A 144,179-nucleotide genomic window follows, 5' to 3' on the forward strand; every position below is an offset into this window, starting at 1 on the left:
CTTTCAGCATTTGTGGAGGAAAAATTGTCTTACTTGTATCCTGTCATATAATTTCGCATGTCATGTAGACACCAGATTTGTTAGCGGAGGTCCTCAGTGCCAAGACTTTAGTATCTTAATGGTGATAAGAAGAAAAGAGTAATTTTGTGTATTTTGTACCTGCTCTTTGTCAACAGGAAACCCTGGTAGCGTAGTGGTTAAGAGTTAGGGCTGCTAACCAAAAGGTGGGCAGTTCAAATCCCCCAGGCATTCCTTGGAAAACTATGGGGCAGGTCTACTCTGTCCTATAGGGTCGCCATGAGTCAGAATCAACTCAAGGCAGTGGATTTGGTGGGGTTTTTTTTTTTTTTTTTTTTGGTGTGTTGATAAATCAAATATATTTTTAGCATTTCACAATCAAAATGCCTAAGTTAATCTGAAGCAGCAAAAAAAGATCAAAAAATCTGCCTCTCCAGCTCAGCAAGATGCCATCTTTTGAGCATCTATGATAGAAGTTTCCAGCAGAAGAAAGGATGTTTGCCATCTTTCTCCTCTCCTTGTAGATGTAATAAATGATGAACTTTACCAACTAGATTCAAGATGAATATTTTTAAAACATTTGGCATCATCACAAGTCACAGGTTATCGGAAAAAAAAAAAAAAGGTTTAGGTGACTCATTGGACAAATACTCCTAGATAAGCAAGTTAATTCCAGAGACTGGCTAAGAACTTAAATGTTTACGCTGAAGTGTAAGTCAGCTTCGCAGTTCTAAAAGGCATCCCGGCTCTTGGAGCAATAGCAAAGTTCTTCCCAGCAGTTTCTGCGTATTTTTGTAATTGTCCTAGCTCTTTGACAGTCGTGGTCATTGTCTTAAATTGTTGACAATAACCTAGTAACACGATATAAATTTTTTCAAGTAAAATACTTATAATTTTCACATTATGCTTATAAGCTAATTTCGCATTTAATTCAACGCATCAAGTAACCTCGCCCCAACCCTCCCGCGAAGCGGGCCTTCTTACGCGTGAGATTTGGTTCCTAACAGCTTCCGTAACGTCCCTCAGCAACTTCCGTTTCTGACGGGCTGCTTTGGCGGGCGCACTTCCGGCAGCGGCGGCTAGAGCTGCAGAGGCAAGATGGTGAGTGACTAAGGGCTTCGGGTGGTGATCGCTGTGTGACGGGGCCGACACGGGCTGGGACGAAGGAAGGAGGCGGCTGTCCAAGGAGCTCGAGGAACTCGGTCCTCCCGCTCCCCCGGCCCGTCTCCTCGGGTGACGGAGGCTCCCACAGATAGTGCTCAGATTCCCGACGGACCAGGGCCGACCTGCGGGCCTCGTCCGAGGGCCTGGGGCCGGGGCTCGGCGCGGAGGGTTCCCCGAGCGGGCTGTGGCGCGGAACAGCTGCTCAGGTCGCCGGGCTTTGCTCCTCCGCCGACCGGGGGGACTCTGCAATCCCGCGCCGAGGGTCCCGACGGACGCCTACTCGTGTAGTAGGGACAAGCGCCCTCTAAGCCGTTCAAGTGAAAGGTTGTGCGAAGAGAGAGATTCATTCCAGCTGGGGAGGGGACTGCGGAGTCGGGGAGACCTCTGGGGTTGGGGGACCTTTGCGGGAGGCCTTAAAGACGGACGAGTTTATGACAGCTGGAAGTCGGAGGGATAATACAGACAGCTAGCGTATATTTGTGAATTCACTGAAGAAGTGTTTATTGAGCCCCTGCTTTGTATGCCAGGCTCTGTTTTAGACCCAGGAGGTGAGCAAGATTGACAAAATCCCTGCCTCCACGGAGCTTCCGTTCTAGAAGAGAAGGCAGAGAGTAAACAAAAGAAATGTGTAATATGATGTGATGGGGCGGGAAGGCCATTGTTACCTGTTATTTTATAGAAGAGGATAGAATGGTAAGAAGTGGCTGTTGTAGATGGGTACCAGCAAAGGTCCCATAGAGGAGGTGAAATTTGTGCAAACCAAAAACCAAACCCAGTGCCGTCTAGTCGATTCTGACTCAATAGTGACCCATAGGGCAGAGTAGAACTGCCCCATAGAGTTTTCAAGGAGCGCCTGGCAGATTCGAACTGCCGAACCTTTGGTTAGCAGCTGTAGCACTTAACCACTATGCCACCAGGGTTTCCATGAGATTTGTGCAGAGACCTAAATAAAATGAGAAAGTACCCCATGGAAATATCAGAGGCAGAAGGAACAGCAAGTGCAAGAGAACTGAGATGAGAACGTGTTGGACTTGTCTCATGAACAGCAAGGAAGCCATTGCATTGAGTGTGGATAAAGGCCAGATCACATAGAGTCTTATAGGTGTTTTAAGGCATTTTTGATAATAGTCTAAGTGTGATAAACATGCCAAGTACTTTTCCAGCATTTTTTCATTTATTCCTCACAACATCCCTTTGAGGCAATTACTATTACTGTCTTCGTCTTAGCAAGGAGGAAACTGAGACTCAGTTTCTTTTCTAGCTAGAGCCCTTGCTATAATGTACTAGATATCCACACAGTAAAGAAACACACTGGCTTTAGTGTCCAGCCAACCTTAATTTGATTTCTGACTCCATCTCTGATGAGCTTTGTGGCAACAGGCAAGTCACTTAAACTCTGTAGGCCGGCCTCAATTTCCCTATCTGTAAATTAGGGGTGTGGAAATGATCGAACAATATAATTAATATCATACATAAGTAAATTTTTTCTGAAGATCATTCAAAAGTGGTTGCAGCAGTAAGTTGACAAGGAACTGCCAGAAATTCAAGCCAGTTTCAGAAGAGGACGTGAAACAAGGGATATCGTTGCTGATGTCAGATGGATCTTGGCTGAAAGTAGAGAATACCAGAAAGACATTTACCTCTGTCTTATTGTCTATGCAAAGGCATTTGACTGTGTGGATCATAACAAATTATAGATAACATTGGAAAGAATGGGAATTCCAGAACACTTCATTGTGCTCATGAGGAACCTGTACATAGACAAAGAAGCAGTCGTTCGAACAGAACAAGGGGATAACTGTGTGGTTTAAAGTTAAGAAAGGTGTGCGTCAGGGTTGTATCCTTTCACCATACTTACTCAGTTTGTTTGCCAAGCAAATAATCTGAGAAACTAGATTATATGAAGAAGAATGTGGCCTCAGGATTGAAGAAAGACTCATTAACAACCTACGGTATGCAGATGACATAACTTTACTTGCTGAAAGTGAAGAGAACTTGAAGCACTTAACTGATGAAGATCAAAGACCACAGCCTTCAGTGTGGATTACACCTAGCATAAAGAAAACAAAAATCCTTACACCTGGACGGATGATAAATGGAGGAAAGATTGAAGTTATCAAGGATTTCATTTTACTTGGATCCATAATCAACATCCATGGAAGCAGCAGTCAAGAAATCAAAAGACGTGTTGCATTGGGCAAATCTGCTGCAGAAGATCTCTTTAAAGTGTTAAAAAGCAAGGGTGTCACGTTGAAGACCATGGTGTACGTGACCCAAGCCATGGTGTTTTCAGTCACCTTATATGCATGTGAAAGCTGGACAATCAATAAAGAAGACTGAAGAAAAATTGATTCCTTTGAATTATGGTGTTGGTGAAGAATATCGAATATACCATGGACTGCCAGATGAACAAACAAATCTGCCTTGGAAGAAGTACAGCCAGAATGCTCCTTAGTAGCGAGGATGGCGAGTCTTTGTCTCATGTACTTCAGATATGTTATCAGGAGGGACCAGTCTCTGGAGAAAGACATCATGCTTGCTAACGTAGAGGGTCAGCGAAAAAGAGGAAGACCCTCAACGAGATGGATTAACACAGTGGCTGCAACAATGGACTCAAATATAGCAATGATTGTGAGAGTGGTGCAGGACCAGGCAGTGTTTCTTTCTGTCATACATAGGGTCACTATGAGTCGGAACTAACTTGATAGCACCTAACAAAAACAGCAAATCAGGGGTATAACAGTACCAACCTAGTAGTATCTATAAGAATTAAATGAAATAATGTCCTGAGAATGTCTAGCATGTTGCGTGACGTATAGTAAAACCTGTTGCTGTTGAGTTGATTCCAACTCATGAGTAGAACTGTTCCATAGGGCTTTCTTGGCTGTAATCTTTACAGAAGCAGATTGCTAGGCCTTTCTTCCGTGGAGCTGCTGGGTAGTTTCGAACCCTCAACCTTTAGATTAACAGCCGATTGCAACCCTCTTGCACCACCCAGTGTACTTATTATTTGAGACTGAGAAGCATCATACAAAATGTCCCAGAGGTTAGGAAATGCAGGACCCAGTCAGGAAAATGTCCTCTGATGGGACCAGACATGCAGGTTCATGAGAAAGGTAGACGAACCTTGAAAGGTTAGTTGTAGCCTGTTTGACAAGGGCCAGGCATGCCAAGGTAAGGGGTTTGATCATTGTACCATAAGTGCTAGAGAACAGTTAAAGGTTTTTGAGGAGGGTAATTAGAGAATCTGCTGTTTGTTTTAGAAGGTAATAGCTGGATTGGTGGAGGAGAAACTGGACCCAGGAGTCTCATTTGTGAGGCCAGAGTCCAAATAGATGATGACCTGGATATAAACAGAGGTGGTAGGAATGCAGACAGGATAGATGAGAGAGTACAGAACTGTTTCCAAGCCCAGATTTTGTAAGCAGACTGACAAAGTTCTGATCCTACCATTGTTTACACCAACAGTATATTGGTAGGTACTTAGTATGACAAAGGAGCCCTGGTGGCACAGTGGTAAAGCACTCAGCTGCAAACCGAAAGGCTGCCAGTTTGAACCCACCAACCACTCTGCAGGAGAAAGATGTGGCAGCCAGCTTCCATAGAGATTACAGCCTTGGAAACCCTAGGGGGCAGTTCTACTTTGTCCTATAGGGTCGCTGTGAGTTGGAATTTACTAAATGGCAAGGGGGCTTAGCATGAGTCATGTAAATGTGGCATGATTTACCTGCATTATCTCATTTCCAGCAACAGATAGGAACTACTGTTGTCCCACTTTCCAGTTAAGGACACCAAGACTCAGTGAGATAACCTGACTTGCCTATGGTCACATAGCCTGTTAGTGATAGAGACAGAATTCAAACCTGGATTCATCTAATTCAGCAGCCGTGTTCTCAGGCTGGCTGCATTTCCTCATCTATACAGTGGGAATAATGAACCCTACCTTGGAAGGTTGTGTGAAATATGCGAGATAACGGAAGAAGTATCTAGTACGGGGTTGGGCACATAGAAGGCACTCCACAAATACTAACTGCCCCAGCCTTCACCACATTTCTTAGATGTTTTAAGTAACCAGTAAAGGCCTGTACTTTGGACGGCTATTTCAGTGTAACTCATTGTTTCCCAAAATCTCTTCAAGCCCTTAATGACCTTCTTCTGAATGAAGCACAGAGTTTTCTGAATCAGTCATGTGGGGAAACGTATTTGACATTAACTCTTTTAGGTAACTATGACATAGTTGTTTTGTCTTAATAAAGTTGCCCACGTAGGGTTGATTTGAGGGGCCGAGAAACCAGAAACCAAACCCACTGCCATCTAGTCGACCCATAATGACCCTATAGGACAGAGTAGAACTGCCCCATAGGGTTCCCAAGGAGCGCCTGGGGGATTTGAACTGCTGACCTTTTGGTTAGTAGCTGTAGCTCTTAACCACTATGCCACCAAGGTTTCCGAGAGGCTGAGAGGGCCCCTCTAATTGAGTAAGTTCACTATTACTCATGTTTAAAGTGCCACCATTTCTGAGACATTGCTTTGTGTTAAGCTTTGTCCTATAAATGAAGGGTCTCTTAAAATCAGAAATCCCAATGAATTTAATAGTACACTAGGTTCTTAACATCCTCAGGTTGTTCAGCTCTTCAGGTTGGGAAGAAAGACCCGCCTGAGAGCCCCAGACATTAGCAGTGGAAGGTATATAAGCTGGTGTTGAAAGAGAGGTTCCAGGATCTGCGTGCGTTCCACGTAAGGATGATTGATAGTGACTGCTGAGCGTGTAAAGTAACTTAGCTTTCATGGGCTAATTTCATGAAATACGCTTTGGCTGGCCTTAGTCTGGTAGTTTTATATTAAAGGATGTCAAGCTTTATATCTTCCCCTCAAGAGGGAATGGTCTTAGAATCTTAGCCTCATTATGATACTTTTGTTATGTATTTCTTAATACAGTTGTCATTGATTCTAAAATGCAGTCAGTCACAAGGTGCACCATTAATCTACTGACAGCTTTTCAGTGAAAAATTTCTGTTACACTAAAGGGACACGTTGACTGCAAGCTACATCTTGGGTCAGAAATGTTAAAATGAGGAGGAAGTGTTGGTGTTTTAGCATCATAGAAAATTAAGGCTGTTCTTTCCAAGTTGGCATATGCTGAATTTATATCTCTGATTTGGGTTTTTTTTTCCCCCCTTCAGGGTCAAAGTCAGAGTGGTGGTCATGGTCCTGGCGGTGGCAAGAAGGATGACAAGGTAAGTAACGCAAATATGTACTGTGATGTGAGTAACTGTGGAAGACATAACTTCTCAGCTGAGAAGTTCTTTTGGGATTTGTGAATTTTTAAATACAATATAAATGATCCCATTATTATTTAACTAGCCTGGCCTACGGAATCAATGTCCTTTTCACGTTTTAGAAAAGGTTATTGAACTAACAGTCAAGTAAGTATTAATGACTTAATGATTTTTAAATGTATAAATGTAATAACATTACAGAAGTGTTAAAATAAGTTGCCCGTAATTTTCCTGAGGTATGAAGATTGTCTCAGGTTACTCAGTACCGAACTTTTGGCATATAGCTCTGAATTCTGACTCTCCTTACCTTATCGGAATAATCTGACTCACTGTCATTTGTATGTATTATAAAAAGATTAAAATTTTTTAAAAAGATCAGTTGTATTTATTAAAATTGCAGGAATGTAAACCTAGTCAAAGAGGAAAAAAAGTTTTTTTAATAGCATCCTAGAGGATAAGGAAAATTGTGACACTTGGAAATAGATGATGGTGGTGCAGAAATAAGTTTTGTTTTAATGTGATTTCTGCATGTTTTTTCCTGTTCTAAACACTTAAGGACAAGAAAAAGAAATATGAACCTCCCGTACCAACTAGAGTGGGGAAAAAGAAGAAGAAGACAAAGGGACCAGATGCTGCTAGCAAACTGCCACTGGGTAATGACATGGTTCCTCCTTGCTGTCTTTCAGATTCCCCAGGGAAGCTGTCTCTACGCATGTAGGTTAGAGGTCTGAAAGGAGACACAGGGAATGGGGAGTTCAAGCTCTAGCACTGTGACTGAAACCCCATTCCAAGTAACTCTCATGTGTAGCATTCCTCTAGGTTGCCATAATAGCTATCCTTTGTTGTAAAATACCTTTTCTTTAAATAGCCAGATTCTCCAGTGTATTAAAAGTACAGTTTTCAATTACAAAACCCAGGTTAAACTTGAGCAATTCAGAAACACACTTATTTCGTCATGTGCAGTGCCGCTGTGTTGAAATTCAGATCATGCAGTGCCTGAACTTAAATCTTTTCAGTGGCTCCCTGCTGAACGTAGAACAAAATTCGAACCGGTTGCCCTGGCTAGCCCACCTCTCTATTCTCTCACCCTCCCAGTCCTCCTTGCTCATTAGTTACAGTGCCCTGCCTTGTTTTCCACAAACACTCTTCTCCACACCAGGCCCTTTGTCCTTACTCTTCCCTCTGCTTAAAATGTTCTTCCCATGATTTCCTGCTTCTCATCCCTTCAGGCTTTGGCTCAAATCCCGCCCCCCCCCCCCCCGCCCCAATCTAAAACAGTCATTCCCCACTTAAAGGAAATAAACTAATTTTTTAAATAATTGCTCAGTTAACAATGAAGGGAGTTGGCATATTTGGCTGTGTATATGTTCCCCCCCAAAAAAAATGTAATGAAAGAAGTTGAATAGGGAAAACCTGCCATAAATCTCCTGTGCTGAATCAGTATGGTATTGGTACAGAAATGAACAGTTGGACTAGAGCAGTAGAAAATTCAAAAACAGTTACGTCACATAGATGTTTAACACATTAAAGGTGACGTTTCAGGTCTGTGAGAAGAGGATGGATTATTTAATATAAGTGGGTACTTTTTTATTGCTATTGAGAGAATGGATTACAGGTATATATGAAGATTCAAAAATATGTTTAAACTTAGGGGAGGAGAAACCCTTTGAAGTAAGTCAGGAAACCCAGAAGCTACAAAAGATTGACAGATTTATCTAGATAAAATTCCTGTGTGGCCAACTGGACTAAACCAAAAGCAAAGAAGTTTCCTGAATAAACTGAATACTTCAAAGGCCAGCATAGCAGGGGCAGGGGTTTGGGGACCATGGTTTCAGGCATCTAAGTCAGTTGGCATAATAAAATCTATTAAGAAAACGTTCTGCATCCCACTTTGAAGAGTGGCGTCAGGTCTTAAATGCTAGCAAGCGGCCATCTAAGATGCATCAATGAGTCTCAACCCACCTGGATCAAAGGAGAATGAAGAACACCAAAGACACAAGGTAATTATGAGCCCAAGAGACAGAAGGGGCCACATGAGCCAGGGACTACATCATCCTGAGACAAGAAGAACTAGATGGTGCCTGGCTACAACTGATGACTGCCCTGACAGGGAACACAACAGAGAATCCCTGAGGGAGCAGGAGAGTGGTGGGGTGCAGACCCCAAATTCTCATAAAAAGACCAGACTTAATGGTTTTACTGAGACTAGAAGGACCTCGGTGGTTATGGCCCCTAGACCTTCTGTTGGCCCAGGACAGCAACCATTCCTGAAGCCAACTCTTCAGACATGGATTGGACTGGACAATGGGTTGGAGAGGGATGCTGGTGAGGAGTGAGCTTCTTTGATCAGGTGGACTCTTGTGTCTATGTTGGCATCTCCTGCCTGGAGGGGAGATGAGAGGATAGAGGGGGTGAGAAGCTGGCAAAATGCACACGAAAAGAGAGTGGAGGGAGGGAGTGGGCTGTCTCATTAGGGGGAGAGCATTTGGGAGTATGTAGCAAGGTGTATATAAGTTTTTGTGTGAGAGACTGAGTTGATACGTAAACTTTCACTTAAAGCACAATAAAAATTATTTTAAAAAACCAAAAAACAAAAAAAATTCCTGTGTGGCATGAGACTTCAAAACAAAGCCAAAATAAGTAATAGTGTGTGGAAAAAATATTTGTCACATACATGACAAAGAGGGTTAATATCCCTAACGTTTTAAAATTCTGTCATAAACCAGTAAGCATGTATATAACTAGCATGCAACAGTGTGTCCTGGCTGAGCAGGATATGTAATAGTTCTTACTAGCCCGTGTGGGGAAAAGAAGCCAAACTATATTTAGGGTTAACTTTTTTTTTCCTCATTAAACATATAGACAGTGCAGTCATTTTGTGCCATCTCTATATGGTCATAAACCTCATCCCCATTTTCACATCTTTGCTTACAACTACCGAAACCCCTTTTTCCCTTTCAGTTCAGACACCTGCTTAATCAAGGTTACGAAACTTTGAATTTTTCAGTCTGTCCAATCAAAATGAGTTTAAGACCTCAGTATTTTTTCTTAAGGCTGACTGAATTAATTGCAAACTTCAAGCTCCAAGTGTAATAGAACTTCGTTTTTTAAATTACAGTGACTCCTCACACTCAGTGCCGGTTAAAATTATTGAAGCTAGAGAGAATTAAAGACTATCTTCTCATGGAGGAAGAGTTCATTAGAAATCAGGAGCAGATGAAACCACTAGAAGAAAAGCAAGAGGTCAGTTAAAAAGTAACTGTTTCCTTTTTCACAAATTGAAAGATTCTGTTTAGAACCTAATAATGTCAACGAATCAATGAGATTCTGGCCTTGTACCTGTCCAGGCTTCTATGAAACAGCATTGGCTTCCCTTTCAAAGCAGTGACTAGTTTGTAAATCTAATCAACTATCAGGATCATCTACTGCTTGGTCTAATCTGCTTTTTCTTCTCGGCACATTCTTCTTTTATAGGAAGAGAGGTCAAAGGTGGATGACCTGAGGGGGACCCCGATGTCGGTAGGAACTTTGGAGGAGATCATTGATGACAATCACGCCATCGTGTCTACATCAGTGGGCTCAGAACACTACGTCAGCATTCTTTCATTTGTAGACAAAGATCTGCTGGAGCCAGGCTGCTCTGTCCTGCTCAACCACAAGGTGAATCGGTGTCTCTAAGACAGCCCATTGGAGCGCTTCCTCCTTCCTGTTAGATCTGTCTACTTGCCTGTGGAAGTAGATCACCAAAACATTCCTAGCAATGGAGAATAAAGCTGTGATTGGCACTGCTTTGTTATGAACAGATTGTGTGAACCTCACATGCTGGTGTTAAAGCTCAGTGTTCCCTGTCAGGTGCATGCAGTGATAGGGGTGCTGATGGATGACACCGATCCCCTGGTCACGGTGATGAAGGTGGAAAAGGCCCCCCAGGAGACCTATGCTGACATTGGGGGATTGGACAACCAAATTCAGGAAATTAAGGTATGACTGGGTGCCAGCTCTGAGTTTTTAGTCCGGTTTTTACTGCTGTCCTAGTCAGAGGGCTTTGGAGTAATATGCATGAGTTTTTTGTTTTGGGGGAGATTTTTTCCCCTTTATTAGACCAGTAACTGACTCACAGTTTGCTAGTTTTGGGGTTGTTTTGTTTTTGTTAATACTGAGTTAGGTAGTAGAAATACAGAAAGTTTTATGACCATTTCTGCAGCAGCTGCAGCGTAGTGCTTTTTGTGTGTGACGTATAATGAATTGTCCGCGTGACTACATAAAATTTCAAGTCGTGTTGACTTCTGCAATGGATATCTGGAAACCTCCATTGTTGTACGGGGATAGGGCCAGCGGCACACACCATGTGTACCCACACACACTCACACAGGGTCGGGTCTAGAGCCTAATCCCAGCTCTTCAGTGGTCCCAGGTGGGGAGTGGTCATTCAGGATGGCTCAGGGCTGGTTCTCTGCAGGTCCTTTCACACACAGGGAAGTCGTCAGAGTTCGCCCAGGTCAGCCACATCTCAGAGGCTGGAAGCATCCATAAAGTCCCTAGGTGGGAACAGCATTCAGAAAGCCTTTCAGGTCCTGTCCGTAGCTTACTTGAGAAGGATAAATTTTAGCTTTCTTAAGATCTTTTGCTAAGCAGGAGACTTTTGTGCTCTGCAGGCTTAAATATCACCCAACTGACTTTTGTCGGAAAGTGAAAGGGAAGTTCGGGTGCTGTTAGGAAGCGGGATGGAGGCTGGGGGCCCAGCCAGGACAGGTGTCCTCTTCAGCCTGTTCTCTCTGCTAGTGGGAGTCAGGCACGTTGTCTCTAGGAGGAGTGATGGAGGCGAGTTCAGCTTCTTTGTGTGGAAAGTGAGACAGACTCATGCTGCCAGTTAATGTATCTGCTGATAATTTCAGTAAGAAAACCTTTGAGTTTTACCGAATGTTTGTTTTCTGTAGGAGTCTGTGGAGCTTCCTCTCACTCATCCTGAATATTATGAAGAGATGGGTATAAAGCCCCCTAAGGGGGTCATTCTCTATGGTCCACCTGGCACAGGTATGCTGTCTTTGATACTTTCTGGGCACTCAGCTCTTCTGAGCAGCACCATTGGCTAGTTAGGCTTGTATTAAGTGAGGGAACCCCAGTTCCTCAGTTTAAAACGGGTGCTCATTTCTGGCTGTACATTGGACTCACCTTGGGAACTTTAAAAGATAATGACACCCAGCCCCACCCGCAAGGATCCTGATACAGTGGCTGGAGGAGTGGCCTGACCATCAGGGGCCATGGTGGAGAACCACTGGTTTACAAGCTGTTCTGTGGTGTTTGGATTATGTTAGTTTGCCTGGCCCATTGGTTCTGAATAAATGTGTGTTGGATGAGTAAATGAAGATTAAAAACAATTTGGTTCATTATGCAGTAAGTTGACCTGAGTAAATTGTATAGTCCAGGACTTAGCAGTTCACTGCTCTGTGAATTCCAAAGGAGGAGCGGTCATTTGATTGTGGGAATTGATAATTGTGCCCCTAGGAGGATCCGTACTAATGAAACTGCCCAGGCTGGAGGGACTGGAAGGGAACTGTACCCAGAAGCATGGATCTAGAACAGTGCACGCTTTCTGCAGCCTCTCGTCTTTCAGACCAGGAAATTAAGCCTCAGAGAGGCTGGTGGCTGGTCCCAGCCCCCGGTAGCTCTGGGATATGAGCTAGTGGCAGGGTAGGAGCTGGCTGGCAGGCCTGTCAGCAGAGGAGGAGACTCGGTCAGTGAAACCTCTGGCCCTTGAAGCACCCCGGCATCTGGACTTGACTGCTTCTGGGCACAAGGTCCTGTTCACTTCAGAGGTTCTCTTTGTTGTCTGTTGGCCATCCTTATTTGATGCTCTCAGGGAGCCTGCTGCCGTCTGAACCTTTGCGCCTACCGCTCTGTCTCTCTGACCAGTGGAAACGTCAGTGCCACATCTTGGTGCAAAGCTTAGCTCCCTGTCCTCCATTCCACTTCCATGAAGTCTGCTGTGTCACTCACCAGCCGGCCCCCAGCTCTGCCCTGACTGCCTCTGTGCCCTGAGGTGGCCACCCAGCCCCTTGGCCCACCTCCACACTCATCACTGTCAAAGAGGCTAAGGTCTTCAGCTCTCACATTCTCAAATAGGGTGCTTTTTGCTGGCTTATTGGTTTTCACCTGGAAGACAACTAGCAGGGCCTACAGCAGTCCTAGAAAAGTTGTTTGAGTTCTTTCCTGAAATGCGTGAAAGAAACACGTTATAAGGGCACACCACAGATTGAGAAAAGGCTCTCTGACTTTGAGCAGCTCTCAGGTGTGGGCTTCGGCAAGAGCTGGTCCCCTCAGCTGTCCGAGCTGTAGGAAGCCTGCCCACCAACAGCTCTGCTGTAGCTCCAGGGCAGGCCAGCCTGCTGCTCAGGGACACTTACATGTGTCTCTAACGTTAAACCTAACATTCCCAGACCTTTTTTTTTTCCTTCATTATCAATAGTTTCATAGTTTAGTTTCTTGGTTCTCTAATCCTGAGTGAGATGAGATATAAGGAAAGACGGGTTAGCTCACTGTTACATGCTGTTTCTAAGGGGGCTGACAAAGGAAAAAATACAATGGATTTCATTGCCGGTTCAGAGCAGTTCTTGCTGGTAATTATAGTTTGCAGTTCTTCATTGAAGGGTTGGGTCAGGGTTTAAAAATAACTGTGTAAAAAATGTTTTCTGACATTACCGTGATGGGTTTAGGAAGACGTTTCAGAATAACCAAAACTTGACACTTAGTAGATTTTTCCAAGCTTCCTTTTGTCTGCCTGAGGGCAGAACGCCAGGACCCCTGAATGGCAATGTGCTGTCCATCATGCGCTTCACCTGTTTTGGTGCCCATTTGTGGGGGAATGATAGCATTTTTAAGTCAAAACTGCATTTGAGGTTTCTTTCTTTTTTTTTTCAATTTAAAATAGGTAAAACATTATTAGCCAAAGCAGTAGCGAACCAAACCTCGGCCACTTTCTTGCGAGTGGTTGGCTCCGAACTTATTCAGAAGTATCTGGGAGATGGGCCCAAACTCGTGCGGGAATTGTTCCGTGTTGCGGAGGAACACGCACCATCCATCGTGTTTATTGATGAGATCGACGCCATTGGAACAAAAAGGTAGACTTTCTCTTGCCACCTTTGCATTTTTGGGGGATAACAGCCATATGGCTCTTCTCTGAGAATGAACGGTTGTCAGGCGCCCCCTGTCTGTCCTGCACGTTGGCTTGCCACGCTCACTACATGTGGCTCTCCACGGGTGCCTCCGCCTCTTCTCCTGGCACCAGGGAACTACTTACCCAGAGTTGTTAGTTCTTGGAAACTGGTCATTGGCCTAATAACCATGCCCGCAGCCCCTGCTCTGAGCCAGGCACCGTTCCGGACTCCGGGGATGCAACAGTGAACCCAGCAGAGACCCTCCTCTCACGGAGTTCACAGTCAGGTTCAGGGAGTCAGAAAACAAACGTGAGACAAAAAGAAATGAAAATACAGGAATGTAAGGTGTAGCTAGGCCAGTGGAGGGGGTGCTGCTTTTTAGCTAGAATATTGAGGGAGTGACATTTGGGCCGAGACAAGAATGTTAGGATGTTCTGCTCCAATGAGGCATTGGCTGCAGTTTCCCTTTAGCCAGAGACCAGTTGGGGCCTCACCCCTTCTCTTCTCTCTTTCAAAGATATGACTCAAATTCTGGTGGCGAGAGAGAAATTCAGCGAACCATGTTGGAACTGTTGAACCAGTTGGATGGATTTGATTCAAGGGGAGATGTGAAGGTTATCATGGCCACAAACCGAATAGAAACCTTAGACCCAGCGCTCATCAGACCAGGTTCCGTTTGCTTTTGTTTCATCGTGGAGAACTAATATGTTTGTGTGTGTATTAGTGTGTTTTAAGTCTGTTTTCGGAGGATTGTAAATACAAAGGCAGCACTGGACTGAAACTTAGAATAATTTACCAAAAGCATGTCTTCTTGAGATGGTAGTTAAGTAAGACAGTGGTAGAGTCTGTGCCATTTGGTCCTTTAAATTTCAGTCTTATATCTTCACTTTTTCTTCACCATAATAAATATTCCCTTTTTTAGTCTCAAGAATTGCTTCTTTTTTCTGAAGAAGTAATTTATATGATAGGTTAGGTTATTCTTTACATTCAGGTAGGACTAGAAGTCATTTGTTTACTATAAACTACAAAAAAGAAGTGCTTTCTTTTTGAAATTTCAGCCTCATTCCGACAGGCTCCTGCCTGACTGAAACCGCCAGTGTGAGGAGACAGGTTAAGGCTGCTTTCCGAGCCAGGGCAGTTCCTGGGTGCGGACGGGGTGTGACCAAAACCTTCCCCCCTGCAGGCCGCATCGACAGGAAGATCGAATTCCCCCTGCCCGATGAGAAGACAAAGAAGCGTATCTTTCAGATTCACACAAGCAGGATGACGTTGGCCGACGATGTAACCTTGGACGACTTGATCATGGCTAAAGATGACCTCTCTGGTGCTGACATCAAGGTGAGGACCTGGGCCTGCCCAGCATATCCCTGAAAACTGGCCTGTTGGTCAGAAAAGGCCTTGTGTGCTCTTCCTGTGGTGGTTAGGCTGGGAGTGGATATCTGGTCTTCAACGCAGTGATGGTTGCTGCTGGTTTGCCGTTATGTCCAAGTGGTAGATCCACTTTTTAAACCACGTAATATATCATTTTATGAAATACATGTCCCCAGGTCACTTGCAGCCACAAGCACAAGGCACTGGCACTAAGCTGGCTCCTTCTCTGCTGGGCCCAAGTGACTTTCTCAGATGTGTCAGACATGGCCGCTCAGCCCCATCTCGGGACAGCGTGTCTGCTGGGTGAGCTTACCTCAGCTGCAGAGTGGGGACTGGCATCCCACTGCATTCTTACCCCAAACTGTATTCAGAAAGTACATTCTGAGTGCCAAACTGCCCAGGAAACACTGTTCCTCTTGGTTTTATCACTTACATGTATGAGTTAGGACATTTCTTCCCAAATGGCCAGAATCAGTAGTAAAGCCTGACCGTGTTTAATACGGATATACTTGTCAACCCACTTTTCATCAGAAGATCTGAGTCTTGGTCAGGCGTAAACACTACGGTTAGGAAGGTGGCTACCTGTGCTCAGCTGTGAGTCGTTGACGCTTTGCAATAGAACCTATAGTGTCTTGGTGAGTAAAAATCTTTTTATAAAATTGAAATTGTTTTTCATTTTTAAATTTTGCACCAACTTTGTATCTTGAAAATTTTCAAGTCCTTAGAAAAGTTGCCACAACAGTACAGTGAACACCCATAGACCCGTTACCCAGGTTTACCACTGAAGCCTTTTACCCGTTGCCTTAGTTCGCTTTCTGTGCACACTTTTCAGCTGAACTACTTGAGGTAAATAGTGTAATGGCCATAACCAGACAAAATTTGATGCCAGGATCGGTCATGTTTTGAACACGTCATGTTGCATGGGTTCTTGTTTTGTTTTACTTTTGGCAACTAATTTTTAAGAGAATAAAAATGTTAGAATAAATACCATACTGAAACTTACATTTAATGAGAGTATCTGTTCTTGTGCCTGTAGGTAAGTGAGATTGATGCGCACTCCATGTTGCCATTAGATTTCAGGGTGTTCGTCTGTCTACTAGGACCGTTACTCGCTTTAATGAAGGAGGGGCTATGAGAACTCAGTGACCTGCCAGGCCATGTGGCAGTGAGAACCTGAGGCAGAGCCTTATTCCTGGGCCAGTCCTCCTCCTTTGTTATAATTACTTTTGGTTTAAGCCACCTCTAATCTTTTCTCAGATGGTTTGAACAATTTGTGTTTGGCCTGGGTGTTTTATACCTTATTTCAAAATAGCTCTCCAAACTGCTTGTCAGAATAAAAAGTCTCTCACTTTCTGAACATACTGTTCTTTTTCACAGGCAATCTGTACAGAAGCTGGGCTTATGGCCTTGAGAGAACGTAGAATGAAAGTCACAAATGAAGACTTCAAAAAATCGAAAGAAAATGTTCTTTATAAAAAACAAGAAGGCACCCCTGAGGGGCTCTATCTCTAAGTGAACCACAAAGCCTTCAAGAAGCAGTTGGGAGTTTTCTCAGCCCTTCAGAGGGATGGGCTTGGGGACGTTGCCCAGAGGATCCCTATTCCAGTTGATTTTTATCAGCCAGTCTAAAAAAAAACAAAAAATTCTTTTTTTTTTTTTTAAACAGTCTATGTACATTTTTGTGTGTGGTGTGTAGGACAGCCACTGGGCTGCAGCTGTCTCATCCCCTGTGCAGCCTGTTCCCAATAAAGCTACTCTTTCAGAGACCCTTCTGCCTGCTTCTGGAGTCTCCACACCCACCCCTCAGCAGCCAGCAAGTGGGGGGATCTGGGTCTTGAGAAGGCTTCTGAGCAAGAAACCCTCAGGCTGGGGTCACAAGAACACAAACTTCAATACTTGTGGCCCCCACAGCAGACCCCAAAGCTGGCAGTAGAGTTGTACAACAGTAATGAATGGGAGAAAATGATTGTGACCACATAACCAACCATCTTGATTGTTTATATAATGAAGCCTGAGCTAACATGGCTGCTGATTCAAAAGAGAAGGAAACACAGCTTTCCTTTGGGGATTTTTTTGGCACTTGTGAGTTCTTGGCATTCTGGGGGCAGGAAAGAAGTATTGATTTTCCCCAAGAGACTCAGGGTTCCTTACAGAAATCTCTTAAAAGGTTAGGGCTAAAGAATCCCCAGCCCTGCTCTTTGGTTCAGAAATCTTATCCTTTTAAGAGTGTTCAAAAATACTTCAGAGCTCCCTGTCCCATCCCCCTTGTTTCCTCCCTCGCTTTTCTTCCTGAGCAATTCAGTCGGTCTTAAAGCCACTAAGTGGGGCACATCAAGGTATGTGTTGGCAGGTGACCTGGTGTGGGATGTTGGAGCCCAAGTAGGGTGAGAACAAGGTATATTCACTTTCTGTTGCCACCACAGCAAATTACCACACACTTAGCAGCTTACACAACACAAATTTATTATCTTGAGGTTCTGGAGGTCAGAAGTCAGACACGGGTCTAAGCAGGGTAAAATCAAGGTGTGGGCAGGGCTGCACTCCTTTCTGGAGGTTTGAGAATTCATTTCCTTTGTCATTAAGGTTGTTGGCAGAACTCAATTTCTTGCAGTTGTAGGACCGAGGTTCCCATTTCCTTGCTGGCTGTCAGCTGAGGGCCCTTCCCAGCTTCTAGAGGCTGCCCTCGTTCTTGGCTCATGGCTCCTTCCTCCGACTTCAAAACTAGCAACAGCAGGTTGAGTCCCTCAGTTTTAAATCCCTCCTTTCATTATCGCACCTCTGCTTTCCTCCTCCACGGTTAAGGGCCCATGTGATTGCCTTGGGCCCACCCAGATAAGCCAGGATCATCCATCCCCATCTTAAAGTCTATAGACAATTCCATTTACAAAATGGAATTTTAAAATGTAGCATTCACAGGTTCCAGGAACATCTTCGTGCAGAAATCTTTCTTTGAGGAGCTGTTACCCTGCCTACCTCAGAGCATCCCACATGGGGGTGGCCCAGCACAGGGTGAAGACATCATACTCATGGGGTAGCCAGCACAGGATGGGCACAGTGTACGTGGGGGAGGAGGGCTCAGCACCAGGTGTTAGGGCTGCCCACACGGGGATAGGGCACAGCATGGGGACTCGCCTGATACGGGTGTTGGAGCCCAAATTGGGTTTACGTGCAGGGGTGGGAGTGACCTTTTGTGGGAGTCACGGGCAGCAGAGAGGACGGTGGTTACATACGAGGACAGTCAAGTAGGCAAAATAACTATTACTAAAGATGGTGGAAGCCGGTTTCTCAATGCCTGAAAGGAGTTACAGGTACAGAAAGGAAGAAAACCGGAATGAACTCTGACCCCTGAGAAGACCTGGGAGCAGCGACACCCCAATAGTAATGGGCACACCTAGCACCCACATCTTTGCTTCCAAATCCACTCTGCACGAAGGAGGCAAGGCTGGGCAGCTCAAGTACAAGATGACCCTGAATACGTAGTGCCAGAGAGCAAGGTAGGGCTCAGAGAACGACGGGGACGCGTCTGAAGGACAGAGGAGCCTGTTTGTAGGGGTCAAATCGGGGACAATTAACAATGGAGTACCCACCAGCTGCTCCACGGAGAAAAGACTAGTGTCTGACAGCAAAGGCAACGGAGTGTAGCTAGGTCAGCACACTCCATCACTGCTGCTGAGGAAGAAAAGGCTTCTCTGATGGCAGCGTTGTGGTGTTCTATAAAGGGCATCATAGTCAAGGCAAAGGAGCCCTGCTGGTGCAACGGTTAAGCACTCAGCTACCAACCAAAAGATTGGCAGTCTGAACCCACCCAGCAGCTCTGTGGGAGAAAAAAGACCTGGTGATCCGCCCCCGTAAAGATCACAGCCTAGGAAACCCTATGGGGCAGTTCTACTCTGTCACGTGGGGTCACTATGAGCCAGAATCGACACGATAGCACACAATAACAAATAACCCTTTGAATAAAAATAGGAAAGCATGAGCCCAAACTGATAATGTAAATTGAAAGTTTGATGAAGAATGCGATAGTTTCGAAGTACCTTCCCACAAAATGCGTTAACTGCAGAGGGAAAGAGCAACCTCACAGTGGAGCAGCCCAGCAGACACCACCTCAGTCAAGTGATCAAAATGAGCGTCCTCAGTAATGAACATATCAAACGTGCGTGCCACCCGGGAGGTGTCACTGCTGTGGTCCTCCTCCCTCAGCAAACTCAAGCTGAGGAGCATCCTGCCAAACGTGGCCCTGTACTCTACACATAAGGAAGGCCTGGTGGGGTAGTGGTTGGGAGCTATGGCTGCTAACCAAAAGATCAGCAGTTCGAATCCACCAGGCACTCCTTGGAAACCCTGTGGGGCCGTTCTACCCTGTCCTATAGGGTCGCTATGAGTCGAAATCGACTCGACGACAAGGGGTTTGGTTTTTTGTTTTTTTTTTAAACCCTTCACACGTGTCCAAGTCAGGAACTGAGGAATGCCGCAGGGTGAAGAGCCTTCAAGGGAAGTGACAAGTGCGACTCAGGATCCTAAGCTGGGCCCTTTTCCTACAAAGGACATTACTGGGACAATTGTCAAGCTTACCTGGGGCCTGAGAATTAGATGGGGCTGTTGTACCCTGTCTGATGCCTGCACTTGGAGGTTGTATTGTGGTTATGTAGGACACTATCAGCAACTTACTCTGAAGTGGTTCAGGACAAAAGTTCTCTATCCTGCAGTTGCTTGCCTGTAAGTTTGAGACTGCTTTGAGATTATGTGTATGTTGGCGATTTGAACCTTTCCAGCAGCTCCTCTGGAGAAGGACCTGATGATCTGCTCCCATAAAGATTACGGCCTCGAAAACCCCATAGGGCAGTTCTGCTCCATCACATGGGGTCGCTGTGAGTCAAAATCAACTCAACGGCACCCAGCAACAACCATAGGGATAGTCCCCCTTGTGTCAACTCTACAAAAGAAACCAAAGCAAATGTGAACGCCAGGGCCTAGAAGAGGGGCAGGGTGGGGCAGTGGGGGTTACGGCGGGGTAACAGGCTAATGCTGCCTCCCACTCAACAGCTGCCTACCCTCAACTGCACCCTGTGCCAGCAGCCGCCTCTCCTGTTGGCTTGGTGACCAATGTAACGCTGCAATAACCATTTCTGTAATGGCCACTAAGTCTCTGCTGGCACAGGGACACAGGGATGAAGAGCTTGGTGGACGACAGGCCTCTCGGGGCGTGACTCTTCTCTGGCTGCTAGGGGCTAGTGTGCAGGAGCAGAACAGCCCTGTCTGCCCCTGGTTCTTGGAAGCTCATGGAAACGTCTGCTGGGAGCCCTTCCTCACGTGTCGTGTCGGATGGACCCGCTCTACCTCCCTCTGCCACAAGCATGTGGTCTTCTCCAGGGGTCACCTTGCCTTTCCTTTTTTAGAGAAAAATAATTCGTAAATACGTGTATCTTACAAGCAACATGCTCCTGACCAAGCAGCTGCCTGCTTCCTCGGGGACACAGCCCGGGGGCACCTTGCAGCCTGGGGTGGACCAGGCAAAGCTGGCTTCCAGACTGCACTTCGCAGGCCCAGCAGTGCCCGAGCTGTGGCTCCTGCTTCTGTCCTGAGAGAGCATTGTCCCAAACCTGCTATGGCTGCTGTGGTCTGACGTGGTCTGCAACTCCTTCAAGGAAGTCATTAGCATTCCTGAGAAAACGCTACGCAATCGGTCACGTAGACTTGAAGGAACTCAAGAACCCCTCTCAGCCCACCCAGTTGGCCAGTCATCTTGGGAGGTGCCTACTCACCTTTCAGGCTTTCAAGGAGTTTACCAATCCCCGGAAGTCCCAGGGGGGTGCCGGCAGTCAACATGTCCCGCTGCAGGAGAGCCTGAGGAGCTGCGTGTTTTCAATTTTTATTCTGGTAAAATTTCTGTATATAACAGAACATTTCAACCATTTTTACGTGTACAGACCAGTGACATTAACTGCATTCACCATGTCGTGCCAACAATCACCACTGGCCGTTTCCGAACTTCTTCATCCCCCTTCACAAAAACTCTGTACGGCTTAAGCCATTGCCGACTCATAGTGACCCTGTAGAACGGAGAACGGCCACGCAGATTTCCAAAGCTGTAAATCTTTACAGTAGCTGACTGCCACACCTTTCTCCTGTGGCGCCTCCGGTGGGTTCGAACTACCGACCAGCTGTAAACTCGGCCAGCAATACTTTATTCTTTCATCAAATGTCAGTGATTCACAAAACTTGCAACGTGCAATTTAGCCCACTGTGGTTTCAGTATTTGTATTATCTGTACCAAACCTAATGTTCCCTGACTCAATCTTTATAGCCTTTGATATTTCTAGTTAGATGTCAATTTTTATTTGTAACATATTGCTGTGTGGTTTTTCTCACTTTCTTTTATTTTGATATTTCTAACAGTCTAATTTTTTCCCAGTCACTGAGTCCAACATTCTTGGGATCAAGATGGTGGCCTCTATAGAAGCAAGCACTCAGCCTCATGCCTTCTTTTTCCTCTGTACGACTCTACACCACTTTTTTTAAAATTGTGCTAAATATATCTGTAAAAAAAAACAAAACTGTCATTTCAACATTCTTTACATGCAAAACTCAAGGACGTTGTGTTCATGGTGTTGTGCAATCATCACCATGATAATTTCCGTAATTTTCCATCACCCGTAACAAGCTCATTTTCTTTGGCTGGATAATATTCCATTGTACGGATATATCACACCCTGTTTACCATTCATCTGTTGATGGGCAGGTGGGCTGTTTGCACCTTTTGGCTATTGTGAATAATGCTGCAACGAACACTGGTACACAGGTATCAGAGTTCCTGCTTTCAATTCTCTGGGTAAATACCTCGGAGTGGGACTGCATGTTCTTCATTTCTAACAGGCTCTCAGGTGATGCTGTCAGCCCACAGGCACAGGCATCACCTGAGTAGAGGGACGTAGGGCATTATGAACTTTGGACACAGTTGAGACAGACCCGACACCAAGATTTAGATGACTCTGCTGGTAGAGCCAGCCTCCCTGTGAAGATGAGGGCGAAACTGGTAATCTACTAACCCCCTGGGGGAGAAGGCCCTAGTGTTGAGTAACCAGACCTCTAAGTCCAAACTGGTCTCAGACCTTCCTAATTGCAACTGGAAGACCACAGAGGGCTTGGCGGGCCCACCAAGGAGGTGAGGGGACGTGTTCACCAGGGCAGGGCTGGTGTTGGCTGGGCAGAGTAAGGACAGAATGAACAAGAACCTACACGCACCTCAACCACCATAGGTTTAATTATCACTTGGCACAGTTATTCATCTATGTGCATACACACATATATAATATGTAAAACAATAGCTTTTGTGTCATTTACACATCTAAACAGTGCAAGATGTGGGAGACTGATAACCCAGACACAAAGGGTCAAGAAACAGTATCTCAAAAGTAGAGGTCTCTCAGCACGTGCGTGTGCGTACACACACAGGCAATGCAGTCTGCCCAAGTTCCTCCTCGCTCGTCCAGGCCCCAGCAGGGCAGCCGCCGTCCTTGGTGCCGCGGGCCTTGTTCTCCGGGTCTCTAATCTTCAAGCAGGAGCTCCAGCTCCTCCACTGGCAGTCGCACCCGGAGCTCCTTCTCGGTCATCAGGTCCAGGATCTCCTGCATCTCATCCATGAAGTACTCCACAGCATCCATGTATAACACCTACGAGCAGGGAGAAAGTCCTCCAGAGTTAGTTAGCCACTTCCTGTCAGTGCAGGGAGAGCTCAGGAAACATGGGCGGTGCCTGCCCTGCTACCCCCTGCAGCCTGTAGCTTTCCTAACCCAGTCAACACTTAGCCATGTTCCTGGAAGGACGCAGAAACCAAAACAGAAGGAAAGCGAGTAAAAACTCAGCGAGGCCTTCTCTTCCGACTGTGGGGCTGGGAGTTGCTGGCGGACATTTTGGTCACCATCGGTTAGATTTCTGAGCATCTCCGACCTGGGCCCCCGACTCTCAGAATCTTGGCTGAACTTGGGGCAGATGTTGGTAAACCAGCTCCCCACAGCAACCCACGCATGACACTCCAGCTCCATAGCAAGGAAAGGACGCAAAGGCCCATCGACTCCACGTGGGGTAGTCTCACTTTTAAAAAGCCCTGGATGTGCCCTGGGACAGGGTACTGGCATCCAGAACTGACGTCGCAGATGACACAGGGGTGGGCCAGGCAGACAGGGGCCAGACTGAGGCCTAAAAGGTAAGATCAGTGGTAATCCAAAGATTCCATGGCTTTCAAAACTCACCTTTGCCCAGGGACAATTCTGAAGTGCTTTGTAGAACACACCTTTGCTTCTTTCTTTATTTCCTAAGGAAACCTGAGGCAAGAAAAAATACAGAAATCGTAAATGAAACGGAGAGTCGAAGGCACCAAAAAACCTCCTGTACTAACCTAACCTACAGGTGGGCGCTCCAGCCGCAGTGGGTCAGGCTGTGTGTGGACGGCCTAGCACCACTGCTGGGCCTGCTGGGTATGGTCTCCATGTACTGCAGATGCTCTCGGAGGCCACCGTGTGTTGGGTCATTTCCCCCCGACAAATGGCCCCAGAGCGCTGACCTCTAACACTTCAGACTTTTTTAAAGTCTTGTGCTGCCTCATGTATTGTGAGCCGTCATGTCCCGGCATTAGTAACCATGCTGGGAACCAGATCATGGCCTGGGAAATGAGGCTGATGATTTTACATGAATAAAATAGCTGCTCTAATACTTGCTGTTTTCTGAAAACTATCTTTTAGAGAAATGAAATAACCAGGATTAACAATCAGTAACCTTATTAAAAGTAAACCTTTCAGTCAGGAATTCTAGTCTGGAGTGTACAGATACTCAGCAGGCTTTCTCTTTAGGTATAAGAGTCTTAGTCTCAACTCAGAGACACAGTCCCTTTCCAGCTAACGTGGAACCAGCAGTAAGCTGTGACCTCCCCTCGCCAGGGTCCCCGCTCGAGCATGGGATGGGGTTTGTTGCTCAGCTTCTCCTGGGAAGCGCGGCTCCACAGGCGGCTCCACAGGCAGCTGGCCTGTGCGGCTGTGAGGGACACACACATGCTCATAAGGCTGGGGTCTGTTTCTGTTCTGATCCACTCACCACCCTCCTCCAACAGACTTCCGTTCCCACCCTCGGATTTCCCATTCCCACAGGACAGTACTCCAGGGGACACCCGCTCCTCAGGGGTGTCGACTGACCTCCCAGGAAACCCTGCTGATGGCGTCTACAGACTCCAGCGGACCACTCAGGAACTGGAATTCTGTGCCAAGGACAGCCTCGCTTCCTGTCCAACTTTTCAAGGTTAATTCCCACAGTCAGAGACAGAGCTTTGGGCTGCAACCCGTACTTGTGAGCTTCAGGCAAGGCTCAGTTATCCCCCACCCTTCCAAGTGCCTCACACACAGCCAGCGGGGATTCCTGTGTCCCCTCCCTGGTGTGAGCTGTCCTTCCCTCTCACGCCAACAATACTTGAATATCCCCTCCTGAAATACTGACTAAAGCTTTTTTCTCCTTCCTTTTGAAAGAAGAAAGAAAAACTGTATTTCTGTACTTCCTCAACCAGTCATCAGCCACTCAGATAATTCCAGAATCCAACAAGTCCAGGCACATAAGCTGAGTAGTCTCAAGTGAGAGCTGCTTTCCCTGATTTCCATCATCCACTGGCCAATGGAGGGCACCTTCAGTGTACCAGGTGTGGGCGGGTTCATGCAGCGGAAAGCTTGGTGGGGACTGTGTTTTTACCATGCATGGTTCCCCATTCTAAGACACGGCCTTCTATATATATATCTTTCCCTCTGACTACAGCAGAGCCTCAAATGGGAAGAAAAGTTCATGGATGCTACCTAGCTCCCTTCATTGTTCTTCTTCACCTAAATTTTCTCATCTTGACAACCGCAACTCCTTGTTAAATTCCTGAATCAGGGCTGATACAATGAGCGAGTGACTCCCTCTTCTCCCAAGTTCCCAGAGCACTGTTATCCCGCGGTCCTGTGACTGGTTAAATGTGTCTCCTCAGGCAGGCTGGCAGTCTCTCAGGGAACTACTCCGGTCAGAACCAAAGAAAACACAGATAATGAAGGGGTAGAGCTGCTATCATCAGTCTCCAAGTCAGTCTCTGATTCTGCCAACAATCATCTCCCAGGGTGACCCAAAATCGTGATTTCACAGACAGGCCCACCTTCCCTCACACCAAGTACCACAAGCTGAGTCTCACGCATACCACAGGCAGAACTCAGCAAACTAGACACACGTGAACACGTGACATGAGTCTCCAGAAAACCAATGTGCTGTGGGGCTCTCTGCTCAGATCCTGGTTCCTGCTTGAGCTGGGTCGGGGGTGGGGCTGGGGGGTGGGTCGGGAAGAGGGACAACGGCCGGCCTTGGGGAAGGGCAGCTGCTGTCGGGCCAGCCTGTTCAGTAGCCTGGCAAGTATTCAGCTCTCCACCTAGAGAGAGTATCTGGTGCTTAGGAATCACTTGTTTGGGCATTCTTGGACCCTCTTAGCTGATGAGCGCCACCTCCACGTAGGGGAGCAACGTCTCTAAGAAAATGAGAAAGCTGGAGGTCTTCAGATTCTACAAAATTTGATTCTCTTTTCTTATCTCTGTATAAGCAAATCTGAGCAACTGCTCGCTCATACCTTTTTTTTCCAAGTAATTTGACAGAACTGTTATCCAGCCCTCCCCAAATAAAAAAAAAGGATACATTTCTATGATATTCATCTGAGTTTTGCTAAGAGGTAGAAGACTGACACCCCTGCCACGAGGCTTCTTCACTCTCCATCCGGGAAGGTGAGCTGAAGAGGGTTCTCTTCCCTCCCTCCAGCCCATCAGCCCTCGAAATGGTACCTCTTAAGACATCGTAACTCCCGCCACTGTCAGATAACTGGGGGAGGAAACCGCACTGGAGGGTAAAATAAAATCTAATGATTAATGATTTAGAAATCCCCATTTCATGTGTTAAGACTCCGTTCATCAGACACGTAAAATCAGCTAACTGGTTCACAGACTTAAATTTCTTCCTTTATTGCATACGTAGATGGTCAAATTAAAGGACTCAAAAAAAAAAAAAAAAAAAAAACAACTCGACAGTAACTCTGCAATGTTAGCTCAAACAAAAAAATTTTTGGTTGACAGGGTTAATGTGTATGCTGAGTGGTGCATTTGCAAGTCTCCTAAAACACCTTAGTGGAAAATTGTAACTCTGGGGGCGTAGCGGTTAAGTGCCACGGCTGCTAGCCAAAAGGGTGACAGCTGGAATCCACCAGGCGCTCCCTGGAAACTCTATCGGGCAGTTCTACTCTGTCCTATAGGGTCGCTCTGAGTCAGAATCAACTCGATGGCAATGGGTTTGGTTTGGTTGGTCCAGTTCTTTTTTCTGCATGTCCTCCACAGCCAACAGAAACTTCCATTCCTTCCATCATTTTTGTGCAGGGAATAAAAAGCAGGCAAGCCGACTTGCAGACATGTGTGTCTATATGCATGGATGGGCACTCAGAGGCTCAGGTGCACCACCAACCAACCGAGCCACACCCTCCCCCAGCTGCCTCACGGCTCTCAGCTACTGCCGTCTCCTGCCCCTTGCTGCCTACATCTGGCATCCTGGCCCTAATCTGAGTTTTCCACTGTGTCTATCAAAGTGCTAGGGGCCACCCAGCTGCCTCGGGAGCTGCTGGTAGAAGTCCTTGATCTAAATAATCCTTGGTTCCAACATTAACTTTCCAAAAAGATACAAATTCTTTAAGGGCCCAGGTCTTTTTTTATCCCAAGTCAGCCAGTATTTTCTGTTTACAGTTCAACCAATCTTGGCTCATGGCAGATTCTCAGTAAAATTTAAGTTTGCACCTCATCCTAGCTCTACCTGTAAGAAACTAGGGAAGTTAAACTGACAAATTTGCAAAGATCTCTTGCTTGCCTGGGAAGACTCCCATATTAGGGCTGGAAATGAGATGACAAAGCATCTAACCTACTTCCTCGCTGGCTGGCCTAACAATGCGGTTGTTGGTAGTTGATTCTGACTCATGGTGGCCCCCTGTGTGCAGAGTAATACTGTTACACAGGGTTTTTAAGGCTGTGACCTTCTGGAGGCAGATCGCCAGGCCTGTCTTATGAGGCGCCTCTGGGTGGGTTTGAACTACCAACCTTTGGGCTAGTAGCCTAGGGCTTAACCGTTTGCACCACCCAGGGGCTCCTTGGCCTAACAGTAGGAGAGGAGATTCAACTAGACCCTAGTTCTCTGACTGCTGCACCAAGCTGCCCCCTCTAATCAGCCGTGTACAGGCCATGAAAACATCACAGACCCCAGGCCAGCACTGGAACTTCTTAAGGTTGACATTTCACACAGGAAGTCAAACTATAAAAGCTTAGCTTTTGGGTCTGAAGAATGAATGTTAGGAAAACACACACATTTTGCGATACCTCATCTTTTATGCCAACCTCTGCCCAGAAGAACGTGCACATCTTTCCCTGTGTGTGATGAGCCGCTGTCCTGAGACAAAGCAGCCTCCCCTGTCAGGCTGGCCTCCAGCACATCTGCCTTCCAGAAGCCAGGGCCGCACCCCTGGATGGATCCTGGAACCTAAGAGAGGCAATAGGGAGGGGCCAACCTCTCCTAACCCCTAATCCACTGTGTCTCTTTATACAGCCCAACTTCGTCATATCTCAGATAGAAATGTTCCCACACTTTGACCGACCTGTAGGGTCTCACTATGGAAATAATCAGAGGAACGCGTAAGGTTTATGTACACGGAATGTCACTCTTGGCTTCTGGAAGGTGCGATATTCACTGGAGGTGCCTTGGATGTGAGTCAGCAGCCGTGAGCTAAAACAACACGTGAGCAGCCTAAAAGTCTCTCTTTCTAAAACACCATGCAACCTGGCAGTAGACGTAGTAAATGAGGCCCACAGCGACCAGGCCTTTAACTCAAAGGCAAACCCAATCCGTGAATGTCATGAAGACAAAGAATCACCTTTTTGTCTACATGTTCACAGTAAGTGATGTCCACCATATTCAACCCCTATGGCCCTTGAACACAAAGATGTTTTGGAAATGTCTATTCTAAAAAACTCAGTTAGACTGGATCTTTTAATTACTGAAATCAGGATCAAGACCATGACATTCTTAAGGGCAAACTGGCAAAGAACGTAGGTTCCTCTCAAAGGAAAGCTTTAGAAAAATTCCCAAGCTGTTGACTTGATGAAGTCAACTCAGAGAAGCCCACACTGAGCTCTGCTGTGACAACCAGCCCCCGACTACTCTTCAGTCTCATCCGACCTGACAGCCTGAGTGAAAATGAAGCCTGCCACCCCGTCCCCAAGCCCCTGAGAAGCCTGACGTCACTCCTCAGGGTTCCTGCCAGGTCAGCCAACACCGAGAGGGCGGAACGGTGGAAACAAGCCCCTCCCAGTTTCCCCGAGCAGGGGTACTAGAAACCTCTGCCTTCTCGCTCAGGAAGCAGGAGGGGAGCTCTGCGTACAAATACAAAGTCTACGTATTTTCTTACCAAAAAGTTCAAGTACATTCTCCACAGCAAGGGGCACTGGCTGCCGTTGTCACTCTGGATCGCATGTTCAAACAGGGCTTTGATTCGGTTTGTTAAGCCGCTCTCAGGGATTGTGGCATGTACTTCTCCACCTTCTACCCTGCAAGAAAACGGCTCATGTAATTCTAAGCTCTCATCCTACATCACAGGAGCAATTACTTCAGTAATAACAAACGTCACCAATCACTGGGCTAGAGACAGTGCTGTCCCTCAGGTCTCTGTGAGCACAAGGCAGAGCCCAAGGTTCTGTGGCTTCTATACCACACAGAGTCTACCGAGAAGTCACACACAAACTACTTGACTCTGTTTTCTAAAAAAAATCAGTTGCTGTTGAGCCAATTCCAACCCCATGTTAGAATAGAACTGTCCTCCAGTTCTATTTCACTCACTGCTTTTTTGGAATTAGATTGCCAGGCCTGTCTTCTGAGGTGCCTGTGGGTGGACTTAAACAGCCAACCCTTCAGCTGGTAGCCAAGTGCTTTAACTGTCTGCATCATCCAGGGCCTCCAACAATCAGCAGAGCACAAATCAACTTATGTGAAGGGAAGACCTTTCCATTAAAGTAGAGAAAATAAGACTCCTATGGAATGAATAAAACTGCAGTGCAAGAAATGAAAAACAAAGTGAAATGCTATTCAGAGGCAAGTTTGCCAAATGTACGCAGTCAGAGTGAAGCTGCTGCAAAGATTCTGGAAGGAACAACAATGCCTAAGCTAATGTGTTCCTGAGACCACCATTTAACCTTGAAATACAAAATATGGCATCAAAGAAGACATTTGGGACATGATGCTGTTATTATTCATAATAATAAAAGCCAGTAATTATCCCACTCTCTCTCTGTGCTAAGCACTTGCGTCACTGACACCTCAGGGCCACCCCATGAGGTGGGCTCTTTAATTATACCCATTTTACAGATGAGAAACCTATTAGAGAGGTGAAGTGACTTGCCCAGGTCACCCAGGTCACCCAGCCGAGCAGTGGAAGAGCAGAGAATTTAATCTGTGCTCTTAACCTGTATGCTTTCACTCCAGCTCCCCAGGTGCTCTGAAGGCCAGACAATTGCCACTCATGCACGGTAAACAACATTTCGGCTCCCAAGAGGCCTTGTCTGGCAATGACTGCCCTGACAGAGAACACAACAGAAAATCCCTGATGGAGCAGAGAACAGTGGGATGCAGACCTCAAATTCTCATAAAAAGACCAGACTTAATGGTCTGACTGAGACTAGGACCCCAGAGATTACGGTCCCCAGACCTTCTGTTAGCCCAAGACAGGAACCATTCCCAAAGCAACTCTTCAGACAGGGATTGGACTGGACTATAAGATAAAAAATGATACTGGTGAGGAGTGAGCTTCTTGGCTCAAGCAGACACATGAGACTATGTGGGCAGCTCCTGTCTGGAGGGGAGATGAGAAGGCAGAGGATGACAGGAGCAGGCTAAACGGACACGGGGAATACAGGATGGGGAGAATGAGTGTGCTGTCTCATTAGGGGGAGAGCAACTAGGAGTACATAGCAGTGTATAAAAATTTTTGTATGAGAGACTGACTTGATTTGTAAACTTTCACTTAAAACACACACACAGAAAAAAAGTATGATGACAATAAGTAAATAAGAAGCCTGGTTTGGGAAGACAGATAACTTGATACCTCTAACGAGACGCTGCTGGCTCTGTAATTTTTCCATCTTTCACTGTTATTCTACAACACCTAAATACCCACAGCAGGTGTGCCAAGTACTGGACCATATTCATGTCTGTATTCTTGAGACCTAGCAGAGCGGTGGGCACACAGCAAGCATTCTGGAAAGCTCTGCGGAGCACATGAAAAAGACAATCTGTAATTACCTCTGAACAGTTTCCACCAGTCTTTTCCTCATTTTCTCGGCTTCAATTGCAAACAACCAAGGCTCCAAGGATTTGGTGGACCTGGTGATCGCATCAAAGAATCTTCTGGTCTTGCTGGCACTGTGGGACTTGTTTTGAATTTGAACATATGACCTCCAAAGAGCTTGGTTGGCCGGATACAACTTCAAAGCCTCAGAGAGTGCCTCTCGCAAAGGGGTCAGAGGGTAAACGCTAACTTTCACGTGGAACTGGAGCAGACTCGTGTACATCAGTGTGACAGCTTCCAGAGCGCTGGCCAGGCTCCGGGGGCTGCCGCTGTGCTCCAGGCCAGTGCCTTCACGGGACACAGAGCCCTTCAGTTTTGTAAATACCTGCTCGTATATCTGCACAGCAGCATCGATGCCCATGGTCAAGTACTGGAAGAGCATAAAGCATCTGACCAAGCTGACCAGGCAGTTAAAGGAGTCGGTGGGAGCTGGGTCTGGGATGCAGCTCTCGTCCAAGCAGTCCTGAAGCACTCGCTCGTAAGCCTTCCGGGCCTTCAGAATGTGAACAGCCAAGACCTGCCCAGAGTAGGGCCCGTAGGGACCGCTCTCGGTCAGTTTGGTTAGTACATGGACAGCTCTGGACGTGGCGGCCCCTCTCAAGTCCGACAGCAGCTCCACCTCCAGTTCCGCATACAGAAGACTGAGCTCACAGAGCGCAGCGTCCTTCAGCTCCCTGGCTCCCACCATGCTGAGTGCCGTATCAAAAACCTTCCTGGCATCCTCTGTATTGCCCAGCAGCCACTCCAGATGTGCATACTGCCTCCAGAGGCACAGACTGCTGCAGTTTTCTGGCTCCTTCAGGAGACTCTTGGCTAGTTTTTTGCAGTTCCTTCCTTGTGACTTTAATTTCTTCTTGTTTTCAGTTTGCAGACACCAAATGACCTATAAGCCAAAAAAGAAAAAAAAAAAAAAAGGCTTCAAGTGCTCCATAATTTTAAAGCAATCCCTTTAAACTGCCAACTTTCCAAAGCCACACATGGTGTCTCACTTCCTTCCTTTATCATGTTTGGAAAACACTTAGGCTCTCGGGCTCTCTGGGCCTGGAATCCAATCGGATTCTGGCAGGGCCCCAGGTGCTCCCCAAATAATGCATCCAGGCCTCCATGTGAAATCTCTCAAGGTTTGTACATTTAAAATGCCTTTCTCCAAACAGATGTGACTACAAAATTTTATCAAAGAGATTAACAAGACAACCCAGTGTGTGAGATCTGTAGTTAAGGCTTCAAAACTTTGGTGCTAAGATCCAGTACTAACTGGTGGCCAGCAGAGGGCAGAAGAGTCGATCCCAGACTAATTTCTAGCAGATAGAGAGTAGGGTAAGTAAGCAGCTTATTTTATCTATTTTAATAAGCCCCTAAGTCCTCTAACCCTGCTTAGGCTTAAGCTTCGTTCTTCACATTAACTGTTGATATAATCAGACATCTGGTAATACAAGAACACCATAAACGGCTCTGGAGGCTCCCAACTAGCAAGACTTGCTCTCACTGTCATCTTCACTGTAGCCCCACGGCAGGGGCAGCCAGCCCCGAGGTGCCTTCAGGAGTCACTATAAAGACAAGGGGTGTGGCACGGTTCCCTGAGAGCAAGAAGAGCCTTACAAGCCCATCTGTGAACAAAAGCATGCCAACTCCAAAGACAAGGAGAACGAGGCTGGAGTCACCTTTGCCGTCTCGTGCCGTAACCAGGAGAAGCAGAGCCGAGACTTCTCCTCGCCTGAGAACAAAGGCATCACCAGGTGGAAGATGTTACGGATAAACTCCTCGCCCTCTCGGTTGTGCCCCCTGCTCCAGCGCTGACAGCCCAAGCGGTCCATGCGGCCAACACAGCCCACGCCGGCAAAGGAAGGGGTGGAACAAGTCAATGGCTTTTCATCAGAAAGTCTGTGAACGAAGACGCTGTTCTCATCCATGGCCAGATAAAGGCAGGAGACTGGGGGCGCAAAGCCAGAAGGCACACCCAAGAACTGCAGGAAGGCTTCAACCAGCTGAAACTGGAGATCTCTGCTTGAGAGTCTGATCAGAGACTGTCCAATATCATCAAACAACACCTGCAACAAAGACACAATAAAGTGACCTGAGGTCAGTGTAGTTCACGAGATAAACAAACAGAACATCTTCACGGATTTTGCTTCTTTAGAGAACCCAGTCTAACACAATATATCTCATGATTCTTCTTATAGGAATGTATTTATGATTCAGCATTATTGAAATAAATTAGATTTTAAACAGACTGGTACTAGGTTTTCTGCAAGGAGCCTAGGTGGCGCATGCAGTTTGTGATTTGCTTATAACCTAAAGGTCGGTGGTCCAAACCCACCCAGTGGCACTGTGGAAGAAAAGGCCCAGAGAACTGCTTCTGTAAAGATTATAGCCCTATAGAGCAGTCCTACTCTGTAACTCGTGGGGTTGCCATGAGTCTGGGCCAACTCAATGGCAGCTAACAAGAAGTTTTCTGCAAGGCACAAAAATGCCAGAGGCCTCGCAAGTCTCCCTGGAGAGCTAAGAGGAACTGTCAGCAGCCCCACAGGGCCATGAGCACCTGCACACAGCCCAGCCACACTGGGAAGGAGGGGGAGACACCAACAGGCTTAAGCCCAAAGCTTTCAAAGTGCCCTAACAGGTTACTAAGACAATCTGGAACCATGCTCACTTCTGAAAGTACACTAAATTGCTTTCGTAGTCACTTTGATAAATTATAATTGAGCAAAATTTTCATTTTAAAATGAAAGATAAGAGCTTTACTATTTTGTGGTTTCTTTGTACAAAATTGCTTCAGGAAATGAAAAACAGGCTTAAAAACAGATAAACGGCAGTAGGTTAAGAAGGAAACTACAGGAGCAATGGAGCATGCTGAAAGCAATTATAAGGACCTTTTGCCAAACTGTAAATGTCTGTTGTTGATTTCATGTCACAAGTTCAAACTGCAAGGCCAAGGAGACGCTCCTTCATCTCAGGTGCTGCTCATCTGATTGGCTCTCAGCAAAGAGGAAATTAAAACAGTAGCACAATAAAACCAGCCTGCCTGGGACTCAGCTAGTCTAAACCATCCATCGGAAAACTTTTCTCTCCCAGGCTTTGATTAGAGAAAAAGCTAAAGGACAAGAAATCGCTCACAGCAGTAGTCTGCTCCAGAAATTTTCTTTCTGGCTCCCCATTGCCATTGCCATTGAGTCGATTCTAAGTCATAGCGACCCTAAAGGACAGAGTAGAGCTGCCCCACAGGGTTTCCCATAAGGTTTCCAAGGCTGTAATCTTTAGCAGAGCAGACTGCCACATCTTTCTCCCATGTAGCGGCTGGTGGGTTCGAACTGCCAACCTTTCAGTTAGCAGCCAAGTGCTTTAGCCACTGTGCCATCACAGTGCTTCCTGGAGACTCATAATTCTGAGCCTTGAGAACCAACTTCCGGAAGGGTGAGCCTGGACTCTGTTAAACCGTCAAACACGAAAGAAGGATCCTGCTCTTCCCTAAACACGAGCCTGTAGCCAGGAAAGGCACCTCCGTGCAGAAACCCTCCTCGCCATGACAGCCCACTCATCAACCATTCCGGAGAGCTGAGGTTTCCCTGAAGGTGGCCCCTCCTTGCTGCCCACCTCCCCATGTGTCCTAACTCCAGTCCTGCCACCCCACTCGCCACTCCCTGAATGTTCCAGATACTCCAGACCTTCACTCATGCTGACCCCTCTGCCCAGAGCAGAGGCTCTGGCATCAAACAAATACTCAATATTTAAGGAATATTAACTGAGCACTCACTACTTGATAGGCTTTATTCTAGGCACCTGAGACCCAGCAGTGAACAAAACAGGCAAAAATCCCCACCTTCAAGGCACTTGACTTCTAGGGAGGGTCACAGACAACAAACCAAGCGAGGCCAACAAGCTTTGTTACTGTGAAAAGCGCTCAACGTGTACCTAGAACATGTCGCATGCCAAGCAATGCAGTTGGTACTCTCTTCTGAAACTGGGTCAATTTCAGGCACCAAACAGAATTTCTTCCTTTATTTTAATTTGAATCCTCCAGAGCTGCTGGCTGCTAAACTCAGAGCAGCAGGTACAAAGTCACTGTAACAGTGAAGAAGGTGACATACAGGAGGTGCCTGGCACTCAGTAGGTACATACTAATGTCAGCCTCTTCTCCAGTGAGACATGTGTGCAACTGTCCCAACCCGGGCTCTACGTTTGGTTCCTCTCATCTTCCAGAGTTGAGCCTACCTTCTAAATCTCTGTGGAGTGGGGGACGGAGGGGCGGTAGGGGGTGTGGACACAATTAAAGAATCTACAGCAGTGACTTAGCTTCTTTAGGCCCTAAGCCCTCAGGCTTCCAGGTGAAAAAGTAACTGAGTAACCTACAGACAGTCTCAGAGGGGTGGCCATGACTGCCTACGCCCCGACCCAGGAACAGAAGCCATCTGGTCTAAGCCCTACATGCTCCCCACCACCAGCAGCCAATGCAATTCTACCCTGGTATTCAGCAGGAGGGACACGTCCACAGACATGAACAAGGGCAGGAAAGCACCTGCTAAGCTAGCCAAGTCCTAAAAGGACCCAGCTTCTTCTTTCAGATAATAAAAGCACCATGGGAAAGGGAAGGGAGCAAAGACCCCATGGCCAACTTCCCTCCGAGGGTGGGGGAAACTTACCTGCCTCTCTGGATCCTCACAATCTTCCTCGGTTTGCTTCTTGGTCTTATCAGGGCGCCAAGGTTGCCAATGCCTCTGGTCTCGGGAACGCTCAGCACCAAGCCAGATCTGCCACCTGGGCAGGGTCTTATCTCTTATTTCCTGGTCATCCTCTTCCGGCTCATCGTCATCCTCATCTAGACAAAAACAAAACTTCTGGTTCACTTAATCAGCAAACAAAACCCCACTGCCACCCAATCAACCTACGCCAGACACTGTGCTGGCACTTGGAATGCCAAGATGAATCAGACCCAAGCCAGCCTTCCAGTGGCAGTTACAGACTCACTTGGAACCAACCAACTTCCCAGGGAAGACAGGCAGATAAGGGGATGAAATCAGATGATTTTCAATGTTATCACAGCAATTAAAATGGGAATAGCAGACTCTAGAACAGCACTGGCCAACAACACTTTCTGTGATGATAAAAATGTTCTCTGTCCGTGGGGTCTCATATGGAGGCCACTAGCCACATGGGACTTTGTGGGTACTTGAAATGTAGCTTACTGAATTTTTACTGAAATGTAGGAACTGAATTTTTTATTTAGCTATGATTTAAATAGCCACCAGTGGTTACTGTACTGGACAGCACAGTTCTAGAATGCTAAGCCACATTTAACAACAGCATTGGTTGAGATATTCTTAAGCATTTAGAATATTTAGCCAGTGGCCTTATAACTGACTGTGACCTATGCTTATTAGAACTTGCTAAAAAAAAAAAAAAAAACACATCAATCCAAGATATCCTAAATTTATTTCACTTCGTTTCCCAACTCTGAAGATACAGGTGGAATAAGGACAAAAGTCTGAATCGTCTGTAAGGTTAAACGTGAAAAACACAAAAACAAATGACCAGGAAATATAAAATGGTACAGCCACTCAGGGAACAGTTTGACAGTTTCTTATAAAACTAAACATACACTTGTCATGAGACCCAGCAACCGTACTCTAGGGCATCTATCCCAGAAAAATGAAAACCTATGTTCACACAAAACCCTGTACACGATTGTCCCCAGCAGCTTTATTCACAATGGCCCCAAACAGGAAACAAGTGAAATGTCCTTCAAAAGGTGAACGGTTAAACAAACCATGGTGCATCTACACCACGGAATGCTACTCTGTGATAAAAGGAGTAGACTGTTGATACACGCAACATTTGGATGTACCTCAAGAGAATCATACTGAGTGGAGAAAAAAGCCAGTCTCAAAAGGTTACTGTATGATTCCATTTACATAACATTCGTGAAACACCATAACCATACACAGATCAAGACGAGTGGTTCCCAGGGGTCAGAGAGGGGAAGGGTGGACGTGTCTGTAAAGAAATAGCGCGAAGGAAGCCTGTGACGAGGCAATGATTCTGTATCTTGATTTTGGTGGTGGTTACACAAACCCCATGTGATAAAACTGCATAGCACTACACACACACATACGAATGAGTACATGTAAAACTAGCGAAATGTGAGTAAGCTCTGGGGATTCTATCAATGCCAACTTCCTGGTTTTGATATGGTTACTAGAGTTACACAAGATGCTACCACTCGGGGGAGCTGGGTGAAGGGTACGTAAGACCTCCCTGTACATTTCTTTGCAACTTCTTATATATCTATGATAAGTACTTCACAATATAAAATAAAAAACAAAGAATTTAAATGCATGACATATAAATAAGCATTTTAAGCCCAATCTCTTACCAATCTTCTGAGTTTCTTAAAGAAGCTAATTAAAATTTAAGTATGTATCTCCTTCTACATTTAAAGTAATCCTTTAATCATTCTGAAAAACTCTTACCATAAGAGCAGTTATTCCTGTAAGTCATACATCAGACTCAGATTCCTGAACTTATTACATTAAAAATTCAAAGGATTACATGGTTTTGGACAGAATTCATTCAAGTACACAGATCATGAACTAGAATGGAAAGAAAGCAGAAAACCACTTTAGCCATTACAGGCTAGCAGGAAGTGAGGGTAAGCGACAAGAAATAAGCTGTGCTATAGGCAAGAAGAAATACCATAGAACGTGTAACTCCTAACTACCCTCTAAATGCCAACCTTGTCAGAAGGACAAGTGAGCTTCAAAACCAAATTAAACAAAAAAACATAAAAATAGACTTAATGGTCTGAGACTAGAAGGACCCTGGTGGTCATGGCCCCCAGCCCTTCTGTTGCCCGAGGACATGATTCATTCCCAAAGCCAACTCTTCAGACATGGATTGGAATGGACAATGTGTTGGAGAGGGATGCTGGTGAGGAGTGAGCTTCTTGAATCAGGTGGACACTTGAGACTATGATGTCATCTCCTGCCTGGAGGAGAGATGGGAGGGTGGAGGGGGTTAGAAGCTGGCGAAATGGACACGAAAAGAGAGAGTGGAGGGAGAGAGCAGGCTGTCTCATTAGGGGGACAGTAATTGGGAGTATTAAAAAATTAGCAAGGTGTATATGAGTTTTTGTGTGAGAGACTGACTTGATTTGTAAACTTTCACTTAAAGCACAATAAAAACTATAAAAAAAAAAGTGTTTATAACAAAATAACTGACGTGATCTATTATTTTACTACTTTATAAAAGGTTTAACTACCATTTACGAAGTGTTGCTTTTTAATATGAGTGATTTAAATATAGTTATTTACAGCCTGTTTTATGTATCAATAACATGAAGGTCAGTAAATGTATGTGTAATTTGTCTTAATTTACCCTCACTTAAATGAAAACTGTATATAAAATACAAAATGTTTACCTTAAAAAAAAAAAAAAACCAAATTAAACAAAACAACATAAAAACAAACAAGCAAAACGGTTTGCCAGTTAGTTTTCTGGCAAGAAAACTTTTGACCTTCCTTTTGACTTGACTGGTTTTTGGGAGGACTCCCATCAAATTCATTAATGAAGCAAGAACAGTAAGGGTCTCTATCGTGGAAACGGGAAAGTCTGCAGGGCCTGTAAGTACTAGTGTAGGAGCCCTGGTGGCCCAGTGATTAAGCACTTGGCTACTAACCAAAAGGTCGATGTTTTGACCCCACCAGCCACCCCGCAGGAGAAAGACGTGGCAGTCTGCTTCCATAAAGACTTACAGCCTTGGAAACTGTATCGGGCAGTTCTGCTCTATCCCATAGGGTTGCTATGAGTTGGAATCGACTTGATGGTAATGGGTTTGGAAATGCTAATACACCTTTCTAGTGCAATTTTAAAATCAAGGTTTCAACACTTGGATCACCCTTCTGAGAATACAAACTTTACATCTGATTACGAGTGACCACTGGACACTGAACACTTGTCAGAGAAGAAATGTTAGCTTGGTCTCTGGACACCGCTATGAGGACTCAGCTAACTTAGAAATGCAGACTGTGGTAAGCTCTTTAACAGAGGTACTGTGCATTGTAGTGTCTGAGTCTAACCAAAAATAGAACCCAAAACCACAAAAGCACACCCTAAAAACATACAGAGCCACACTGAGTCAGGCACTCAGAGAAAGAAGAGTGAATACCAGACTTTTTTTCTTTGACCCTTGCTCATTTGGTATTACAGGCTCAGTAGTTAAGACTGCAATACCTACTTCCATGTGTAGGCCTTTCTCTTCACATTTAAAACCTTGGGTAAGCAAGCATGAACAACAGCTCAGCTCTTCTTTGTTTCCTCACATTCAAGGGAGATCTAGGCAGCTAAGCCTTCCACATGCCCTAAACGAGGCATGTCCATCACCTGACAGCACTGCCCAGAGCAAAGTTACCACGGCAAGGCTAAGCCTATGACAGCAGGCTGGCTGAGCCCAGGTGAGGGGCCAGTCTCCTGACTCCTAGTGCATCATTACTCTTTCCACCTAGCACTTTCAATGAAAACAGTCAGCTTGGAAGATATCTCTCCATCAGCCATCCCTCCACACCCTGCTGCCTTTCAGAGGCTGAATATCTAAGAACTGGGTGTTCAGTGCCGTAGCCATGAATATGTGGCTACTAAGCACTGAACTACCATGCGTCTGTCAGTCTGTCATACTGTGGTGGCCTGCATGTTGCTATGATGCTAGAAGCTATGCCACTGGTATTTCAAATACCAGCAGGGTCACCCATGGTGGACAAGTTTCAGTGGAGCTTCCAGACTAAAACAGACTAGGAGGAAGGATGTGGTAGGCTACTTCTGAAAAAACTGGCCAGTGAAAACTTTTTGAATAGCAGTGGAACACTGTCCAATATAGTGCCGGAAGATGAGACCTCAGGTTGGATGGCACTCAAAATACAACTGGGGAAGCAGAGTTGACCTTAATAACGTGGATGGAATCAAGCTTTCGAGACTTTCATTTACTTATGTGGCACAACTTCAAAGGAGGAGAGATAGCTGCAAACATCCATTATTAATTGGAACATGGAACGTACAAAGTATGAATCTAGGAAAATTGGAAGTTGTCAAAAATGAAATGGAAAGTATAAAGACTGCTACCCTAGGCATTAGTGAGCTGAAATGTACTGGTATTGGTCATTTTGAACAGGATAATCATATGGTCTACTAAGCCGGGAATAACAAATTGAAGAGGAGTGGAGTCCCATTCGTCAAAAGAACATTTCAAGATCTATCCTGAAGTACGATGCTGTCAGTCATAGGCTAATATCATTATGCCTACAAAGAAGATCAATTAATACGACTATTATTCAAACTTACCAACCAACCACTAAGGCCAAAGATGAAGACACTGAAGGTTTTTTACCAACTTCTGCAGTCTGAAATTGATCAAGCTTGCAATCAAGATGCATTGATAATTACTGGTGATTGGAATGCCAAAGTTGGAAACAAAGAAGGATCTGTAGTTGGAAAATATGGTCTTGGTGACAGAAAGAACACTGGAGATAGCATGAAAGAATTTTACAAGACCAACAACTTATTCGCTGCAAATACCTTTTTTCAACAACAAACAGCTACCATACATGTGGACCATGGAGGATGGAATACACTGGAATCAAAAGGACTACATCTGCAGAAAGAGACGATGGAGAAGCTCAATATCGTCAGTCAGAACAAGGCTAGGGGCTGACTGCAGAACGGACCATCAACTGCTCATATGCAAGTTCAAGTTGAAGCTGAAGAAAATTACAACAAGTCCATGAGAGCCAAAGTATGACCCTGCGTATACCTCACCCAAATTTAGAGATGATCTGAAGAACAGATTTGACACATTGAGTATTAATGACCGAAGACCAGATGAGTTGTGGGATGACATCAGGGACATCATAGATGAAGAAACCAAGAGGTCATTAAAAAGACAGGAAAGAAAGAAAAGGCCTAAATGAATGTTAGAAGAGACTCTTGCTCTTGAACATAGAGTAGCTAAAGTGAATAGAAGAAACGATGAAGTAAAACAACTGAACGGAAGATTTCAAGGGGCAGGTTGAGGAGACAAGGAAAAGTATTATAATGAAATGTGCAAAGACCTGGAGTTAGAAAACCAAAAGGGAAACATGCTTCCCATTTCTCAAACTGAAAGAACCGAAGAAAACATTCAAGCCTCAAGTTGCAATATTGAGGAATTCTATGGGCAAAAAATTGAATGAAGCAGGAAGCATCAAAAGAAGATGGAAGGAATACAAAGTCACTGTACCAAAAAGAATTGTTCGACGTTCAGCCATTTCGGGAGGTAGCATATGACCAAGAACTGATGGTACTGAAGGAAGAAGTCTAAACTGCATTGAACACACTGATGAAATACAAGGCTCCTGGAATTAACACAACACCAATTGAGATGTTTCAACAAACGGATGCAATGCTGGAAGTGCTTACTTGCCTATGTCAAGAAATCTGGATAACAGCTACCTGGCCAACCAACTCCATATTTGTGCCCATACCAAAGAAAGGTGATCCAACGGTGGGTGGAAATTATTGAACAATGCCACCACACGCAAGTAAAATTTTGCTGAAGATAATTCAGAAACAGTTGCAGCAGTACATTGACAAGAAACTACCAAAAATTCAAGTTGGATTCAGAAGAAGACCCAGAACAAGGGATATCATTGCTAATGTCAGATGGATCATAGCTAAATGCAGAGAATACCAGAAAGATGTTTACCTGTGTTTTATTGACTACGTAAGGCATTTGACTATGTGGATCATAACAAATTATGGATAATATTGAGAAGAATGGGAATTTCGGAACCTCTAAATGTACATACCCACACTACCCAACCAGTGCTGTTGAGTTGATTCCAACTCATAGCAACCCTATAAGACCGAGTAGAATGGCCCCATAGACCTGTACAATTAGGAACCTGTACAAAGACCAAAGAACAAGGGGATACTGTGTGCCTTAAAGTCAAGAAAGGTGTGCGCCAGGGTTGTATCCTTTCACCATACTTATTCAATCTGTTTGCCAAGCAAATAATCTGAGAAACTAGATTATATGAAGAAGTATGTGGCCTCAGGATTAAAGGAAGACAACCTACGCTATGCAGATGACATAACCTTACTTGCTGAAAGTAAAGAGAACTTGAAGCACTTACTGATGATGATCAAAGACCACAGCCTTCAGTACAGACTATACCTCAACATAAAGAAAACAAAAATCCTCACAACTAGACCAATGAGCACCATCATGATAAACAGAGAAAAGATTGAAGTTGTCAAGGATTCCATTTTACTTGGATCCACAATCAACACCCACACAAGCAGCAGTCTAGAAATCAATTTGCATTGGGCAAATCTGCTGCAAAGGGCCTCTTTAAAGTGTTGAAGAGCAAAGATGTCACCTTGAAGACTAAGGTGCGCCTGACCCAAGCCATGGTATTTTCAATCACGTCATATGCATGTAAAAGCCGGACAACGAATAAGGAAGACCAAAGAAGAACTGACGCCTTTGAATCGTGGTGTTGGCGAAGAATACTGAATATACCATGGACTGCCAAAAGAACGAACAAATCTGTCTTGGATGAAGTACAATCAGAATTCTCCTTAGAAGCAAGGATCCCAAGACTGTGTCTTACATACTTTGGACATGTTGTCAGGAGGGATCAGTCCCTGGAGAAGGACATCATGCTTGGTAGAGGATCAGCGGAAAAGAGGAAGACCCTCAACGAGATGGAATGACACAGTGGCTGCAACAATGAGCTCAAGCATAGCAAGGATTGTAAGGATGGCGCAGGACTGGGCAGTGTTTTGTTCTGTGGTACACAGGGTCACTATGAGTCGGAACCGACTCCATGGCACCTAACAACAAGAAAATTAGAAATTACGTATGTGGTTCACATTACATTTCTATTGGAGAGCACTGTACTTGGCTGAAAAGTACCTTGGGGTCATTTAAAATGACACTTTTATAAATGTTCCTAACCAAAACCAAGCCAGTTGCTGTTGGGTTGATTCCAACTCATGGCAACCCCAAGTGTGCAGAGTAGAACTGTGCTCCATGGGGATTTAAGGCTGTGACCTTTCAGAAACAGATCTTCAGGCCTTCCTTCTGAGGCACCTCTGGGTGTGCTCGAACCACCAACCTCTAGGTTATTAGTGGAGCACACAACCATTTGCACCACCGAGAGACTCCTAAATAAATGCTAACTAATAATTATCTTACAGTATTTCTTAAAAGGCAAGTATTTTTCAAAGGATCTGCTGGTCCACACACTGACAACAGAATAAAAAGACTGCCTTAACTATGCACTAAAATGGGTGGGGGAAGCAGGGGTAGTTAACAACATGATTACCACTTCTTCAGGAGCAACCTAGAAAAGGGAAAACTAACATTACCTCCTCTGAAGTGAACTCCAGGCCTCAAGAGAGTTATGTACTCAAGGAGGAGGATCAACTGCTTTAGAGGGGCTAAGGGGGAGAAACGGTCTACCACCCATGCCATCAGCTTAGTATGTTTTTGACATCTTGACGGTGGTAAACGTTCTCAAGCTACTGATAAATAGAAGCTTATACAGATAAATAATCATGAAGATTTTTTTTTTTTAATTCTAGAAGAAAAAGGCAGATACATCGTAGCTGAGAGGTGCCTCACCTGGGTTGATGACCACCCAGCCGCCCCGCTCCTGCTGGTGCATCCATGCTCTCCAGCCTCGGGCCCCCTTCTCCCCAGCCCGGGGCTCGCCGCTGTCCCAAAAGGGCTCAAAGAATTCCACCTGTTTGGATTTAAAACGGAGGTTAGCTGAACTTACACAAAACTGCTGAGTCACTGGGCCAAGTAAGTGCTGATGGACAGAGAGGAGCTTACGATTCTAAAACGAAATCACATTTGTGATCAGCCTTTGGAGTAGATGTACGATACACACCCCCAGATAGAAAAACTGTCTAGTGTGGTAGGCATTAGAGGCCCCAGACACCCCACGCCCATGTGGAATCCTCACCCCTTGACTTCTGGCTGGACCTAGTGACTTGCTTCAGACAAAGAGAATACAGCAAAGTGACGGGACGACCCTTCTGAGGTTAGGTTACAAAAAGACTGGCCAAGGTTCGGCGAGAAGTGCCTGCAGCTGGGTAGTAAAGGAGTGTTTTGCCAGTTCTCACCCCGCCAGGCCAGTCTCACCAGGGATGGGGGCATTGCCAGTTCCCTTAATGCCACTGGGCCCCTAAGTGATATCTGCTTACAAGACTTTCTGAGACGAAGGGGATTCAAAGTTCCAAAGGATAGACTGTGGGCTCTTGAGGGCACGAGTACACCAGGAGCTTTATGTCCTAACATAAGGCACAGTAACCGACACACAGCAGGGACTCCCTAGATGCTTGGTGCACAGATGTGCCCGTGGCAAACATCGGTGAATAAAAAGGTCTGCATTTTAAAGTCTGGTCCCATGAGCCCTTCCCTCATTCCTTGGGCGGTATGTCTGCAATGTGGCAATCAGCTCACTGGCAGTAAGTAACTCCTGCGGAACAGAATGTGAACACAGCAACAAACAGGAAAGTGATCACGTTATCAACTGACAATAAAGACTTTATAAGTCAGCCAACACCCTGCTCAGTGAAAGCTTTTGCAACAAGCCTTTTGAAGAGGACAAGCAGGCTTCCAATGGGCACGCCATGTCCAGGAGCCGTGGGATTATCCGGCCTGAGCCAGGGACTGCCACGCATATCTGGGAGAGCAGTCTCCAGGAGTCACGAGAGGGCGGGGCGGGCATCCTGCCCTGGGCCCACTCAAGAAGGGCAGCTGGGGTGACTGCACTCCCTCTTCACAGGTTTTTCTCTTACAGAAGGGATAGAGGAAAGTGCACTCAAGAGAAAGACGGAAGGGAACTTTTAAAAAAGAGTGTGACAAATGCTTATAACCAATTTGTTTACAGAACAGACCAGTAGTAGCAGACTCTACCTGTTCTGTGTTTGGCAACTGTGTTTATGGTAATACTGTCTCTAGGTTATAAAGGCAATATGGGATACCATTAAATAAAAAGCTTTCTTTCGAAGTTGTCACACAATGCCTTGAAAATCCATGTGCAGCTAGGACTCAAAATCTCAAGAGTGTGGATCAGGGCCTCTTGACGTTTTAGAGCAGTAGTCCTCCATACTTTGCAGTCAGCCAGTGCCCACCGGTCCATCAATAACTGCTCTCATCAGACAGCAACTCCCAGCAAAGGGTGGGGATAAGGGAAATCCTGATACTGATTGCCCTTCCCCGGCAACCCCAAGGCTCCTGAGTCCACTTACGAATCAGTTCTGTAGGATAGCAAATTCTTAGCATATGAAAGCATATCTTAAAACCTAATGATTTTGTTACTTGGCTTATGATGTTAACAAGTTACACCATTATAAACTGGTATAATCTTTAAGCCAGTTTTGTCTGGAGGTACCAACATGATAAGAATGGTCTTTACTGGCAATTCATGAAACATGCACACGATAGGGGCCTATGTATCACAAGTTCAGATCCCTAGCCATCCTCCACCAAATCCTCTTTGAAGAGCAGAAAACTGTGTGTTCTTCAGTGGAACAGGGAAAAGATAGGTGTTCTTGTAGGCCTAATTCTATGTAAGATTTTTTTATTGCTTCACATAACAAATATTAGCAATGGTTACTCATCAAAGAGACCTCCTCTCCCCAGTTAGGACTGGTGTTGACCAAGTGCCAACCTGCCACTTCAACAGCAATTCTAGCAAAGAGTTTAGTTAGTGGAAAGGCTGCCCGGGGAAGTCACACAAGCTCTGGATTAGAATGCACACAAGTGGAAAAGTGACATATGGTTTAAAATGCCATGACAATAATTTCCCTGACTGGGGGACAATTAGCACTTAAACAAGGGCCATAATAAGCACGGAACAAAGGGACATCAGTGAGTCTTATTAAAAAAAAATCTTTTTTATCTATCCATGTTTTACTACCTTCATTATGGAATTTTCCCTGCATCACCAGAATATTTTTGGGCAACAATCCATAGCAGGACTGACATAAAAGAGGTTATTATGTTGTAAAAATACTACCACCACCTGCCGTTGTGGAAGATGTGGACACACCTTCCTCCCAGAGAGACAGAAAGAGAGGCAGAGACCAGGGTGCAGAAATCCTACCTGTCCTTTGGTAGGCAGATCTTTCACACTGTCAGGTTTGAAGAAGGTGAAGTCAATCATGGCCTGGAACAAAGAGACTGCCTTCTCCGAGTGGCCAGCCTGCCGCAGAAAGTGGCACTGCTGAAGAAAGAGAGCTAGAAACAGGGACAGCAAAGGGGCAGAATCCTTGTCACGCCATTAAAGAGGAAAAATAAAACTTCTTAAAAAAAGTAGGCAGTTATACATGTCCTGATTTTAAAGGGCTCACCAGAGTACTGTAATCAATATATACTTACTCTGATCTTTATATAAAACCATTAAAGAATACAAATATTAACTACAAAAACTATATATGGTATACAAAAGTAAGTCAACAGGTTCGTCTGAATTACTGGCTATCAAATACTCAAAACTCATTATTAGAAGAAAAATTAGAGAAAAAGGATGACGTAACAGTCTCGTCAGGAAGTAAAACTCCGTACTCAGTGATCACTAGATGGCACTATTCACCAGCAACGTTCACCACAGGCTCAGAGGCTGCTGTAAACAAATCCGGTATCTATGTCCGAAAATTTCACTTGGTCTTATCTGTGGTACAATTCCATTAACTAAACTTTACCCTATTTGGGCATATCATAAATGATAACAAACACTAGACTCTTTCTGTCCGTGTGGTAAATGCTTATTATTTCTAAATATATATAAAGATAATACATTTATATCTTTAGATACTAATAGTAATACTCAACACTAGGCGTTTCAATCAAAAAAAATGCCTACTATGTGCCAGGCACTGAGCTAGACTCTACATATATTACCTCATTCAACCTGCACCCTAATTCTGTAAAGCAGGTGTCATACTAGTTTTGCTGACGGAGAAGCTGGAGCAAAAACAGATTAAGGAATCTGCCCAAGGTCACACCAGGGCTGGTGAAGGGCAAAGCCAGGCTGCAAGTGACAGTCTACGGCTCCTACACAACATGCGAACTCCTCTCTCTCATTACTGGCCAAAATTTATATTCTGGGCTCCTTTGGGACCCACCAATAAATGGTAGCAGTGTAACAACACCAGTAACTTTTATCTGTACAATGATTTCCACTTAGCCAGAGCATCTCACGTCCTTTATCACGTGAGCCCCTATAACTGGGTGAGAAGAGCAGTACAGGCATCTCAGCAGACAAGGTCATTGGCAGCCAAAGCGGTTAAGAGACTACGTCTACTTGGTTAGACTGGGACTTCCAGTCCAGTGACTGCCTTCTAAATCCACCGTCTCTAATGCGGTATCATAATCTTCTGGCTGGGGGGAGCAGGGTAGGGGTATGTGGATCTGTTCTACTCAGAAGGAGGCATGATACTTTTTAAAAATGTTTTATCAGACCATTTAGACTTTCTAAAATAAACCAAAAACAAATCATTTCCAACTCAAGCCAAAAGAAAGTATTACTTGGCCTGCGTCATTGGATGTGGTCCTTTCCTTACCAAACATGGCCTCCTCGGTGCCAGGCAACACGGGGTGAGATAAGATGCTGCCGTCCTTAACGGAAGACAAAGTACTCAAGCATTTTCCATAAAGATTGTGAATTTTTGATACCGAGAAGGTGCTAAATTGACTCTGGCAAAATAGAAGGTACTTCTGCCAAAGGGCTGTATTGTTGGGGTGCAAGAATATCAGCTTCTGCCACTCTTTGACCAGAGTGGCGGGCTCCCAGAACTCCGTGCAGAGCTTCAGCTTGGCGAGTTTCAGGTCGACGCTGCTTGGGTTGCTCTCGATGGCCCGCTCCAGGATAGCCAGCTTCTTCTCCAGGGTGAGCTTCAGGGACCGCTTTCGCTTCTCCTGCTCTCCTTCGTCAAGGGCATACAGGCCTGGCCTTCTCATGACCTCGTCCTCAACAACAAAACACCAGTTTACAAATGCAAATGGGACTGGGTGAGCCTGCAAACGTCTACAGTGCTTTGTCACTTCTCAAAAGGAATTCTTATTCAGACTTTCTCACTAACTGCTTGTTTATCATGATTTCTTTTCGTAAGAACTTGGTTGCTAGGCTGCTTGTGTCACCTACTATGTCTGATCTTGTGTTTATTTCACCTGATTTACCTGTCTACTCTGGTATTTTAAACTTAGATTTATATACCAGCACCTGGCATAAAACACCATGAAAGCCTTCTCTGAAGAAACCACCCTACCAATACAATGGTCAAACATAGTACCAAATAGGGTAACGGTGACAGTGACTCTCAAAAAGGGGAGCTGAGACAAATTCATGTACCTTAGAAAGGGAAATATAGCTCTAATTCAGGTAATTTAATGAGCAGCCCCTTCTCTTTCACAAGTCTGGGCATTTGCATGGTCTAATTGTACTTCAGGAAGCCTTCCTGCCTGCTGAGCATCTACGTCTCCTTCAAGACTCTGTTCAGATTTCACCTTCTCTTGGAAGCCTTTTCTTAGTCTCTGGTAGGAAGTCACTCCCTCACTCCATTCCCAAATGACACCATTATTATAGCATTTATTACCCTAGATTGTATTTATTCTTCACATGTTTGTCTTCCTCAACAGACTCTGAGCAAGCTCAGAGCAAGGACTATATTCTAATAATAATTCTTATATGCCCAATGCCAGGGTCCCTCATAGGAGCTCAAAAATTGCTGCAGATTGAATGGGCTTGCCCAAAATTAGGGACATCGTTCTAAGGTAGAAGGAGCCCTGATGGCACAGTGGTTAAGTGCTCAGCTGCTAACTGAAAGGACAATGGCTTGAACCCACGAGTCGCTCTGCACGAGAAAGGATTTACAGCCTTGAGAGCCCTATGGAGCAGTTCTACTCTGTCCCATAGGGTCGCTATGAGTCAGGATCAACTCAACGGCAATGGGTTTATTCTAAGGTAAGAGATCTGGGGCAGTGACACTTACCTGAAAAGCAACAAATGCCATCCACAGCTCAATGTCCTGAGGATTCTCCCGAATCTTCCTGTTAAATTCCTCCACCTTGGCCTTGAGAACAGCATTCTCTCTGTCTGGCTGTGAGTCTGGCAGCTTTGTCTCTTGCTCCAAAGGGCCCTGTCCTTGTAACCACTGCGTGGTGGAATGGTCGTAAATCCCCAGAGGGTTCATCCAGGTGGTGACGGAAGGAGCCACATCCTCCGAGTCCTTCACTGGTATAAACGAGGCCGCCTCAGATGAGGGAGGTTCGGTTTTACTGCTAACAGCAGCTCCATCAATGCTCATCAATCCCACGTTCTTCTTGGTAAAATAGCGTTCAACATGCTTGTGTGAATTCTTCTTTTCCATGGGAGCCCCTTCCCAAGATATACACTGCTTCTTAGGGTTAATGCCCAGGCAGGAGTCTCCTTTCCTCTTGTATCTTACATCGGAAGAAGAAGAAAAGTTACCGAAGGCATACGTGCGCTACCTCTGAATGACTGAAGGCTCATTAGACTTCATGCCTTGTTATGCAAGTTAACTGCATCTATCCAAATTCACCTCACCTTCAAATTGTTTCTATTTAGAGAAATATGAAGAGTGGCAATTCACTTTTTCTGCCTGGTTTGACTTCTTTCTCTAACACTTCAACTCTTCGTTAGTATCTCATGAATTTCAGATCATGCCGGTCTTCTACATCTTTCTAATTTACATTCTCCTGGAGTTCTGTAGTTAAAGTACTGTCACATACATTATGTCACAACCCTAGGTGACAGGTAAGGCAGAAAAGATCCCTCTGTCTTTTATACTGCCTAGTAAGGAACACTGGGACCTGGCAACCTAGGTGATCTATCTCGTACACAAGTCACATTCCTTCAATGTTGTCTTGTATCCCTTCTTAAGAAGATAACATACAGGTCTAAGATTCTTTTTTTCAATCCTGAAATAAAGTACGTTAAATAAAACTGCATTTTGGGTATTTTCTACTTCAAGGTAAAATAGGTTGGGTTATAAAATGCTTTTATGAGATGTGTAGGTGTACCCAGAGTTACAAACACAAGACTGCTGAATAACTACACAGGCAAAAGCTAAAGAAAATTACACACTTTTCTTATGTATGCTATACAAACAACCCAGTTAAAACATGGGCAACAGATCTAAAGAGAAAATTCACAAAAGAGAATGGCCAGTAAGCACATGGAAAAGTGCTGGAAGTCATTAGTTCCCAAGGAAATGCAAATTAAAACCACAATAAGATATGCCACATACCCACCAGAACAGCTAAAATTAAAAAGACCAGCAATTACCAAATGTTGGTGAGTAAACTGTGGAATGGTGCCCTGGCGACACAGTGGTTAAGAGATTGGCTGCTAATCAAAAGGTTGGCAGTTCGAAGCCACAGGATAATACAGTCAGACACTCCTGGGAAACCTTATGGGGTAGTTCTACTCTGTCCCACAAGGTCACTATGAGTCTGATGGCAATAGGTTTTTTGGTTTTAACCTATGGAGTAACCAGGACTCTGGACCACTGTTAGAGGTAACGGAAAATGGCACAATCACTTTGGGAGAAGCTCTGTCAGTTCCTTAAAAAACTAAACATAGACCTACCCTAAACCCAAAAAACCAAACCTGTTGCTGTTGAGTTGATTTTGATTCACAGGGACTCTATAGGACGGAGTAGAACTGCCCCTTAGGGTTTCCAAGGACCAACTGGTCGATCTGAACTGCCGACCTTTTGGTTAGTAGCTGAGCTCTTATCCACTGCACAACTAGGGCTCCAGACTCACCCTACGACCTAGCAATTCTATTCCCAGGTATTTACCCAAGAAAAATGAAACTACATGTCTACCCAAAGCCTGGTGCACAAATGCTCACAGCAGCCTCAGCCATAACACCAAATATTGGCAAGAGCCCACACGTCCACCAACAGAAGAAAGGAGACACAAACGGTGGTACAGTCACACAGTGGGATCTACCAGCAACAAAAAGGAACGAACTACTGCTAAAGGCCACAACGTGCAATAATCTCAAAAACGTTATGTTGAGCGAACGAAGCCAGACACAAAAGAGGACACACTGTACAATTCCATTTATATGAAATTCCAGAACAGGCCAAACTAACCAATGGTAGAAAAAATTAGAACAGTGGTTGCCTCTGGGGAAGTAGTGGTGCAGACTGAGTGGAAAGGGACATGAGGAAACTTTTTGGGGTCACAGTAATATCCTGTGTATTTCCATAGGGGTCTGGGTTACATAGGTGTATGCATTTCTCAAAACTCAGCAAATGTACACTTAAGATTTGTACACTGACTGCATGTAAATTTTTATCAAAAGAAGAAACTAAACAAATATTGAACTCTAGTTAATGATATGCATGCTGAAACATTTAGGGCTAGTGTACTGATGCAATTTACTTTGAAATGTATCAAGAAAATACAAAAGATTAAGGTATGGATGGATGGATGAATAGATACGTGATAAAGCACGTCAAGTAAATGTTAATGGCAGGATGCAGGTGGTGGATATATGAGTGTTCATTGTGATATTCTTTCAACTTTGCTGTATGTTTGTAGTTTTTCTTAGTGAAGGCTGTGGGGAAAAAGAGGCTGCTTCCAGCACTACTTTATATCATCCCTTTCTGTTAGGGTTGTTTTTGACTCATAAACGGAATGGAGAGAGATTATCCCGAGGTAATTGGAAAAGAATTTGGAAGAGAAAGGGGTCTCTAGAGAACTTACCTGTATATACGTAAGAAAAGATTCTCCCAAGGTGGAATTCATTAATGTGAGGTGTGAGGGAAGGGCAAGGAGAGCAGAGAGCTTCTCGAGGCGTCTGTTGACAGCAGGAAAGCCGAGGAGCCAGCCTGGGGCTGAACCAAGGGGATGGAGGCAGAGCTTTCTGGGAACCTTCTATTCTATATTATTCTGTATGTGGATGTATGTGTGGAGATGTATGCATTTATATGCATACATGCATACCCTTCTCACACTGTCAGCTGACATATCATACAACTTCAGGCTTTCCCCCTACTCTCGAGCATTTCCCTATACTATTAGTTACAGAAAATATAATTTTTATGAGCTTCAAATTGTTCCACTGTAAGGATGTGCCATAATTTAACCATTTTCCTATTGGACATTTAGGTTGTATTATCAGAGAGTCTTAAGTTAGGCCCTAGGATGTACTTTAATGCAGTATTCCTCCAAATGAAGGTACTTTTCTTATAAAATCCTCATCAAATAATCAGCTCGCTTTCAGCTGAATAATCTCAGAGGCTGGGGCCTCCCCCTCCCCATTTTGTTCTGAGAGTTCCATGAATGACATCATATGTACATTTAACTGACAATAATTTGGCTATAGGCACAAAGGAAAAAGAGGCGGGGCTGTGGACAATGTTGTGGCTGAAAGAACATTTGAAGTCAGAGAAACACAGGCTCATATCCCAACTCTGCTGCTTCCTGGTCACATGATCTTGAGAAGTCGCTAAATTCCTAGGAGATCCATGCCTGTAAAATGGGAGCGCACGCCTTCCTCTCCCGCCCTTGTGCCGATCAGGCAGGCTGACACAGGGGACCACGGCACCTCACGCCCATCTTTTATTGGGTATCTACCTTATCTGCAGGAGCCCTGGTGGTGCAATGTTTAAGCACTCAGCTGCTAACCATGGGAGAAAGACCTGGAGATCTGCTTCTATAAAGATTACAACCTAGAAAGCCCCATATGGCAGTTCTACTGTCACACAAGGTTGCTATGAGTCGAAAATCAACTCAATGGCACCTAACACCACCACCACCTTATCTGTGGCACTACACTGTGGTGGCGTGGAAAACCCAGTAAGACTCCAGGGAGTGGTAAAAGAATGCAAAAACAGATGAACCCATTTTAGTGATAGCCATGTACGACCACCATGAGGTTTCAGTACATAGTATGTAGATACAGGAGCCCTGGTGGTGCAGTGGTTAAGAGTTCAGGCTGCTAACCAACAAGGTTGGCAGTTTGAATCCCCTAGCCGCTCCCTGGAAACCCTATGGGGCAGTTCTACTCCGTCCTATAGTAGAACTATGAGTCGGAATCGACTCGATGGCAACGGGTTTTTTGGCTTTGGTTTATGTAGATATAAATATGCACTGAAAAATAACTGATGGAAAATCATCATAAAGACAATTTTCGTTGCAATTGCTTATGTAGTGAACCATAATGTCCTAAGTGAAAACACAATTAACAGCTAGAGGGGCAGCAAAGGAATGGAAACAGAAATTTATTTTTAAAAACTGATCAGCCTGTAAAGGATGATGACAACCTCCAAGAGCTCCTCTTCCTTAATATTCCACGATTCTCTACCTGCAGCTTTCATTTTCCACAGGCTGTCTGGGAACACAGACTGGGTGTTACTGTTCTTCATGTTCCCAAGAGTGCCTCACAAAGCACTAAACGTCTAAAGGGTCTGACAAGTACACAAATATTTGTGATTGACAGATTAGAGAGGAAAAGTTCAAACTCATTACTGAAGCAAATAACAACCCCCATTTTTGCGATTATCTGGTGGCATATGCTGGAACATTTGAAAAAGTCCTTACCATTTAACGTCATTTCTTAAATGGCAGACATGGGGGTGGATAAATAAGAGGCTTTCGCAACTTTTTAAAATGGCATATAGATTAGACCAAATGGTTTCTGGATACTGTGTCACAAATTAATTATTGCAAGGTATTTTTAGATTCCTTCATTCAACAAATATTTACTGAACACATACTATGCCAGGCACTATGCAAACACCATGGAGAAATAAGATTCACCCAACCTGGACCCTGGCCACTAGATTTAGGCTTTCATTTTAGTATGTGAGGTAAGGCATGTGCTTAAATAAGGTAACATTAGATAAAACTCAATATGATCCATAAAAGAGACAGACAGACAGACAATGCTGAGAAAGAGTTCAGAAGAGGAAGAAGTTACTTCCCACCAATGAAGACCAGACAGAAGCATCATGGTGGCTACCTTGCTATATCCCCCCGGTAGAGAGACTTATACTCCCAGTTTGCAGGATCTGGTTTCTTATCTGTTCGGAAGGTTTCTCCCGTCGCAGCCTGAATGTCCTCCAGCCAAACACACCGATGTCCAATATCTGCAGCAGCATGATTATCTTGACTGTGGGATAAAAAACAGCAAAGAGAAAGGAAAAGGCACTTTAGAAGTCTCCCAGCCACATATCTGGCATTTTCAGAAACATGAAAGTGAAGCGTTTCAAACTAAAATGTGCATGTCCTACAGAGATGGGAAGAGGACGCTTGCTCTGGAAAAGAGCTTTTAAAAATAAAGCAGAAACCGTCACTATTAAATGATACTTTACAAAAAAAAAGACCTCATCTTGTCCAGAAATAAACTAGAAGGACAGAGATATTCTATTTAAATATTTCATTTAAATGACTATTACTTGAGTTTATCAACAGTTAAGAACTCAGCTGCTAACTGAAAGGATAGTGGTTTGTGGTTTGAATCCACTCAGAGGCACCTCGGAAGAAAGGCCTGGTGATCTGCTTCTGAAAGGTCAGCCACTGAAACCCCTGGGGAGCGCCACTCTACTCTGAAACACACGGGGTCACCATGAGTTGGAGTCAATTTGTCAGCAATTGGTTTTACCTAACTTGAATTCCAAGTATATTTACAAACAAGCTTTTTTTCTTAAAAAAATAACTCTGCTCTAAGTCACATTAGAGTGCTAGGCAGAAGAAACTACACACATGACCACTGTTAACATTAAAGTGGGCTACACACACACACACACACACACACACACACCCTACTTACCTCCTACATTCCTGAACTGTCCACTCAGACGGGACTTAGCCTTGGTCTAAGTCTGCTTTTTGTATTCTGGGCTCTGAGTGTGCTGTTTTGCCTACATGTATGAACCTCCGCATAAAGCGCAGAACCCAGAGCGGCCCACAGTCAGAGAAGACCCTCATTTATCTCTTTGAAACAGCTTGTGAACTGCCAGAGTTTCAGCTCAGATACAAATGGAACCACTTCCCTACGAGTTAAGTGAGAGGAAGGGGAGATTTTACTGACATCTAGCATCTTTCTTCCCCCAAAGGAAATCAGTTCATAATGCTGCTGACACAAGAAGCTGACAAAGTAGTCAAAATTGCCATTAACTGCTGTGCCATCTTTGCTTTTCGGCTCTGCCCGGATAGAAATAAAGGTTCTGGAGGCTTCTAAGTGATTCTTGGCTGTAAACACAAGGGAATGGCATGTCAGGGGCACAAAGTAGCTACGCAACAAATATTTGTTGAACGATGAACCTCGCATTAAAATAGCTGGTGATTTTAACACACTTCCCTCCAGAACCACTGTGGAGGGTTGTCTGTCTACAAAAAATCCTAAGGAGTAGAGAAGAGAGGCAGAGCCCAACAGAAAGAGACTAATGCAGCCCAGGAAGAAAAGTAAAGTGAATTGGAAGAAAAAAAAAAGGAAGGCCCAGCTGCAGACCACCCCTGGGGAGTAAACAAGCCCTCCTTCCTCCCCTATTGGGTATTGAGGACAGGCAGCAGGATGGGGTCTGGGCTGTGTGCAAGGAGGGGCCTGCCTCTGCCTGAAGGCAGAGAAGCTCGTGCTAGGATCCTAGGAAACACAGCTCAATTAGCAGCTGTGGTCTCTGGGGCAAACAAGAGAATACTGACTGTGGGTGAGCCACTCCTAGGGCTCACCCATAGGGGAAAAGGCAGGAAGTCATTTGTTCCTCCATACCTTGCTGGAATAAAAGTCCCATACAGTACATTGCCTTCCACAAACTTACTTTCCTAGCATCAATGAAAACTCTCAGGGCTCTCTGATATCTTAGGCCTTGTCTACAGGGAAACAAACAACTCCTCCCAGTCACCTTCCCAGGGAGAAATGGAAGACATTCATGGTAAGAAAGTCAAAGAGAAAAACAAGAACAGTCTATTTTGACCTTAAAAGGGCTTCTGATATTCTGCAAAATATCAACAGACTTCAAAGTGTTATCCGATCATAAAATTATCAACAGACTGTAAAAGTCAGCTCTAGAGGGGTAGTTAAAATAACTACCTTTCAAGTACTAACGGTAATTTCTGCATGGTTTTCGGAAATCCTTTAAAACTCATTTTTCTCACCTATAGAAGAGGGCTTGTAGCTAAAAGGAGAGTTTTCAGAAGAAACAATGATGAATGTATTTTGGTTTGAAGACCTACTAAAACACAAGAATATCAGTACACTCATTCATTCATTCATTCCCTCACACAACAAACACACTGGATGCTTACTGTGTATCAGACCTGTGCCATGCGTTGGGCATACAGCAAGGCAGACCAGAGGCCTGCAGAGCTCTCTGCCACTGATCTGATGACAGAAGGACCCTGGTCACCTGTGGTGTTTGCCTTTCTGACGGAAATGCTCAAGGCCAGATTCCAGACTTGCTCCATTCCCAGAGCTCCCGCTGACATCAATGGGCGTTCCAAGCACAGAACAAAAGTAAATAACCCCTGAAGGCTTGCAAAACTCTTCTTAGCACTATTTTTTTTTTTTCAGGTATACTCTGGACAGATACTTAAATTTTCTCTCTCCTAGGCCAAATGAGCAAAGGAAAGGAAAAAGTTAAATGGGCAACAGTTCGGATAGTTTCACCACTTATCACCTGTCCCACCTGTGGGCAAAGGGCCTCTCTATACATGGGAGGATGCTGGACTAAGAAAGGAAAGGCTATCACGGAGCACCTGCTCAGTGGCTCTTCTGTAGAAGGACTTGAACGATACTCAGGTAGACAGCAGGGTAAAGCATGAGAAGAAATAAAGTCTCGAAGGAAAGAAAACACTGTGGTCCCAGCGAGCCTGCAACTTCAACAGTGGCTCTAACCACATATGAAGAAAAAGGAAAAGAATGAAAGTGCTACATTAACCTTAACCAAAGAATGCGCGTGTGCACGCACACACGGGACCGCGGGGGAGAGATTAAAAGGATCAAGGAGGAGAGGTTACGTCATTACAGAGTAATTCTCTAAGTGTGGAGAACGACCTCATCACAAATGAAACCCTTAACTGTGCACTGAACTGGCCCATACGCCCACTGTGTGGCACATCTGCCATCTTTCAAAAATCCCGAAGACTTTGTCTAAATCATATTTGACACAAACATTGCTGTGTCTAAGCATTTCTCAAATAAAACCCTAGCCCTAATTTTTTTAGGCAAGCTTTCCTGTTTTTTGATGCTGCTCTAATAAAGGTACAGCACCATTTTGATTCACTGACTAAACAATCACCCAAAGGTCTACCTTGTAGCAACAACCAGGAGAGGAAAAGTCAAGGTTTAAAATATCACAGCTATCTGGGGCCGGAAACCTACTTTGGTTTCTCAGATTCCCTTTTACTGATGCTTCTAGAAGATTTGTCCCTTTCAGCGTCAGTATCTGGCTCAGATGTGCTGCCACTCGACTGCCCATGTTTTCTCTTGGTTTTCTTGTGGTGCTGATGTCTCCTTTTCTTCTTTTTCTCTTTCTTCTTTTTTCTGCTTGTTTGTTTGAGTTTTTTGTTAGTGTCACTTTCATCTGAAGGCTCTGATTTCAAAGGACTCCTGTTTGGGAAAATCAACATTAGAACTGTTTTCAAAGAGGTAGGGAAAATAATAAGTAAAGAAATAAATAAGTAACCAAAATGTAACAGGGATGCTATAAATGCTCACAGAGATTTATTATTTGTCCAGATAGTCTACAAGACCTTCCTAGATTACAACTGACCTTAAAGATTTAGACTTGGACCTAAAACAGGTGAAGAAATTCTAATTGTAATCATCTCTGCGCCTATCATTTCAAATCTACACATCTTTAAATGAATGCAATCTATCCGTTATTTTATCAAATACAGTATTTTTAAAAGCCAGATTATAAGAGGTTTGTTTTTAGTCTCACATATTATGACAGCATGTCTTTCATGCAAAAAAAAAAAAAATTAATTCTGGTCCTTTCTTTTTGAAGGTTAAAATGAGGTCTTCTTCATTACTGAAACATCTACAAACAACTCCCTCTCATGCATCAATAATTCTCAATTTTCAGAGGCACCTTAGGTTTTTAGAGCGCAGAGCCTCACTGGGTTCATCATATTAACGAGACCAGCTAGTCCATATTTGTGAGATAGCTCATTTCTCAATTCAATGATCTAAAACAAAATTCTTTGAAAGCTGGGTAGAGATACGTGCCATTTTGCTTTCCCCAAAGTTTTCATCTGATTTTATGTTATATTCTATGAGCTCCTTCTATTTTCACAAAAGTGTTGAAAATACCATTAAGGAAATACCTGAATTATATTAGTCTAAAGGTTACTAATGAGGTTTGTGAAGTTAAGAATCACAGTGATATCATTTCCCTCATGGCCTAATTACAGGCACTGACTGTGTCATGTACTTGCTGCTGCAATGTAAAGGGAAAAAGGAATCATCTGTTAGAGTGAGGAAGGGGAAAATGGTCACTAAAAGATTACCTCATCATGTTAAGTAAGAAGAAGAGTCTGACTTTGCTTTCTACCACAGAGTTTTCTAAGGAGCTCCTTTAAACTCAGCTACAGATGGTAACTGACCAAGACTGAACCTCATCTGCCAAAAAACGCTACCTGGTCAGTGGTGGCCCCTCAGGAACAAGGTCTGGGGCTTCTTCCAGCTGCTGGCTCGGTGGTATTATGGTTCCAACACAGAAGCTTGGGTTGCTCAGCCAGTCTAATTCTGCACATGCAAAAGGGAAAGAAGGTCGATGAAATCTGCTCCGTATGATGTCTACCGCAGGAAACTCGTCTTATCAGCAGACATCCTAATTCATGGCCAACGTCAGCCAGACGTTTTGAACTGTCCATGGAAGCACGAGGAAAGCCATGAAATTTTTACTTCACAGGGCATGGCACTTTAACACACTCTAAAATACTGAAGACCTGAAATCCTCTTGTGATCTCAGGCGCAGCTTAAGAAAAACCATGTAACAAGCGTGACCTAAAAGACAACAAGGCTTTATGTATGCCATCTGCACTCTGTCCAACGAGTGTGAAAGCTTCCAAAGCATTTGGTTTTAATGACCTCAAATTTAATCTAGACAATTTCCTGAAAGTTAAAGAACCCAGTCATGCATAAAAGCCCCACCACGTCTAATGTTTTCACAGAAGATCAGGGTCTTTCAAAAAAGTCCAGCGTTCTACCTCAGTTTCGTAACTTAACACAGACCTTTCCTTATAACCGTACTCCTCTCTGAAAATAAAAGCACAAGGTTTCAAAATTAGCCTTCTGGACAATGATACATGGACTTCGTGGGTGGTGCAAATGGTTAAGTGCCCAACTACTAGCCAGAGGTTTGGCGATTCAAACCCACCTGGGGGTGCCACAGAGGACAGTCCCGGTGATCTGCTCCTGCAAGGTCACAGTCTTGAAAACCCCATGGAGCAGTTCTACTCTGCACAAATGAGGTTGCCATGACTTGGAATTGATGCCATGACAACCAACAACAACAAAATGTTTATATGATTCTAACTCAGTAGTTAAGAGCTAGGCTGCTAATCAAAAAGTCAGCAGTTTGAATTCACCAGCTGCTCCTTGGAAACCCTATGGGGCAGTCCTACTCTGTCCTATGGGGTTGCTATGAGTTGGAATTCACTCGATGGCAATGGGCCAACGGGTAACTGAAATTAAAACAGGCATTTCAAAGTGAAATTCTTCTTTCTCACTTTAGCTTTGTTATTTAATTACTTACACCTCGTGGTTCCTCCCAAACCTTAGAAGGCTAGTCTCATAAATCACTGTATCTACCTTAGAGCCTAACCGGGCCTTGCATGTGGTAGGCACCCAGCACCTGTTACTATGCAGACCTAGTTCCCAAGCAAGGCAAACTATTCACCCTCTAAAATATTACCTTCAGTCAGGTATTTCTAATTAATGCTAAGCTTATACTAAGATGCTAATAATGATTACCTCTGGGTGGTGAGACTGAGTGTCTATAAATTTTCTTCTCTCTGCTGACCCATATTTTCTAATTTTTCTACAATGAACTATTTCAAAGTACTTATTTTCTAACTTTTCCGCTATTATGAGTTTATAATAAGACAAAAGATATCCGTAATTATTTTAAAAGAATTCAAATAATGTCACATTTAGACGATATTTGGCGATTCCTTTTAACCAGTGTTCCATTCTCAAGGAGCTTACAATTTATTTGCAAGAATGACATAAAACTCTCAGAAACTAAAATAAGAAGAGTTAAGTAGCAGTATAAGACCTATCACAAAGCAGCAGATGTGATAAGCATGTTACATGAACAGTGAGTGTTAAAGAAACCCAAAGAGCTGAAGAAGTCAGAGAATGTTTATAAAGAAGGTGGGCTGAAGTTGGGCCTTGAGCAGTGGGCACAGAGAATTCTGGAAACCTGACAAGGCGAAGACATTCCAAGCTACATAAACACGTACACAAAGACACGGACCAGACAAGATGTACGGAGGGAACAACAACAACCGCCTCCAAAACACAACACCAAAACACCTTGCAGGGCTTCAAGGGAGCTGGCAAGGTTGTATTTCTTGCTAAGAGTGCTGATTACACAGATGGGTTCTGATTTTGAAGTTCTGAATTCATCAAGTTCTACTCTTATGCTATGTGAACTTTTCTTTTTTTGGAGCCCTGGTAGCACAGTGGTTAAGAGTTTAGCTGTTAACCAAAAGATCGGCAGTTCGAATCCACCCGCTGCTCCTTGGAAACCCCATGGGGCAGTTCTACCCTGTCCTATAGGGTTGCTTTGAGTAGGAATCGACTCAGTGACAACAGGTTTATATTATACTTCAATTAAAGGTAAAATGAAACTGTTGCCAAGAATGGAAGGTCTGGGCACAAGCCCTAAGCGTCTGCAGAAGTCCAGGGGTAGAAGGAATCTCTATGGGCTGGTATGGTCAGGGAAGACTTTTCAAGAGGAAATGTGGTAACTTGGACCTTGAAAGAGAAGCAGAACCTTAGAGAAACACAGGCACAGACAACTTCAAGGAAGTATGGTAGGTGGTGTGGGGGACAAGGGCAAGAAGGAACTGGACACATTCTCAGTCAGCACAAGCAGAGCCGTGGACACTGAGGTGTACAGGCACACTGACAAGGGAGGAAAAGACCGGAAAGGTGGGCAGGGCTAGTGTCCATGTCCTCTGGACTTTATCAAGTAGAAAACTCACTTAACTAGGGTCACGTTAACAATAACGTATAACTTTCTGAGTGAGAAACTAACTTGAGCTGTAAACTTTCACTTAAAGCACAATTAAAAAAAAAGAAAACTGTGTCACTTAAAGCAAGTCACTTCTCCCTGGGCCTCAGTTTACTCATCTGTAAACTAATGGGGCTGAAATATAGAAGTTACTAAAAGCTTTTGAAGAAGATTATGGCAGCATTCTAAAAGTCTCATTTATCACATACATTCAACAGACACCTGCATCATTCCCCCTTTTTCATTTAAGTCACATCTTCATCTAATTACTTGATAACCATTTATTGAGTAATTGCTGGGTGACATCGAGTCGATTCCAACTCATAGTGACCCCACGTAACAGAGCAGAACTGTCCCATAGGGTTTCCTAGGCTGTAATCTTTTTTTGTGTGTGCAGTGTTTCGGCAGAAATTTATCATTATTAATTGTATTTTAGATGAAGGTTTACAGACCTTATTAGTTTGTCATTAAACAATACACATATTGTTTTGTGACATTGGTTGCCAACCCCAGGACGTGTCAACACTCTCCCCTTCTCGACCTCAGGTTCCCCATTACCAGCTTTCCTGTCCCCTGCCTTCTCATCCTTGCCCCTGTGCTGGTGTGCCCATTTAGTCTTGTTTCGTTTTATGGGCCTGTCTAATCTTTGGCTGAAGGGTGAACCCCGGCAGTGACTTCATTACTGAGCTATAAAGGAGTCAGGGGCTGTACTCTCAGGGCTTCCCCAGTCTCTGTCAGGCCAGTAAGTCTGGTCTTTTTGTGTGTGAGTGAGTTAGGATTTTGTTCTACATTTTTCTCCTGCTCTGTCCGGAACCCTCTTTTGGGACTCCTGTCAGGGCAGTCGGTGGTGGCAGCCAGGCGCCACCTCGTTGTGGTGGATAGGCTATCATCTTTATGGGGGCAGACTGCCAGGTCTTTCTCATACTGAGCCGCTGGGTGGGTTCGAACTGCCAGCCTTTCAGAGTGCTTAACTATTGCACCACCAGGGCTCCTACTGAGTAACTACCAAGTGCCACACCAGGACAAAAGAGAGTCCTCATTCACACGAGGCTCCCAGTCTAGTGATGGGAGTCAAACCAATAAAATAGACGCAACATTGTGACCAGTGCTGAACTAAGGTCAGCGCAGGGGATACGGAGGCACAGAAGAAGGGGTGCCTGATGAAAACGGGGGGGTGGGGGGAGATATAACGGGGGCTCTAGGGTGGGGGAGTATGAGTGAGGAAGGCTTCCTGGAGGAAAGAATATTGGAGTTGGTCTATTAGGAGGTGCCGGGTGGGGAAGGAATTCCAGGGAAGAGGGAACAAAGACACAGACACAGACGGCATGGCTTGCTCAGGAATCTAATAAGCACGGAGTGTGGGGAAGCTACGGCAAGTACAAAGGAGGGGGCTGAAAAGGCAGGCAGGTGCTAAATCACAAAGTGACCTCTGTGCCAGAAAAATAGTTTGGAATTACCCAGAAGGTGACTAGGAATCCAAGAAAGGACTTGATTGTGAGCAGCCATCTGTGAGCAGCCATCTAAGATACTCCACTGGTCCCACTCCGTATCGAGCAAGGGAGAATGAAGAAAACCGAAGACACAAAGGAAAGATTAGTCCAAGGGACTAATGGACCACAAGTACTACAGCCTCCACAAGACTGAGTCCAGCACAACTAGATGGTGCCCAGCTACCACCACCTCCTGCTCTGACAGGGATCACAAAAGAAGGTCCCAGACAGAGCTGGAGAAAAATGTAGAACAAAATTCAAACTCAACAAAAAGGTTAGACTTATTGGTGTGATACAGAGTGGAGAAACCCTGAGAATATGGCCCCTGGACTCCCTTTTAACTCATAATGAAGTCACTCCTGAGGTTCACCCTTCAGCCAAAGATTAGACAGGCCCATAAAACAAAACAAGACTAAGTAGGCACCCCAGCCCAGGGGCAAGGACTAGAAGGCAAGAGGTGACAGAAAAGATGTAATGGGCAACCCAAGGTCTAGAAAGGGACAGTGTTGGCATGTCCTGGGGTTGGCAACCAATGTCACAAAACAAAATGCTTATTAATTGTTTAATGAGAAACTAACTTGCTCTGTAAATCTTCATCTAAAGCACAATTTAGAAAACAAAAAGAAAAGAAAGGGCTTGAGCACTAATGAGGGGTGGTGGTACAATCCCTTGGGTTGTGATCAGAGGAGCTGGTTTTATGAGATGCCTGCAGGCCCCCAGGTAGAGCTGTCCACTGGCAACACTGATGTTCTAACAGTGGACCACAACTCAACTTTGACCTGAGAACAGTTCTACTCCTTCTCAGAAGGCAGCCTAGTATTCCTTTGGGAGGGAGTTCAGCCAGGTCTATCAAAATATCTGAGTACCCTGTAGGGTGATAAGGCCCTAACCAGACAGTTCTTCATCCCAGCAGCTGGAAACTGTATCTGGTACACGAGAGAGCAGTCTGGGCTTGACAAAGAGGTAACAACACCACAGAGGCGATGAGACTGCCTGGGAGAGGAACAGCCATTTGTTTACGGACTGAAGAAGAAGCCCAAGAGGGAGGGCAGTGTGCCCAGAGAGAAAAGCCAGGCTGTGGGGTGACACAGGCTTGGGGTCACATCCATCTAGGTGTTTACTGCTCTCCTGTGCCTTGGTTTCCTTGCCAAAAAAGAATGCCTGCCTCAGAGATGACTAAATGTGTGTAAAGTACCTAGCAAGGTGCCTGGTGTATGTATATACATATGTTTAATGACTTTATTTTTTACAGCAGTTTTAGGTTTACAGAAAAATTGTGCATAAAGCAGAGAGTTTTCATAGCTCCCTTTTCACCTGCACGTTATTTCTGTTACCACCTTGCATTCCTAGGATATATCTATTAAAGCTGATGAACCCAATATTGATACACTATGGGTTTTGACGAATGCGTGATGTCATGTGTCCACCACTACAGTAACATACAGAACCGCTTCACTGCCCTAAAAATGCCCCATTTCCACCTATTCATCCCTCCCGCTCTCCCTGACCCCCTGGCAACCACCAGTCTCTTCACTGTCTCTATAGTGTTGTCTTTTCCAGAATGTCATATAGTTGGAATTACAGGGTATGCAGGCTTTTCAGATGGGCTTCTTCACTTAACAACGTGCATTTAAAGTTCCTGTGTGTCTTTTCATGGCTTGATAGCTCATATCTTTTTATCACTGAAGAATACTTCATTGTATAGATGTACCAAAAGCCCTGGGGGCACAGTGGCTAAAGGGCTCAGCTGCTAACAAACAGGTCTTCTTCTGTAAAGATTAAAACCTCAGAAACCCTATGGAGCAGTTCTCCTCTGTCATATAGGGTCACTATAAGTTGGAATCGACTTGATGGCAGAGGGTTTGGTTTTTGGGTATAGATGTACCAGTTTGTTTATCCATTCAACTGTTGAAGGATATCTTGGTAGCTTCCAATTTTGGGCAATCATAGATAAAGATCTAGAGTTAGGGACCCAAAGCCGTTAAGACACATGGCCAAGGGTGCACCCGAGACATGGACCTGCAATTCTCCATTCAGTTTGCTCCAGCACACCACGGTGCCACTCTTCGCTTCCTCGCTAAGGAGCTGGCTTTCCTAAATTCTCCTTACACTTGGCACATGGGGCCATTATGGCAATTTTGATGTTGTAATCTCATTATCTTCATGTCAATCTTCCCGCTATACTCTAAACCAAAGGTCCACAACTCCAATGCTCATAGAGATCCGGTCAGTAAGGATTATTGAGACACTGTAAGGAGTAACGATAGGACAAAGAAAAGAATTACACACAAATGTTCTGTGGGTCAAACAAATACACTGAATTGATTTACAACTCTTTTACTCAAGCCTCTAGCTGACCTCCCCTCCTGCTACCCCTCTCTCGCCAAACTATAAGCAGCTCGAGGGCAGGGTCCATGTCTATTCACTGCTGTGTTCCCACACCTAGCACTGCGCCCTGCACAAAGAAAGTGAACCGCTAAAATGAATGCGCATCTGGACCATATCGTCACATCTTTGCATCCCCAGCACCTAATTTACTTCAAAAAAAAAAAAAGAAGGATTTTGAGATCTTTAAAAAGAAGTGATTATCTAGGCATAAAGTATATTTATTATAATTCTACTTTTCCTTGTAAATGTATATTGGAACAACATAGAATAAATGATTAAGTATCTACTATATGTTTTTTTTTTATATGTACCCAGGCACAGTTCTAGGCACTGGGGGTACAGTGGTGAACAAGACAGGTGAGGTCTCTGCTCACATGGAGCTTATACTTAATTATAACCTTAATGGTTCAAATTATACATCTGGATTGCTATCTTAAATTTTGCTAAACAGAGTCTTAGAGAAAGTTACCTGAGATTAAAAGATACCTTATTAATCAGATGGCAAAGCCCTTTTCAGTATTTACTTATATCCTCACATAATTAAAAATCAAATACGTATTTAGATAATTGTGTCAAAGCTAAGCAGGATGTAACATATTACAGAGAAGCCCAGCAGGATACCAATGCCTAGGGTTTAAGACAGAGAATCTGACTGGCTGACAAACATTTTGTCTCTAGGGATTAGTAAATAAGTCAATCGCAGTTTGAAACTTGCCGGGAATTTGCACGCTGTGTTACATTTTGTTACACATAAATACATCTAAGAAAGGAAGTAGGGTGGAAACATCAGGCAGAAAAACCACATTATAACTACTGCCTAACAAAAAAGCAGCAGAACCTGCTTTTATTATTATAAATATGAATTATAATTGGATAAAATATCCAAGTTCCACACCAATTCCCCATTCTATTATAACAAGATAGCCCTGATTACTTGTTTGTGGTTTTGTTTTTTAAATGAATTAAGAGGTGAGCTCCACACCTTGCAGAGATGACACTTCAAAACATGTCTAGGGCTCAGAAAGGGCCACATGAACCAGAGACTACATCATCCTGAGACCAGAAGAACTAGATGGTGCCTGGCCACAACCGATGACTGTCCTGACAGGGAACACAACAGAGAACCCCTGAGGGAGCAGGAGAGCAGTGGGATGCAGACCCCAAATTCTCATAAGACCAGACTTAATGGTCTGAGACTAGAAGGACCCCAGTGGTCATAACCCCCAGACCTTCTGTTGGCCCAGGACAGGAACCATTCCCAAAGCCAACTTTTCAGACATGGATTGGACTGGACAATGGGTTGGAGAGGGGTGCTGGTGAGGAGTGAGCTTCTTGGATCAGGTGGACTATGTTGGCATCTCCTGCCTGGAGGGGAGATGAACGGGTGGAGGAGGTTAGAAGCTGGCAAAATGGGCATGAAAAGAGAGTAGAGGGAGAGAGCGGGCTGTCTCACTGGGGGGAGAGTAACTGGGAGCGTGTAACAAGATGCATATGGGTTTTTGTGTGAGAGACTGACTTGATTTGTAAACTTTCACTTAAAGCACAATAAAAATTATTAAAAAAAAAACATGTCTAGGGTTAATTGTATAAATAAATTAGCATATATATATTGGGGGAGAGGGTTGTTCCTTTAAAAAGAATAAGCCACGCTCTTCGTTTTCATTGTTAAGTCTCACTTTTTGACAAAGACTCTGAGAGCACACACTTATTTGTATAAAAAGCACCATCGAACACAGCTACAAGAACTGCAAGTAGGATGAAGCCCATAGAGAAGCTAACAAAGTCAGCCCTTCTGTGGGCATGAATCTGTAATTTGAAGAGACTCAGTAATCCCCAAGGTAATGTTTCAACAACAAGACCCCAAAATTTAGAAATCACAGTACACTAAAACAGAACACAATCTGGAGTCAGAAAGACCTGTGTTCAAAAAACAGCTTCATTGTTTTTGAGTTGTGCAACTCTGGCCAAAATACTTATGGTAATCTGAGTTTCTTTCTTTCAACATTTTTTTTTTTTACTGAGTGCCAGACACTATTCTAGGTGCTAGGGATACACACTAAGACAAACCCAACACCACCCTCATGGAGCTGACATGCTGGCAGACATTTATTTACCTGCAGTGTGACAAATGCCAAGACAGAGAAAATAGGCGGAGTGTAATGGGAGCACAGAACTAGGCCCCCTAATCCAAAGTTTCCTGGGAGAACGTCACAGCTAAGACTTAGAGGATAAGAAGCAATTAAGCAACGAAGCTTCTAGGAAGAGTGGCTAGGCAGAGAATGTGGCTCGTGCAAAAGCCTGAAGTGAGCAAGTAGGACTCTCTGGGAAATAGCAGGAAGTCATGGCGGGGGACCACTGGGAGTAAGGAGGAGGGTGGAGCAAAATGAAGCTGGAAGAGTAGGGGCCTTAAAAAAAAAAACCCATTAGACAGTCTAGATTTACCCTAATAGCAACAGGCATATGTTCAAGAGTGTGGAGCAAGAATGACAAAATTAGATCTAGTATTTGAAAGATTACCAGCAAGGAGCAGTGTTTGGGAGCACAAATTCTAAAGCTAGATTGCCTGAGCACAAATCCCGGCTCTGTGACTTACTAGCTATGTGACATTGGACAAGTTACTTATTGGCTCTGTGCTTCTGTTTCCTCCTCCATAAAAATACAGAAAATAATACCTACCTCCTAAGATTGTTGTGAGGAGTCAATGAGTTAATGTTTGGAAAGCAGTTAGACCAGTGAATGGCACGTAATGTTTTAAACAAACACTTTTTAACATTCTTGCTCTGCTGTGGAGGGAGGAGAGTGGTAAGGCAGTGAAGGTAGGGCTGAATGAAGATGGGGAGATGACCTAGGAGGCTGCTGTCGTATTCCAGGAGATGACACGCGGCAATAAAAATTAGGTAGTGGCAGTGGGAATAGAGAGAAACTCATGCATTTAATAGTTATTTAGAAGGGCTGGATGAAAACTAAATGGGGGGGTGGGGGGAAGTATCTGTATTTTTGGCTTGGGTGAATGGTGGTGCCATTTTGATACACAAAGGAAGAAGAGAAGGTTGGCGGAGTGTGGAATAAATAAATCAGTTTAGTTTCTCCTCAAATATGGATAATTCACCTGCCTCTTCAGTTATCATGACGAGTAAATGAGCTAGTGTGTCACCTTTCATCCCACCTCTGTCCAAGTATTCAACTACCAAGGAACAAAATTTAGGGCTGTTGTTGTTAGTTACTGTGGAGCGGATGCTACCTCATGGTGACCCCATGTGTATACAATCCTAACAAACAATTTGGTGGTGTGAGAAGGAAATGCTCAAGAACTGGTGGGATCAGACACTGGGGGCTCTCTGCTGCCCCTAACACAGCAGAAGCTCTGCATGTCTGTTTGTAGAAAGAATGAATTCTGCTGAACTGAGCCCCCACAAAGCCCTTACTGAATGTGATGCCTACTCCAAGCCCAGTCTAGCTCGTAGCAGTATGCAGACAGTGGGGAACAGAATCTCTCACATTCATTTTGGTATTGGCTGTCTTTCCTCTCCAGGAATTCAATGTTTTTTTTTTAATTGAAGCTTTGCACCCACTAATACAAACACTACCTTACACTTTCACAACATTTTACAATGCATAGTAAAAAGTACAATGTTTCTACGTACAAGGAAAAAGACTGGAAGTAATCCAAACACCTATTTAGCATTATAGGGACTGGTTGAATAAAATGTGTGACATATGTACCCACCCAACCCACGGCTGTCAAGTCGATTCCAACTCATAGCAACCCTATATAACAGACAGAACTGTCCCATAGGGTGTCCAAGGCTGTAAAGCTTTACTGAAGCAGATTGTCACATCTTTCTCTCTCAGGGCAGCTGGTGGGCTTGAACCACCGACCTTTCGGTTAGCGGCCAAGCGCTTTAACCACTGTACCACCAAATGGAGTTCTCTGTACCACTAAAAAGATTTATATAGTGACTTCTAGGATTTAAGGCGAAATGCAGAATACTTTGCATTTAAGAAAGAGGAGGGAAATTATCTGCTTAACATAAACAAACCAACCAAAAAAAAAAGGAAGGATATCATTGACTATGAGGAAGGAAAGTTAACAGGTTGGATAGACAGAGATGGAAGCTTTATTTCTCTGAATATACCTGATTTATATGTTTGACTCAGAAACCCTGGTGGCATAGTGGTTAAGTGCTACAGCTGCTAACCAAAAGGTCGGGAGTTCAAATCCACCAGACGCTCCTTAGAAATTCTATGGGGCAGTTCCACTCCGTCCTATAGAGTCGCTACAAATTGGAATCAACTCAACAGCAATGGTTTATATGTTTGACTCTGAAAATATGTAAATGTTTTATATTGTTATAAAACAAAACTAAAAAGAAAAAAGAGATCTCTAAAAATTGAAAACAAAACAGAATAAACTTAATTGTGTATTAAATTGGCAGCAAAACCACACAGAATTATTTAGTGTGACTTTAAAACATAGTAATTTGACTTTGTGGAATATGTCTTAGATTAAAAAGAATCATAAAAATGAAAAACTATTAGTATTAGTAATATCGACACTGTTATCCTAAACGTATAATTTTGTTAATGGCACCAGGAACTAAGATATTCAGCATGAGAGCAAAGAAATACAAATATTTAAAAAAAGGAAGTAAAAACCTTGTAACAGTAAATTTGAACTAGAAATACAATTACGAACTCATGACATATTTTTCCTTTCCTGTTCTGATCACTGAAAAAGTCTGTAAGTAATAACAATCCAATAGCAATGAGTACCCCTAGAACCCAGTTTGCGGTTTTGATGTATCTATACCACTTCCCACTAAAAGAAACCAGTGTTCCTTTGGGAAATCAACAATTTCAGGCCGGGGCAGAACATGGAAGCAATCAGCCCAGGATGTCTTTTAGGTCAAAAAGCAAGGAAGCTATTAAAGCCAACTGGGTTTGTATATTCAACAAATATAATTGAACACCTACTATATTCTGGCCCTGTGCTAGTAAGCGGCAATAAAAAAACACAGTCCCTGACTTCATGGAGGTTGCAGTCTAGTAACGGAATACTAATATTACACTAATCGCGTGGGAATTGACAAGTGTTACAAAAAGAGGGAAGCACAGGAACTGAGAGGATGTAACAGAAGTGTCAGACACAACTGGGTGCTGCCACATAATGTGCATAATTTAGGATTTTCTTTTTAAACCTGTGTTTTCTTCCTAGTGTATCACTATGTGCCTCAATTTTAAACAACGCAGACATCCTAGGAACGTCTGAGGCTTAAATAAAACGTATGCTGCCATAACCTGGCACCATAAAACCTCAATAAATAAACGTTAGCTCTTTTTGCTAGGAGCTGTGTCCCTGAGGAGAGCAAAAAGTGTTTGATTCGGCTTTCTCTTCTAATCCGATAGCTCAGGGCCTGCCAAAAGATACGAACTCAATAACATTTCAGGATTAAATAAACAGGGACGGAAGACACTGTAATAGCCACCACCCAGCATTTGCATCAGGAGACCCCTTGAGATGCGGAGTATCATTGCCACTTTACAAATGAGGTTACTGAAGCTCAGAGGAAGAGCGGGGGGTCAGCAGTACGGTAATAACAACGCCCCCTTTCCAGGGCCTCTCTCGCGCCTTTAACTCCACTGCTCTAACCCCTTACCCTCGCCTTTGCGCCCCACGAGAAGCCGGGGCGAGGCCAGGAGCCCTTCCTAGAAGGCATTGCGGTGCCGCGAAGAACTCTGGGATACAAGAGGATAAACAAACCAAAAGTAGAGCCAGGAAGACCTGGGCGCCGAGAAACTGCATCCTAAGCCAGCCGAGTGCCTCCTCCGGCGCTGTTGTGTGCTCACCTTTCCTGGAGCTCCCGCTGTCGGCGGCCTCACTAACACCCGCAAAGGCTGGGAACAACGCCATGTTCGCAGGCTGCGCCGCCGCTCCCCTCTACAGAAATGGCGCCTCCGAGCGCGCGCGGGCCGCGCGGCCTCCGTCAGCGCGGTGCACCCTGGGAAGTGTGGTTTCTTGGGCACTCGCCCCGCTTGACCCGGTCGGGTAGGGATGGCGAGGGGCGGGACCACCTCCTAGTGGTAGGCACCGGAGGGCACTGTGAAAACCGGGAAATGCGGGCACTGAGAGGAATTGTATGAGCAGAAACGTACTAGGAAGTCGGTACTGGGATTCCAACCCGACCCCTGAACTCACACCATTACTTACCAACTGGATCAAATCAAACTTTGTAAACTTAAGTTTTTTTATCTGCAAAATGTTGAGAAGACTAAATGAGTTTATGTTTAAAATTTGGGGGGCTAAGGTACACCTGACCAAAGCTATAGTATTTTCACTTGCCTCATATGCATGTGAAAGCTTGACAGTGAATAAGGAAGACTGAAGAAGAATTGGTGCCTTTGAATTACCATGTTAGCAAAAAATATTGAATATACCATGGACTACCAGAAAAACCGGAAACCCTGGTGGCGTAGTGGTTAAGTGCTATGGCTGCTAACCAAACGGTCGGCAGTTCAAATCCACCAGGCGCTCCTTGGAAACTCTGTGAGGCAGTTCTACTCTGTCCTATGAGTGAGTCGGTATGAGTGGGAATCACCTCGATGGCACTGGGTTTGGTTTTTATACCAGAAAAACCAAAGCCAAACTCACCACCTTTGAGTCAGTTCTGACTCATAGCGGCCCTATAGGACAGAGTAGGACTGCCCCATAGGATTTCCAAGGCTATAAATCTATAGGGAAGCGGACTGCCGCATCTTTCTTCCATGGGGAGTGGCTGGTGGGGTCGAACTGCCAACCTTTTGGTTAGCAACAGGGTGCTTTAACCACTGTACCACCGGGACTCCTGGACTGCCAGAGGACTCAGCGGACCTGTCTTGAAAGAAGTACAGGGAGAATGCTCCTTAGAAGCAAGGATGGCAAGACTTCATCTCAAGTATTTCAGGCATACTATCAGGAGAGGGACCAGTCCCTGCAGAAGGACATCATGCTTGGTAAAGTAGCAGCCATTGCTGTCGAGTTGATTCCGACTCATAGCGACCCTATAGGACAGAGTAGAACTGGCCCATAGGGTTTCCAAGGAGCACCTGGTGGATTCAAACTGCCAATCTTTTATTTAGCAGCCATAGCTCTTAACCACTGCGCCACCAGGGTTTCCTGGTAAATTAGAGGGTCAGCAAAAAAGAGGAAGACTTTCAACAAGATGGAATGACACACTGGCAGCAACAGTGGGCTCAAACATAGCAACAATTGTGAGGATGCCAAAGGACTGGGCAGTGTTTCATTCTGTTGTACACAGGGGGCCTGTGAGTCTGAACTGACTCGATGGCGCCTAACAACAACAACAACAGTGTGTGAAGTGTTTAGCACGGTGCCTGACACATGAAAAGCCCCTAATAAAAATTAGCCATTATGTGAGTTGTGACTGCAAGTCTGACTCAAAGCGATTTAAGATATCCAAACTTCAGTCAGGTTACCATTTTAAATATCCGAGGAGTGCAAAATAATACGAGGTCCCATTAAGTTCAAAGGTCTTTGCTAGTTAGAAAATACATTGACCACCCATGACCAAAATAATAATAGTGATAATTGAATCTGAATCTAATCAAGCCTCTTACCAGAAATACAGGAGATAACAGAACAACCTAAAAACATCATACCACCTGGAAGCAATCAGTCAAATCCAGAATGTGGAAAATTATAAACCACTTGGTTTCGTCAACATATCAATGGCTTTAAGGATCAGGAGATTTTACAAACATATCATTATGATTCCTACAGGACAAATTATAAAAAGACCTTTTTGAGACAGATGGAGAAATAGGAAAGTGGCCAGATCATTAAATGATATTTAAAAAATGTTAATTTTGTTAGGTGTACTAATGTAGTAATGCCACTGATGTTACTTCTTAAAGGTCTTACATATTAGAGAACTGATGGTGCTGAAGAAAGAAGTCCAAGCAGCTCTGAAGGCATTGGTGAAAAACAAGGCTCCAGGAATTGACAGAACATCAACTGAGATGTTTCAACAAACGGATCCAGTGCTGGAGGCGCTCACTCGCCTATGCCAAGAAATGTGGAAGACAGCTTCCTGGCCAACTGACTGGAAGAGATTCATGTATATGCCTATTCCCAAGAAAGCTGATCCAACCAAATGCGGAAATTATAGAACAATATCATTAGTATTGCATTAATCACATGCAAGCAAAATTTTGCTGAAGATCACTCAAAAATGACTGCAGCAGTACATCAACAGGGAACTGCCAGAAATTCAGGTGGGTTTCAGATGAGGATGTGGAACCAGGGATATCGTTGCTGATTTCAGATGGATCCTGGCTGAAAGCAGAGAATACCAGAGGGAGGTTTACCTGTGTTTTACTGACTATGCAAAGGCATTCAACTGTGTGGATCATAACAAGTTATGGATAACGTTGCGAAGAATGGGAATTCCAGAACACTTAATTGTGTCTATGAGGAACCTTTACATAGATCAAGAGGCAGTTGTTCGGACAGAACAAGGGGATATTGATTGGTTTAAAGTCAGGAAAAGTGTGTGTCAGGGTTGTATCCTTTCACCATACTTTTTCAATCTGTATGCTGAGCAAATAATCTGAGAAGCTGGACCATTTGAAGAAGAATGGGGCATCAGGATTGGGGGAAGACTCATTAACAACCTGCGTTATGCAGATGACACAACCCTGCTTGCTGAAAGTGAAGAGGACTTGAAGCACTTACTAATGAAGACCAAAGACCAGAGCCTTCAGTATGGATTGCACCTCAACATAAAACAAAAATCCTCACAACTGGATCAATGAGCAACATCATGATAAATGGAGAAAAGATTGAGGTTGTCAAGGATTTCATTTTACTTGGATTCACAATCAACAGCCATGGAAGCAGCAGTCAAGAAATCAAACAACGCTTTGCATTGGGTAAATCTGCTGCAAAGGACCTCTTTAAACCGTTGAAGAGCAAAGATGTCACCTTGAAGACTAAGGTGTGCCTGACCTAAGCCATGGTATTTTCAATCGCATCATATGCATGTGAAAGCTGGACAATGAATAAGGAAGACTGAAGAACTGACACCTTTGAATTGTGATGTTGGCGAAGAATACTGAATATACCATGGACTGCCAAAAGAATGAACAAATCTGTCTTAGAAGAAGTACAACCAGAATGCTCCTCAGAAGCAAGGATGGCGAGATTGCGTCTTACATACTTTGGACGTGTTGTCAGGAGGGGTCAGCCCCTGGAGAAGGACATCATGCTTGGCAAAGTAGAGGGTCAGCGGAAAAGAGGAAGACCCTCAACAAGGTGGATTGACACAGTGGCTGCAACAGCGAGCTCAAGCATAACAACGATTGTAAGGATGGTGCAGGACCCGGCAGTGTTTTGTTCTGTTGTGGGAACCCACTTGATGGCACCTAACAACAACAATATATTAGAGATACATACCAAGGTATTCGCAGGTGAAAGTAGGTAGATAAATAAATGAAAACATATTTGTTAGGATCCCAGAAGTTCAAAGCAGGGGTTCTAACCAGTTTATTCCAGTTTGAAGTCCTGCTGAGAATTTGCATTTCTGTCAAGTTTTCTGCTGAGAATTTGCATTTCCATTCCGGATATACTGAATCAAAATCTACATTTTAAGAAGCTCCCCAGATGATTCTTATGTATAACTTCCTGGGAACTTGTTAGAAAGCCTGGTTCAAAGAGCTGTAAAGTTAAATAGGAGATACATACAGAGCCAAAGAAATGCAAATCTAATGAAGGAATTCTGTGGTCTCTTATGGAAGCCGCAGACCTTTGAGAGAATTAGGTTGTCTGAGCTCCAAAATCCATGGCCTTCAAGCTTTGAAGGTCCCTACAAGCCCTAGTGGTGCAACGGTTAAGCACTCAGCTGCTAACCAAAAGGTTGGTGGTTCAGACCCACCCAGTGGCTCCATGAGAGAAAGACTTGGCAATCTGCTGCCTGTGGGGTACTTCTACTCCGTCACATGGAAAATCAACTCCACAGCACCTAACAACAGGAAATAGTACCTAGGTCCCTAGGTGGTGCAACTGCTAGCCTAGAGGTTGGTGGTTCACACTCACCGAACAGTGGAAGAGAGGCCTGGTGATCGGCAGTTCTATCTGCAACATGTGGGGTCTCCGAGTTGGAATCAACTCAGCAACAGTGGGTAGGTAGTACTTGGAATCCCTGGGTGAGGTAAATAGCTAACGGGCTTGGATCAAAAGATTGGAGGTTTGATTCAGGGGGCCTTGGAAGAAAGGCCTGGCAATCTACTTCTGAAAAGTCACCCATTGAAAACCCTATGGAGCACAGTTCTACTCTGACACACATGGGGTTGCCATGAGTCAGAGCTGACTCATCAGCAACCTCTTCTTTAAAAAAGAGAAATAAAATATAACAAAGTTATTAATTTATATGATATGTACAAATACAGACATAAGTTGATAAATTTTTTCTTAAAGGGCCAGATGGTAAATACTTTAGGTTTTGCAGGCCAGGCAGTCTCCATCACAGCTATGCAATTTTGGCATTGTATCAGGAAAGCAGCCATAGACAAAAAATACATAAATGTATGGGTGTGGCTGTGTTCCAATAAAACTTTATTTACAAGAACATTGTGAAACCATCTGATGTTTTAGAAGCTTAAGACCAAACATAGATTTTGAATGTATTTCAATAAATCGGCCACTAATCATTTAATCAAGGATCAGCAAATTTTTTTTGTAAAGGGCCACATAGTTAATATTTTAGGCTTTGTGGGACATAATGGTCTCTGCCGCAACTACACTAAAATTTGAATTTCATACTATTTTCATGTGTCACAAAATATTATTCTTCTTGATTTTTTCCCAACTATTTAGAAATGCAAAACCACTCTTAACTCGTGGGCCTTACAAAAGCAGGCAGCTGGCTGATTTGCCCCATGGCTGTGGTTTGCTGGACCCTTGCAAACTTTTTACTTTTAGACTAAACTAAAAGCAAAAAAAAAATTTTTTTTTAATAATTTTATTGTGCTTTAAGTGAAAGTTTATAAATCAAGTCAGTCTGTCACATATAAGCTTATATACACCTTACTTACTACATACTCCCATTTACTTTCCTGCTAATGAGTCAGCCCGCTCCCTTCTTCCAGTCTCTCCTTTCGTGACCATTTTGCCAGTTTCTACCCTCTCTACTCTCCCATCTCCCCTCCAGACAGGAGATGCCAATACAGTCTCAAGTGTCCACCGGATACAAGTAGCTCACTCTTCATCAGCATCTCTCTCCAGCCCATTGTCCAGTCCCTTCCATGTCTGATGAGTTGTCTTCGGGAATGGTTCCTGTCCTGGGCCAACAGAAGGTTTGGAGACCATGACCGCTGAGAGTCTTCCAGTCTCAGTCAGACCATTAAGTCTGGTCTTTTTATGAGAATTTGGGGTCTGCATCCCACTGATCTCCTGCTCCCTCAGGGGTTCTCTGTTGTGCTCCCTGTCAGGGCAGTCATCGGTTATGGCCGGGCACCATCTAGTTCTTCTGGTCTCAGGATGATGTAAGTCTCTAGTTCATGTGGCCCTTTCTGTCTCGGGCTCATAGTTATCGTGTGACCTTGGTGTTCTTCATTCTCCTTTGATCCAGATGGGTTGAGACCAATTGATGCATCTTAGATGGCCGCTTGTTAGCATTTAAGACCCCAGACACCACACTTCAAAGTGGGATGCAGAATGTTTTCATAATAGAGTTTATGGTGCCAATTGACTTAGAAGTCCCCTTAAGCCATAGTCCCCCAAACCCCCGCCCTTGCTCCGCTGACCTTCGAAGCATTCAGTTTATCCTGGAGACTTCTTTGTAAAGCAAATTTTTGATGGTCTATTCTGCATGGAACAAAACACCCCAGATGGCACCAAAACAACTCACTTTAGCTTTTATCATCAATATCATTATAATTTCAATTGTCAGACTTTGGGTATTTCCAGTGCCTGGGAAAGGAATTTCTCAGAATCAGCCAAAAACGGTTTTAAATTATGATTTGGCTTTGTAAGTAGTTTGACCAAAGGAAGACAGTATACTACTCAACCACTTCTTAGTGTTTCTCTTCTTCGTGGCAGAGATTTCTCACTCTAAGTTGGTAAGTTGCTGTCCTGACATCTATTGCATTCTCAGTGTGTCCTCATTAGCCTGCATCTGCCTCACAGAGCTTCATCACCTCTGGACGCTGACAAGAGTGAATCTTTTTTTTCTGAAATTAGGAGGAAGGAAGAGAGGGTATGTGAAGGAAAAAATGTGTGCAGGAGAGAACTGTGGAAGGAGCTTTGTTTTAGTTGCAGAGGAGCTGGATGAAAGGTGTTGTACAGTCTTGATTCCAATAAAGTAGGCATCCAGGATGGCCATGAAGAATGAGAAGGGGGTGGGGTATGAATGTTGGCAATCCCCGGTGGCACAAGCAGTTTGCTCTCGGTTGCTAACCAAAAGGTTGACACTTCAAATCCACCCAGTGGGCACCATGGAAGGAAGACCTGACAGTCTAATTCCATAAGCTAACAGCCGTCGAAAACCCTATGCTCTGAACCACGTGGAGTCACCATGAGTCAGGATAGACTCAACGGCAACAGGTTATGAGCCTTTAAGCAAAACTATAAGAAGACATGATATAAACAAAAGGATTGCCAAGAGGTGGTTTGACATAGGTAGGTACTCGGTACTTGTTTCTTGGCAGAATGGTTCCTATATAAATCCCATCCACTTTTGGAGGATATTATAGAAAAAAGAATACAAAGTAGACACCTTTTGTTTTGCTTAACTAGCACCCCCTTTCTGAATCCACAAGATGGTTGGTGTGGCCTCTATCTGCTGGCCCTGTTTGATAAGCCAGGGTGAGGACGTAACCCAAGCTTGGCCTCGTCTTTAGTTGATTGGCGTTTACCTTGGTTCTGACCCAAGCCAGGCCAAGCAAATTTCTTTTCTAGGGGTTTTGGAACTGAGAAAGAGAACCTGGCCTTTCTTTGGGTGTCTGGAGTGCAAGATGTAAAAGCCAGGAAAAAGAAAACCAGGAGCTGGTGAATAAGCAGAGGAAACCTGCCTGCAGAGAGAGGATAAAAGCAGGTGTGAGTTGGAGGGGAGGCTCCCAGAGGTTTTGGAACACTAATTCTAGTTGTCCTTGGAGCTCAGCTTCATTCCTATGCTCGAGTCCAGGGAAATAGTCCAGTATCTTTATAATACCCTGGTGACGTAGTGGTTAAGTGCTACAGCTGCTAACCAAAAGGTTGGCAGTTCAAATCCACCAGGCACTCCTTGGAAACTCTACGGGGCAGTTCTACTCTGTCCTATAGCGTCACTATGAGTCAGAATCGACTCCAGGGCAGTGGGTTCATTACAAGTAAACAGATTCAAATTGATTTTCTGTCACTTGCAACCAAGAATCCTAAATAACATGGAATGAATGAATGAAGTATGATCTTGAGTGAAAGGAATGGAATAACTCCATTTCTACACTCGAGGTCATAATCTCAGAGTCCGATAGGTGTTACAGGTAATTTGAAAGATGAATGAGACTCTTAAACTGGTTTACCCAGAAAATGTGCAAGCAAAATCCTTTCATCTTAAAAGGGAAAGAATTTTCACTCACAAACTCAGGCAAACTGGAGAAACAGGTCTATCAACTATTCAATCTTAAGGAATTTTCTTGTAGTCCCTGTGAAGTAAAAGAAAGAAAATGTGCCTCTTGGAAACAAGGAAATAAAAGAGCCTGAGCTTCCCATCTGGGTTTTTGAGGGGAAGTTTGAGGTTGGAAATGCCTTAATACATGGACAAAATCCCAAACAACAGTTCCTCAGTCATATTGATGTTTAACTCACAATTCACGTACTCAGGAATTTGTCTGAAATATGTAAGGTTTTAAGAAGTCGTGCAGAAATTAGGGAAGGAGTGATTCTAATGTCACCAGCAAAGCTTGATAATGATGCTAGTGTTTAGAATATTCATTAGGAGGAAACTTACTTCCGTTTACTCTCCTTTAAGGAGGGTTGAGGACATTTCGTAAGAGCCTTGGATAAAAGTGATTTTAACCAGAGTTTTTAAGGCTAAATGGATTTTCTTGAGTTGTTCACTCTTATACTAGCACTTCTTCCTAAAATGCTGCTGTGATTATAGCTCTTCAAGAAAGTGAGGTACATTTCATAGAGTACATCGATAATGAAATAAATGAAAGGAACATAAGCTTTTGTGTGAGCATGTAATGTTGTAATAAGCACATAGCTAAAGCTTTACTAATTGGACTGTTATTAAAAAAATATTTTGTAATAAGCAAATAGTTTAATCTCCACTATTTGGGGCTGCCTATTTTATCATTGTCTAAAAAAAAATTAAAAAAAAAAATTTTTTTTTATCATTGTCTAGAAAAGTGGCATTTATTTCAAGAATATTCTTGGTCCCAGTCTCCATATAAAAACTCCTTTATCTTGTAGGTTTTTGTCTCTCTGGCAATCCTCCTGGCTTAGGTTGCATGTCTTTTAAGTGTGGGGCAGGCCTGGCTGGTTCTTCGTCTCCTCCTTTTATTCCCGTCTGCACCTCTCCTTTCTGCCTCCTCCCATTGTCAAAAAGAGCAAAAGTGAATTTTCCCACCTGTCAATTTCCAGTTGCGGGTGAAAATATCAGAATCAAATTGGTCTCACCTTTTGCCTCCCTATTTAGGGATGTGGAGAGGAATTATCCTTTCCTACCATTTTCAGCATGCGATGCCTGCTTGGTACAGAAAAAAAAGTTTTCAGTATAGGAAAGTAGCAAGAAGATGAGCAGTAATCAACCATAAATTTCCATTACCCAAAGACGAATATTACTTTGAATTATGTTTTCCTCAGTCTGTCTCTCTTTCTTTTATGGATAAATGTTTTTCACCATAGTTGTGATCAGTTTCCCTCTTAATATTATGCAAGCACCGGTTGCCATCTAGTCGATTCCAACTCATGGTGACTCTGTGCGTCAGAGTAGAACCATACTGTGACCTTCCTGAAGCAGATCACCAGGACTTCCTCTGGAGGCACCTCTGGGTAGACTTGAACTTCCAACCTTTCAGTTAGCAGCCGAATGCATTAACCATTTATACCACCCAGGGCCTCCCTTAATATTATACATAAGCAATTTTCTGTTTTATTACCATGGTGAAATGAGTTCCTTTATGTGGCCTTTTGTCTTGGTTCTTTGGAAAAACAACTTGAAAGATTTTCCCCCTGAGTCTTAAGGAGTTAACCTTTGCCCTAGTTTTCTACCCCAGAGTTTCGTTACTTTTGTCCAGGTTCATTAACATTTCCTGGGTAAGCTGTAAACAACTGATGATTAGATATTTTTTGTCTGGCCCTAGGCTGCAGCCTGCCCTGTCATTGGTACATGCTTTGTGGGGATTGCTCAATATACTATGCAAATGAAGTGACTGTAGTCTATGCAGATGAAGTGGCTATAGCCTACGATGCAAGTAAAGTGTCTGTGGCCTATCAAGAGGGAATTAGTTCCTAGCCCTGGTGGGAGGGCCATGCCTTGTATATTCAGTCAATCCCATAGAAGTTGGCAAACAGAAGCAGAAGGAAGAAAGAAGAGAGAAGAATAGAGAGAGAAGAGGTAAGGAATCTCCTAAGAGAGTTGTAACACGGTTGAGGGCTGTAACACTGAAGGCAATGACAGGTCCAGAAGGGGCCCTGTCACAGAGTTGGTGGTGACAAAAGAAACCTGCTGCTAGGAGTGCAGCTAAGAGAGCTGAACAAAACTGCTACAGTGGCTATGAGCTGGGTCAGTAAGCAGTGGAGAGGTCAATAGCAGGGAGGCAAAGGCAGAGAGGCCTGTCCACAGGGGGCCAAGGGGAGATCTGTCCTGAGGGGGCTGAGAAGAAGCCTGCCCTGAGGAGGGTGACAGGAGGTCTGTCCTGAGGGGGCCTGCACAGCTGATATGGGATGTGCATGGCAGAGAGAAGGGCCTGTTCGCTAGCACAGCCAAGTGGAGTTGAGAGAGCTGTCCTGCACTGAAGAAGGAAAGAATGTGCTCTCCTTTTTGGGGGAGCCTTCCAGACTTTGCCTACATGCTTCCTGGTCCTGATCCTGAGTTGTAGCCTGTTACTTCCTTAATAAACCACTTAACCGTGAGTATGGTTTGTGAATTCTGTGTGGCCATTACAATGAATTATCGAACCTCTCAGAGAAGTAGAGAGTGCCATGGGGGGGGATGGCTGGTGTCAGAATTGGTAAAAAGGTTAGAGAGTGGAGCCTGACCTCTACCTCATAGGAATCATTTTCGGAATGATCTTGATTTGCATAATTCCTCCCTGAAGTTAGAATAGTTCAAAAGCTACTACTCCTACCATTTCACAATTACAATCCTCATAAACATGTATTAGTTGTTTATTGCATCCAAGGGATAAAACCACAATATACTTAATCATTCCCTTATCGTTAGATATTTGACAAATCTCACGTCTTGTATCATCTCATCCATGTTATTCTTGACTTCCTCAAAACACACAGTGGTCTGACAGGATTATCAACTCTAAGATCTTAGATGGTAACTCATCCACCGGTAGCCAAGGGGGACGTTTGTAATGATAAGCTGCCACTATGCTGAAACAGGAATAATGAGGTGGCAATACGGCGGCCAAAAAGGGCAAGAGGAGACTTTCAGAAAGTTTAACTTCATAAAGGCCAAGCTTCACTAAATATTTACTCATCAAAGACATTAAGGTACATGCCGACAGTACGTATAGATATCTTAACAAACAATTCTAGCCTGAAGAGATAAATGCAAAGATAATCTGTAAATTAGCAGAGGTTGACTAGTAGCACTGGAAGCTAAGGATTAACTCTGCACGGGAGATCTCCACAGATATGGTGATGAATCCCTGGGTCTTTTCAGATTGGGAGGAATTCACCAGATAGAAAACAAATGTAGGCAGAGGAAATAACAGATGCAGAAGTCCAGGCTATAAAATAGCAAGGTGTGTTCAAGGTTCCTCAATGTGGGCAGTCTGGCTGCAGCAAGGTGAGAGCGGCTGGAATGAGTCTGGAACAACTGGCTGGGATCAGGACCTGGGGAGACCCCTGATGCCATGCTATGGAGTTTGGATGTTGTCCTAGTTATCTAGTGCTGCTATAACAGAAATACCACAAGTGGATGGCTTTAACAAAGAGAAATTTATTCTCTCACAGTCTAGGAGGCTAGAAGTCTGAATTCAGGGTGTCAGCTCCAGGGGAAGGCTTTCTCTGTTGGCTCTGGAGGAAGGTCCTTGTTATCAATCTTCCCCTGGACTAGGAGCTTCTCAGCACAGGGACCCCAGGTCCAAAGGACGCGCTATGCTCCCAGTGCTTCTATCTTGGTGGTATAAGGTTCCCATGTCCTTCTGCTCTCTTCTCCCTTTTATATTTCAAAAGAGATTGGCTCAAAACACCATCCAATCTTGTAGATTGAGTTCTTCCTCATTAACATAACTGCCACTAATCCCATCTCATCAACATCGTAGAGACAGGATTTATAACACAGAGGAAAATCACATTAGATGGCAAAACGGTAGACAATCACACAATACTGGGAATTGTAGCCTGGCCGATTTGATACATAGTTTGGGGGGACACAATTCAATCCATGACAGATGTTATTTTGAAGGATTTTAAGTAAAAGATATTAAATCTTTGTGTTGTAGAAAAATCACTCTGTGGCAGTATAAAGAATGGAGTGGACGGGGAAGAAAAATAGGAGGACGGGTGTCTAGTGGATAGCTGCATATCAGGCAGGAGCAATACATCAGGCCAATACACAGTGATCGGGAGGGAGGTTGCTTTTTTGAACTAAGTGTTTAGAACAAGGAGCCTTGGTGGTGCAGTGGTTAAGAGCCCGGCTGCTAACCAAAATGTCAGCTGTTTGAATCTACCAGCCACTCCTTGGAAACCCTATGGGGTAGTCCTACTCTGTCCTGTGGGGTTGCTATGGATCAGAATCAACTCTATGGCAACGAGTTTGTTTGTTTATTTTGTATTTAAAACAACAGAGTGTTTAAGAGGTCAAATTACCAAAAATCTCTGTGAAATAAGTGTGTAGAGTAGCAAATCAAAGGGCAACATCTCGAGTTGTTGGTTCTGCAAGGGTGCGTCAAGCCTGCCCTAGGGCAAAGGCAGTAATTTACCGGGCCCATCACTGTCAACTATTGGCACACTAGATTTGGCATTTTTAAAGATCCAATTTCCTTTTGAACCTTTGGGAAGAGTCTAAAGATACAGAATAATACAACAAATTACCACGTGTCCACCCCATCCCTATTTTAATGCATGTTAACATATTCTATTTTCTTCATTTGTTCTCTCTGAATTTGCTTGCCTTTGACTTCAATCAGTGGTTCTCAAACAGGGGGAGGGGACAGTTTTGTCTCCCAGGGGACATTTGGCAATGTCTGGAGATATTTTTGGTTGTCTCAACTGGGGTGGGGTGCTACTGGCATCGAGTGGGCAGAGGTTACTAATGCTACTAAAAATTGTGCAATGCACAGGACAGCCCCACTATGACACAGAATTAGCTGGTCCAAAATGTCAATAGTGCTGAAGCTGAAAAACCTTGATTTAAATAAAATATTATTGATAAAATTGAAGGCCATTTGTATCCCCCGTCTTAGCCATCTAGTGCTGCTATAACAGAAATACCACAAGTGGGTGGCTTTAACAAACAAATTAATTTTCTCACCATTTAGGAGGCTAGAAGTTTGAATTCAGAGTGCCAACTCTAGGGGAAGGCTTTCTCTCTCTGTCAGCTCTAGAGGAAGGTCCTTGTCTCTTTGAGCTTCTGCTCCTGGGCGATCATTCACGTGGCTTGGCATCTCTCTTCCCTCATCTCTGCTTCTTGCCTGCTTGTTTAATCTCTTTTATATCTCAAAAGAGATTGACTTAAAATACGCCCTATACTCATACTGTCTCGTTAACATAACAAAGAAAATTCATTCCCAAATGGGATTATAACCACAGGTATAGGGGTTAGGGTTTACAACAGATATTTTGGGGGGACACAATTCAATCCATAACACCTCCCAAACCCAAATCCATTTCCCTTCCACCCTCCCCACAAAGGTGACCGTTGTCATGAATGAGGCATAATGATATAGTTTTGGGGTTTTGTTTGGTTTGGTTGGTTTTTTTCCTTTGCAATTTCTTTTCCTGCTGAGTTATTCAGGTCCCCTCCCTCTGACGTTTTTAGTTCGTTCTCACTTTCTTCTACAGGAATGAAAGTACGTAACATAAACACCACTGCCTCCATCAAAAAAGGACAATTTTAAGGGTTCTGCCCTTTCAGATCCTTTACTCACACACACAGACACATGCCCAGAGCTGTCCTCTTATATTTGTTAGTCTGCGCTGTCCCAGTCTCAAGCCAGGCTGGGCTGCACACTGAAGCATGAGAAAGGAGAACGAACTCTTCTGTATTTACTGCAGTAGAAAATAAGGCCATGAAAAGCCATTGCCAGGAATAAGAACACACATGATGGCTGGACATGTTCAGCCTTGACCGAAACGTAACATTCCAGGCATCCCCTCTTTTGACACTGCTACTAGGTGTCGGTCCTACAAGACCATGCTGTTGACACTTGTACAGAAAACAGTATGAGTTTAATACATCGCTTGGAATGTACTACCAAAGGGAGGTGTATTAAGCAAAGATGATCTAATTCAAATCATAGTTTTGCAAATAACTTCCACACAGATGCTAGGGGTTGGAAGACCAAAACCAAAAATTTTGGGTTAATATTGAAATGATGCTTCAAAGCAAATATATATATACACACACATATATGTATATATATATATTTGTGTGTGTATGCACATATATATATCAAATTGAAATAATTGAAAAACATGGAGAATGTAAAATAATTTTTTCTTTTAAATGCAAAGAACAAATATCTTTCAACTGCATGCTAAGTACTCTGCTCTGCCCTGGTAATAAAATATCATCTTAAGGTGGGGAAACTATCACTTACCATGTCTTCATGGATCTCATAATCTAGAGGGGGAAACACACACATTAGCAGATAATGATTGTAATACGATGTCCTTGGACAATGAAAGAGATGTTTGTTTCAGTATAACTGCAGCAGAGATGAGACCAAAGACTCGATTTATAATAGCAATACCCTTCTTCAACACACCGAAATTGTTTATAATCTTGTATAAGAGCTGAGAACAACATTTAAATTAAAATGGTCAAGTCCTACCAGATATTAAAATATATTACTGCAGTAAGCTGTAATAATTTAAATGATATGGCACCAGTATAAGACTGTCGTTGTTGTGTGCTGTTGAGTCAATTCCAACTCATAGCGAAGACTAGGTAAATATGACAAACAGAGTAGGGAATGCAGAAACCAAATTTAGTCTATCGTAAGTGCAATATTTCAAATTAGCAATGAGTATGGATTAATTGAAGCCCCGGTGGCACAGCGGTTAAGAGCTCAGCTGCTAACCAAAAGACTGGCAGTTCCAATTCACCAGCCGCTCCTTGGAAATCCTATGGGGCAGTTCTACTCTGTCCTATAGAGTTGCGATGAGTTGGAATCAACTTGACAGCAAAGGGTTTGGCTTTTGGTTTCCTTTATGGATTAATTATCATAATCCACATAAATTGTCTTGAAATAAACAGTTAACTGCTTTAGTTCTCCTTAAGACCAAATAAATCTTAGTTGGATCAAAGATGAGATATTAAAAAAAATGTAAAAACTAGAAGAAAATATGGGTATTTTTAAAATTTAGGGTAAATAAGATCTTTCTAAATATGACAACACAGCTAGAAATTTCTAAAAGGAAAATGTTGATAGATTATACTTGATTGAAACGGAAAACTTCTAAACTACAGAAAACCATCAGAAACAAATGTGAAAACCTAAACAACAAAATGAAAAACTATTCACTCTCTCTGATAGGATATATACATAAAAATACATATTTGAAAAATGTTCATCTCCCCCCATAAAATGAGCAAATGAAAAATTTTGAAAGTATGTCAAGATATTGAACTTACTAATAATCAAAGAAATGCAAAATTCACCACAATAAATGGTAGCAAAGATGGAAAATAGCTGTATGTGGGGAAAGCAGAGAGATTACTGTGGTGGGACAATAACTAGGCAGGAATCTTCCGGATGGGAATTTGATAATATATGTAAAAAAAATCAAAGTAGAAGAAAAGAGGGAGATTGAGGGGGAAGGGGGGAATACTTTGAACTAGCAAGGCCCTTTCTAGGCATTTATCTTAAATATGCATCAATTGTGTTTATAATGGCAAAAATTCAAAACAGCCTAAAGGTCTATACAGAAAAATATTATTCAGCCTTAAAAGTGATGAAATCAATTTCTATTTATTAACATGGAATGCTGCCAAGATATATAACATGTTTTTAAAAGGTTTTAAAACAATAGGTTTAGTGTGACCCACGCTTTTGGAAAAAACACATATGTATATTTGAAAAATGGCTGGAAGCTTATACACCCCAAAGTAAACAAAGTAACACTAGCGCAGTGGGGTGGTGGGAAAGGCACATATTCAACTTTTCTGAATAATATATGATGAAAGTTTTTACCCTTTTAGTAAAGGGGGAAAAGTTATTTTCAAAAAAACCCTTCAGTCCCAAATTTATTTTTTCCAGGATTATTTAAGTAAATTTCCACTTCTAATCGCTAAGTTTCACATAAATGATTGTGAACTATGAGCCCAGGGTAGCTCTAAAAGACAGACCAGCAAAGGGGCCACTGAGGTGAGGCAGATTATAACCTTGACTGTGAGTGATTCATTTGCAGGAAAATTATGAACCTAAATAAATACTGACCGATAGAATTCATGTGCTTAGCGGACAATTGGCAATCACTTAATGTGATCCTTGAAGCCAGTCAAATTAGATTACTGTAAGCGAAATGACCCTGGTATGGTGGTCAAATAAACTTTTAATCTCCTCATATGTGTGGGAAAACTGGACAATGAAGAGCAAAGAAGAATTGACAACATTCGAATTGTAGTGCTGGTGAAGAATATTGAATATACCATGGACTGCCAGAAGATTGAACAAATCCATCTTCGAAGAAGTACACCCAGAGTGCTCCTTAGAAACAAGGATGGTGAGACTTTGTCTTGCTTGCTTGGGAAACGTCATCAGGAGAGACCAATTGGTGGAGAAGCACGTTATGCTTGATAAAGTAGAGGGGTTAGCAAAAAGAGGGAGACCCTCAGTGGTTGACCCAATGGCTGCAACAGTGGGCTCAAACTTAGCAACGACTGTGAGGATGGCACATGACCAGGCAATGTTTCCTTCTGTTATTTGTAAAATCACCATGAGTTGGAGCCTACTCGAAGGCACCCAACAACCCAGGGGACAAATACACTGACCAAATTTCAAAGACAATTGTTTGTTTTTTTGTTTTCCCATCAGTTTAGAATCCTATATGCAATTTCAACACCAACCAAACTGAATTCCACAGATAAAGCCAATGTTACCAGAAAAACAACACATAAAGTATATGTTTGTCTAGTACCTCATTAGTTTATTAACTAATTCAGGCCCCAGAGTAACACCCTTCCCTGTCCCAATTTGCTAGTTAGACTGAGTTTTTGTATTAAAGGAATCAAAATTCAAGTCGGGTCTCTCAAATTCAAAGACCTCAGCAGAATAATGTCACATCTCGGTGACAGCCATTCAGACTCAGCAAGGCGCCCGGGGTGCAGCTCTCCATCCGGCCTCATTAGTGATGCTTATGTCGTAGGCAGACTCTCCACGATGCAGTTTGATTTGCTGAGGCATAGAAGGCAGAACTTGCCATGTGAAACTCAAAGGTAGCATCCAGGATAGAAATTCTTCCCCTGATTTTCCACTGTCCTCCAATGTTTCACTGACTGATTCCTCAGAACAAGAGAAAACCCAATGATCTTTCAACATCTCTCAGGATGATCAGGCAGCTGATTGCAACTTTTCCCATTCCTTCTGTTTATGGGTTGCATCATCTATGGGGGATTTGGCAGACTCTGCTGATAATGGTTTTCCCTTTGGCATTCAAGCTAATTATCACTATGGAATCTCTAATATTTTAAAAATACAGGTTGCCTGTTTTGCTCGAAAATTAGTGGTTTAATAAATGCCAGCATATAGATTAAATTATGTTAATACTTCGTATCTTTCTTGAGCAGTCAAAAGTGCATTAAAAATTAAAGCAAAGTTAATTCCCACTCTTCCATTCTTCCACTGTAGGTAATGTTATTGTTCAGTGTGCTGTAGTTTCTACAAATTGACGTTCGGTGCTTGGAATTAATGAACTTGGTGATTTATTTACTGCCTCGGGGGTTATTCATTACTTTTTCAATTACTGTAAAAGTTTATTCATCACGGCATGAGGCCCTAGTAATCAGATGAACAGTGCTGGGGAGTTTTTCTTTTAAATGGAATCACACAATGGAGACAAAAGACTAGATTAGCATCTCTAATATGCCAGCCAGCACTGGGCTCCACGTTGGTGGGCATGTGAGTGACCTTACAGAAGTGAACCTTTCCGAATCAGAATGTTCAGGAAAGGTTGGTCTTCTGCAAAGGTCATCATGAGGAACCAACATCCTACACAGAGCTAAAAAGCAAGGCTCTTTAGAACCCAGCGTATTAGCAAGAAACAACTGAGAACATCCTGAATTACTGATATTGTGCCATATCCTACAACATTTCAGAGCTCCCAGAAGTGATGGTTATGGGTAGCACCAAGCCCTAAAATGAGCCCCTGCATCGGACTTCTTTTAATGGTTTATATTAAGCTCCGACAAGTTTCCTAGCACTGCCCCGGGCTCTAAGAGTTGACGGAATATAACACAGAGATAAAATTTTTCCCGGGGGGGAGGGCGGCGGTTTAATCTTCTAGAAGCCGTGTGTCATTCCTGAGAAAGGTGCCCAATGAAGAACAAGGTCCCTGCTGTAGCACTCGCAGGGAGATGAGGCCGAGTCACGGAAGGTTAGCGGCTCACCAAGGAGCTCTCAGGATCACAGGTGAGCTGGAAGGGCAGTGGGGAGCCAGGAGCCATTGGCAAGGCTACAGGAGCAGCAAATGGGCTCAAAAAAAAAAAAAAATTTTTTTTTTCAGGGGGAGTCCAAATTCAGCACCAGCAAGCGGGGGCCAATCTATGGAAAAGAGCGCCTATGGCAATTAGTTTTAAACTGCTGAATGAGCTTTCTCCCAGCTGGCAATGGAAACTAGGAAGGCCAACAGAAACTGTTCATTGCCTCCCCTCCTCAAGCAGCGCCCAGGGCACGTGCCCTACCTGCCATATGTCAGTTAAGCCTCTGCCAGCAAGCCCACCCGGCTGCAGTAAACACACAACCACATGGATTCCAAGTAGTCCCAGGCTCAGGGCAGAGGCTTTTCCCCCCAGCTCAATCCACTCCACCTGGTGGTCCTAAACCTTCAGGTATTAGAAATGTGCCAATAGAAAAGGAAGCATTGTGCTTGGCACCAGGATCTAATATTCAAAGGCAAGAAAGAAGGCAGGAAGGAGAGGCTGTTCTTTTCACAGAAAAATAGTCCAGATGACAAGACTCTGCACTCCTAATACCCAGAGGCACGGGAGCCCCTTGGTCATTCAGGCAATTTGAGACCAGACTACACAGAAGACCAGAAGGAAGCCTGTGCTTGAGACGAGGGGGTAACTGTTTCATTAACAGACATTTATAGTCCTTTGCAAAGTTTTGCAAAATACGCATCATACAAGGAAACTTCAAACTCTCATTTTAGGAATTTTATTCCTATAACAAAAATATGTTGTTGTCGAGTTGGTTCCCACTCACGGTGACCCCATGCACAACAGAATGAAACATTGCCCATTCCTGCAGCATCTTCATGACCGTTGGTATGCTAAAGTCTATTGTTGCAGCCACTGGGTATCTTGAATGCCTTCCAACTTAGGAGGCTCGTCTTTCAGCACTATATCAGACAATATTCTGTTTTGGTCCATAGGGTTTTCACTGACTGATTTTTGGAAGTAGATTGCCAGGACTTCCTTTCTAGTTTGTCTTAGTCTGGAAGCTCCACTGAAGGCTATCCACCATGGGTGACCTTGCTAGTATTTGAAATATCAGCGGCATAGCTTCCAGCATCATAGCAATATGCAAGCCATCACAGTATAACGAACTGACAGATTGGTGGTGGATCAAAACTATAGCAGAACCTCAGTTTTCTAGAGTTTTCTTGGTCAGTCTGTCCTTAGTTGACCAATCTACTCTCACCTCTTTGGCCACCCCAGTTGGAACAGGATTCCCAATGCCATTGCCCCCCTTGGGCCCCAGGACTAGTTCCAATCCACTAGAGCCTATCACACATGCAGCTCTCTGGCTTGACCCCTCAGTTCCTGTCCCCCAACCTGTTCCCTGCATATGGCCTTTCCTGATCCCATAGACCTGGTGCTCAGGGCTGCTTCTCTGGCTCTGAACCCCATCTTCACTCTTGCTCCTTAGTTTCAACACGACCCTTTGATGAAAAACCAGTTGCCATGGACTAGATTCAGACTCATGGTGACTCCATGTGTGTCAGAGTAGAACTGTGCTCCATTAGATTTTCAATGGTTGATTTTTTGGAAGTAGATCACTAGTCCTTTCTTCTGAGGCTTTTGTGGGTGAATTTAAACTTTCGAACTTTCAGTTAGCAGCTGAGCACCTGTTAACTATTGACTCCACCCCTTTGTTGAGGCCTGGGTAAACCCCTCCAGGATCCCCTCCTCCAAGACAGGTTCCCCCAGGCTGGCCTTGGCTCCTCCAACTGAGCAGACCAAGGCTTATTTACTCTCTAGGACCAAGGAGGAAAATTTTTTTTTCAGCTCTTATTTTAAGTCACATTTCTAGAGATCTAGTGGATACTGTCTGATCCTTCCTCAATGAAGAAAGATGTGTATCTCAGCATTCTCATTACAAACATCAACCAAAGCTGCACAGAGTTATGGTTCAGCCATAGCTGTCAGATAGTACGACAAGACACTAGAATCCTTGGCTTACGTGACCTTCCTAGTCTTTTGAAGTTTTCTGATAAGACACATGTGCTATTAAGTAATAATAATAAGCAGCAGGCTTTCAGTTGTTGCAAGTTCTGGGGAGTGGTGGTCTTTTAGGCGTGTTATACCATAATCATCCTAACAGGTCCCAGGGACTATGTACTAACTACTTTGTGCCTTTGAAACTGCCACAGAAAATTGTCTTGGCAATAAGCCACTCTGCTCAGAAATAAGCATTCATAATTCATTCCAAAGTGCCTACTTTCAGGTTATCTGAAGAGTCTGGATGTAGACTTAGCATAGGTTGTAGTGAGTTCAGGTGCAGGTTCTGAGAGAGTCATGGCTGGCGCTCATTTCCAGGGTGGTTCCTGGGTATGGTGTGGCAGTGGCAGCCTGGCCCCACACAGGGCTCTACATAGCCAGTCCAGTGACCACTGGGCTCTATAGGAAGGTGGTAACAGCCTGGGAGGGTGACCGAGGGAAGACTCAGGGTTATAGCCCCACCTCAGTCTCTGGAGTATGTGTATGATTTTGGCCCCAGTGAGGAGAACTGGTGAATTCCCCAAACCCAAATATCCAAGTGGTGATTTCTTCCCCAGGGTGGACAATAGCCCCAGATATTTCTGGGAACTAACCTTACCTATCCAGTACTACACCTCTGAACTGTGTGTTCAAACTGTGGTGTTGGTGAAGAATATTGGTTATATCGTAAACTGCCAAAAAAATGAACAAATCAGTCTCAGAAGAAATACAACCAGAATGCGCCTAGGAAGTGAGGATGGTGAGACTTTGTCTTGCTTACATTGGACAAGTCATCAGGAAAGACCAGTTGCTAGAAAAGAACATCATATCTGGTAAAGTAGAAAACCAGAGAAACCCTCAATGAGATGGATTGACACCACAGTCGCAACAATGGACTCAAACATACCAACGATCATGAAGATAGCAAAGGACCAGACAACATTTCTTTCTATTACAGATAAGGGTGGCATGAGTTAGAGTCGACTCAACAGCAGCTAACAACAACCCCACCTCTACCCTTGGAAGAGCTGCCAACCTGCCTCCCAGGAGCACCCACTTGAGTGCAGGTTACAGGGTCAAAAGACGCTGTTGCTTCAACTGCTGGTTTGAAGTGATTTAGGCAGAGAACCTCAAACAAAGAGTCTCACTGTTTCAACTTCCACTGTTTCCACTGCAGTATGTAGGCACTGTGAAAGCAATTTTGAAAAATTCAGACATCTTGGTGTATGTATTCATCTTAAGCTTACTTTAATAACTATAACCTTAAATGAGTCAAGGTCTTGATCTTGATTCTTACAACTTAATTTTAATGTTTAGCTTTATAATGAATGTTTAAGAAATATTTTCTTAGGCATTCACCTAATATCCATTATTTTGTGTGTGGCAGTGATCTCGAACTATTTTATGAATTATTGGACAACACTTGATTGCTTTTTGTTTTTTTGTTAATTCAGGGAGCTCATTCATTACCAAAATTTAAACTTATGCTATCTAATCAAATAATTCAACCCCTCCCCCGCCCCAGGCTTGCCTGGCCTCTTGTCACAGCTCCAGACTCAATTCTTCAGCTGCCCAAAGCACGTCTCCACTCACCTGTCCCGTTGTATGAAACTGAACTCATTCCCTTCTTTCCCAAACCGGGTCCTCTTCCAAGTCTCCCTGTTGATTTCTGCTGGTTACAATAGGCAAATATTATGATTCTTTTGGGGGTCCCAATCCATTTATTTCATCACTTGTAGGGCCCCATAAACCCACTGAAATTCCACATGTGTGCATGTCTTTCTGGAGAGAAGGCCTATAGCTTCCTTTCTATACTCAAGGGGTCCGTGACCTTCTTCCTCTGTCATTATACTATACTTGTAATATTAAAACAGCTGATCCCCCTCCCTCCAGCCTCCTCCTTCTAGTCCATTCTGTACCCTGATGCTACCCCACTGTTTCCATCAATCGAGTATAGGTTTAACTGCTTTGTCTTCTCCCCATTCCTCCCCATGTGAAACCCCCACAGGACTTGGCCAGTCTCCTTGCCTTGGTGCCAACACACTACTTTTTTTTTTTTTATTAACTTTTATTGAGCTTCAAGTGAACGTTTACAAATCACGTCAGACTGTCACATATAAGTTTATATACACCTTACTCTGTACTCCTACTTGCTCTCCCCCTAATGAGTCAACCCTTCCAGTCTCTCCTTTCGTGACAATTTTGCCAGCTTCCAACTCTCTCTATCCTCCCATCCCCCCTCCAGACAGGAGATGCCAACACAGTCTCAAGTGTCCACCTGATATAATTAGCTCACTCTTCATCAGCATCTCTCTCCTACCCACTGTCCAGTCCCTTTGATGTCTGATGAGTTGTCTTCGGGAATGGTTCCTGTCCTGGGCCAACAGAAGGTTTGGGGACCATGACCGCCGGGATTCCTCTAGTCTCAGTCAGACCATTAAGTATGGTCTTTTTGTGAGAATTTGGGGTCTGCATCCCACTGATCTCCTGCTCCCTCAGGGGTTCTCTGTTGTGCTCCCTGTCAGGGCAGTCATCAGTTGTGGCCGGGCACCAACTAGTTCTTCTGGTCTCAGGATGAACACACTACTTTTAAAAAAAAATCTTATTGTGTTAGAATATATGCAACAAAAGTTTGCCACCTGAGGTGCACAATTCAGTAACGTTAATTAGTTCATAATGTTTTACGACAAACATCACTTCCAAACATTTTTCATCATCTCAAACAGAAATTCAGTGCCCTTTTAGCAATAGCTCCCCCATTCCCTCCTTGCCCTCAGCCCCTGGTAACCACTAATAAACTTCAGTCTCTATGAATTTGCCTATTTTGGATATTTCATATGGGGGGATCACACAATATTTGTCTGACTGACTTGTTTCACTCAATATAATGTTTTCAAGATCCATTCATGTCACAGCATGTATCAGAACTTCATTCCTCTTTATGATTGAATAATATCCCATGGTACGTACGCACCACATTTTGTTTATCCATTCATCTCCTAAAGGGCATGTGGTTTGTTTTCACCTTTTGGCTACTGTGAATAGTGCTGCAGTAAACACTGGTGTACAAGGATCTGTTTGAGTACCTGCCTTCAAGTCTCTTGGGTATATACCTAAGAGTAAAATTGTTGGGTCATATGGTAATTCCATGTTTAACTTCTTGAGGAGCTACTACACTGTTTTCCATAGCAGATACACCATTTTACACTCCCACCAGTAATGCGGGGGGTGGGGGTGGGGATCCAATTTCTCCACATCCTCATCAACACTTGTTATTTTCAGGTTCTTTTTTTTTTTTTTTTCAGGTTTTTTATAATCGTCATCCTAGTGGGTATGAAGTGGTCTTCCTGTGGTTTTGATTTGCATTCACCATATCACTTTTATCTCTTAATTCTCCGTTTACTGCTTTCCCACCTAAAACCCCCCTCTTGCCCTCTTTCCATGCCCACTCACAGCTGACACTCCAAAGCCCAGCAAAAGGGCCTCCCAGACTAAGCCCAGCCCAGAGATAAAGAGTTTGGTTTCAGGTGACAGAGTGCATGAGTGGCCTGGAAGCCTAAAAGGGCTGGATGGAAGTATCGATTTGAGAGTTGTCTGCGTACAGTTTAAAACTTGTTCCCTTCGAGTTGATTCTGACTCATAGAGACACTATAGGACAGAGTAGAACTAACCCATAGGGTTTCCAAGGCTGTAATCTTTACAGTAATCAGTATGGATTACACCACAACATAAAGAAGACAAAAATCCTCACAACTGGACCAATAAGCAACATCATGATAAAGGGAGAAAAGATTGAAGTTTTCAAGGATTTCATTTTACTTGGCTCCACAATCAACAGCCATGGAAGCAGCAGTCAAGAAATCAAAAGATGCATTGCATTGGGCGTATCTGCTGCACTTTAAAGTGTTGAAAAGCAAAGATGTCACCTTGAGAACTCAGATGTGCCTGACCGAAGCCATGCTGTTTTCAATTGCCTCGTATGTTTGGAAAGCTGAACAATGAATAAGGAAGACCGAAGAAGAATTGATGCCTTTGAATTGTGGTGTTGGTGAAGAATATTGAATATACCATGGACTGCCAAAAGACTTAACAGATCAGTCTTGGAAGAAGTACAACCAGAATGCTCCTTGGAAGCAAGGATGGCAAGACTACGCCTCACATACTTTGGACATGTTATCAGGAGGGACCAGTCCCTGGAGAAGGACATCATGCTTGGTAAAGTAGAGTGTCAGCAAAAAAGAGGAAGACCCTCAATGAGATGGTTTGACACAGTGGACTCAAGCATAACAATGATTACGAGGATGGCACCAGATCAGGCAGTATTTCGTTCTGTTGTACAGTGTTGCTATGAGTCAGGATTGACTCACAGTACCTAACAACAACAACAATAACAATCTTTACAGAAGCAGGCTGCTGCATCTTTCTCCCACGGAGCAACTGGTGGGTTTGAACCGCCAATCTTTCGGTTAGCAGCCAAGAGCTTAACCGCTGTGCCACCAGGGCTCCTTGCATAGAGGTTAAAACCTTGAAATAGGACGAGCACTCCAAGGTTTCAACCTTGAGAATAAAATCGCTCTCCAAGGTAAATAAAAGCAGGAAGCAGTCGGAAGCTTATTCTCAATTTCTCCTTACGCTCCCCGCTCTGTGCTCAGTAAACAGTGGCACTGGGACATTTATAGAACACGGAATGCTACACTGAAAACAAAACAGATCTGATGGGAGGCAGAGGCGGACAGTTTCAGTGGGTCAAAATTTGCCTGCAAAGTATTTTGAACAAAGCATAAAAACCCAGATGAATTCTTTCCGTCGTCCGTGCGTAAAAAATTGTTATTTACGAAAGCATTATCCTTGATAAGCAGTTTAGTGCAATGTACTAAAAGTCAGGTGACATCCTTAGATAGATAAATAGAAAACTGCCGTCGAGTTGACCCCGACTCATGACAATCTTATGCACAACAGAAAGAAACATTGCGCAGTCCCGCATCATCTTCATGTTCGAGTCTATCCTTCCGGCTATTGTGCCAATCCACCTCAATGAGGGCCTCCCGCCCTGGCTCTCTGCCTCACCGAACATGTGTCCTCCTCCAGCAATTGGTCCCTTCTGATAACATGTCCAAAGCAAGCACATTGGACAATGTTCTGTTATGATCCACAGCGTTTTCTTTGGCTGATTTTTGGTAGTAGGTCACCAGGCCTTTCTTCCAAGTCTGTCTTAGTCTGGAAGCTCTGCTGAAACCTGTCTGCCATGGGCGACCCTGCTGGTATTTGAAATGCCAGTGCCATAGCTTCCAACATCACAGCACCATGCAAGCTACCACAATATGACAAACTAACAGACAGGTGGTGGACATTCTTAAGAGATCCATATTAAATATACATCATTGTATTAACATTTTTTCTTTTTTTTATTGTGCTTTAAATGAAGGTTTACAGGGCAAATTAGTTTCTCATTAAACAATACATATATTGTTTTGTGACATTTGTTGCCAATCCCATGACGTGTCAACTCTCTCCCCTTCTTGACCTTGGGTTCCCTGTTACCAGCTTTCCTGTCCCCTCCTGCCTTCTCGTCTTTGCCCCTGGGCTGGTGTACCCATTTAGTCTCGTTTTGTCTTATGGGCCTGTCTAATCTTGGGAAGAAGGGTGAACCTCAGGAGTGGCTTCAGTACTGCGTTAAGTGGGCATCTGGGGGCCTTGCTCTCAGGGTATATTAACATTTTTATAGATAAAATTATAAAATTATTATGAAGAGAGAGAAAATACATTTTGAATTAATAATGAGTAAATAATAATCTTAGGCATTGCTTAATTATTGTTACTTTTTTTATGCAATGAACCCCAGGCATAATTATTTAGGAAAGAATTTGTGTCTTCTAAGTAATACTTCTGAAAACATATTGTTTGATCTCTAAGGAGTAAATGTATCCACAGTCAAGTTAGGTGTTCAATAGTATGAATCAATAACAATCTTAAACTTGGGGCTGAAGAGGGAACAAAAAATAAAGGCCAGTGCACAGCAACATAACCATCCTATGGTCTGTTATTTTTACGGTCAACTCTGAATTGCCACATGAGGGATTACAGAGGTGGAAGACCAAGTCTGAAGCTGGTGGCTCAGCAGGTGGGCCTTGTTCTACCCATCAACCCTGCTCACCCATACAACGTTCCCACGTGTACTTCCTCTTCATTTGCAGAGGATAATATGGAGGCAGGAGCCCTGATGGCTGCAAACTGATGGACTGAGGGTTCAAAGCCAGCCTGAAGCTCCACAGGGAAGAAAAACTTAGCGATCTACTCCCGTAAAGGTTACAGCCTAGGAAACCTCACGGGGCAGTTCTACTCTGTCACATGGGATCACTATGAGTAGAAATCGACTCCATAGCACCTAATAACAATGACAATGTTGAGCTTGGGAAGGCAGTCACTTATACAGGGCCCCAGACTCTAGGCACACAGCTACCAAAGATCTAGGCCACTACCTAACAATTTGTTGCTGCTGTTAGCTGCCATCGACATCCCCAGGCACAACAGAACAAAATGCTGCCTGGTCCCGCACCATACCCGTGATCTGTCGCAGATTTGACCATTGTGATCCGTAGTGTTTTCACTGGCTGATTTTCAGAAGTAGATCACCAGGCCTTTCTTCATAGTCTGTCTTAGTCTGCAAGCTCTGTCGAAACCTGTTCAGCATCATGGTGACAGGCAAGCCTCCACTGACGGATGGGCGGTGGCTACGCATGAGGTGCATTGGTTAGGAATCTAACCCAGGTCTCCCACCTGGGATGAAGCGTTTTACCACTGAATCTCCACTGCCCCCACACCTAACAATCTACTTTGTCCCAAACCTGCTGCAGCCCTCTACCTTTCCCCCAGGGCTTAAACACACCCTTTAAAACCCTTCAGTTAAGTACCCCAGAGCTCCAGAAAGAAATCAACGCAGATCTCCAAACCCTCAGCCCTAAAGCTGGCTGCCTATAGCATTCAGCCAATGTTCTGGCCACATGCCCCAAACCCACAGGAGGACTGCAAAACAAGAGGGCCTTCAACAATCCCAGCTCCTCACTTTACACGTGATCAGACTGAGGTCCAGAAAACCCAAGACCTGGGCCAAAGGCTGCACAGCTGGCTTGTGGCATAGCTGGACCGCCAGTCTGGAGTATGCTCCGCTGCATCCCAGTTCTTCCAGCTGTTGGAAATGATTTTTCAGGAGGTGGCAGTGGGGTCTTTTAGAAGACCTGGACCCCTGGGGCTTTTGAGTATTACTGGACAAGCTTTGCTCCGATTGACTGGAAGCTTTTCATTTTACAAATGGGTGTCCTGCCGTTGCCAAGTCCTTCCCAGCCACTTTCTTTGGAAATGTCCATGCTGACCTCCTACTTTGTTATCCAGTGGTGCACACCGTAATTCCTCTATGTTAGACACATTCGTGAAGGTCAGTGAACTCTGGCAAAGAAAGGGAGGAAAGGGTCAGGCATCAAGGTTTTATGCTGTAGCCAGCGGCCAAGATCTTGGACCTGAAACCTACCCAGGGGCCCATGTCTTCAGCAAAGTCCTGACAGTGGCTCAACAGAGCAGTTGACTCAGCAAAGCCCTTCGGCTGATAAATTTCGGGTGGTCCCCATCCTGCCTCTCGTCCACAAATTAAAGCTCCCTTGCGCTTTTACCCTTCCTCACTGTCTTAGGCAGGCAGCCCAAATTCATCAGCCACTAGGTCAGAGACGATGGGCCGAGCTGACTCACTCAGGAAACGTAATTTCTTCTGGAGCAGATTCTTCATTCAGTTAGATACTGGCGCAATTATTTGCTGGCTGACAGTTGTAATTACTTTTTACTGCAGGTAGGTAACTGTTCCAGAAGCCAACCTAATAGGATTACTGTTTTCTGAAAGGCTTTCTGAACAAGTAATTTTCAGTCAGCATAGCATGCTAAATGCAATTTCCACCCTGGGTGCGTTCTTTCCTCTGTGACTTCTCCCGACAGTCACTTTCCTCAGCAGAGTGTGGGTTGTTGGATGGGGCATTTTGGGGTGGCAGGGGCATTTCTCTGCCATGCTCCTTTCTTTTAAAATGGGACCTGGGCAAAGCATGCTTAGAGATATGTCACGAGCGATTGAACCTAATCAAATCTTCAATTTCTCTAGGAGTTGGCATTAAGTTACATCAACAAACAAGCCTCTAGCCATAGCAAGGTAAATCCTTTTCCCAATCATGGCATCTCACAGTAACCTCCATGCCACCAGTTTCTGAAGGAAAGTTAAGGAAAAAATAAACTGAGGACATTTTAGCGTCTAATATGGCTTCTAACATTGTTACCAACTCTTGTAGACTGTAGACAATGATTTTGCCACAAGGTTCTCTATTTGATAAGAAAAAGCCCTTTTGAATGCTTGCCAATGTTCAGCCCTATCAACCAGTCTGATGTTTAACAGAGTTTGAAAAACAAATCTACAGTCCCTTAGGACAGTACTTCCTTTTACTGAGAAGTCATTTGAGGTATTTGTCGTTGTTGTTATGATCACTTAGTTAGCTACTCCTACCCGCTCTGTCGGTACTTCACTCTTTAAGCTGAGCTCTGGTTTTGAGTGGGCCATGACTGTTGTCTTTGGGTTCACAAGTAGGCCTGTCCTGGCCCCTACCCCGAAGCAGAAACAAATGCATAATTATGACTGAGACAAAACTGGGCCTGATTTAAGTCTAGCCCCTCAAGAAGAGCCAGTCTTACTTTTAAGTAGATGAGAACACCAAGTTGTTGAGAATGAAGACAAAAAGGAGCCATACAGACTGTTGATTCGGAGAGTGTATTTAAACTTCTTGACATATGGACAATGCATAGATGCTTGTAGAGAAACACTATTACAAGTAATTTGTGTTATCAATTTGGTTTGCTGATACACAGACTTATTACGGCGTGGGATCTCCAGAGAAGAAAAGTGTAACCCCACAGCAAACTTCCTTTGCAGCCCTTGGGAAAAAAAAAAAAAAAATCTTCGCTTATTATTCAGAAATTTCAAGTATTCTAGAGAGCTGTCTTTAAAGCCAGAAAAAAATCTTAGCTGAAAATAAGTTGTTAAAAAATTTTCCTGTCGCTTTGAAAACACCACGCTGAGCAAAATAAGTCGGTTGCAAAAGAAAAAAACTGGATGATCTCACTTACATGAAATAAGCAAATATATAGAAACCAAAGATGATTAGTCGTTACCAGAGGAGGAGGGTGGGGGGAGGAGGAGCTTTTGTTTAGGTGGTACTGAACTTAATGCCAGTAGAATAATTAGGAAAAGGGTAGCAAGAATGGTTACACAACTTGAAGAACGTAATCAATGTCACAGAATTGTACATGTAGAAACTGTTGAGATGGCATGTTTTGTTGTGTATATTTTCACCACAATGAAATTTTTCAAATTTTGACTATTTGATATTACATAATCTTTAGTATTACTACAACCTTTGCAAGTCATTCTGGTAGGGTACTGAAGTCATCCTCAGTTAAGGGTCCCCAACGCCGAGCGATCAGGGGAATAAAATGTGCAATTCGAAGAGTGTATAAGTCAAAGCACGAGTTTGGAATCAAGTCCCACTCTGCCATTTCCTACCTGTGTCCAATCATCTCCACCTTGGAAGGGTGCAGGTGAGGAGTCCAGGTACGCGAAGCACTTGGCATGGTGCCTCGCACATAGCAAATGCTGGATAAACTGTGGCCAGCACGTTAATTATACTGGTGGATCATACTTCCTTCAATGACCTATTCATTCCATTAACGTTTCTGAATGAAGTGTGCCCCGTTTACTAGCTGTATTAATTTCCCAGGGCTGCTGTGACAAATCGTCACAAAGTGGGTGGCTTAAAACAATATAAATTTATTTTCTCAAGTTCTGGAGGCCGGAAGTTCAAAATCAAGGCGTCGTCAGGGCCACTTGCTGTTTTTAGTTGCTGCAGATGTTCCTTGGTTTGTGGCAGCATAACTCCAATCTTTGCTTCCAGCTGCACATGGCATCTTCCCTCCATGTCATGGATTGAATTGTGTCCCCCCAAAATATGTGTCAGCTTGGTTAGTATTGCCAGTATTGTGTGGTTACCCTCCATTTTGTGATTGATATAATTTTCCTGTATGTTGTAAATCCTAATCTCTGCCTGTGGTTAATAAAGCAAGATTGGATGACATTGAAGAGGATTAGGGTGGGATGTAGCACCCTTGCTCGGGTCACATCCCTGATCCAATGTACAGGGAGTTTCCCTGCACCACCTTTTATCTTACAAGAGATAAAAGGAAACCAAAGCAAGCAAAGAATTGGGGACCTCATAGCACCAAGAAAGCAGCACCTGGAGTATAGTGTGTCCTTCAGGGCGGGGGTCTCTGCACCTGAGGAGCTCCTTGACCAAGGGAAGATTGATGACAAGGACCTTCTTCCAGAGCTGACAGAGTGAGAAAGCCATCCCCTGGAGCTGACACCCTGAATTTGGGCTTGCGACCTACTAGACTGTGAGAGAACAAGTTTCTCTTTGTTAAAGCCATCCACTTGTGGTATTTCTGTTATAGCAGCACTAGATAACTAAGACACTGCATGTCTGTCTGTCTTATCTCTTCTAATGAGGACACTAGCTGTATTGAATACTCCAGTATGGCCCCATCTTAACTGATTACCTCTGCAAAGATGTTATTTCCAAATAAGGTCACATTCAGAGGTACCAGGAGTTAGCACTGGAACATACCTCTTTGGGGCGCACGAATCAAACCATATACCATGACATCAAACCAAACCTCCTTTTGGCAGATCTAGCATTCTGAGCATTAAGGACATCTTTAAGGTACCCATTAGGCCTGTGCTATCACAAAGTCAGTCAAGCCACTGGTCACAAAGTGTGGTCACGGAATACGGGTATCAGAATCGCCGACAGCACAGAATTGGCTAGGCTCTGCTGCAGTAATAAACACTAAAATCTCCATGACGTAACACGTTGTTGTTGTTTGCCACCAAGTTGTTTTTCAACTCATGGCGATCCCACGGGACAGAGTAGAACTACTCCCTAGGGTTTTCTTGGCTGTACTTTTTATGGTAGCTGATCATTAGATCTTTCCCCAAGGAGCAGCTTGGCGGATATGAACCACCAATCTTTCAGTTTGTAGCCGAGCACTTAACCGTTTTGCCACCAGGGCTTCTTGTGATGTAACACCCAAACCAACCAAACCCATTGCCATCAAGTCGATTAAAACTCATAGCAACCCTATAGGACAGAGTAGAACTGCCCCGTAGGGTTTCCAAGGAGCGCCTGCTGGATTCGAACTGCTGACCTTTTGATTAGCACCTATAGCTCTTAACCACTACGCCACTAGGGTTTCCGTGATGTAACACAGGAAGGTTTATTTCTCACTCGTGTAAAATCCACCATGGGCCTGGGAGTTCTCCAGGGAATCTCCTTCCTGCAGGGGCCCCAGGATGCACGCTGTCACTGTCTGGAAGTATGGCCTCTGTGTTCCAGAGTGTCATCTACCTCTAGGCTGTGTTTTGTTCTGTTGTACGTGGGGTCGCCATGAGTGGGAGCCAACTCGATGGCGGCTAACAACAAACGGCAAACTTAGTAAATGCAGTGCTGTGATTATCTGCTCCTGGGAATGTTCCTTTATGGGATGATTAATTTGGAATAAAGGAAACCATGGAGTGGCTCTGCCAACACACTAATTAAAATGAGAGTCTAAGAGTCTAAAATCATGAGTCTTTTTCCCAGTAGCTCTTACATGCAGAGGCCTCCCAAATCCGCATCTCCAGCCCAGACTCTCCCCTGGCTTCCAAGCTGCCCACCCTCAGCCAGGGTCTTGCAAGTGCCTCAAACTCAGAGTGTTCGTCTCTACTCAACCTGCCCGCATGTCCAGAGGCAGTACCAATACCACTCACCCAGGTGACTTCCAAGCCTTCCTGACTTGGGAATCTTTCTTGCCTTTTTTTCTTTCTTTCACCTCTCAAGCCTGGCCATCAAGGTCTGTTTCCATCTCTTTATCATGTACTGTATCTGTTTTCATTGACCTGCCACCCACGTGACACCCTTGGTCCAGGGTCCCATCATCACTTGCCTCATCATCCTGCCCCCAGTCCAGCTTCTCTCTCTTCTTTCTGCCACGTTGCTGCCAGGGTGATGAATTCCTTTTCACAACGAGCATCTCCTCATCTTTTGACACTCTGCAAGAATCCTCTTTGGAGCCCTGCTGGCACAGTGGTTAAGAGCTTATTGGTTAACCAAAATGTCGGCAGTTGGAATCCACCAGGCGCTCCTTGGAAACCCTAGAGAGCAGTTCTACTCTGTCCTATAGGGTCTCTATGAGTCGGAATTGACTTGCTGGCAATGGGTCAGTTGTTGGTTGGAAGACTCCACTGCTCTATGAAGTCTTCTTGACCTTCCTCTTTTTTCCTCCACTGTTCCTCAGCATACTCCTCTCAAACACCTGTAGTTTGCTGTTGCTCTTGTTAGTTGCTGTTGAGTCCATTCCAACTCATGGTGACCCCAGGTGTACAGAGTCTTTCCCTCTACTTGACTGTAAGCCTCATGAGGGCAGAGGCCAAGTTTATCCCCCTCAACATCACATTCTCATAGTCTAATACAGTTCTCAGCACATAGTAGGACATGAAGAAATGGGTAGGGGTGCAGCTACTCAGTGCCTGGCATGTTTTAGGTGCTGAATAAAAAGTTGCTGAATAAAGGAATAAGTGAATACTCACCCATTCTCCTTTGCTTAGTTGTCTCAAACATCCATTAAAGAGTTTCACCAAATCCAAGGTAATAAACTACTTAAAACTGACAATTCACATATATGGTGCCCTGGTGGCACAGTGGTTAAGAGCTCGGTTGCTAATTAAAATGTTGGCAGTTTGAATTCATCAGCCACTCCTTGGAAACCCAATGGGGCAGTTCTACTCTGTCCCATAGGGTCACTATGAGTAGGAATCAACTTGATGGCAACGGGTTATTCTTTTTTATTCATATATATAAACCCTGGGTGACACAAACAGTTAAGCGCTCGGCTCCTAACCAACAGGTAGGTGATTTGAATCCGCCCAGAGGCACCTTGGGAGAAAGGCCTGGAAATCTACTTCTGAAAGGTCACAGCCATTAAATACCCTAGGGATCACAGTTCTACTCCGACACACATGAGGTTACCATGAATCAGATTCGGCTCAACGACAACTGATTTTGTTTTGTTTTACTCATCCACATGGCTATGACAATTCTTATGTGAGGACTTGATGACCAAATCTGTCTTCATTGGAAACCATGTTCTGCAGTTACAACCAAGATGAGAATGAGAGATGAAGTGAATCATCACCTGCAGGGAGTCTGGGTGATGTTGTTTTGCAAGGCAAACTCCATTTTAATTTGTGGAAAAGCAATTTTGAGTAAAATCAAGTGAATTAAAAATAAGATCGAATGAATTAAAAATAAGAAACTGTATGAGTGAACAAATTCCACAGTTCAAGAAGTGCTAACAATTGAAATTGATGTCATTTTTTTCTTAATTCATTATATAAGCCATAAACATTTGGGGGAGTTGAAATAGTCATGTTACTATTTGATATATTACTGAATATCAACAGTGGTGCTTATCTATGCGTAATGAAAACGGAACCAGAAATTTACCCAGAATGTATTTTTGGGAGAGTGTTTGTATCATTTATTGTATAGCCTGTTTCATGTCTTAAATCACCATGATATTTTATTATAAAATTATGCAGGATTTTAGCCTATTTTCTTATCTCTAAATCTATTCTTTCCTATTTTGAAGCAGGACTTAACACCTCCACTCATTAAAGATTTCCAAAAAATGATCCAAAAGCAGGAGCCCCTACAAAAGACGGTAGTGTTTTAATACGCAAATATAAAGAGTCAAAGAGAGGCTAATGTAGTTGATATAAAACCCAAAGAAAATCCAAACTCGTTGCCATCGAGCTGATTCTGATTCATAGCAACCCTATAGGACAGAGCAGAGCTGCCTCATAGGGTTTCCAAGGAGCAACTGGTGGATTTGAACTGTTGACATTTGCTTAGCAGCGTAGCTCTTAACCAGTGCGCCACCAGTGCTCCAATGTACTAGATATAAAAAAAAAAATAAATTTAGTACATGAAAAATATAAATTTCATTTAAAATAATTTTTAGCAATCCATGAAAAATTTAGAAACCCATAGACAAGCAAGTTCAATAAATTTAAAATTAATTATAATACTCCAAAACCAGAGATAACTATTGCTAACATTTTAGGTTTTTTCCCATGAATAAGTACATTTTAGAGGGAAAAAAGTGGGGGCGTCATGATGTACACGATGCTTCAGAATCTGATTTTTTCACCCAACAGTATACCAGTTGCTAGGTGGAGTCAGTTCCAACTCATAGTGATGCTATGTACAACAGAACAAGACACTGCCTGGTCCTGTACCATCCTCATAATCCTTGCTATGTTTGAGCTCATTGTTGCAGCCACCGTGTCAACCAGGAGCAGCTTTACCTGTCATCATTTTTCTACAACATTAATGACATACTACAAAGCCATTAAAATTACATAGCTGTACCATAATTTGTAAGAAGCCCTGGTGGTACAGTGATTAAGTGCTCCTCTGCTAACCAAAAGGTCAGCGTTCAAACCCACCAGCTGCTCCACGGGAGAAAGATGTGGCAGTCCGCTTCCATAAAGACCACAGACTTGGAAACTCTATGGGGCAGCTCTACTATGTCCTATATGGTCATTACGAATCAGAATCGACTCAACAGCAAAATGTTTGGTTTGTTTGTTTTTTACTAAGATTTGTAAGTCTTTCTCTCTGAAAGATTATATTCCATTTTTTAAAATATTGTTGCAACACTGAAATTAATACCTGTGAATTAAGTTTTTGTGCATACCTGTCATTATCTCTTTAGGATGAATTCTTAGAAAGAGAATTGATAGGTCAAAGGAAGTCAAAATGTTAAAACTTTAAATATATGAGGTTATATAAGGTTGATTATCTCTAGAAATATTGTACCAACCAACATTTATATATTTACGGTCCTTTATATTTCTTCTTGGAAACCCTGGTGGTACAGTGGATAAGAGCTACAGCTGCTAACTAAAAGGTCGGCAGTTCGAATCCAACCAGGCATTCCTTGGAAACCCTATGGGATGGTTGTACTCTGTCACTATGAGTTGGAATCGACCTGACGGCAATGGGTTTGGGTTTTTTGGTTTTTTGTATTTCCTCTTTGGTAAATTGCTTAATCCTGTCCTTTACCCATTTTCCTATTGGAGAGTTTATCTTTTATTTATTTGTAAGAATTCTTCATATGTATGTAAGATTATATATATATTCTTAGATTGTTCACTTCAAATTTTTTGTTTATGATGGAGTTTTTGTCATGCAAAGTTTTTATATATCGTTTTAGTCAAGTCAGTTTATTTTGCTTTGCGGTTTCTGCATTTGGTGTCATGCTTAGAAAAGTCAAGCCAACTACCAGGATATATAAATACTCAACAAAATTTTCTTCTAGTCCATTTATAGTTTCATTTTTTACTTTTAAATATATAGTTTATCTGAAATTTTATTTAGATGTATGATGTAGGATTGAAACCAAACTTTTTTTTTTTTTCGCTAATACTAGTTAGCCAATTGTTTCAACTTATATCATTGTGTAAAGCCTTGGAAACAGTTAATTTCCATTTAAGTGAACTAAATGGCAACACGTGCTGTGCCCTCCTTCAAAGGCCAGAATCTTAGCTCCCTGCTTTCCAGAGCCAGGTGTCTGACTGTGCTCCTGACCACTCAGGAACACAGGTGTCGGCAGCTCCTCCTGAGACACCTTTGTTTTTGCCACATTTCCAAACTAGCTTGGTTCTCTGACTGAATGGAACATGGCAAGAGTGGTTACCACGTTGGTCACCTTTTCCCCCAAGTCTGCTGCTTCTTTCAGAAGGTAGGAAGGCTTGTCAAATCAGGACAGGGAGTGCTAGGGTAGCATGGGTTGGGGAAGCAATGGAGGGAGAAAGGCTGCCACTGATGTTTTCCAGAAATTTTAATATAGTAGAGTAGTTAAAGCAAAAGAAAGAAATGATGAAGTAAAAGAGCTGAACAGAAGATTTCAAAGGGCAGCTTGAGAAGACAAAGTAGTTTTTTTAAAAACTAATGACATGTGCAAATACCTGGAGTTAGAGAACTGAAAAGGAAGAACACATCTGGCATTTCTCACGCTGAAACAACTGAAGAAAAATACAAGCCTCGAGTTGCGATATTGAAGGATTCTACGGGAAAAATATTAAAAGACACAGGAAGCATCAAAAGAAGACAGAAGGAATACGCAGTCACTATACCAAAAAGAACTGGTCGACTTTCAACCATTTTGGGAGGTAGCTTATGGTGATCAGGAACTGATGGCAGTGAAGGAAGAAGTCCAAGCTGCACTGAAGACATTGGCAAAAAACAAGGCTCTGGGAATTGACAGAATACCAACTCAGATGTGTCAACAAACAGATGCAGCACTGGAAGCACTTACTCATCTATGCCAAGAAATCTGGAAGACAGCTACCTGGCCAACTGACTGGAAGAAGATCCATATTTATGGCTATTCTCAAGAAAGGCGATCCAACCAAATGCACAAATTATCTCGAAATTTCATTAATATCACACACAAGCAAAATTTTGCTGAAGATCATTCAAAAGCAGCTGCAGCAGTACATCGACAGGGAACTTCCAGAAATTCAGTCCATATTCAAAAGAGGATATGGAACAAGGGATATCATTGCTGATGTCAGATGGATCCTGGCTGAAAGCAGAGAATACCAGAAAGGTGTTTAGGTGTTTACCTGTGTTTTATTGACTATACAAGGCATTCAACTGTGTGGATCATAACAAATTATGGATAACATTGTGAAGAATGGGAATTCCAGAACACTTAATTGTGCTCATGAGGAATCTGTACATGGATCAAGAGGCAGTTGTTCAAACAGAATAAGGGAATACTGTGTGGTGTAAGTCAGGAAAGGTGTGCGTCAGGGTTATATCCTTTCACCATACCTAGTCAATCTGTATGTTGAGCAAATAATCTGAGAAGCTGGACTATATGAAGAAGGAGACATCAGGATTAGAGGAAGACTCATTAATACCCTGCATTATGCGGATGACACAACCTTGCTTGCTGAAAGTGAAGAGGACTTGAAGCACATACTGATGAAAATCAAAGACCACAGCCTTCAATATGGATTACATCTCAACATAAAGAAAACAAAAATCCTCACAACTGGACCAATAAGCAACATGATAACTGGAGAAAAGATTAAGGTTGTCAAGGATTTCATTTTACTTGGATCCACAATCAACATCCACGGAAGCAGCAGTCAAGAAATCAAAAGATGCATTGCATCCAGCAAATCTGCAGCAAAATACCTCTTTAAAGTGTTGAAAAGCAAAGATGTCACCTTGAAGACTAAGGTGCGCCGGACCCAAGCCATGGTGTTTTCAATTGCCTCGTATGCTTGCAAAGCTGGACAATGAATAAGGAAGACCGAAGAAGAATTGATGCCTTTGAATTGTGGTGTTGGTGAAGAATATTGAATATACCATGGACAGCCAAAAGAACAAACAAATCTGTCCTGGAAGAAGTACAACCACAATGCTCCTTAGAAGCAAGGGTGGAGAGACTACATCTCACATACTTTGGACATTTTATCAGGAAGGATCAGTCCCTGGAGAGGGACATTATGCTAGGTAAAGTAGAGGGCCAGCAAAAAAGAAGACCCTCAATGAGATGGATTGACACAGTGGCTGCAACAGTGGACTCAAGCATGACAACGATTGTGAGAATGGCACAGGACCAGGCAGTGTTTCATTCTGTTTTACATAGAGTCGCTGTGAGTCTAAACCAACTTGACAGCACCTAACAACAACAGCAACGTACCAACAACAACAACATACCACTTCTTTGAATCTAATCCAAAGGAATACTTTCACATATGTAGGCAGGTGCAAGGGTAAGATTGTTTCCCTACAACATGGTTAATAACAGCAAAAACTGGAAACGGAATGTCCATCAATAGAAAACCAGTTAAATGATACAGCTGTGTTACGGAGTACTTTGCAGTGGTTGAAAAGAATAAGAGGGGGATGGGAGAGAGAAAGACAGCAAAAAAGTGTTAAATGAAAAACCAAGTCATAGAATAATAAGTATATGATCTTGTTAACGTAAAAATTTCACAAATGTGTATACACACACATACACATACATAGTCACACATACATGTGTGTGTTTCCTAGAAAAGGCATTGAAAATGTGCAAATCCCCCTTAGAAAACAGCGAATGGATTTGATGGGTGGAGTTTTGGCAAGAGAGATGATGCAGGGTTTTGTTTTGGGTTTTTTTTTTTTTTTACATCATACTCTAAATACTTCTGTATTCTTTCAATCTTCTGTAGGGTTGCTGTGAGTTGGAATCGACCGCAAGGGGTTTGATTGGCTTTTTTTTTTTTTTTCTACAATAAGAATATTTTCAGGAAATGGCTATGCAATTTTAAAAAAAGACAAAAATTACAATAAACTTTTTAAAAAGTGGAAGGCTTTCATGGAAATCCAAGCTCATTTATGCCAGCTTGTGAACTGACCAGCAGCCGGGGCTCAGTCGTTATCAGCAGCGTCAATAAGCTAAGCATGCCTGGCTGAAAGCCAGCCTACATGTGTGTATCTGGAATACAAAACTTGCTGTAGAAAATACAGAATGAAACACACCAGAACAGGAAAACATGAAAGAATGCCCAGGAATGCTGATATGGAGGATTGATGTAATACACGTTTAAAAACTAAAAGAGTCAGAAATGATATAACCCTACCCAGTGCCGTCGAGTGGACTCTGACTCATAGCGACCGTATAGGACAGAGTAGAACTGCCCCTAGCGTTTCCAAGCAGCGCCTGGCGGATTTCCAACTGCTGACCCTTTGGTTAGCACCCGTAGCACTTAACCACTACGCCACCAGGGTTTCAGAGCCAAATGCACGGACTGGATGGACTTTGTTCTAGGTTGGACTTGGACTACATCATGGCATCAAAAAAAAAAAATAGAACTTTTTTTTTCTGCCATAGAGGAAAAATTGGGATGAGAGGGGAAGTGCCTTGAAGTGACTGAAAACTGCAGTTTTCTTTTACAAAGTGGAAGAGTTAATCCATTTTGGCACTCTGGCTTGCCTTAACGATTTACTAATTAGATTATCTGACCTTTGGGTCCTCTGTAATTTATTGCTGTTGTTGTTAGTTGCTGTGCAGAGTAGAACTGCGCCATGGTACTGTTAAGGCTACGACCTTTTGGAAGCAGATGATCAGGCCTGTCTTCTGAGGTGCCTCTGGGTGGGTTTGAGCCACCAACCTTTCAGCTAGTAGTTAAGTGCTTAACCACTCGCACCACCTAGGGACTCCACAGCGGCTGCCAATTAGACTATTGAAGAGAAAAGACAAGAGCACCAACCCCTTTATGGTCATGATATCATGGGACAATCCAGTATTGTTTTTAGTGCTTCTATTCTACCTCCGTAGCCCTGGTGGTGAAGTGGTTAAGAGCTATAGCTGCTAACCAAAAGGTCAGCAGTGTGAATACACCAGCTGCTCCTTGGAAACTCTATGGGACAGTTCTACTCTGTCCTACAGGGTTGCTATGAGTTGGAATTGACTATGAGTTGGAATTGACTTGATGGCAACGGGTTTCAATTTTGGTTCTATCTTCTAGTTCATTGTGTAGTGCTTGGGGTCTTAAAAGCTTTCAAGCAGCTATCCACAGTACAACAATCGGTCTCATTTGTCTACAGCAACAGAGGAAGAAGAGGAGTCAGGAATGGGAGGAGGAAATGGAATGCGTGGCTAATTGCCTCCATGAACAACTGCCTCCCTTGCCAAGTGTCCTGGCTTCCATTACTGAACATTTTGATCAAAGATTCTACAGAAGAATCCTGATTAAAAAGGGGGAAAATGTGGAACAGAATTTCAGATTTTCATGGAATCTAGACTTTCTGGATCCATGGAGGCTAAATGAACGCCAACACTATTGCCCTGAAGTAATCTTTAAACCTTAAACCAAAAATATCCCCTGAAGTCTTCTTTAAACCAAATAGCAGTTTAACGTAATTAGTAAAGAATGTCTGCCTTGAGCATTGAGCTTTTTTGAAGAACTATCTATATGGGATCAAACTGACAACAGCAACTCAAAAAGATCAAATAGGAAGCTTGGGAGCAGTGAGTTTGTTATTGGGGGAAGAACAGTTTGGAAAAGGAGGGTGAGAATAGTCACACAACTTGAAGAATGTAATCAATGTCACTGATCTATACATGTAGAAATTTTTGAATTGGTATATGTTTTGCTGTGTATGTTTTCAACAACAACAAAAATAAAAGAGCACCTGCCTGCTTGCAGCATCAGCCGTGTGCTGAGGGCCACCTGGGAAAGGAGGGGTGCAGGGATGTGCTCTTTCCTCTGCCACACCTAAGGTCTGCTCATCACACAAGGAGAGCCAGGAAGGGAAGGCAGCGCCACAGAGCCCCTTCCAGTCAGGTGTGTAAGAGCAAGGGGAGCAAGGGAGCAGTGGATCTTGAGGAAAACAACAACAAAATCTCTGGATCTTTTCCTAGCAAATTTTTTTTTGAGTCCCACCGCCTCACTCCACCCCAACCTAGCTAGGGTGGGTAAAGAGGATTTGTTTTGACTGTTAAAAAGTAACGATGCCTGCAGATGCTGACAGTCCGCTCCTCTTCTGCACAGCAAGTGGGGGCAGTGATATTCACAAATTTCAGGAGAGATGTCCTGAGGGTTGAAAGCCTGGCGGGGAAGCCCTTCTCTCCACTCACAGATACTGTGGTTCTGTGCAATTCCACACCAATTGTTGTTACCCACAAAGCACTAAAATCCTAAAAAGAGCCCTGGTAAGTGGGAAACTGTCTCCTCTCCTGTCTAAGGCCGCCTTCTCTGCTCCGTCTTGTCCTGCCATATACCATCCATTACCTTCCTCTCATTCAAATATTCAATTTTTCCCTCAACTATGACTTTTCAGCATGCTAAAGTCTCTCTCATTAAAAAATAAATCACCCTCTGTTATGGATTGAATTGTGTCTGCCCAAAATATGCATCCTAAACCCCTATACCTGTGATAATCCCATTTGGGAATAGGAATTTCTTCATTATGTTAATGAGGTCATATGGATGTAGGGTGGGTCTTAAACCAATCACTTTTGAGGTTAAAAAGAAAAGCAGATTAGACACAGAGAAACCCAAAATCAAACCCAGTGCCGTCGAGTCGATTCCGACCCATAGCAACCCTATAGGACAGAGTAGAACTGCCCCATAGAGTTTCCAAGGAGCACCTGGCAGATTCAAACTGCTGACCTTTTGGTTAGCAGCTGTAGCACTTAACCACTACGCCACCAGGGTTTCCAGACACAGAGAAGGAAGCACAAATGGAGGGGAAGGTACAGGCAACAAGAAGATTGGCAAGAAACAGAAACTGAAAACAGACAAGGACCTTCCCCCAGAACCCACAAAAAAAGAAAGCCTTCCTTAGAGCTGGAGCCCTGAATTAGGCCTTCCAGCTTCCTGAACTGTGAGAAAATATATTTCTGTTCGTTGAAGCTCCGCACGTGTGGTATTTCTATTATAGCAGCACAACTAAGGCGCCCTCTCTTGATCCCACACCCAGCTCCAGCAACCACTGCTTCAGCCCTTTCACAGCCAGATTTCTGGAAAGTGGCAGTGTCATTTCCCCACCCCTGTACAGTGTTCAAACCCCTCCAGTCTGGCCTCCTCTTGCTTCACTACACCCAAGTACCTCTTGCTAAGGTCACCAATCACCTCCAGATTGCTACATCCAGTGGACATTTGCGTCCCCTTTTCTGATCTGTCAGCTGCATCTAACCACTCCTTCCCCAGGGTTCTGTGGAGCCTCAGTCTCCTAGTTTCCTCCTTTCCCTCTGATGGCTCCGTTCAATCCCCTTTGTAAGCCTCTTCTCCACCACTGGCCTGGCCCCCCTCTCTCCTCTAGGCCCTCTCACCAGGGTACACACCTTCAATGATCACTCATATGCAATAACTGCCTAGTTTTCATCTTCAGCTAGGACCTCACCTCTGAGCTCTAGATCTACAAAGGCTTATTTGACATTTCCATGAGATGGTTCAAAGGCACCCCAAGCCCAGCATATCCTAATTTTGCTCCCTAATCTGCTTTTCTCCCATGGTCCCCTGTCTGGTTGCATCCAGCTAAACCAGTCAAAACTTAGGAATGAGTCATCCTTGACTACTCTGCCTGCTACCCCATATCTGACCCATCAAGGCTTGTTGACTCTTATTGATTCTACGTCCTACCACCGAGTCCCTCGGTTTCCCTTCCTCTCTCACCTGCTCTACTGCAGCAGCTTCCTAACTGGTACCTGCATCCATCCTTGGCATCACCAGTCCATTCTCCATGCTGTAAAGTGAATTTTTTCAGGGTGTACATCTGATCCTGTCTTGTTCCTGCTTAAAATGCTTCAGTGACTTTCCACTGCTTTTACAATAGACCAAAATCCCCAATGTAAGCCTTGCAACCACCCTGCCTGGCCTAATCTTTACTTCCTTTCCAGCTTTTCACATCATACTCCCTCACTCTCCACTCCACACAGCCCATGCTTCCTCCTTTGCACACACTGTTTCCTCTGCCTAAAACACTCTTCCACCCCCTCCACTCCTTACCCTGCCGTCCCCTCTGCCTCCTTAATGCCCACTCAGCTCAATCAAACTTCCTCAGGGAATACGTCCTGGACCTCCCTGGCTGGACCAAACTCCCCTGCTATGTACACATAGCACATAGTTATAATTGACATTTATTTATGTGTTTGTTTGACTTATGTCAGAATCTCTCATTAGGCTATAAACTCCCTGAGAGAGGGACTGTGCCTTTCTTTAGCTTGTCATGGCATCCCCTATGTCTATCATAGTGCATGGCACATATTGGAGCTCCATATGTACTCTGGGAAACCCTGGTGGTGTAGTGGTTAAGAGCTACCGCTGCTAACCAAAAGGTTGGCAGTTCGAGTCCACCAGGCACACCTTGGAAACCCTATGGGGCATTTCTACTCTGTCCTTTAGGGTCGCTATGAGTCAGAATCAACTGGATGACAACGGGGTTTTTTTTTTTTTGTATGCACTTTGAACCCCTGGTGGTGCAATGGTTGAGAGTTTGGCCACTAAACCAAAAGGTTGGTGGTTCAAATCCACCAGCTGCTCCTTGGAAACCCTATGGGGCTGTTCTACACTGTTCTACAGGGCTGCTATGAGTTGGAATCGACTCGACGACAACGGGTTTTGATTTACATGTACTTAGAGAATAAGAGAAAAAGGTATGAGGGAGCATGTTGAAGAAGTGACTAGAGGTTCAGACCTTAAAAGAGGATAGGCTGGGAGACAGTTCAGCCTGACATAATCTCCAGAAAGTCCCCCAAACACCTCAGCTCTCAGCTGGCTCTACCATTCCATGACTGAGAGACGAGAGATGTAAGAGAGTGACCTAAATCTGCATTGTCATGTCAATAACATATCCTTTCTAGATAGTGAGCTTGAGGGGACGGTGGACACTGGAGGATACTAAAGCCAGATCCTGATGTCTGAAGGTGAAAGCTATGACTTGGTGACCAGGGAGGAAAAAATGTGGGGACCAGGGTGAATGGTGTCAAAAATAACCTTTCTAATGTCATAGTTTTGCTAAGGGTCAGCTTACTGTTGGCCAGAAACGAACTGCAGCATTGCTACTTAGCCTGCATCCAGGGGAACCCTTCTCAAGGAATGCCAACACACAGTGTTGCCAACACTTGGGAGGACTGGTAGCCAGGAAGCTTTCTCTCCTTCAGCTAGATGTATGCTGGGGGACAATAAGAGGATATGCAGCTAGCGCCAATGACATTCTTTATTAATTAAAAGTGATTCCTGCCCTTGGGTTCTGATCACAACATTCTTCCACTGACTGTAATTGAAAAATCTTCACCATCAGTCAACATCCAGATCCCACAAGGTACATGCCGCCATACACAGCCAGTTATCAAAGGATAGTCATCTCTTTGGGGACATCAAACTCCAGAACCCAATAATGACAGGAAAGGATCCTCACATTCTATTAAAAAGGATTGTCTTGATATCTGCAAAAACAGAGGGAAAAAAAAAAAAAAAAACGTTGCCATGGAGTCAATTCTGACTCGTAGCTACCCTGTAGGACAGAGCAGAACTTCCCCATCGAGTTTCCAAGGGTAGCTGGTGGATTCCAACTGCCAACCTTTTGGTTAGCAGCTGACCTCTTCACCACTGCACCACCGGGGCTGCACAGAAATAGAGCAGAAACTTGACATGGAGAGTTGCTATGTTCAAGCACTTTTAGAGCTACAGGAGTTCCATCTTACAGTCAGCACGCTGTTAATGGCACCAAAAAGGGAGGTTTTTCTCTAGTGCTCCAACTCGGGATATATTTCCATAACAGTGACTAAACCAAAACCAAACCAAACCCATGGCCATCGAGTGAATTCCAACTGACAGTGATCCTATAGGACAGAGCAGAACTGCCCCAGAGGGTTTCCAAGGCTGTCATCTTTACTGAAGCAGACGGCCACATCTTTCTCCCGCAGAGCAGCTGATGGGTTCTAACCGCTGGCCTTTTGGTTAGCAGCCAAGCACTTAACCACTGTGCCATCAGGTCTCCTTTAACAATGATTAAACAGTCCAAAAAATGTCTCCCACTCACGCCTTTTGAAATTGTTAAGGTCGTTGCATGAAGGATTAGTCTGAGGTTTACTAAATCTTGGACTCTTGGCTAGAAGGGATCACCGACTATATCTAGTCTAACCTCCCTTCCAGTAAAAAAATACATTCTACAAAGTTCCTGACAGTGACCCCAATCTATGCTTGAGTTTTCACAGAAATAACGATCTAGTTCACGTCTTTTCTAACTAACTTATTCCATTACTAAGCAACTCTGCTTAACAGGCTTCTTTTTATACCTTGTTACGTGGGGGCCTATATTGATTCTATTTAAATTTTACACTGTTAAGCTGTTCTTCCAAAACTGCCTATAGAAAAATATTTTAATTGCGTATTTAAGTGAAAGGCACAGAATTGGCGATGGTTTTACTTTTGGATTTATGGTCACCGGAATATTCTTGTGGTAGCAGTGAAAGTAGACAAAATTTTGAAATTTAATAGAGAGCTATACTCGACTCGATGGCAGCAGGTATACATTTATGTTTCAACATGTAAATTACACATTTGCAGGCTTTCTCCAAAAACCAGTGTCAGCACTGGAATTATTTCAAACATTACTTTATTTAGTGAAAGCTGATCTTCACAAAACACTTTTTATTTGAGGCATCTTTCCTATTGTGATTTATTTTTGTGTGTGTGATTGTATTACTTTTTTTGCTGTGATAAAATATGTATATAACATAAAATTTGCCATTTTAGCCCTTTTACAAATGTACAATTCAGTGGCATTAATTTTATTCACAATATTTACAGTGGCAGTGTGATTTACTTTTGTGAACAGTTTCATTTCTTTAAAATACATTGTTGGCATTTGGTATGGTCATCCAATTTTATGATGACAGCTTTTTTTTTTAATTATGCATTAGATGAAGGCTGACACAGAAAATTAGTTTCTCATTAAACAATTAATACACATATTATTGCCAGCCCTGTAAAAACCCCTCAATATGTCAACACTCTCCCCTTCTCCATCTTGGGGTCCCCATTTCCATTTGTCCAACTTTCCTGTGCCCTCCTGCCTTCTTGTCCTTGCCCCTGGGCTGATGTGCTCATTTAGTCTCAAATGCATGGCTGAACTAGATGTATTATTGTTTGTTTTATTGTTTTATAGGCCTGTCTAATCTTTGGCTGAAGTGTAAATCTCAGGAGTGACTGCAGTCCTGTGTTAAAAGGGAGCCCAGGGGCCATACTCTCAGGGTTTCTCCAGTCTCTGTCAGATCAGTAAGTCTGGTCTTTTTTTTTGTGAGTTTGAGTTTTGTTCTACATTTTTTTTTTGCAGTTCTGCCTGAGACCCTGTATTGTGGTCCCTAATGACAGTATATTTTCAGAGTAAACCCAAAATGTAGATGATCAAGGAATTTTGAAACTGGAATTGAGCAATTGGAAGTGAAAACCAAAAGCTTTTTCAAATACATTTTAAGTAAACTATTAGAGTCAGACATTTTAAATACAGCTACAAAAGGATACTTTAACTTTGACCAGGATTTTAAAACATTTTAAATACTTTGATAAATTAAAAAATATATAACCAAAATGAAAAGAAAACACAGGACCACAGTCTTCTGTGGCCACAGTCTTCAATTTTAAAATAATATTTTACATTGTCTCCTGAGAATCAGCAATAGAACTTGGTCAAGTCAAGGGGAGAGAAAATTCCAGAGAAAGGGGGGGTGGTAATTAAATCATGAGATAATTAGAACAAGCATTAACCTTCCAGGAGGAGGCAGCAGGAAAGAGGTAATCGCAGCCAAGGTTCACACTCAGCAAAAAAGGGAGGCCCCCTCTAGTTCTCTGCGATGGATTTCAGCCGCTCATGTTTGATTCTATCGAAGGGACTCATACTGATGAAAATTAGTTATAGCAAATACGCTGACAGCCAGGTCCAATGCTGCGTTCTACTGTACTATAATAACCACATCTCAATTTGAAAGGGATTAAAACCTCCACAAATACTGAAACTTACCCAAAGTAAGTTGATAATGACTCGGAAATAGAGTGTGAGTTAAATAGCTTCATGAAATCAGCAACATTACACAGAAGAATCACCATTTTTTTGTTCCAGATAAAATTACAGGACGCCCATCAGAAACAATCCTCAGACTATTTCAACGTCTGAAATTATATTAGTGAGAAGGAAGACAGAATGATTGTATTTGATCTATTTTGGACCAAAGTTTAATTAGAGACGAATTCCATGATTCATCTGGCAATCATTTTTTCCCTGCCTTGGTCTTTTATTTGCCATTTTTAAGACTTAGTGTCTTTAAAGATTTGAAAAAGTCTAAATCCACTCCCTCCTCCGCCCCCATGGTCATTATGAACCAACCTTCTGTGCTCTGGATCCTTGACATGACAAGAAGTGAATTCCACAAACACACCCTAATTGCAATGGAAAACCATCTCCCCTCATCATTTTTCAGCTTTATAAAAAGAAAAAAGGAAAAGACTGTTAACATTTCACAAGTGTGGATGAGTAGCTGATCACAGCTTTCATAAAATATGCACGCTAGCACTTCTGCACAAACACTTCAAAGAACTTTTCCCTCCTTCCAAACTATTTCAAAAGCATAGGAACTACATATAGACATTTAGAAAATGAAATGTTGCCGAGAAAACGATTAGTAGGATCAGAAAACAATCAAATTGGGGGTTAGGAGTTTCTAAGATGTACTGTTTAAAAATGGATTCTTTCCTAAAGAGTTAAAATGAAGAATTATCAAAGACAATGAAATTCAAAATACTGTATAAACTCCTTTGGAAGCAAACATATAAGAAGGTAGTCTCTTGATCTGTGCAAAAATTCTCCCTGACACTAACAGATATACTGCCCTGATTTTGGTAGTACCATTTAGGATCCATAAGATGGCAGGACTAGATTTCACAGTGATATTCTTAAAAGTATAAAAACACTGGTTTCTTTGAAATAGGTATTACATATTATCACCAGCGTGTGGCTAATAATAATACTAAGGCATCTATCTTAATCTCTTCGTAAATTAAATTATAAAACATAAGAATGACTAAAGGGCTAATGCAACCTACTGGAAATCCTGGTGGCATAGTGGTTAAGAGCTACAGCTCCTAACCAAAAGGTCAGCAGTTCAAATCCACCAGGCACTCCTTGGAAACCCTACGGAGCAGTTCTACTCTGTCCTATAAGGTCACTATGAGTCAGAATTGACTTGACATTGAATCATAAAATATTATGGCCAGAAAGAAACATAGGGCACCCAGTTTAATTCTCCCTTTCTCCATGCAAGGAAATGGAGTTCAGATTTCAGACCTTTGCCCAAGGTCACATGGTCAAAGAAGTAGCAAAGACAGGACCAGGATCCTCATCTCCTTCCTCCCAATCTGCGTTTGTCCTTTATTCACTCCCTGTCTCCACCTCCTAACGGTGGCATCAGAGTCCACATGACTGCTCTGCTGTACCATACCCTCTTGAGTCCCACTTGGGCACTTTTTCCCAGCCTACTTTTTACTTGTCAAAGAGTCACTAACGAGTCACCTGTTCTGTCTGGGCATGGAATTCCATAACTGTCCTCATGAGTTGTTCATGTGCTTCTCAAGCTGGGGTGTTGTGATGTACAGAGGTACTTGAAGCCACAGGATTAATACATCCCATCTCCTTAGATGATTGTGGAGGGTGGTAACATTCTTTTTAATTAAAAGAAATGTAAAATATGTATGAATTTTAAACATGAAATACCTAAAGTTTCAAAAAAATGTCTAGCCTTGGGTCGGGTAGCTCAAGCACACCTGCAGGCCTACACCAGTAACTCTTCCATCCCCTCTACTATTGGGGATTTTACCATTGTTGGAAGCCTTTGAGTTGATACCGCTCATAGTAACCCCACGTGACACAGTAGAACTGCCCCATAGGGTTCTCTGGGCTGTAATCTTTACAGAAGCAGATCATCAGGTCTTTCTTCCACCAGCCTTTCACTTAGAGCCAAGCACTTAGCCATTTCGCCACCAGGGCTCCTTGCTAGCAGGGATACTTTGACGGAAAGCTTGAAGCCGTACATGGTTCAAGGTTCCTCTCCTTTCAAACATAACCCGGAGCTCACCTTGTCTCCCATGGTGTACATAAGGTCATGTTACACTTATGTCTAAAAGACAAATGGTCACACTCCTGTCTAAATAGTATGTTAATTGTCCTAAGATGAATTTAACTTCTATATGACAAGCAATATATTACAAACATGTTGTTGTTCGTGGCGGTGATTGCCATCATGTTGATTACATATAATGCTATTATATGCCATGAAACCTGTGAAACCTGGAACTCGACAGAACTGCCTTGTTTTTCTGGGTCTCACAAGTTTTCCACCTTTGACAAGGTATAGTCTTACCACTTACCTATCACTGTTAGCTGAAGATATTTGACTTTTCCTCTGATAGGTTTCCACCTTACACAGGCTCTGGCTTTCACAGGTTTTACTGTGTAAGAAATATGAAGCTGTGATGGTTAAGGTTGTGTGTCAACTTGGCTGGGCCATGACTCTCAGTGGTTTGGCAGTTATGTAATGATGTAGTCATCCTCCATGATGTGATCTAATATGATCAGCCAATCAGTTGTAAGTGGTTTTCTTGTTGCTGTGGCCTCCATCCAATATATACACATATGTTCTGGCAAAGCTTGCTTACTTGCTGTGGATCCTGCACCTGGCTCCTCATCATCTGACCTCCAGTTCTTGAGACTTGAGCCAATGGCCTGCCATATTGCCTGCCAATCTTGGGATTCATCACTCTACATAGCCTGTGAGCCAACAGCCTGCCATCTTACCTGCTGATCATGGGTTCGTCAGCTCCTGCAGCTATGTGAGTCAGGAGAAGCCTCCAACATGGCGCCTGACCCTTGAAATGGATACTGGCTCTAAACTGACACTAATTCCAGTAGACCCAAAGCATCACTGCGGCCCACCAGTCAGAGTGGGGGCATGTGGAAGTCAGGATATTCATGAAGTCTTAGCTCAGGTTTCTCTCACAGTGGGTTCGGTGGGTCTCCAAACCCATCCTGTAGTGATTTCCCCAGTTCCAGAATGTATACATTAGGCCCTCCATATCTGTGGGTTCGGCATCCAAGGATTCAACCAGCCACAGACTGACAATATTCAGAAAAAAAAAAAAAAGTTTCAAAAAACAAAACTGAATTCCCCATGCTGAGCACCATGCTGAATCTACACAAATGAAGTGATGTGTAACCATACCCTGCTGCAGTCTCCACTATATCACAGACCCTCAGTCTCTCTCCAGCACTCATTGCGTGAGCTTTGTTCACTCGTGTCTCATTCGTTCTCTGCCTGTGTTGTATGCATCCTTGGTTTCTGTGAAAAAAATGGCTCCTAAAAAGCAATAAAATGGTCAAAGTAATCCCTGAAAGGCTAAGCGTGAGGGAGTTGAGGAGAGCGAGAGAAAGGAGATTCGTGCTAGTAAGGGGTGGTAGGTTAGCTATGGAAAGCACTACAGCCTCAAAAAGTCAAGATCACAGGAGAATTGGCATCAGCCGATGCCCAGGCAGCATCAGCATTCCCAGAAGAGCTCAAGAAGCTCATAGAAGAGAAAGGGTACCTTCCAGAGCAAGTCTTTAATTGTGATGAAACAACTGTTTACATAGCATTTACATTGTTGTTGTTGTCATGGAATCAGTTCCAACTCATGGTGACCGTACAACAGAACAAAACACCACCCAGTCTTGCACCATCCTCACAATCATTGTGATGTCTGAGTCAATTGTTACAGCCACTGCATCAATCCATCTTGTTGATGGTCTTCCTCTTTTTTGCAGACCCTTTACTATACCAAGCATGACGTCCTTCTCCAGGGACTGGTCCCTCCTGATAACATCTCCAAAGTACATGACATGAAGTTTCGCCATCCTTGCTTCTAAGGTGCATTCTGTCTGTACTTCTTCCAAGACAGATTTGTTGGTTCTTCTGGCAGGCCATGGTATATTCAATATTCTTTGCCAACACTGTAATTCAACGGCGTCAGTTCTTTTTTGGTCTTACTTATTCATTGTCCAGCTTTCATACGCATATAAGGTGACTGAAAACACCATGGATTGGCTCAGGTTCACCTTAGTCCTCAAAGTCACATCTTGGCTTTTTAACACTTTAAAGAGGTCTTTTGCAGCAGATCTGCACAATGCAATATGTCACTTGATTTCTTGACTACTGCTTCCATGGGTGTTGATTGTGGATCCAAGTAAAATGAAATCCTTGACAACTTCAAAATTTTCTCCATTTATCATGATGTTGCTTACTGGACCAGTTGTGAGGATTTTTGCTTTATGGTGAGGTGTAGTCCATACTGAAAGCTGTAGTCTTTGATCTTTATCAGTAAGTGCTTCAAGTCCTCTTCATTTTCAGTAAGCAAGGTTGTGTCATCTGCATATTGCAGGTTGTTAATAAGTCTTCCTCCCATCCTGATGCTACGTTCTTCTTCACATAGTTGAGCTTCTCAGATTATTTTCTCAGCGTACAGATTGAACAGGTATGGTGAAAGGATACAACCCTGATGCATACCTTTCCTGATTTTTTTTTTAACTTTTATTGTGCTTTAAATGAAAGTTTACAAATCAAGTCAGTCTCTCATACAAAAATTTATATACACCTTGCTATATATCCCACTCTCCAAAGTGGGATGCATTTGCTCTCCCCCTTATGAGACAGCAAACTCCTTCTTTCCACTCTCTATTTTTGTATCCATTCGACCAGCTTCTGACCCCTTCTGCCCTCTCATCTCCCCTCCAGACAGGAGCTGCCACATAGTCTCACGTGTCTACTTAATCCAAGAAGCTCACTCCTCACCAGTATCATTTGCTATCCCATAGTCCAGTCCAATCCCTGTTTGAAGAGTTCCTGTCTTGGGCTAACAGAAGGTCTGGGAACCATGACCTCTAGGGTCCTTCTAGTCTGAATAAGACCATTAAGTCTGGCCTTTTTACGAGAATTTGGGGTCTGCATGCCACTGTTCTCCTGCTCCCTCAGGGGTTCTCTGTTGTGTTCCCTGTCAGGGCAGCCATCGGTTATAGCCAGGCACCATCTAGTTCTTCTGGTCTCAGGTTGATGTAGTCTCTGGTTTATGTGGCCCTTTCTGTCTCTTGGGCTCATAATTACCTTGCGTCTTTGGTGTTCTTCATTGTCCTTTGCTCCATGTGGGTTGAGACCAATTGAGGCATCTTAGATGGCCACATGCTAGAGTTTAAGACCCCAGATGCCACTCTCCAAAGTGGGATGCAGAATGTTTTCTTAATAGATTTTGTTACGCCAATTGACCTAGATGTCCCCTGAAACCGTGGTCCCCATACCCCTGCCCCTGCTACACTGGCTTTCGAAGCATTCCGTTTATTCAGGAAAGTGCTTTTGGTTTAGTCCAGTTGTGCTGACCTCTCTTATATTGTGTTTTTCCCTTCACCTAAAATGGTTGTCTACTATCTAATTAGTGAATACCTCTTTCCCTTCTTCCCTCCCCACTCTCATAACCATCAAAGAATATTTTCTTCTCTGTTTAAACTATTTCTTGAGTTCTTATAATAGTGGTCTCATACAATATTTGTCTTTTTGCAACTGACTAATTTCACTCAGCATAATGCCTCCAGATTCCTCCATGTTATGAAATGTTTCATGGAATCATCACTGTTCTTTACTGATGCATAGTATTCTATTGTGTGAATATACCAATATTTATTTATTTATCCATTCATTAGTAGATGGGCACCTTGGTTGCTTCCATCTTTTTGCTATTGTAAACAGTGCTACAATGAACATGGCTGTGCATATATGTGTTTGTGTAAAGGCTCTTATTTCTCTGGGATATATTCCAAGGAAGGGGATTGCTGGATCGTATGGTAGTTCTATTTCTAGCTTTTTAAGGAAGCACCAAATTGATTTCCAAAGTGGTTTTACCATTTTACATTCCCACCAGCGGTGTGTAAGTGTTCCAGTCTCTCCATGACCTCTCCAGCATTTATTAATTTCTGTTTTTTTTGATTAATGCCAGTCTTATTGGAGTGAGATGGAATCTCATTGTAGTTTTGATTTGCGTTTCTCTAATGGCTAATGATTGTGAGCATTTCCTCATGTATCTGTTAGCTTCTTTAATGAACGTCTTCTTTAGTGAAGTGCCTGTTCGTATCCTTCGCCCATTTTTTAATTGGGTTATTTGTCTTTTTGTTGAGTTTTTGCAGTATCATGTAGATTTTAGAGATCAGACGCTGATCGGAAATGTCATAGCTAAGAACTTTTTCCCAGTCTGTAGGTAATCTTTTTACTCTTTTGGTGAAATCTTTGGATGAGATCATTCCTGATTTTAAACCACTCAGTATCCCCTTGTTCTGTTCGAACAATAGCTTCTTGGTCTATGCACAGGTTCCATATGAGCAAAATTAAGTGTCCTGGAATTTCCATTCCTCACAATGTTATCCATAATTTGTTATTTGCATTGTATTAGGTATAATAAGTAATGTAGAGATGACTTAAAGTATGCAGGAGGGTGTGTGGAGGTTCAATGCAAATACTACACCATTTTATATAAGGGACTTGACCATCAGAGGATTTTGGTATCCGTGGGGGGTCCTGGAACCAAGCCCCTCGGACACTGAGGATGATTGTGTATATACATACACACACAAGTATTGCTACTAGGGTTCCAGTTCATATGTGCATGGGCTTATTCCAAACAAAATGTGTCTAAACATGTCCCTATGATCAGTGGATGGCTGCAGACAAGTTCTCTCAGTAATACACTTACCTAAGTCTCCTTAGGGTGCCTTCAAAAAATAAAAAAAGGATACATTTTTGTGCCATTTTGAGGTCAAGACTAATATCAAATCTTTAACAAAACTCAAGTGGGCATCTTTCCAAATCATTGAAGCTTTGCAACAAGTTTATGGAATGCTGCCGCACATAAAATAACAGTTTTTAGATGGACCAAGGGTTTAAAGGAAGGTCACGAGGCCTGAAAGATGAGCCAAGAGTAAAGACTGCTCAGAAGGTTATGGCAACTGTTTTTTGGGGATTCCAAAGGCGTAATCTTGACAGAGTTCCTCAAAGGACACAGAACGATCACGGGGACTTATTGTGAAAAAGTTTTAAGAAAACTGAAAACTACATTGGTGAGAAAAAGGCCTGGAAAGTTGTGCCAAGGAATTTCTTTCCTTCACATCAATGTACCTTCTCATTCTTTGAAGGTAGCAAGGGCTGTCCTACAAGAATTTCTTTGGGAAACCTTACCCCACTGACCCTACAGACCTGACCTTGCCCCTTCAGACTTCTTCTTGTTCCCAAAACTCAAAGAACATTTAAAAGGAACACAGTCTAAGTCCCTCAAGGAGGCTAAAACTGCTGTTTTGACATGGTGTAAATCAAAGAGCGCAGAATTCTTCACAGAAGGGTTAGAGAGATGGAAACACCGCCTTCAGAACTGTATAGACCTAGATGAAGGCTATGTTAAGAAACAATAGCATTACGTTTTGATGTTTCTGTTTAATAAAGGTTTCTGATTTTGTAGCAATACTTTTTGACTTATCCACGTGTGTATAGACATACATACATGCACGCACATACACATATAGAAAAAAAAGTGTGGAGACTGAGACAGAGTGGTAAAGACGGATAAACTAATCACTCTGACTTTGGATGTCCTGAGTTCCAGGCGTCCGCCCAAGCTTATCTTATACAAAGACATCCATTTTCTCATGCCCAGTAGTCAAGTCTTCAGCTGCAGGGAAACCTAATTGTCTCCCTATAGTAGGAGTCTTCATCTTCCATTCTGTTCAACCATTCAGTCCTAGGGTATCCAACTGTCCTGCATTGCCTGGGACAGGAGTTTTCTTGGACATGGAACTTTCAATGCTAAAACCAGGGAAGTCCCAGGCAAACTGAGTTAGTCACCCTAACAGGACCCTGTATGTTTGTGCCAATTTGGCACTGTATGCTAATCATGCTGTATTAATACTATGTGCATTTAAGGGAATAACCATGCATTTAAAGCTGATTTTGGATCTTTGTCCATTTCCTCTTCCCATGAAGTAGAGAACCTTGAAGGAAATCTTCCTCTCACAAGATCAGATAGCCAGGGGCACTCAAGAAATGCTTTAGTAACTGCATATCATTACCTCAATAGTTTTACAATTTACCCAGTGCTGGCACATTCGCACATCATCCAATCCTCACAAGAAGTGTGAGAAACAGACTTGATTCTCTTCATATTGAAGAAAGCGAGGCTCTGAGAGATTCAGTCCTTTGCTGTACCTCACCCAGCATGCAAAGTGGCAGACTCTGCACTGCAGCTGCCAAAGAACACTGAATTACTGTGTATTCCAGAGGCACGACTGGTTGCTTCTATATGGAGATTGTGCAAAGCCGCAGTTTTCTTTCTTTTGAATGTCCATGAACTCAGTGCTCTGACATACTGACACACAGGAAAATGGAGTGTTAATTTTAGGCAGAGGGCACCCTAAGGTAAGATGATGTGGCTCATCTATGGGGAAAGGCATTTAGAAGTCAATTTAATGTTCAAAACTGGGAATTAGATAGGGACAGCAGTAACTTGCAAAGCAAAACGTAAGGCAAATGGTGCAAACACGATCTCCCATTTGCAGCATCTAATCAGAAAATCTTCCCAAAGTGCACCTGTATTAGTCAATACAGAAACCTACACGCCCAGAGGAGCCTGTATTGATCAATTCAGGAATCTTGGACGGGGACTGGAATGCGGAAAGCCAAGGGACACGCTCTGAAACAAACCAGAGTAGCCAGTTACTACTAAGGCTTCATACATCGGAGGAGCCTGGCCTTGCCGAGTTTACTGGCCCCATACTTCACCAACTACCTCTCCCTGTAGCCATGGCAACGCCCACACCAAGCAGCTCCAAGAATTCACCTTTGGCTATCCACAATCCACAGAACTGGCACCTACACAGCTCAAATAAAACCAACAAAGATACCGCCACTCGCTAAACCAAAACAACCACGACTTTTCCGTTTTCCCAACCTCTAAGTCATCCAGGGAATATGTTCTTTCTCTTCTCCGGTATCCGCTAAAGTGAGGGAGAGCCCTGAACAAGGACAACTTTTGACCGAGTAAAAGATAAAGAGTTTTTCTTTTTGCAGGGGTGGACATCAGAGACGAATGAAACCAGATGCACACACAAACGTTTAACATTTGCCTAAAAAGGCAAATAAGCTGATATGAACAAAATCATTTTCAGCCAGCGTCTCCTAGCACGTTTGTCAGGCAAGCTCAGTTTTGCCCCTGCAGGCCACTGCCTCGGGCGCTGTAAATAGTTTCCACGACGGCTAAGTAATTTACAGTTCAAAAATACAAAAACGCATTCCGTGCGGGCGGGACAGCGCACAGCGGGAGCAAGAAGCATGACGTATTCGGCAGAGCTTTCCAGAATTGCTTTCCATAAGGCTCTAGCAAGCTGCCCAGGAAGCAAACCTTTTTTTTTTTTTTTTTTTTTTTTGCGTCTAGAAATTCAGAGGAATCAAATCGCGCTCCCTGCGCACGCCCAGAGAACGCAAACCACTCGGCTTTATTGAACCGGCAGCTAAGCACCCTAGTCAGACCCTCTCCTTCTTGGATGACTACTCTGTCCTGAGCTCCGAGCCCCCGTATTCCGCCCCCACCGCATCCCTGGGACCCGAACAAAAACAAAACAATCCGCGGCAAAACGAAAAGAGAAAGCCCTAGACAAAACTTCTGTCGCAGTATTTTTCTACTAGCCAAAGAGCACCGTGAAAAGCCCCCGTACACCCGGGAACGTCCGCGCTGCCACTAGTAAAGATGGCCGCCATAGGCGGAGCCGCTCCCTCCGAGGCCGCGGACTGCCCCGCCAGCCACGACCATTCACGAGGAGCCCTCCACGCCCACCGCAGCTTGACGCATTGCAGGTGCGGCGCGGCCAATCAGGCGGCTCGACTGTTTCCGGCCAACCACTGCAGGGTCGCGCTGGCCAATCAGAGCGTCCTTATCGAACTGAACGAGGAAAGGAGCCTCAGCAGCGCCAACTAAGCAACCGGCTACAGGGCGCGTTGAGCGGGGGGTGGGTGGGGTGTGGTTGATAACTGTAATGTGCTCCTCCGCCGGATGATATAGTGCCTGCGCACCTCCCCGCCTCTCCCGCGCGCTCGAAAGACTTAGGCGCGAGGCTCGAGCTCTTTCCCACCTGACTTTCCGTGGTTGTGGCGAAACCAATACCTACCTTAAACACAATATTAGATTCCGTGGCCGTGGCCCTCCGGTGGGCGGTCTGAAAGCACCCCCGCCTGCCCTCTTGCCCAATGAGCCGACACTTGTTTGCTGTACCCGGCGCGTTTTGTGAAAACGGTTGCCGCCACGTCTAAGCTCCGCAGCAGAAATCAAAGAAAACCTCCCCGTATCTGGAAACCCTGACTGCAGCCGCCACGGAGCGGACCCTTCCTGTTTCTGGGCGCAGGGCTCGGTCGCCCTAGAAGCACCCTCGTGGGCACTTTGGTTTCAAGGGCCCCTTTCCATTTCCCTCCTGTGGTTTCTTTATCTGCTCCCGCGGCAGAGGAGCGCTGGGCTCGGGTTTTCAACCCAGGCCCCGCAGGAGGAGGCTGGCCTGAGACCCAGCAGCACCCGTCCTTTCGGGCACGGCGGCCTCGGGGCCATGGGACGTACAAGGGTAGATTAGCAAGCAAACGGTGGTCAGCTCTGGCTGCCGGTAGACAGAGGAGAAGCTTTTCGAATCCTGTCTCACAGAAAGCCCGTCGTTACTTCTCTGTGGAAAGCCCTTCCTAGAGGAGACGGCTGAGTGAAATAATCTCTCAAAGGGACCGGATCTGGTACCACAGCCCTATTTCCAGAAGGCCCCTTGAAGCCGTCGGTATCAGTGAAAAATCTGAGACCCGAGAAGGTCAAACGACACACCTGAAGTCACATAGCAGGAGTATGGTTTGTCTGTTTCCCAATCCTGTGTAGTAACACCCGTCTTTTAGAGCTGACGCTATAGTTGTGAGTTGGAGCCAGCGTTTGAGGGGAACGTGATAGTGTAACTGAAACAAAGTCTAGGAATTAGAATAATATTCTCCGAATATAATTTTAAATCAGTGTCCTACAGAAAAAGTAGCAGAGAAAAAAGTTACATAATTCTTATCACGACTATAGGAATCTAATTAAATCTTGTGGATTTCTTAGAACTGCCGTTTTCTTTAAATTCCAAAACTGTGATTTTGGCTCAATAAAGCTTGGATGATCTAGTGATTTTTGTGATTAAACTATTTTATATTCATCTCCTATTTCTAAGATTATGCAGTTAGTGGTCTTTCCTGACGGTCTGTAACCAACAGTGGTAGCACTGTACTCACGCAAATGTTATTCTTTGATCTAAGGCTGGAGTTGCCGGTTGCTGTTCATTGCTGCTGCTTAGACTTTTACTCAAAGCCTTGTTCAAAAAGGAGAAAAGTCGTGGTTTTCTTTCTGTAGGTGGTTAGTAATCATCCCCAAAGATGTTTGCCATGTGAGCAGATAACTGTCAAATAAGCATTTCACCATAAAAATACCTGCTCGAAGAAACAATACATCGTGTTTTTTTGCAATGTATATGGTATAGGAAATACGTACCACAGCTTCTTTTATATGATGTGAGAAAAAGGCCACTAACAGATTGGAAATTCTTAGGTAAGTCCCTTTGCTTCTTGAGAACTCAGTTTCCTAGTCTGTAGAATGAGATAATTGGATTAGATGCTTTTTCCAGATTTTCTTTCAGTTTCAGGATTTGATTCTGCTGTGAAAAAAGATGGATCACAATTGTGTCATTATATTTAGGCTGCTGTTGGCCGCCCTCAAGTCATCACCCAACTCATGGTGACCCCATGCACAGTGGGATCAGACCGTTGTGATCTATAGGATTTTCATTGGCTGAGTTTTGAAAGTAGATCCCCAGGCCTTTTTTCTTAGTCTGTCTTAGTCTGGAAGCTCTGCTGAAACCTGTTCGGCATCACAGCAACAGCAAGTCTCCGCTGACATTTAGGTTCATTGGCCGGAAATCGAACTCAGGTCTCCCAAATGAAAGGCGAGAATTCTGTCTTTGAACTACCACTGCCCCTCATATTTAGGCTTCTCTGCTATTTGCAGTGCTTTATGCTTTCACTTTTGTATTTATGTGCATGTTCAATCTTCACACTTATAAAGGGAGGGTTCGCTCTTACAGAGAAGTTAGGATTACTGTAAAGCCTGTCCTAGGTTTATCTCAATATGAATCAGTGGGCCACAAAATATTTCTTGGGGCTTAATACGTCAATTCATATGAAACTTGTGTTTTGGGAGTAAGCATATGCGTTCACTAAACTGGAAGCTCGTTATGGACGAGGCTTATCCAATTCGTGGTTAGATTCTTAGTACTTAAGGAATTTCCATGTACATTCTGGGTTCTCGGTAAAGGTTCATTGGAAGATTGAATGAATAATAATTAGGACAGTGGGAGAAGAAGCCTGTTGCAAAAGGGTTGAGTTCCGGGGAAATCAACCAACCAACATTTATGGAATGTCTGGAATGTATAAGTCACGTTCCCCCCCCCCCCAACACCTCAGTCAGGACAATCTTCATCTCCATTTGAATTGCCTCCACTTTTTATTTTTAAATTAAGGAAATATCACCATTATGAGACATTAATAACATCTTCTTGAACATAAGCGCATATCTCAAAGTGTTCCTTTGTACGCATTCTATTACATTCTTTGAAAAACACAAAGATTTAGAAGAAAAATGATTAAAAAAAAACTGACTCAAACAAAATTGCTCCTTTCCTGTTCTGTTGTTGCTGCTTCCTATTCTATTGGTCTTTGTGAGGAGATAATGCCTTCTGCTTAGCTTTTGATCTTTCTTTGTAATTTTTGGGACTATATGTCAGGAGTGATCAGTCAGTTTCAGTAGGCATGGCCTAGTATGTTCTAAGTATTTTAATCAATTATCATTCAACAAAGTAGGAATTCTCTAAGGATCTTAATTTGTAACATTTATAAAGAGATGTTGCTCTTGAGTCAAGGCTAAGGTAGCTTTAGCTCTATTTGCATCCACATCTCCAGAGGTCTCCTGGCTACTGGGGGATTCCACACAACTGCCTCACAAAATTCACAATCAAGCAAAATATTTAGAACCATGAAATTCTAAATCCAAAAAAAAACAGAGAAAGTCCAACTTTTCCATTTTACAGATAAGTAAACTAAGTCCTGTGAAGGGACTAGTTAGGTACAGAGTAGGTGTTAGGGTCCTACTAGACTGTTCTTCCCTTTGACCTTTTAAAAACATTTTAATCCAAGATCTTAATTAGGGAAGTAAAGGAATGCCATCATCCACAGGGCCTCTAAGCGACTGTGGAAAATGTTGAGATGACTTTGCTTTGGACTTTGTTATTCCATTTAGGGATTGGCTGTCCTGGATTGTTCTCCTTGCTAGGCCTTATCTATACTGCTTGTTTAAATCTTTGACCCTCATTTAAATTGCTGACACTTTCCTGTTGCTAAGCCTTATCATAATTTCTTTACGTCTGTCTTTTTCAGGCCAGCAGTGTTTCCCTTTCTTATTCCCAGAAGAGCTTATTTTTTGAATCAGTAACAAATGAAAAGGAATGTAGTTTCATGACTGTAATTCTTTCATAAAATTCTGGAGTATTTTTAAAAGATATTTAAGGCACTAATAAAGAATGTTGTTGTTGGGTGCCGTGGAGTTGATTTTGACTCATCGCCACCCCAAGTGACAGAATAGAGCTGTCTCAGAGAGTTTTCTAGGCTGTATCTTTATGGGAGCAGGTCACTAGGTCTTTCTTCCCGTAGAGCAGTTGGGTGGGTTTGAACCGCCAACCTTTCAGTTAACAGCCGAGCACTTAACTGTTGCACCACCAGGGCTCCTTTAATAAAGAATAAAACAAACAAAAAAAACCCAAGTCCATTGCCATCGAGTCGATTCGCCAACCTTTCAGTTAGCAGCCAAGCACTTAACTGCTGTGCCACCCACCACCACCGCTGTCGAGCCGAATCCTACTCATAGCGACCCTATAGGACAGAGTAGAACTGCTGTGCCGCCAGGGCTCCTTTAATAAAGAATAATCATGGTTGTATCTTCACTTCTCATAATGCAACTTTTTAGGTTGGTTTCTAAAAATGGGATTCCTTTTTTATTTCAGCTGATTAAAACAGGTATGACTGGACTTGTCTGGAGCATCTCAGAAGGAAAAACTTGTTCCATGGCCCCAAGCAGTGCCCTAATCACCTAACCTAGCTAGCTGTCTAGCAAGTGTTCACAAGCAAAATGAATGGAAAGTAAGAATGCTTGGATGAAGCCTATGTTATCACCATGCAAAACAAGTCAAACCCAAAACCAGACCAAACCCAGTGCTGTCGAGTCGATTCCGACTCATAGCGACCCTATAGGACAGAGTAGAACTGCCCCATAGAGCTTCCAAGGAGCGCCTGGTAGATTCAAACTGCAGACCCGTTGGCTAGCAGCCGTAGCACTTAACCACTATGCCGCCACGGTTTCCAAACAAGTCAAAATGCATGCTCAAATCCTAAAGTACGCCCAGTACAAAAACACCCACAGGTACAAACAGCCGAATTGTTTTTATTGGTTCCCCTCTTTAGGATTTGAATCAGCAGTGCCTGTATTAAAAAAAAAAAAATTTAGATGTGAATAAACCCAGAAAACCAAACTCATTGCCACTGAGTGGATTCTGACTCATACCGACCCTACAGGACAGAGTAGAACCACCCCATAGGGTTTCCAAGGAGCAGCTGGTGGATTCGAACTGCCAACCTTTTGGTTAACAGCCGTAGCTCTTAATCGCCGTACCACCAGGGCGACTCACTATGTGACTAGGTGACTTAAGATAGGGCTTTTATGTTTTGCTGCTTTTCGTTTTTGAGATCATTTTCTAAGGTTCAACCTTTGCGTGGAACAGGTGCAAAGATGAAACTGTGTGGCAGGAAAGAGCTAGAGCACTGAAACATGAGAGCATAAATCAGCTCTCTGAGTAACAAATCTCTTGGGCTGCTCTAGAAGACTGTGATGACTCAGCAGCGTTCCATAGGAGTGATGGAGGGAAGAGCAGCCTGCCCAGGGCTTGTTGCCCCAGGCGTTAGCCTGTTGGGGGCGCCTAGTGATGGGAGGCCTGCTTGAATCTTTCCACTGCCGCATCCTCAGACAGACTGCCTCAAACTCCCTGAATTTGGTTCTGGATTGCTTTCTGACCTACCCTTTGCCATATTTAGCACACCGATATTTTAAATATTAGACACAACCATACCTCATATTCGTCTAGGGTTTTACTGTTTACAAATGAATTCAGCTTCTTTTACCTCTTGTAACCCACACCAAGCCCTTGAGGTATGTAACCATTATACCAATTTTACAGATAAAGTAGTTGAGTCTGCAAGGCTGAGGGCCCAGGGAAGCAGCCATTAACGTAGCAACTCAAATTCTGGAATATTGTCCTCTTCTTGGGAAATGACTGTTTTTCTTTGTAAAAATAATCAACCCTTGAGTACCCTTCATTGAAGGTTAGACAAAATTTCTGTCTTTTCTCTTGGTTTAAGGAGGAGAACGTGCAAAGGGGGGGGGGAGGGGCACACCTCTACTTAGCTGCAGAACTTAAAAGCCCTCCGAAGGTGAGTGTTTTCCGTGTCTGAATGTTTTAATCATCCTGTTGTGTGTGATATTTATCATTGGGTGCCGTCTGGTGCTGTCAAGTTGATTTTGACTCGTAAGCAATCCCTGCGACAGAATAAAACTGCCTCATAGAGTTTTCTGGGCTGTAATTTTTAAGGGAGAAGATCACCAAGTCTTTCTTCTGCAGAGCTACTGGGTGGATTTGAACCGTCAGCCTTTAGGTTAGACGAGCGCTTAACAGTTGTGCCGCCAGGGCCCCTGCTGTGATGCTTAAATACAGGTTTATTATATAATAACTATACACATCACTAAAATATTATTATATAGTAAAAATAAAGGTTTATCAGCCAGGGACTCAGGGTCTCTACTTAGAATAAATAAAACTCAAGAATCATTTTCTCTGGATTTAGACAGAAAGTCCTGCTTTTCCTATTCGAGTATAGCTTCCCTTTGGCCCTATTTTCTACAGCACAGGAAGCAGGGGAAAGATCCAGTTATGTGAAAGTGTGGAGAGACTGGCTCAGGGCTGTAGACGGGTATGGGCCCGGATCAAAGCAGGGATAGTCCAGCGTGTTCCTAAGGTGGTGTGACTTGCCACCAAGTCTAGGGAGATTGGTTTCAGGTGGCAGTTCAGAGTTAAAGCATTTCCTTTTCCATTTTGGAAAATTCACTTCTATTTTCCTCTCCAGTCCCAGGAGTGAATTAAAGTCAACACCAATCAATTAAATAATCTATTGGTACTCACTGAGTCGGGCACTTTGCTGAGTTCAGCAAGTATAAAATGGTGGCTTCTGCTACTCTCTGGCTGAGGAAAAAAGAACATGAAAAGATAATATCAAGTGGACAAGCAAGGTAGGAATTCAGGAGAGAGGAAGTTCACCTGGACTTGTGATAATCAGGACAGTTTGAAAGATGTGGGATTTAAGCTGGGTGTGAAGGGCCAGTAGGATTTAGACAGATGGTAAGAAGGTTCCGGGACATTCAGATACTGGGATGGCAATGAGTTGGGAGAGTACAGGTATATTCAGAGGACAGAGAGTAGACCAGTTTGTCTGAAGCACATAATTCAGATTTGTAGACTAACAAAGAAAGGTAATGCTGAAAAGGTAGGTTGGCAAACTGTAAAGCGCTCTGAATGCTAGGGACAAGGACTTATTATTGGGGATCCACTGACCATTTTTGAGCAGGGGAGTGAGAGGATGAAGATAAAGTGGTGGCTGCATGGTGGATGGATCAGAAGAGGACAAGCTTGTTGAGATGAACAAAGAATCACAGAAGTGGCATTGAAAATTTGAGGATCCTTAATATTCCCCATGCAGGCAAATGGATGTTTCTTACCTTTTATTAATCTCTAGAAAGATCCTCTCCAACAGAGCTTTCTGTGATGATAGAAACACTCTATTCTGTCCAATATGGTAACCATGATTCATATTGGCTTATTGAGCCCCGGAACTGTGGCTTGTGAAACTAAGGAACTGAATTTTTTATTTTAATTTACATAGCCACTACCATATTGGACAGCCCAGCTCTAGAGGGCAGGACAAAGGCTATTCATTATGATTCCAAACTAAATCACACAGTTAAACTTTATCTTAACTCAGTTAGAATTGGTTAAAACAAAACAAGAAACCCATTGCTGTTGTCAATTCGGACTCATTGTGACCCTATTAAAAAAAAAAAAAAATGTTCCATAGGGTTTCCAAGGTTGTGATCTTTACAGAAGCAGACTACCACATAGGGGCAGATTATCATAAGGGAATTTGTGAAATTGTTCATTATGGATTGGTAAAGAAGCACAGTTAAGCCCTTACTTACCTTGCATACTGGGTCATTGGCCCCTGTCAGGGATTATAAATTCTAAAAGAGGCTTTGATTCTGTAGGAAGGTGTTGTGGGGTTGGGAGAGAGACAGATGCCAGCCATACCTAGAACCAGAATCTTTGATGTGGTTAAAAAAAAAAAAAGTGAAATTGCTCACTACAAACAATCTGGTAAGCTACATAAGCACCACGCTTCCCTTGTCTATTGAATAACATGCCCCTGCTGCCTCATCTTTCTCCCTCGGATTGGCTGATGGGTTCAAACCACCAACCTTTCAGTCAGCAGCCAAGCACTTAACCACTATACCACTAAGGTGTGCCTGACCCAAGCCATGGTATTTTCAATTGCCTCATATACATGCAAAAGCTGGACAATGAATAAGGAAGACCGAAGAATTGATGCCGTTGAATTATGGTGTTGGCCAAGAACGTTGACTATAGCATGGACTGCCAGAGAACAAACAAATCTGTCTTGGAAGTATGGTACAGCCAGAATGCTCCTTAGAAGTGAGAATGGCATGTAATTTTGGACATGGTATCAGGAGAAAGATATCATGCTTGGTGGAGGGTCAGCAAAAAACAAGACCTTCAACAAGATAGACTGATACAGTGGCTACAATGATGGGCTCAAACATAGCAACGATTGTGAGGCTGGTGCAGGACTGGACAGTGTTCCTTTCTGTTATACGTAGGGTTGCCAGGAGTTGGAGCTGACTGGACGGCACCTAACAACTACAACAACATTATTTGGTACAATCCACAATCAGCATCCATTTATCTGATTTATCACCATGGTTCCATTTTCTGCATATCAAGACCTCAGTGACTGGCTCTGTTCTTTAGGCAAACTGAGCCACTCCAAAACCTTCCACTCCAGCTTACTGCTGTGGCTACATCTCCCTCGACTGAATAGCTGTTAAATCATTTGTAAGCTGCTAAGTGACTACTGTTAACATGGATAAGTCTTAGACCTGCTCCCTGGTTCAAAAAGTACAAGACATGGTAGAAATGAAGAGTTGCCGATTATTGTTCAGATAGTGGTTAACGTTACTTTTGCATTTGACTGTTGGATTAATATGAGAAAAATGATGACTCAAGAATTTCCAAAACAATATGACTTAACGGAATACACTGCTCAATAGGTCAGCTGTATTCCACCCTCTCCTCCCCAAATAGCTTGAATTTCAAGTAAACAACGAAAGCACTAAACTATGATCTTAGCCCATTGGGCATTTTAGAATCTGAATTCATGTACTTGGTTCCTAAGTTCTGCGGAACCGTTGGCTGCCTGCAACCGAAAACCTGAATCGGTTAAAGCACAGAGCTAATGAGGCCACAATCATGGTCCAGGCTCTTTAATGGCCAATTATTTGCTCTGCTCTCTATCCCTGACCCCAGCTGGCTGTGTTGCATATTCATGACCTTGGTCACAAAGGTGGCACAGGCCAGAGAGGAATAGAGTGAAAATCCATCACCACAGCTACTAGCAAAACAAGCACAAGCCCTGGGAATGGAGGGCGAGATGTCTCCTCTACTACACAGAGGAAGGAGGTTAAACAAACAAAACAACCACCAAAAAAAAAAAAAAATACAGAAATGCGGTACCCAATGCCAGGTGAATGGCACTGTTTGGAAATATTGCACCTTTAGCTCATTAACTAAATATACCCGTGAACACGGTAACATGGAATGTACATCAGAACACTGATGGCTATGCTTCTCTTAAAATTATGAGACCCAAAATAGACCCTATTTGCTAAAGTGATGGTGGTACTAAGACTTGCTTATTATGTTCCGATGGTAACATGGTTTCAAATTTAAATCTTATATAAGAATACTCCCTCTATTCCTTACCTATAAGAGTCATTCATAAAAGATAATAGCAAATTTTAAAATGGAAAAAAATAAGGTAAAATATTTTGTTGATAGAGATAATAAAGCTTTCATAACAATCCTGTATAAAATTTAGTGGAAGGCAAGTGCACACGCAAACAGCAAGAATCTGTTCTCACTATTCCTGGGGATCAGTGAGGTGGAAGGGAGCCAAGTGGTGCAGTGGTTAAGTGCTCAGCTGCCAACCAAAAGGAAAGCCGTTTAAACCCACCAGCCTCTCAGTGGAGAAAGATGTGGCAATCTGCTTCTGTAAAGATTACAGCCTAGGAAACCCTATAGGGCGGTTCTACTCCATCACATAGGGTCACTATGCATGAGCATTGATTCGACAGTAACGAGGTTCAGGTTCTTTTTAGCGAGACAGAAAATCCCAAATGGCAGATGACCATCCAAGAATTTACTATTAGGCTATGGGATAGAGAAGGAGAGAACTGGGGCTGGTGGAGAGGTAGAGACAAGATTTCTTTTCCTGGAGAAGGGCCCCAGTTTGAGGTTATAAATTTCTTTAGGAAAACCCTCCAAATGAATAATTCATCCAGGAAGACACGCTGTGGTTATATGCTGCGAATGAATTTGGGCTGCTTACTCAACCAACCATCAAACACACACACATACACACACAAGGAGTCATTTTCTCAAAAGAATGTGAGACCCATGAAGGCAAGGATTTTCTTTTTGCCTGCTGTATTCATGATGCCTAGATGAGGGTGAGGTACAATAAATATTATTATCAAATAATAGCAACCCTATAGGAGTAAAACTGCCCCATAGGATTTCCAAGGAGCGGCTGGTGGATTCAAACTGCTGACGTTTTTGTTAGCATCTGTAGCTCTTAACCACTGTGCCACCAGGGTGCCATTATTAAGTAATATTATTAAATACAGCCTTGTTCTGAGACAGACTTAAATATGTAAATACATCCTGTGAACATATGCTAGTAAAAATGAGGGCCATACTTCTGTTTTGTATTAGCTGATGTTTTAAAATCAGGTTTTGCTCTAAAGAGAATTTTGTAAGAGACAGTTTAAAATACCAATAACGTAGAGAGACAGCACGGCCTAAGGAACAGGCCCGGGGCTGGTGAGACCTCGATCATCTCCTTTGATGAAAACATAAAGGCATCAACTGAATGTTTGACAGTAAGTCTCCTCACCTCTCTAGGCCTCATCTACAATGTAAGAGATACCCACTAGCTAGAAAGCATCACAAAGTTAAGCATTTTGTTTTGGGCTTTCTCTCACAAACACTCTGTTACTTGTGTGAAGATGGAGCCATTACTATATTCCTGTAATCTTATTTTAAATTTTTGGGTATGAAGTACCTCTTTAAAAAACAAATTTTAATCTTAATCTTTGCTGCTTTCTTCTCAAAACATTACATTAAAAATAAATTTTATTAAACTACAGGAGACAACTATAATATAATGCCTAACTCCTAAGGCTCTGAGTTAGATTTCTGGGTTCCACCACTTACATTGGGCAGATAACTGGATCTTTCAGTGCCTTAGTTTCTGTTTAAGAATAATAATGATATCTGCCTCACAGGGTAGGTGGGAGGATGAAATAATTCCTGCATTTAGCACAAGGCTGGCCATTGCCAATGCTTAGTAAATGTTTTTATCTTTAAACCATTTCTATTTCTCCATTTGCTCTCTTCATCTTCAATATATGTATATTTGTGTGTGTATACACATATGTACGAGGCCCTGGATGGTGCAAACAGGTTAACGTGCTTGGTTGCTATCCAAAAGGTTGGAGTTTGAATTGACCCAGAGGCACCTTGGAAGAAAGACCTGGCAATCTACTTCTGAAAAGCCAGCCACTGAAAATCCTATGGAGCACAGTTCTACTCTGATACATATGGGGGTCACTGTAAGTCAGAGTTGACTTGACAGCTACTGGTTTATGATACTACATATTTTAGAATCATATGTATTATAATCAATATACCAAACACAGGGTTTTATACTTGGAAGGAGTTTATAGATCAGGTTCAAATCTCTTGTTTCACATATGGGTCTATATATGTATTTATATTCTTTCTGTTAGGCTCAGAGGGGTGCAGTGATCTGGTTAGTGACAGGAATGACATTCAAACTTTGGATTCCTGGTTTGGGGCTGCATTCCTTCTACTTTTCTTCCATTTGATGTTGTTTTATTTAAAATTTTTCATTAGAACACTTTCCTCTCAACATCACGAAAAGTTCCATAGACTTTGTGGTTCTTAGAAAATTATGACATCACAATAACGGGGCTTCTTTTCCTAATTGCTGATTCCTCCATAAATTAGGAAGTTTATCCATTTATGAGAGTCTATTTGACTTTAACGAAAACCCAGTCACCCTCAAAGTGGTCAGCCAGAAGAATTCACTTCATGAAATAGACAAATCCTTAACATCATACCTTTAAAAATACCAGATACTGATTTCTTATAATCTTATCTCAGAGGCCAGAGCAAGAGCCCAAGCTCTACTTTATGCCCCATCGCTGACTCACGGTAAGATCTTGGGCGAGTCACTTGACCTTCTTGTATTTCAGTGTGTCAAACTAGCCATAAAACCGAGTAAAGCATGACCTCATTACAGACCTAATAGACTTGAAAACTAACACGTGCTTTGATACATTAAAGAATCACCAAAAGTGAACTCTAGCTGGTAAAACACGAAGAATCAGAATAATGACTTTGATTATAACAAGTAAAATTATTGCCCTTTTAGAAGCGAACAGTTTTTAGCAGGTAAAGTCATAAAATAAATTCACTGTATTTTATTTGGGAAATAAGATTAAGTGACAGTGGAAAAATATTACTTCAGAGAATGCCTGAATCAAAATAATTATGAAGATTTGAAGCTGTTATTATTGTTGTTAGGTGCTGTTGAGTCAGTTCCGTCTCATAGTGACCCTATGTACAACAGAATGAGACAGTGGCGGGTCCATTAACAAGCCAGAGAATCCTTATTAAACACATTTCATTTCTAGGCCATTATTTCCCTCTACTCATACAATGCATATCATGTTTTAAAAATGTGTTTAACTACTATATGAAAAGCCTGACAGGAAGAATATAAATTCCCCCAGGGATGAAGCAGTTTTAAGGATGTGTTTGACCACTTAGACTTGTAGCTCACTGGATTATTAAATACTCTTTAAACTGACTTTTTATTAGTCCCTTCCATCCCCTTATTTCCATCTCTCCCATTAATAGGTTCACTTAGTTCCCATTCAGGTTTTTCCCCAGGAGCACAGGATTATTATTATTTTTTAGGTAGATTTATAAAGCAAATAACGTCCTTCTCATTTGCAAAGGGAAGGCAGCCCCATTCTCTAGCTTGCTTCTGCAGCTTTTTAAAAACATTGAACAGCAGGTTTACCCTTTCTGTGGGATTCCAGAAAGAACATCAGAAAGAAGAACAGCTCCACAGATGCTGACATGTTGTCTGAGGTTGTCCTTAGAAGTCCGGTAGCATTTGCGATGTGCCTCAACATTTTCCATTCTTTTAAAGCATCCTTCTGCAGACTTTGTCCAAGCCAGAAACAAACCTAACTAAGCAAAGCCCTTTCTAGCAGAGCATGTCAATCAAACACTTTGCCACATTCTCGGAAAGAGTAAGCAAATGATAACTTGCAACTGTTGCCCGGGCCCTGTAAACAAAAGATCAAATTTTGTGTTCTGTCTTGGCAAGAAACGAAACTGCAGCATTTTGTCACAATTTTTTTTTTTTTTAAACAAGCTCTGGGCTTCAAATTAATGACTGAAATTGTCTTTTTTCCCCCTACTTTACAGAAAAATTGAAAACATCAGTAAATTTAAAGATACGGTTTACAAAAGTAATATAATCAAGATCGTAGGTTAAATACGGTCTGTCTTCACAGTAGAGGCAAATAGCTGTGAGGTCCAGCTGTAATCTAGGGGATTTTTTTTTTTTTTAACCTTTTGTTTCTAAGGATTTATCAATATTCTGATCTCTCTCAAGACCAGGAAAATGAAAAAAAAAATTTTTTTAAAGCATAAGTTTTAAGGTCCGTACAAGATGCATAGGTACATTAATTTCAGTAAGTGCTGAGCCAGAATAAATAGTATTTTCCATAGGAAAAAAGAGAAAAACAGTAGGAGAGAAATATAATTCAGGCATACTAAAAATCATTCAGTAGAAACGTAAAGACAGTGAAATAAAACTGGCTAAGCATACGTGAGCATGACATGGACTTAGCAATTGAGTATATATTATTTGCACAGATACTGCTTCAAATTTCGTGAAGAAAAACGTCCGACCCATTTCTTCCACGAGGAAACCTGTGGCCCAGCCTTGCGTCCTCCAGCCCCTGGCAGCTGGAAGTGCGTGGTCAGCTCCTCTGCCTCCACCTCCCCGCGGCCCCGGATCAGGGTCGGCCCTCAGGGGACTCCAAGGCGAGCAGGACCCGGCTGGCCGGCTCCAGCGGTCGGAGATGTTGGGGTGTATGTGCGGTTACACAGGGTGGGGGTGGGGCTGGGGCTGGGGCGCACGGCCTCCCCACGCAGGGCCACGCCCAGGCCGGGGCTGTGCAGGCATTCGCTCCCCGCGGCGAGGACCCCGCGGCGCACCTGCCCGGCCACCGCTCGCCCCGCGCCGACTTCCCCCCGACCCCCTCCCCGGCCTCGGCCTGCAGCAGCGGGCGCGCAGGAGACGGCGGGACAGCGGGCGCGCCGGGGGCGGGGCCAGGCGGGCGAGGCCCGGCCGCCGCAGCGCGGCGCTGAGCTGGGAGGCTGCGACCGCGGCGGAGGGATACGGCGCGCCGTATATATACCGCGGGGCGCAGGCTTGCGCTTCGGCAGTGCTGCTAGGAGTCTCGCGGACGCGGCGCTGTTACTCGCAGTCGGCAGCGGCGCAGGCGGCGGCGGCACAGCGCGCACCGCACCCGGCGCCTTAGCAGCAGCAGCAGCAGCGGCCGCCGCAGAAGCAGCAGAGGCACCCCCGCCGACACAGCCCCTGCGCTGGTGCAGCCACCCTCGCTCCTTGTGCGCTTCCTCTCTTCGCTAGCACCATGGTAGGTCGCGAGTGGCAGGCACCGGCGCAGCAACTGCCCATGCTTTTCCTTTCCTAGGTTTTTTTATTTTATAATTTGTGAGGGTTTTTCCCTGTTTTCCGGGTGTTACGTAGCAGCTGCGGATGAGAAGAATGCATTTCAGAATTGCATCTTGGTTTCCTGGGTCGGGGATCCTCATTTAAATTGCGGTCTCGTTCCCCTCGGAGCTGGTCTCGGCCGTGGGCTGGCGGCGCCAGCGCTCCGGCCCCAGCTGCACCAGGGCCTTCCGCATCCACTCCCCCCAGCCCCGCACCCACTGCCTACAGCGTGCCGCACCCGGCTTCCCGCAGCGCCGAGCCCCGGCGGGGCCCCAAGGGCGGGGAGTCCGGGCGGGGCCGGGCACAGGCCCCTCACCCGCGGCCCGAGGAGGCGGGGCGGCGGACCGCGGAGAATGAATGGGTTGGGGCGAGCCGGTGGCGCACATTGCCGGGGCAGGAGCAGGGGGTGGGGTGCTGTCGGCGTCCCCCCCCCCCCGGCTGCCTCCGCGGGCGCCTTCCTCGCGCTGCGCTCCCCTCCTCCCGGGGGGCGCGGCGCGGGCGTGGGCTGGGAAGGAAGGAGCCGGGAAGGGTGGGGTGGGGGCAGGAAGGCGAAGGGTGGGGGGCGGAGAGGGCGGAAGCGCGGGCCGGCCGCTCTGCTCCCGGGCGGGGCCCTGCGGCGTTGCCAGCCTCCGGTCTCCCCGTTTCGCAGCCCCCCACTCGATGCAGCAGTGCGGGCGCGCGAGCCGCGGAGCCCAGGAGGCCCTCCCGCGGGAGGCGCCCCGCTCGCGCTAATTGGGGCGGAGGGGGCGGGGGAGGAGGGAGCTGGCTCTCGGCGCGGTTTCCATTAGAGACGCGAAGTTTCTGCTCCGGGAGGAGGCGGCGCGCCGGGCTTGCAGCCGGGGGAGCAGCCCCGGGTGGGAGGTGGGGGCGCCCTTGGCCCCCCGCCCGCCTCTTGCCCCGGATGCAAGCGGGAGTGGGGGCTACCACGCCCCCTGCCCTCGGGGCACGCACCCTTGCCCTGCCCGGTGCCTGGCCTTCCTCCCGGATCCGCGCCACTTCCCAGTCCGCAGGGAGATGCCCTCCACGGTTTCCGCCTTCTCTGCAGCTTTTAGATGGCCACATGCGGCCGTGCGCCTCCCTGGGTGTTTTCCACAGCCCCCTTCCTGCCTCGCCGGCCCGGTTTTTGGCCTGCGGGGTGGGGTGATGGCTCCTAGCCGGGTTAGGGAGCACCTTTGTCCTCTAAGTCAGGACGATTTGGGGGGTTGGGGTTAGTCGTCGAGGAAGGCGGATGCTGAGTTGGGACTGTTCTACCCAGTAAGGTGACAGTTTCTCTTGCGAGGTGTGGCATCGCTTCCTGTTGTACAAGACAGACGTCTCCCTGGCGTTACATAAATCATCGTGGTTCCTCCATATGATGTAAAGAAAACCAGCTTGCGGTGATTGGGATAGAAAGGAAGGGATAGAAAGTTTTTTCCCTGACATTAATATGTTGGGGTAACAATTCCTATTGTGAAAATTTCCGTTTTCACATGTCACCGGGCCCCACGGCCGCTCCAGCTTTGTATTAGGGCTTTGTAACCGACTTCATTAGGCGTTCTGCCTTAAAAACCGAAATACTTGTTAACTCTCCTTGAGATCTGAATTCCTCTGGCTGAAGGCACAGGTTCACTGTTGCAGAGACCACATAACAAGTGAGAATTCACCTTCGTGGCCATTACCAGCTTGGGCAGAGTGTTATGAGCAGTACTTGTGCTGTTCTTAAGGTGAGGACGGTCAGTAGTCTCCAACAGGTAGTTCCTTCCTCCCTTCCAGAAAAGAGAGGGGCATGGTCTCAGTAATTGTTGAATAGCTTTGTGTGTGCTTAGTTTTTGCATTTTCGGAGCAGCTCGGTTTTAAGATTTCTAGTTTGGCTTCTGAATCACAGGGTAGTTTGACCAAGGACATTAGCCATTGTAAACGGTAGGCTTTTAACAAATAACTGCGTAATTTAAATGATTGGAAAGCATTTATTACATGGAAATGAAGTTGGTGGAGTAACCCACTGCTATATACTTATTTTTTCCACTTAATTGTATCTCATAAAATGGATCTAAAAGCTTGTTAATCCACCTCAGTGCCATTACATAATGTCAGTTTGGAGATCTGGAGCGCCGGCAGCAATGCGCAAGGTGTGCTAAAAGCCTGACCCTGGATGAGATCCCGGTGGCCAATCCTGGTGGCTGACTGCGGTGGTGGCGGGGAAGGCTGGGTCTCTTCTTGGATGCAAGCAGGGACTGCGGCGGCGTTGCTGGTGCAGTAGGTGGCGCTCTTTCTCAGAGTCTGCCTCTGCAGCCAGTGCCACCGGGCCTTTTGCCACTAGAGGTGCCATTTTTCAAATGTTGGACTGACCCCTCCTAGTTGGACTGGGGCAAAGCTCTGAGCTGTAGGCCCAGAAAAGAAAACCTGAAGCAGCAGTTGCTGCCGCC

At 43.8% G+C, this 144,179-nt stretch overlaps 3 protein-coding genes across 6 annotated transcripts in view; 2 read left to right on the forward strand and 1 right to left on the reverse strand.

Annotated features, from left to right (window-relative positions):
• Nucleotides 1–1,068: 1,068 nt before the first annotated feature.
• Nucleotides 1,069–16,752, forward strand: PSMC1 (proteasome 26S subunit, ATPase 1). The gene is made up of 11 exons (XM_049898937.1): nucleotides 1,069–1,119; nucleotides 6,366–6,419; nucleotides 7,018–7,114; nucleotides 9,580–9,704; nucleotides 9,936–10,121; nucleotides 10,314–10,442; nucleotides 11,399–11,495; nucleotides 13,390–13,579; nucleotides 14,133–14,284; nucleotides 14,799–14,953; nucleotides 16,364–16,752. The coding sequence occupies exons 1-11, from the start codon at nucleotides 1,117–1,119 to the stop codon at nucleotides 16,496–16,498; spliced, it is 1,323 nt and encodes a 440-aa protein (XP_049754894.1). The 5' UTR covers nucleotides 1,069–1,116; the 3' UTR covers nucleotides 16,499–16,752.
• Nucleotides 16,753–22,209: 5,457 nt separating this feature from the next.
• On the reverse strand, nucleotides 22,210–70,505 carry NRDE2 (NRDE-2, necessary for RNA interference, domain containing). Of its 4 annotated transcripts, XM_049898909.1 has the most exons (14): nucleotides 70,397–70,505; nucleotides 58,066–58,174; nucleotides 56,807–57,034; nucleotides 53,447–53,596; nucleotides 48,438–48,888; nucleotides 47,010–47,415; nucleotides 45,551–45,684; nucleotides 43,057–43,177; nucleotides 35,045–35,220; nucleotides 32,069–32,455; nucleotides 30,362–31,290; nucleotides 28,476–28,614; nucleotides 23,236–23,307; nucleotides 22,210–22,656 (listed from the first exon to the last, which is right to left on the reverse strand). In XM_049898909.1, exons 1-14 carry the CDS (start codon nucleotides 70,458–70,460, stop codon nucleotides 22,531–22,533), a joined length of 3,492 nt encoding a protein of 1,163 aa, XP_049754866.1. In that variant the 5' UTR covers nucleotides 70,461–70,505; the 3' UTR covers nucleotides 22,210–22,530. The 4 variants fall into 4 exon arrangements, with proteins under 4 accessions (XP_049754866.1, XP_049754865.1, XP_049754868.1 ...); XM_049898908.1 differs by having other exon boundaries at nucleotides 22,563–23,307; XM_049898912.1 differs by lacking the exons at nucleotides 22,210–22,656; nucleotides 23,236–23,307 and having other exon boundaries at nucleotides 28,488–28,609.
• A 70,969-nt stretch (nucleotides 70,506–141,474) lies between these two features.
• The window catches only part of CALM1 (calmodulin 1), a 7,795-nt gene continuing 5,090 nt past the window's right edge, over nucleotides 141,475–144,179 (forward strand). Inside the window, exon 1 of the mRNA XM_049898942.1 lies at nucleotides 141,475–141,697. Coding sequence (XP_049754899.1) covers nucleotides 141,695–141,697 — 3 coding nt within the window. The 5' untranslated portion in view covers nucleotides 141,475–141,694. The remainder of the gene's footprint in view (nucleotides 141,698–144,179) is intronic.

Source organism: Elephas maximus, chromosome 10, assembly GCF_024166365.1.
Source record: "Elephas maximus indicus isolate mEleMax1 chromosome 10, mEleMax1 primary haplotype, whole genome shotgun sequence".
Classification (NCBI taxonomy): Eukaryota; Metazoa; Chordata; class Mammalia; order Proboscidea; family Elephantidae; genus Elephas; species Elephas maximus.

What these genes read in the sequence shown, in the direction of transcription:
- PSMC1 (XM_049898937.1), top strand. An exon ending in GTGGCAAGAAGGATGACAAG is followed by an intron (nt 6,420 to 7,017) that starts GTAAGTAACGCA and finishes TAAACACTTAAG; the next exon opens with GACAAGAAAAAGAAATATGA. An exon ending in TCTCTGGTGCTGACATCAAG is followed by an intron (nt 14,954 to 16,363) that starts GTGAGGACCTGG and finishes TCTTTTTCACAG; the next exon opens with GCAATCTGTACAGAAGCTGG.
- NRDE2 (XM_049898908.1), bottom strand. Translation starts at nt 70,460, where the DNA reads ATGGCGTTGTTCCCAGCCTTTGCGGGTGTTAGTGAGGCCGCCGACAGC. An exon ending in CAGCGGGAGCTCCAGGAAAG is followed by an intron (nt 58,175 to 70,396) that starts GTGAGCACACAA and finishes TTGCATGTGCAG; the next exon opens with AATTAGACTGGCTGAGCAAC. An exon ending in CTGGTGGAAACTGTTCAGAG is followed by an intron (nt 28,615 to 30,361) that starts GTAATTACAGAT and finishes GTTTTCTTGCAG; the next exon opens with GGTAGAAGGTGGAGAAGTAC.